Below are 124,753 nucleotides of genomic sequence, written 5' to 3'. Positions count from 1 at the left end.
ATTCATCAAAGTTTGCTTCTCAGTCCTCTGTATCCTATATTTACCATTTCTTTAAATCTTACTGATTGCATCTCTTCATCTTTTTCCTCTTCATTCTAGGGGGGGAAGCAGTTTTCAAAATGTCTTCCTTATCAACAATTAAATGTTTGTAGTCACTTTAAAAAAATTTGTTAGGTTTATTGAGTCATAACTTAGTAAAATTAAGCTTTTTTAAGTCTACAATTGAGTAAGATTTGACAAATACATTTAGTCACCACTATAATTAGTGCACTCCAGGAAAGAGTAGAGTGAGACAAACAGGACACCAAGGATTGACTTTTGGAGAATGATCATACTGAGGGTCAGAAGGAAGAAAAATCAGAGAACTAGTTTTAGTCCAAATTCCTGCTATCATTCCAGAAGATTTTAGGTTCATATAGAAAATTCTTCCACCCTCTTATTCCCTGTTACATGCTGAATTATGCCCCCCCCATTCAATGTTGAAGTCTTAACCTCCAGTATCCCAAAATGTGACTATACTTAGAAATAGGGGCTTTAAAGATGTAATTAAGTTAAAATGTGGTAATTTTTTAAAATTTATCTTTTTTTAAATGTGGTAATTTTAAATTGTAAAATTTAGTCACAAGTACAGAGGGAAAATTACATAAAGACACAGGGAGAATATAGCCAACGAGAGGCTTGAAGCAGATCCTTCCCTCATGGTCCTCAGAAGGCAACGCTGCCAACACCTTGATATCAAGACTTCCAGCCTTCGGGGCTATGAGAAAATTAAATTTCTGTGTGTAACCCATCCAGTCTGTAGTACTTTGTTAAGGCAATCTGTATACTTTGTTATATACTCCCTTAACCTTTTGATCCACAATCAGACAAAATACCAAACATGGAAAATTCTAATTCTCCTAGGTCAGCGAATGCTACAGAACCATCCCACCCTTTGAACTGGGCAAGAGTTGTTCATGCACTGCACCTACTGCTTTACAGAACACAATCTGGCTCATTTCCTGCTATACCAAACCCCAAAGAGCAAGGAATCTGTGGGGCCAAAAAGACAGGTTCATTTTGAATCTGTCTTCAATTTTAGACAATGCATTTGAGTACTTGGTCTTTGAAATCTGTTCACACAGCTCCAAGAAGGCTGAGTGGCTTTACCCGGGTCCTTCTGGTGAGGGCCAACAGTGCTTCCAGTATCTAAATACTTTGACCCAACAGTAGTAAAAAAAGCTCTTAGGCCCAAGAGGTGACAAAGCAGTGGACAAATACAGGGTACCACGTTAAATGTGAATTTCAAACAGATAAATAAATTTTAATATGAGCAGGTTCTGAATATTGCATGGCACATATTTACACTAAAAAAGTATTATTTATATAAAACCCATATTTAACAAAACAGCCTCTTTTTTTTTTTTAACAATATAGGAACCCTAGGTGGGGTCATAGTTAGGCATTTGAGCTGGTGTCCATATACACAAGCACAATGGTATTAAACTGAATGGGAGAACATGATACAGGGAAGGCAGGATACAGGCACCAACCAATTTTTCTTGAACCATCCCCATTCTGTCTAATACAGGAATTCTAAATTCAACCTGGCTTTCCAGGTCATTTTCAAAATAGTACAATAAAATATATCTTATTTTTGCATTTTTGTTAACTATTTACGTTTCAATATTCATACATATGATGTATGGGTCTCCATTTTCACTCTTGCCCCAGCTGTGACACGTCAAGGGGTTAACAGTGGGTTGCAGAAAATTACCTTAAGAGGTCAATGGTATCATCAACCACATTTAAAAGATAAGGGTCAAATACAGAAGTCAAATACAATTTGCCCAAAGTCATTCAGCTAGTGGAATCCATTTTCAATGTTAGATCTCTCTGACTATAAAGCAAATATTCTTTTTTAAAATTACATGTACCGAATGGTGGGTGACTATAGTGAATACTGTATTGCATCTTTGGAAGTTGCCGAGAGCAGCTCTTAGAGCAAATATTCTTTGCCGCCAAAAATAATTTACTATGTATGTGGATACATTCTTTAATCCCATCAGGCAACAAGAATTCATAAAGCTGGTGCATTTCATAGGAATGTCAAAAATAGGTATAATGAAATCACAATTGTTCAGGCTTTGATCCTGAATTTTATGGGTCTAGATGCTCAATTCTTTAATGTGCCCGCATTTGGTAACACTGTGGGTTCATATAATTATAGGGTTCAAAACACTGATCTATATGATAGAATGCGAATTTAGGTTTACAGTGACCAGTATTTGGGGTAGAACAACGATTCGTAGACATTTCTCTTTAAAGGAAACGCCAACCAGAGAATCGAATTAAAACACAGAATCTTTGGGGATCCCTGGGTGAGGTGCAGCGGTTTGGCGCCCGCCTTTGGCCCAGGGCGCGATCCTGGAGACCCGGGATCGAATCCCACGTCGGGCTCCCGGTGCATGGAGCCTGCTTCTCCCTCTGCCTGTGTCTCTGCTCTCTCTCTCTCTCTCACTGTGTGACTATCATAAATAAAGAAAAAAAATATTAAAAAAAAAAAACCACAGAATCTTTGTTTAGCCTAATGCTAGAACAAAAAGGGTAAAATGTTCTTAAGGAAGTATTTCCGGCAAGATAGGTGAATCGTCCTATTCCACTGTAAGAACAATCCAGCCAACAGTGGGGAGGCAGTGCATACGCTCTGAAGCTCCGCCTTTTACACCTACCTCACTATTTAAGATCTGCAGGCCCCAGTTTCCTAATTATGTAAAAAAAAAAAAAAAAAAAAAGGCTTCTTGTAAGGGCTGAGCTTATTCACGTGAAACATCTCGCACAATGTTACCATCACACTTCTACACATCCTACAGAATATTATGTCACAGTGTATCAGACGTTATACTACTTGTGACCACCATGTTGTATTATGGTTGCACGTTACCACGCTCTCGCTAACCTGGACAAACAGGCCCTAAGCGCGCTTCCCAGGCGTAGAGGCGGGTACGAGTAACCATGGCAACAGCGCGCGCCGAGGCATCTTCCGCTCGCGCGTCGCTGGGGAAGGGGAAAAAAAAAAAAAAGAAAAAAGCCTAGGCTGCGTGTTGCGTCATCACCGCGCGCTCGTTTGGGCTCTCCGTGGTGTTTTGGAAGGTCCCGGCCCGGCTACCGTCGCCCCCCCGCCAGCAATTGTTTTTTTTTTTTTTTTTTTTTTTTTTGTCTCAACCTTTGTTACACCGCATCGAGCCTGCAAGACTGTAAGTACTGAGGACAGAAAGAGGGCGAGCGAGGGAGCGTGAAGAGAGATGCCGCAGCACCCTCCCCACCGCCGAGCCCTCCCTGTGTTTGCTCGATCCTATCAGCTTCCTCTCAGCTGGGGCCGCGCCGCGTCAACTTCCGGGCGGGTGCCCGCCAGCTCGGCCTCCGCCGCTCCCCTGCTTTGGCCCCTTTGTGTCCCCGCAGTATCGAGGCGCGGGCCCTGGCACGTCCTTTCGCGAGGCGGGGAGCCCCGTAGTGCAGGGAGCCTCTCCCTGCGGGCGGGCGCGCGGCCCGCAGGGGGTTAGAGTGGGGAACGTGCCCGCGCGCGCTGGGGTAAGAGGAGGTTGCACGAGGGTCAGCGTGTGGTTCGAGGAAGGCGGGGCGGGGCGGGGAGCGGGGAGACCGAGGGGAGTAGAAAGAGCAATGGAAATTTTTAAAAGGGTGTCCCCGTCCACCTTCTCGTTACTGTGGCCTAACAATGAGGCGCAGCCGTGGTAGTCCTTCTGTGCCCCTGGCATGTTTGCGTGCTCTTCATTGCCTTGGGAATGACCTGCTAAGGCTCTGTATTTTGTCTTGTCTTCTTGGCCTCTCTCTATCTGTTTATTTATCTTTCCTGCAGACAGTTCATTTAAAAGCTCCTAGTTCCACAGGGTGGTGGTTTCTACCAGTATGAATCTTTTCAACTTGGACCGTTTTCGCTTTGAGAAAAGGAGTAAGATTGAGGAAGTGCCTGAAGCAGCCCCTCAACCCTCCCAGCCTGGCCCTTCTTCACCAATTTCTCTTAGTGCCGAAGAGGAGAATGCTGAAGTTAGCAGGGCAGGCACACCTGATTCAGATATTACTGAAAAAACAGGTGAGTTACAATGTTGCACATTGATGTAACACCAAGAGATATTTTTTTTTTTTAAAGATGAAAGGCAGAAGAGATTCTAGTATTTATTCTCGATATCATTTTGATACAGTGTCTAACACCTTACCTTTTAAAATATCATTTTGTGGCTGCCGTAGGCACCATGTACCATCAACTGAGCATCTATAGCTTCTTCAGTTGTTTTTTTTTTTTTTTAAGATTTATTTATTTATTTGTTCGTGATAGACACACACACAGGCAGAGACACAGAGAGGCAGAGACACAGGCAGAGGGAGAAGCAGGCTCCATGCACCGGGAGCCCGACGCGGGACTCGATCCCGGGTCTCCACGATCAGGTCCTGGGCCTAAGGCAGGCGCTAAACCGCTGCGCCACCCAGGGATCCCCAGCTTCTCCAGTTTTAAATGAGTCCTTGGAATATGACCCAGTGATGGAAGGTGATATCTGAATTTAGGTCATCCTTAGGTTAGAATAGTTGCGACTGAAAGAAAAACTGGGTGATTCAGTCCAATGATGTAGCCTTTGAGTCTATTATTTGGCCGGGTGTTTACATTCATTGCAGTATTTTTCCAAAAAAAATATTACTGACTTAATATGAACCAGACTTTACTTAAGGTGCCTGAAGACAACCTCTGAACAAATGAAGAGCAGATCACATTCAGATTTTGCTAGCACTTGACTTCCTGGAGACCGGTGTGCAAATGAATGAATAATTGGTATTCTTCAAGGTTGAATGAACCATTTTTACCTCTTCATCAGATTGTCACAGACAATGAGATTTGAGAGGAAGCCAAAAATTAGCATTTCCGTTTTAGTCTATGTTCTTTGAACAGTTAACAGGATATATTTGAACTCTTCTTATGTTTTAGGCACTGTTTTGAGTGCTTCACGTTCTCTCATTTAATTTGCACAGCAGTCCTGTAAGTTATCATCCACATTTTGCAGAATGAGACCCAGAGAGGTTAAGTTGTGAGGAATCTGATAGAACTGGAACTCAAATCCAAGCAGTCTAGTTCCTGAGTATAAACTTTTAGTTGTTTATATTATGCAGTTTCTAATAAAGGGTGGAAGGAATATTACAAGTTTTATGTTAACGTCTATTTTAGTGGTACCTTTTTTCCTTTTTTCAAAACTCAGTTTATCCCAAGCAGCTTTTATATCGATGTGGCCCTGACAAGATTGGTAATACATGTGTCATTATCGTTGGCATCTTATTAGCTAGTCTTCTATTTAACTGTAACAGCAGTAGTGATGGCAGACTCCCTACATGCTGTCATTTGAATAACATTTAAAAAATCATTGGCGGTAATTGGAACATGGGGGACTGATTTGATAGGTTGGATTATGTGGTAATGAGGAGTCATAATTTTGAAAGGCTTTGTATGAAAGGTTCTGAACCTGTCCAGATTCTGTGGGGAACCACTGAAGCTTAGGACTGATGGCTCTTTGTTCATTCTTTTGATAGGTGATTACTTTGCATAACATGCTGTGGTTAATGTGCAGACGTCCAGGTACTTTAATATTTTAACAATAAATATTTAAGAATCTGTTTCTTATGTAGTTAAAGAGGGCTGGGAAGGCCAATGTGTAGGCATGGGATTTTAAGTCCATAGGAGTCTGCTGCATTATTTTAGTTAAATGGAACATTGGACACATTACTGAAAATCTGAGAGTAATATTTTTTTCAGATGTAGAATAAAAAGCACTTTGTAAACTGGAACTCAGTGGAATATTTGTCAATTTTAGTAATGTGAAATTCTTTTTTTTTTTTTTTTAAGATTTTATTTATTCATGAAAGACACAGAGAGAGAGGCAGAGACACAGGCAGAGGGAGAAGCAGGCTCCATGCAGGGAGCCTGACCTGGGACTCAATCCTGGAACTCCAGGATCACGCCCTGGGCCCAAGGCAGGCGCTAAACTGCTGAGCCACCCGGGGAGTCTCAGTAATGTGAAATTCTTAATTGTCTCTTCCAATCAGAAGATCCTGCTGTACCTTTTTTTTTTCTATTTAAGGAGATTTTATTCATCTTTACTGGGATTTTTTTTCCTTTTATGTGAATTTCTCTTATAAACTGAGATTGTCTTTAGGAATCACATGGTTAGTCTTAATAACATTGGGAACTATGACTGCAAGTGGTGAGAATTCGTCCTACTAGGAATAGAGAGCTGTGCTCTAAGAAAAGATGGTTGTAGACGGTACTGTGAATTTGGGAGAATCTTGAAAACAAAGACTAGGTTTTGATTTTACATTTAGTTACTGGAGATCCATTAAAGCCTTCTCAGAAGGGTAAAATGATGAAACAGTTTTGTTAAAAAAAAAAAAAAAACTCGGTCTAGCAGTCTTCAGTACTGTACTTTGTTAGAGGGTAAGTTTTGAAGGGAGAGAATTCACTTAGGAAGTAGAAATGATGGTAGAGGTGGAGAAAAAGATGAGAAATTTCAAAGAAAGGGCAGAGTTTTACAATGAAATGTGGGAGGAATGAGAGAAATAAGAATTTTAATTTAGGTAATTGAAAAAAGTGGTAGTTTTGTACATCAGAATAGGTATAAAGTACCCATCCTAACCTATTGGGCATGCCTTTAAAAATTCAAATAAGAATTAAATGACCTGTCTCCAATTTAGCATGTTAGAGAGGACCTAAGGCAACTTAACATAGGGATGGGGAATTCTGATTGAGTGTTAGAGCTTGGGCCTGTATACAGGGCATGAAACTGAAACTGGTTCAGGATCCTGACTAGATACGGAGATTAGGGAATCATTGGTGGGATATGATTTTGACCTTACTTCCTTTATTATCATATGCCAACTTCTGCCATTGTGTAATAATGCTCTAACACTCATAGAGTGTAGGTCTAAATCAGGTCTAAATCCCCTATTTCTTAAATAGGATGGAAATTGTAAAAATTACTTGTAATGACTCTTTTAGCTTAACCCTTTTCATTTTACCAACATGAATTAAGATTTTATTTACTGCTACACTCTCAATTACTGTGCCACAACCACACTTTTTCTTAAATATGCCAAGCACAGTGCAATCTTTCCCTTTTCTTTTTCTGCCTCCAAGACCCTTCCTGCTGATATGTGCATATGACTCTTAGCTTAGTGAAATAATTACTATCTTTAGAGGGCCTTCTGATCACACTCTCTGGAATAGCAACACCCCCCCCCCCACCAGCTTTACTTTTCTGTATTTTTCTATATAGTGTTTATTAGTATTTAACGTGATGATATATATATTTGTGTCTGCCTTATTAGAATGTAAGACCCTCATGAACAGAGACTTTTCCTATTCACCATTGCTCAAAGCAGTGACTGGCATGTAGTAGGCTCTTAGTAAAAATGTGTTGAAGGAGTATTGGGTGATAAGTGGGCGATACTAGAACTTTGTACAAATTTTTAAAAATATCTTTCCTCTTTAGGATTTTGAAACCATCTAACAGCCGTCAGGCATTCTTCAGCCATGGTTGCTTGAAACTACTTTTGATGTAGGATGAACTTCCTTAATCCAGCCTTTGGATGTGAGGGCATAATTTAAATTATGGGCACCTCTCTTTCCTGGGCTTATTTTGCCCTGGTGGTATCCAGAGTTATTAATGCTTATTGCTTGCTTACATGGATTTTTTTTTTTTTTTTTTTTACTTTTTTGAAAGCATAGCAGGTTTCAAAGGAATAAAATAGCAGATGAGGGGATCCCTGGGTGGCGCAGCGGTTTGGTGCCTGCCTTTGGCCCAGGGCGCGATCCTGGAGACCCGGGATCGAATCCCACGTCGGGCTCCCGGTGCATGGAGCCTGCTTCTCCCTCTGCCTGTATCTCTGCCCCCCCCCCCCCGTGTGACTATCATAAATAAATAAAAATTAAAAAAAAATAGCAGATGAGTGAGAGAAGACAGAGCTTATTTGCTTTATGCATAAAGGATAAAAAGAGCAAAGCTTGATTCTCAAGGAACACCGGGAAGAAGGGACATGTAAATATATATAGTTAAAATAGTACAATGTAATAAAAAGTCATGGGGGAAAATATTAAGCAGTGTAGAATCACAGTCCAATTTAGAAATGATTATTCTTCCTGGAAAGGATCAGGAAAAGTCACAAGGAGATGACTTTGAGTGGACCCTAAGCAACCAATGCTTACTTGGTGAACAAGAGATGAAAATATACATTGCCTTGAAGGAGAGGTATGTCTATGGCGAGGGGAGGTTATCTGTGAAAGAGGACTGCTCTAAAGAAGTCTAGATGAAACTGAGAAGATAGAAATGTAAACTGCTGGGCTGTGATGGACCTTTATATGCTATGCCAGGAAGGATGGCCTTTTTTGGGGCACAAACTAGAGAAAATTTTAGCATGGGAAGAAGTTGATGAAGTTGTTGATGAAGTTGTTGAATTAGTTGAAGCCTAAATATAGGAAAATCATAGTAGAATAAAGGAGGCGTTTTAGTGAAGTTTTAGATTTCAGTATTTTATGGTATTTGGTGATCAGTTAGTGAATGGAGGGTTTAAAGATAACTCAGATGTTTATTGCTTAGACAGCTGGGTGGCACTGTCAACTGAAGTACATTTTGGAGAAAGATACTTAAACGTGTTGAGTTCAGTTCTGTTTCAGAATTGAGGTCTAGTAGAGGGGTTTGTAGCTGAGATGGTTGGAACCTGAGAAATCAACTTTGTGGGGGTTATCACCGTGGCAGTTAACAAATCTCCCCAAGAAAGACATAGTAAAAAAAAAAAAAATCAATGTTTGATGATGGACAAATGAAAGCAAACCAATAAAGATAATAAAGGATAACTTGAATAGTCATAGGAAACGATAGTATCCTGAAAGCTAAAGAAAGACAGTTCTAGTTTTATCGATAGGGAACAGTATCAAATACTATAGAGAAGTCTTACCAGATGACTTTCCTTTGAAATTACACGTTATTGTTGACCTTTAACAGTTTCAGTAGAAAGATAAGGAAGTGAAGACTAGTTTTTCAAGAAGGGAAAGAGAGAAACAGCTTGACAGTTAAGCAGCGTCAAAAGATGATGTTTCAGGCTTATTGAAAAGTGAGCATATTTGTTGGCCAAAGGGAAGAAGCTAGTGGAGAGGGAAAGGATGAAGGGAGGGGAGGTATCTGAAGACAGGCATTTAGGACAGTGAGAACAGGAGTAAGCTGGACTATTGATTTTTGCAAAGGAATAGAGACATGTTTTACCTGGGGAGAAAAAGTGATAAAATAAAAATGATCAATCAGTTTATTTTGAGGTTGGAATGGAGGAAGGTAATGCTTGATTAATTTCTTTCCTGAATGAAATAGATTCAGTCTCGGGGCACCTGGTTGGCTTGGATGGGGTGTCTGCCTTCGGCTCAGGTGGTGGTCCCAGGGTCCTGGGATCGAGTTCCGCATCAAAGTCTCCCTCTCCTTAAGTCTCTGCCTCTCTCTCTGTGTCTCTCATGAATAAGTAAATAAAATCTTTAAATAAATAGATTCAGTCTTCTAAAATGATTGCTGTTTCAGTGTGGTGGTCATATTGAGAGTAACAGTTATTAATAAGTTAGAATAAATTTTAAAATTATTCCAGTTAATCAAAAAGATTTCAAAAGATTTCCAGATAGCGCTGCTCTGTTATATATACAGGTTGTATGATCTTGAGTAAGACATCAGTATTTTTGGACTGGACTTCCTTTGCCTAGCTGTTCTCTGAAGTCCCTGCAAGCAGGAAAAGGTAAAAAACATCAAAGGTATGATCCTTTGAATAATGGAGCAGAATGTATCATTTTAGCATCATGATTCTGTAACCATTGGGTGATATCCAGGTTTTTTAAAGATGTGTGTGGCCCATTGGGAATCATAACTTTATCTTCAGATAGTTATTTTGGTTTCTTAATGTCTGCATGTGTTAGTTGACATGCAGTACTTGGTAGAAGGCTAAGTGCTGAATTATTATAATAGAAGACAGTACAATGTGTACTCATACTTAAGTAAAAATCTTAAGTACATTTTAAGTGTATACTTTCATCGGTGTTTCCTTTCTCTACCTTTTTATTCTTCATGCTTAGCTATTGTTTTTTTTTCTCAAAATGTATATTTAAAAAAAGATGCAATATTGTGTAATGAAGAATATTCTATAATCTTTTACTTTTGGTGTTTGTTTTCACATTTTTTTTTCCTGCCTATATATATTCCAGGTTTTTGTTTTTTTTTTTAATTTACATTATATTTATGCTATACCTTAATTTTTTTAAATGACTACAATGTCTTTTATATATATTATAATTCATGTAATTTCCTATTAATGGACATTGGTTGGGTTTTTTCTTCTTTTTTTTTTTAATTTTTATTTATTTATGATAGTCACAGAGAGAGAGAGAAAGAGAGAGGCAGAGACACAGGCAGAGGGAGAAGCAGGCTCCATGCACCGGGAGCCCGACGTGGGATTTGATCCCGGGTCTCCAGGATCGCGCCCTGGGCCAAAGGCAGGCGCCAAACCGCTGCGCCACCCAGGGATCCCTTTTTTTTTTTTTTTTTTTTTTTGCTGTCAAAAGAAGGCTGTAGTGACTATCCTTTTACACGGATATCTTAGCTTGTGTACAATCCAAAGAAAAATTCTTGGAAATGGAATTGTCAGTTTAGAGTGAATATTAGTAATATTTTAGTAATTGCTAAGCTACCATACACAGAAGTTTTACCACTTTGCACCAGACTACAGCTTGGTTTTTAGATGTCTGCTTTTTCATACTAGCCCAAAATACTGCACACCTTTTTTATCTTTACCAGGGAATTAAATTGTTTTACTTTTATTCTTTACTTTGGAGGTTAAATGTTATTGTCATAAATATATTAGCCTTCTGGACTTTTTCTGTGTTCCTTTGTTTTTCTCTTTTTCTGATAAATGATTTGTAAGTTTTTTATTTTTTTGATTCCTTGCTTGATGTTTCCCATAGAGAAATTTTACATTTTAATGAGGTCAATTTGTTTGATGGCTTCTAGGGGTTAGGTCCTGATCAGACATGTATTCCTTACTATCACATTATAAATATTTTCATTAGTATTTTATTCTAGCACATCTGTGCTAATTTTATTTTTAATTGTAAAACATACATAAAATTTACCATCTTAATTATTAAGTATACAGATCATAGGAGTGTTAGATGCATTCACATTATTGTTCAGTTAATCTTCAGAACTTTTCATCTTGCAGAAATGAAACTGTGTGCCCATTAAACACTTAACTCCTATCTCTAGCCTATGGTAACCACCATTGTACTTTCTGTCTAAATTTGACTACTCTAGGTACATCATACCTAGAAGTTGAATCATACAGGATTTGTGTTTTTGTGACTGGCTTATTTCCCTTTGCATTAAGTCTTTAAGGTTCATTCATGTTGTAGCATGTATCAGAATTTTCTTTTTAAGTCTGAAAAGCATTATATTTTATGTACATAGTGCATTTTGTTTATCCATTCATCTGTGGATGGATACTTGGGTTGCTTCTACCTTTTGGTTATTGTGACTGTTGTTGCTATGAAATAAATATCTCTTTGGGACACTGCTGTCACTTCTTTAGGTTATTTACTTGGAAATGGAGTTGATAGATCATATAAGAAATGTTTTCCATTAATACATACACCATTTTACTTTCCCACCAGCAGTACACAAGAGTTCCGGTTTCTCCACATTCTTGCTAACACTAGTTACTTTCTTTTTTGTTTTTTTGTTTTGTTTTGATAGCCAAACTAATGGATATGAGTCAGGTTTTGTGTTGATTTTTATTTTTTTTATTTTTTATTTTTATATTTTTAAAATTATTTATTTATTTATTCATGAGAGATACAGAGAGAGAGAGGCAGAAGAAGAAGCAGGCTCCATGCAGGGAGCTCGACGTGGGACTTGATCCCGGGTCTCCAGGATCAGGCCCTGGGCCGAAGGTGGCACTAAACTGCTGAGCCACCCGGGCTGCCCGATTTTTATTTTAATGTTAAATCTTACCTAGACTTTGTAAGGACTAAAGAAAGGATGATACAGTTTTCTCCTTTGCTCGTTGTTGCTTACTAGTCATTTGTTTCAGAATAGTTTTTTGATAAACCTTTTTTCTTCTATATGAATTATCAGTATAGTCTAAATTCTCATGTATATTTGCATCTAATGGGCCATTAATCTATTTCTCTAGTTTTATATTTGTTTACCCCATTATTTTAATTTTTGTAATGTTAAGGTGTATATATGATGGGTCTTAGGTTTTGAAGTGTTATTGTTTTTTTTTCCTCTTTACCTGAAAGTTCAAAGAAGTGGTTTCTATAGCTTTTTTTTTTTTCCTTTTTTAAGTTTCCAAGTGGCTAAAATTTTGCTTCAGTGTTCTTATAACATTTATTTCTAATTTTATTGTTTTATGACTAGAGAATGTAGTCTACAGTGTTTCTCCTGTGGCTGATTTACTGAAATTTTCTTTTTTTTTTTTTTTTTTAAGATTTTATTTATTTATTCATGAGAGACACAGAGAGAGGCAAAGACAGAGGCAGAGGGAGAAGCAGTCTCCATGCAGGAAGCCCGATGTAGGACTCCATCCCAGGGACTTGGGGATCATGCCCTGGGCCATAGGCAGACGCTCAACCACCCAGGTGTCCCTGAAATTTTCTTTGGCCTAATTTACCATTAATTTCTGTAAAAATTCTAAGACTGCATGGAAAGATAACATAATCTACATATAGTTTTAATTATATACAAAATAGATGTATTTTATTTGTATAATTTTTTCAGACTGAATCACTTGTGTCATAAAGTCAGTTTCTTGGATTCTGACTTTGTATATACAACTGTTTTTTTAATAGAATCGGTTGAATAGAAAGTCAGTTTCTTGGATTCTGACTTTGTATACAACTGTTTTTTTAATAGAATAGGTTGAATAGAAAATTATCAAAGTATTATTGATAGTCTGAAACTTTTATTTCAGTTATATGTGTTTAATAATATGTTTATGATCATAATTTTTTTTTTAAGATTTTATTTATTCATGAGAGAGAGAGGGAGAGAGAGAGAAGCAGAGACACAGGCAGAGGGAGAAGCAGGTTCCATGCAGGGAGCCCAACATGGGACTTGATCCTGGGACTCCAGGATCATGCCCTGGGCCGAAGGCAGGCGCTAAACCGCTGAGCCACTCAGGCATCCATCCCTATGATCGTAATCTAAAATGTGTCTTTTACAGTGGGTCCCAATCAAAAATGTTTGAAAAGCACTACTCTATATCTTAATTATTTTGTGCCATCTCTTAAGAGCTTGGAGAAGAGAGTTAAAGCCTCATATTTGTCTCCTGAGTTTCTATCATGTCTTTGCAGTATTTGTCTCTCATCTTTAGTATGCAGTTAAGATACATATTTTTGTTGTAGATCTAGATTGTTATTAAAAAGTATCTCAAGTTTAACACTTTTAGTTTGTCCAGTAACAGTAGCATGGCTGTGTTTTTCTTTACATCCCCCCCCCTTTTTTTTTTTGGTTTAAACCTAAGATGTCTCTTCTTTCTCATTTCATCTTTGAGTGATGTTTGAAACTACTCTTTAATCTTGTATTCAGTGTATTCTTGTCTTTTAGATCTTTCATCAGAGAGAGTTTGATTTATCTTTTAGAAGATACTAAAGGTATTTCTGTTTCTACTGTGACATTCAAATTAAGATTCCCCAGATTTTACTATCTTATTATTTTGGTTACCTTTTAATTTTGATTTTTTAAAAGATTTTTAAAATTTATTTATTTATTTGTTTGTTTGTTTATTTGGACACACACAGAGAGAGAGGTAGAGACATAGGCAGCAGGAGAGGCAGGCTAAAGCCGGAGAGGCAGACTCCCTGTGGGGAAGCCTGATGTGGGACTGGATCCTGGGACTTCGGGATCATGACCTGAGCCATCCAGGTGCCCCTATTTTGGGTTGGGTTACTTAGTATTCAAAGGAATTGCCTTGAAAGTTAGTTCCCATGTTAGAATATTGAGCCATGTAGAGCAACACAACTAGAATATCAGAAATGGCACAGTTTTGTAAGACTTCAGGACAGATACAAAGGTTTATCTGTTTTCATTCTACTTTGGGACATAACTTTATGGGTTATCAAGTTAATTTAGAATACTTTAGTGTGACTATTAATCTCCTAGCAGTGATTTTTTTTTGTTTTTGAGTGGCCCTTGATTTTGGACCCTTTGGAAAGGTGAAACCAGTATCAGACTTAAATGCTTCTTTTATTTTATGATAGACTTAGATATGAGAATGGGTACAAGTGTATTGGAAAAATTTGGAATAAGATTGTCTTCTCTTGTGCATATCGTTAATGGGGAATATTTAGTTTGGAAAAACTCCCTGGAACCTTGGAGTCTACTTGCATATGCTAATGATGTAGGTTCCCATTACCTTTTGGTAATGAGAAAATACTCCTCCTCTGTCTCTAAAATATGATAGGTTTATTTGTGGGTTTTGTATGAAAGGATAAGCTGTTTTCCCTCATGTCCCTGTAGCATTTTGTTTATTCCTTTCTCATGGCACAAATCATATTTCATAACAGTTACTTGTGTACATGTCTGTTAGTTTTTAATATTTGTTTCTTTGGGGCAAGTTGAACTTTTTTTTTCTTTAATATTCCCTACCTACTAGTTCAGTACCTTAAACACAGAAGGCAGTCAGCAAATGTCAGAATTAAAAGCCTTCATAATTGAGCATTTCACCATTCTTTAATTTGTTATTTTTCTGTTTGCTTCCTCTTTTGTGCTGCTGCTTAAAAGTGCTTGTTTGCCTTGGGACAAAAACCACCACTGCATCATTTTGGCCATTGCCTTTTAGCTGTTTTTGCTGTTGCTCACTTCTGGAAATAGTCTAAACAAATCTAAGTATTAAGCACTATTCTAAATCTAGATCTAAATTATTGACTATATTGGAGAGTTGATGTATATATAAAGATTTTATTCATTTATTCATGACAGACACAGAGAGAGAGAGAGAGAGAGACAGAGACACAGACAGAGGGGGAAGCAGGCTCCACGCAGGGAGCCCGATGTGGGACTCGATCCCAGTTCCCCAGGATCATACCATACCCCAGGCAGAAGGCAGCGGCAAACCGCTAGGCCACCGAGGCTTCCCGGAAAGTTAATTTTTTTATTTAAACAAGCTCTTACTGTGTCACATCAGTTTTCAAAGTGTGGTATGTGAACCTTTAGGATCCCTAAGGGCAAACTACTTTCATAATAATACTACTATCTGGGGTGCCTGGGTGGCTCAGCAGTTGAGCGTTTGCCTTCAGCTCAGAGCATGATCCAGTGATCCTGGGTCCGGAATCTAGTCCCACCCTCATCGGGCTCCCTGTGAGGAGCCTGCTTCTCCCTCTGCCTCTCTCTCTGCCTCTCTCTCTCTCTCTCTCTCATGAATAAATAAATACAATCTTTAAAAAAAATAAAGATAATACTAAGATATTACTTGCCTTTTTACTATGTTGTTGGTATAAAAGCAATGGTAGGTAAAACTATGGTGCCTTAGCATGAATCAGTGCCAAGACTTCAAACTGTTGTAGTAGTTACTGTATTCCTAAGATTTTGTAAATGTCATTTTCACTTAAGAATGTTATTTGATAAAGCAGTAAAAAAAAAAAAATCTTTATTTTGGTAAATCTCAACTAAGCAGTAGGTTGCTTTTTAATACTTTATGAAACAAAATGTGAACCAGCCTTTGCTGCATACTGAAGTTTGTATGTACAGTGCTTATCTCAAGGGAAAGCACTTGAACAATTGCTTTCAGTTCTGATTTGAACTTGCCAGTTTTTTCACTAAACACCATTTTTACTTAAAAGAATGACAACCTGTAGTTAAGCAGACTTAGGTATTTAGCAGACATTTTCTCAAAAATAGACAATGAAAAAAAATTTAAAAATGGACAATGATACTAAGGAAATAACTGGCAGCATATATTGCTAGAGATAAAATTCCAGTTTTCAAAGGAAAGTTTGGATTTTGAACAGGGAGTTTGACAGTCTCTAGATATTTCAGGATCAATGGTGATATTAATAAATCTAACCTTTTGATAAAATATTATGAGATGTGTCAACATTTGGAAGATCTCCATCAGTCAGCAAGTGGGTCAGTTTTTTCAAATGACCACTGCACACAGTGTTACAAAATAATGCATGGTTTAAAAGGTCCATTAAAATGCAAGATAGACCAGTGGGTTTTTAACGTAGTAAAATGCAAAAATTTATTCATAGGGTTTCAGATTCCACATTGCAACCAACTTTTATAAAAAGTACCACCTGTCAAATTTGGGTTTTGTATCAAAGAATAATATCCATGGTATTGTAAAAAGGAACTATGAAAATGCTATTCTTTCCTAACTGTGTAAGGCATAATCTTCATAAACTGAAACAGAACCAGTATATTACAAGAGATGAATTGCAGAAGCAGATAGAATCCGTCTTCTGTTAAACCAGAGATTTTTTGCAAATATAAAACAGTGCCACTCTTCTCATTAAATTGGGAGGAGGGGAATGGGATGAGAAGATAGTTTTCATAAAAATATTTGTTATTATGTAAACAATTTAACGAAGTTTCTCAGTTTCTGCTTTCTAATATGGTAATATAAACATAACCAACGTAAGTGAAAGCTCTTTAGGGTCCTCTATTTTTAAGAGTGCAAAAGGGTTCTGTGTTTGAGAAATGCTGTTGTATGTAATCTTCCCTTATCTTCCATATTATCAAACTACTTCCTGGGTAGTCATTTACCAGTTGGGCTATGGGGATGCCACTTAGTTCAGAGCTGTATACATTTTTAAGGTAGATTTTTAGGTAGATAGATAGGTGTGTATAATGTATATTTTATACAATGTACATCATATATAATACATTTTGTATATGAAGTGTATATATAATATGTATATTATGATGGTATATATTACATTACCAATAAAAGCTCTGAGTAATTGAGTACATGATGGAGAGTAGGTCAAACTTCTTTATTTTTTTCCTGTCTCATTAACTAATCACGTTAAACATTAGTTTTAAAAACTGATGGCTTCATTGTATATTTTGTATTATAATCTATAAAATAACAGGAAAAAAATTAGAGAAAATCAAAGATGAATATTTAATCAAGTTCAAGAAACTCAAGTTTTCCTAATTCTTATTAACAGATTTTTTTTTAGGACCGCACCCCCCAGGCATTTAGGTATTTAAGTAGTTAATTTTCAAAAGATTATCATTTGCTTTGAATAAAGAGACTTTGAAGAAAAGCAGACAATCCAAATCACTTTGTCTTAGCTCTTTGAAAATATAAGAAAGGACACTGCTTAACATGTGTAGCTGATATGCATTAGCTTTAGGTCAGATTTTTGATATAGTGAACATCTAGTTTTTAATTTTATGTATGATTTGTGATGCATCAGGAACACTGTAAAAGCAAAATACTTTATATGAGTTGGGCTGCAATCTTATTCATATAACTAACAGAATATGTGTCTTCACGTTTATGGCAGTAAATGTAGCTGTGATTTGTTCCAAATCACATTTGTTTGATTGTGTTCCTCATCCAGGTTCTTCGCTCAACATTTATAAAATTATTCTTTGGGGGGGAAAAGTGATATGCTTTTCAGTAGTGTTGATAGAACTTCATTATAGGAAGTAAAGAAATGTCATTTTAGTGCCCTCCAGGTAAATAGTAGTCATGTAGGCCTTGGTTAATGTTATTTATAAATATGGCTCATGAGCTTCAGTATAATGATTGCTATCATTTTGTGACATATTGGGGATGGCCTAAGAGTTTTTAGGGTGTAACGATTTGGACATTTACGCCTGGATTTCAGATTTGTTACTTTGCTTATATGACTTTGGACAAGTGGCTTTATCTAAACTCATTTTGTCTATAAAATGGTGATACAATGTTTACCCTCAGGATTATTGTAAGGGTTAAAAATGTGCATCACTTGATTTGATACTGACTTCGAAAATAGTTAACCGCAGTGATTGTTTTTTACATTGACACCTTTGAACTAAAGATTCATTTGGTCACTGCTTTTAAAAACACATTTACTAGATCAAGGCATTGACTAATATGAATTCCATAAGTCTGACCTTTTCCTTTTCAAATATGTAAGGAAGAATGGTGGTTTTGCTGGGAGAAGGGAGAATAATTTTGGAATTCAGCTATTGAAGAGAAGACTGGTAAAATATTTTAAAATATTTAAAATTATTCACCTGTTACTATTCACCTGTTTTGAATGAGCCAACTTTTTTTAGCTTGTGAGGACTACCATAACAAAATACCATACTGGGTGGCTTAAACAGCACTCATTTATTTTGTTACATATGTGGAGGCTGGAAACCCAGGATCAATGTTTTTTCTTCTGAGGACTTTTTCCATGGCTTGCAGGTGGCCGCCTTTTCACTGTGTCCTCACATGGCCTTCCCTTCATGTATGAATCTTTTGTGTCTCTGTCTTTTTATAAGACATCATCCTGGATTAGGCCCCCACCCAGACAGCCTCATTTTAACTTAATCTCCTCTTTGAAGACCCTGTTTCTCAATATGTTACATTCTGAGGTACTGGTGGTTGGAACTTAAACATAAGAATTTTGGAGGGCCCATAATTTAGCCCATAACACCAACATTTACGTAAGAGGTAATGTATGGTGAATACTGGCTATGTGCCAATGACTGAACTAAATGCCTAATATGTATCTTCTGATATTCTGTTCACATTAGCCCTGTGATTATTAGTATTTCTATTTTACAGGTGAGGACACTGAGATTTGGAGTGATTACATAACTTGACTAAGAGAAAGGATTGAAATACAGTCTTGGGCTGTAGTGCCTGTGTTCATTTAGGTGAGAACTGAGTACTAGGAAATAAAAATACCGAGGGAAGATGACACTCAAGCACAAACCTCTCTTTTGCATTTTGCATTAGTGTCCTACAAGTAAATTAGCCTGTGAAATGGAAAATCATTTAACATTAACCCTGGTTTGACTGTTAACATTTTCTTGAAAACTGATAGGAATTTTTGGTTTTAGAATGGAAGCAGTGAACAAATTAGAGATTTTTAGCACATTATTATTATCAAAAATAAATTTATTTTCAACTTGCTCAAAATGCCTTTCTCCTTTTTTCTTTTGCAGAAGATTCTAGTGTTCCAGAAACTACAGAAAACGAAAGAAAAGCTAGTATATCATATTTCAAGAATCAAAGAGGAATACAGTATATTGATTTGTCTTCTGATAGTGAAGATATCGTTTCCCCAAATTGCTCCAGTACAGTTCAAGAGAAAAAATTCAACAAAGACACAGTGATTATAGTGTAAGCAATTTAATAGATTCATTCATTATATTTGCCTATGTAAGAGGGTTTTCAAGCCTAAGTTATTTAATTTGAAAATATCATTTGGTGACTTCTTTCTTTTTTGCCTTTTCCCTATTGCATCTTCGTTATTTTTCCCTAACTCAGAACTTTAGAGAGGTATTTTGTGTATGTATGTGTGTGCATGCTTTTCCAGATAACAATGATTCTCAATAAAAAGCTTAGTGAGAGCCAATAATTTAACTTTTTTAAGTCTCCATAGTTAGGGAAATTAATATGTACCTTTGATCATCTGTAATTGCTTTATGATCTGTTCTGGAGTCCCAGAGTCAAATCGTTTTAACATTTTTAGAGCACATTTTGTGGAGTAGCATGGAGCTTGTATTATGGTCAGGTAGAAAGACAATAAACAAATAAACAATGTAGTATAACAAATAATAAATACTATGGCCAAAAGGGAAGGAAAATCATTAATGAAGTTCAGGGGTAGGGGTATGGTTTCTAAAGAGCACAATTGGAAAAAAAGCTTTTTTGAGAAAATGATGCTTGAGTAGGGACCTAAAGTAAGAAAGTGTGAACCATATGGATATGAGGACTGGGGGCAGGAGCAGAGTATTCTGGTCATTGGAAATAACTTGTTCAGTGACTCTGAAGTGGTATTATGCCTGATGTTTTGTTTTGTTTTTTTTAATTTTTAATTTTATTATAATTTATTATAATTATAATTTTTTTTATGCCTGATGTTTCTAAGGAAAGTCGGGAGCAAATGATACAGGGAGAAAGACCTAAGGTCACAAGTAAGCAGCAGGGTAGAAAAAGGGATTTAATTATGTTAAGCCCATAGGCCATTTGCCTATTACTATGAATGAGATAGGAAGCTAATGGAGTGTATTGAGCAGAAGAGTAAATTATCTCACTCACATGTTTAAAAGATCTTTGAGACTATAGGTGAGCATGGATGCTGTTGTAATAACCCAGACAAGAAATGATAGACACATAGGCAAGACTACTACTTGTGGAGATGATTAGAAGGGGTTAGATTCTGTAAATACTTTGAAGTTAGAAGAACAGAGAGGTTTTATTGTTAAATTTTGGGTGGGAGAGAAAGCGGTCAAGGATGACCCTAAGATTGGCCTGAGCAACTGATAAGGAAAACTATTTTGGGTGTGGTAGGGGAGCTCTTTTTGAAGGAAAGATTGGCAGTTCAATCTTGAACATGCTATGATTGAGAAGACTTGTAGATACCTAGGTGAGAGATGTCAAGTAGGCTAGGCAATTGGATTTGTGACATTTGAGTTCTGGGGGGGAGGTCTGGGTAACATCTAAATTTAGGAATTGTTAGAATATAGATTTGATATTTAAAGGCATATGATAAGATAAAATCACCAAGAGATACTGGTATAGCTGGAAAAGAGAAGGTTTTCCTGGTTTAAGGACTCAGGCTAGGGGAACTTGGGATTTTAGGAATAGGGAGATGAGAAAGAATCTGTAGAGATTCTAAGAAGGAATAGTCACTGAGGTAAGAAGTCTGTAGAGGTTGTAAGAAGGAATAGTTGGAAGGTAAGAGAAAAGTCAAAAGGGTTGTATGATCAGAAGCTAAGGGAAGAAAATGTTGCTAGAAGGAGCCAACAGAACGAGACTGTCCACTAATGATAAGATGAAAGTTTCCTCTTAAATGAACTTTTTTTTTAAAATTTATTTATTTATGATAGTCACAGAGAGAGAGAGAGAGAGAGGCAGACAGAGACACAGGCAGAGGGAGAAGCAGGCTCCATGCACCGGGAGCCCGATGTGGGATTCGATCCCGGTTCTCCAGGATCGCGCCCTGGGCCAAAGGCAGGCAGGCGCCAAACCGCTGCACCACCCAGGGATCCCCTGAACTTTTTATATATATACTCTTTAATGAACATGGCTTTCTCCTGAAATTTACTTTACAATAAAACATAGTAAAGATCTTGCATGGAAAAAAAAAAAAAAGGATCTTGCATGATTAAATGTGTTAGATTCACATTTACCTGCTAAGAAAATGTCATTCTCTTATATTACAAAAGAAGCATTTCAGATTCAGAAATACCAGTTAACATTGGCACAGTACAGTTAATCTAATGTACGGTGCATATTTAAGTTTTACCAGTTAATTCTGATAACATCCTTTATAATAGTGCTACTCAAAAGTACTGGTTTGTATATAACAAATGTGCTCTAAAATGTGAATCCGTGTACCAGTTCCTTTACTAGGAAAGTATTATAGGGAAAAATCAGCTGGACTTAAGTGATATGCTTAGTAATGTAGTTGTTTTACCTTCTTGTATAAATTCCTTATCTTGTCATTGATGGGTAACAGTGTGAGTTTAAGAACTAGCAGTCAGTTGGACCATATTTTAAATAAGCTTTATAGTATTTTTTTTTCCAGTATCATGTTGGATTTTTTTTTAACCCAGTATCATGTGTGTCTTTATTTTATTTTATTTTTTAAGATTTTATTTATTTATTCATGAGAGAGAGAGAGAGAGAGAGAGAGAGAGAGAGAGGGAGGCAGAGACAGACAGAGGGAGAAGCAGGCTCCATGCAGGGAGCCGGAAGCAGGACTTGATCCTGGGACTTCGGGATCATGCCCTGAGCCAAAGACAGATGCTCAAATGCTGAGCCACCCAGGCGTCCCAGTATCATGTGTCTTTAGTCTAATTTAATCCGAAACCAGTTTCTTAGCCTTGTGTTTTGTTTTTCGTGTCATTGGCCTTTGAAGGTTAAGAGGTCATTTTTTTTTTTTTAAGGTTGTTTCTCAATTTGTACTTACCTGATTTTCTTCATGATTAAATTTAGGTTATGTGGTAGGAAAGCTACATAAATGATTTTGTGTCCTCAGTGTATCGTGTCACAAGGCACACTGATAGCAATTTATCTATCTCTTTACTGATGAAGTGCACTTGGATCACTCAGAAACCTGCCAGATTTCTCCTGTAAAGTTACCACCTTCTACGGGCAGGGATCCCTGGGTGGCGCAGCGGTTTGGCGCCTGCCTTTGGCCCAGGGCGCGATCCTGGGGACCCGGGATCGAGTCCCACATCGGGCTCCCGGTGCGTGGAGCCTGCTTCGCCCTCTGCCTCTCTCTCTCTCTCTCTCTCTCTCTCTCTCTCTCACTGTGTGCCTATAAGAAAGAAAGAAAGAAAGAAAGAAAGAAAGAAAGAAGAAAGAAAGAAAGAAAGAAAGTTCTTTAAAAAAAAAAATCTATGGGCAGATACTTTGAGACCAGATAATGATCTTATTCCTTAGCAGACTTTACTCAGTAGTTTTAATATCTATTGATGATTCTTTACTGAATCAGTTGTTTAAATGATGGTTGCAAATTGGTGCTATTTTAACTTAGCATTTCAGATCTTATACTTTATTTGGTATTCTAATATAAAGAAGAGTTTTATATTTTCTCCCTCTTCATTCATTTTTATAGTATTTATGTAGTATAAATATCAAAATGCAGTCATAGATATTTTTTTTTTTTTTTTTTTGTTCAGTGGGTTGTAATTCATTTACCATCATTCATTTTGGTGCTCAAATTGCTAAGTTTTGTCAGGTGAGGGAACTTTTAGGCAGGCTCTGGTTTTGAGAGGTTCCTATCATTTTTATTTTTATTTTTTTAAGATTTTATTTACGTGTGAGAGAGAGAGAGATAGACCATGAGCAGCGGAGAGGGGGAGCCCAACCTGGGGCTGGTTCCCAGGACCCCCAGGATCTTGACCTGAGCCGAAGGCAGATACTTAGGCACCCCAAGAGGTTCCTATGATTTTGTGAGCCTTTTCCCTTCAGGCAAAAGATGGTCCAAAATTATACTATCCCTATCCTAGGCCTGAATTTAGAATTAGCCATTTCCCTAAAAAGCACTAGTTCCTTTTAATAGAGAATGGTATTTGGAAATCTGGGGACTGGGAGTGTTCTTTCTTTGCCATTGTGCGAGGCAAGGGGTTATGTTATTGCCCTTTCCAGCTATACAGATTAGGAAATATGTGAGGAATGTGTGACTGTTGTGTTTTAATGTTTTTAATTCATGAATTTTTAATGATAACCTTTAATTCTAATCTGTTACTATTAGACCTTTCCTTGCCCCACCTTCTAGATTTCCTTTTCTGACATTGAGAATTCTGGCTTCTTGCAGTATCAGTTTATTTCTTAACTTGTTCAGTTATCCAATATACATAAAATAGTTTAAGAATTGCTGTAATCATACCACTTGACCAGTAAACCTACTAAATAGTGTTCAGAATTTGTTTTTAAGTTTTATTTGATCTTTATATTGAAAGTATATGGTCAAAGTACTTGGATTATTTAACATTTTCTCTGTTACTCATTTAAAGTATAGTTCAGTTCATTAATTTCTGTTTGTATTCCTTTTAAGGTTTTTGTCTTATCCCTCTTTTAAATTTTACTTTTGAATATTTAAAATATTAAGTAGGTTCCAGAGATTAGAACTACATGGAATGTGCTCAGAAAAGTATTATTTCCTCTCCCTTTTTCTTGCGACACCCACTGTCATCCCACCTTGGAACTAACCAGTTTAGTTTCTTGTCATACTTTTCTTTCATGTGTCTTTTTTTTTTCTTTGTTTCTTTTTCTTTTTGAGAGAGAGTGAGTGCACACTTGTGTGGGTTGGAGGAAGGGAAGAGGGAGAGAGAAAGAATCTTAAGCAGGCTCCATGCTCAGCAGGCTTCCTGCTCAGTGCAGAGCCCGACTTGGGGCTCATCTCAGGACTCTGAGGTCATGACCTGAGCTGAAATCAAGAGTCTGAATTGGACGCTTAACCAAGAGCTGCCCAGGCACCCCTCTTTTTTCTTGTTTTTTTACACAAAAGACAGCACATTACATAAATGCATACATGTATACATACTCATTTGTTCTTTGTTTTATTCACTTAGATGTATATTCTAAAAATCATATCAGTTTATAGAAATCTGTATTCTTTTTTCATACTCCATAGTACTGTACTGTGTGAATGTTCCAGTTGTTATAATTAATACCCGTGTATGGGCCATTTTGGATATCAGCATTTCTTAACCTTGATTTTGACAGTTTGGGCCAAATAATTCTTTGAGGAGCTTCTTCCCTGTGTATTGGCAGAGTGTTTTGCAGAATCTCTGATCTCTATTCACTAGATGCTACTAGCACCTCCTTACTCAAAACAATCAAAAATGTCCCTGGGCATTGCCAAGTGTTCTCTTGAGGCAAAATCACCCTGCTTTTGATAAGCACTGGTGTTGATAAGAGAAACTGGCAGTTGATGAAATCACTCAAGAATTAATAGACGAGAAGGAGCTGAAGATAGAATCCTAGGTAATACAGCAATTCACAAATGTCAACAAAGGAAGAAAAGCCTTCTTTAGAGATTAAGGTCAGGTAGAGAGGTAAAGGAAAGTCAGAAGAACTAATGTTGCAAAACCCATGGGGCGAGGATGGGTGTGGGGCCACATTTTCAGAGATTTGTCAACAGTGTATAGGACTACAGAGGAGTAGATAACCAATAAAAGGTTTTTATTACATTTGACATCTTGCCCTGGTAAAGAACAATTTCACCTAAATGGTGGGGCAAAAGGTAATAAAACTTGAGAGGAGAACTCTATAGGAAATGAGCAAGTAGAAAATCAGTTTTATAAAATTTGTGAAGGAAAGGAGAATTTGCTTATTTCACTGCTATGTCACAGTTCCTAGATCTCCTGGCTCATTGAATTAGTTAATGAAGTCTTGAGCTCGTTGTAGACTTGGGAGGAAGAGCTTAGGGAGAGAGAGGAGTTGGGGTAGAGAAGATGGTAGGTAGTTGAAACAGGGTCCTATAGGAAGTAGAAAGGGCCAAAATAAAATCCCTTAGCACTGAGAAGGGACTTTACCTTCACCAGAAGAGAAGTACTTTATCTGAGTCCAGATAAAATAGAGTAGTCAACTCTTGTTTTTTTAGATTTTTTTCATTTTTAAATCTTTAGGCATACAAGAAAATAAAATAATAAGACAATGAACATTCATGTACCTACCACCTAGATTTAAAATTTTTGTTTCATGTTTCATCTACTATTTTTATCGTCCCAGAATATTTTAAATTATGGACATTCCCAACATTTCTACCCGTAGTACTTGGTGATGCATCTTCTTCCTCCCAAAAACCCAATACCAATCAATGAAGAATTCTCTAATATCATCTAATTCCCATTTTATATTCATGTGGTTTTTTTTTTTAAATAAAGCTTTTATTAGAGAGAGAGAGAGAAAGAATGGGCACAAGTGAGGGGGAGGAGTAGGGGGACAAGCAGACTCCACACTGAGTGAGGAGTCAGTGGGGAGCCTGACTGGGGCTCAGTCCCATGAGCCTGAGATCACGATCTGAGCTGAAACCAAGAGTCAGACATTTAACAGACTTGAACCACCCACATGCCCCTATATTCATATGTTTTATAGCTGCTTTTTCAAACCAGGATCCAAACAAGGAGCATTCACTGTATTCACATGTTATAACTCCTGGCTTTCTTTTGATCTTAAACAGTCCTCTCACCTCCTCTTTTTTAAGGATTTTAACTTACTGAGGAAGTAGAGTCTTTTCTTAGTGTAAATAGTTTTTTCTTATTGTTTCCTCATGATGATATTGAATTTATTCCTCTCTCATTTGTATTTCCTGAGAACTGGATGTTAAATCCAAGGCATGATAAGATTGGTAGTCCACATACTTACCACAGCAAGAGGCACATGAGTTTGTCCCACCAAATGATTGTGAATCTGATCAGTAAGTTAAGGTGATGGCTAACAGAGTAAGAACCTTTGAAAGTGGTTATCTAGGGCAGAAATTGTGAGAAGATTTCAACCTGAATGCTTTCATTTTCTCAGTGAACTTGGTGGCAAAATCAGGGAATGTGATCATAGTGAGGCAGAATGAGAATTCAGAGTTGAGTACATAAAGAATGAGAGGTCTGGGTGTAATGGAAAGGGAGATGCTTGTAATTACCTTCAAATATTGAAGGATACGAGGGCACCTGGATGGCTCAGTAGTTGGGTGTCCGGCTCAAGTCATAATCCTGGGGTCCTGGGACCGAGTCCCACATCGGTCTCCCCGTGGGGAGCCTGCTTCTCCCTCTGCTTGTGTCTCTGCCTCTCTTTCTGTGTCTCTCATGAATAAATAAATAAAATCTTAAAAAATATATATATTGAAGGACAGGTGTAGTGACAAAGGAAGCGATTTATTTTGCCTCATTACTTTAGAGCATTTTCTCAGAGCAGGGTTCTAGATGTCTAATAAAATATATATTCCTGGTCTTTGTGGATCTGCTTTAAAATGTTTTGGGGAATTCTCAGGCAAAACTAGTGCCCTGACCAGTACAACTGAACTAACATGAATAGATATAGTGAAGATATTAAAATACAGACTCTTGTTTCCCAAAATAGAATTAGCTTTTAGCAAAGTCTGCATTCTCTGACACTAGGAATGTATTTATTAAGTTCCCACTTTCTTTCTCTGATCTTTATAACTTGTATCCATTTGTTATACTTCTACTTTCTGACCTCCAGAATGGCTACCATGGTAGAAAATTTCAAGATGAGATTTTTGTTTGGGAGATAGATGATTAAAATTTGGCCCAAAATGTCTTTTATATAGGATTAACAAATACATTGAGGTGGAATGAGATCAAAGTTAGTTGTATAGTAAAACCTCACTTGGAGTAAATGCTCTTGTCTGCTGAAGAAATGTTTTCTTCATGGCAGAGATTCTGGTACTGAATGGAACCATTCTGATTGTAACATAGATTCGGATCACCTAGGTAGGCCATGAAAATTCTATCTTTGTATTAGTATAGGCTTTATTATTTCTCAAGAGCATCCTGACATTGCTTGTCTGGTATACAGAGAATAGGTGAAAAAAGAATAGGAAAGAGAATGTGGGCATGCCATACAGGTGTGTATCTTAAAATTAATGCCAGATATTTATTATTCTTTTCCATCCCAGCCTGGATAATAGATATTTTCAAAGTATGCTAACTCTGGGAATGTAGATTTATATATATAACCATGCTGATGCTGAATGAAAAAAAGTTGTTTTAATCTTTGACAGGGTTAGATTGCATTCATATTGAAAAGCACTGCTGTATTACATATGTATATATGTAATATATACATATATATATGATTCTAATGAAATAATAATAATATATTAAAATACTGGTTTTTTCCTCTAAAAATATTTTTAGTTCTGAGCCATCTGAAGATGAAGAGTCCCAGGGCCTTCCTACCATGTCAGGTAGAAATAATGATATTTCGGAATTGGAAGACCTTTCGGAATTGGAAGACCTTAAAGATGCTAAACTTCAGACCTTGAAGGAACTTTTCCCACAAAGAAGTGATAATGATTTACTTAAGGTTATACCCTTTTATAGTAATTGGTTATTGTAGCTATAATGATGTTTAAAATTTCTCTTGTATCTAATACTGTATTTAGTGGATAGTCATTTTTCTAAAGATACCTTAAGTTTTGAGATAATTAGCTTTATTTTACATAATAATAAAAGTCAGTGCCAGAGATTTACTTGTTGGAAGTCTTAAGGTTTAAATAGGTAATGTTATTCACGTATAGATAATGTATAATGTATAATATTTCCCTGAATAGTTCACATAGCTTATGCGGTTTTTTTTGGGGGGGGGGTGCTTGTATGTGTGTGCGCTTAAATAGTTGTAAAAGACTCCCCCTCCCTCATCTCCCATTAGAAAGTCTCAGAAATGTCAGGAAGACCCCCCCCCCTTCATAATGACAGAGAGTTGCTATTGGTATTTAATACCAAAGGGCCAGGTACACTAAATGCCCTGCAGTACTGAGGATCGTACTGCATAACAAAAGAGTTATCCTGTCAGTAGCACTCTTGTGGAGAAACATTGGTTATATATAGAAACAAAATAAGTGGCTGTATTTGGACTGTAATAGTTATCCTTCCTTATAAGAGCACATAAAAATTGATCAATTAAATTTCAGGTAGAGAATAAATCTCTGAAGATTACTAGTAAATAGGTTATTTCTAACTCTGTCACTTATTAGTTGAATGACCCTAGGGGAATCACTTAATTGCAGGTTTACATGTTTTTCACCTTTGTATCTGTCATGATCACCACCATCTCCAATATGAACCTTAGGAGATACCGTATCTGTATGGGGTAGGCAGGTAACTTTGAAGTGATGGACACTGGCATATCATATAGTATATGCTCTTACTGAAATGGGTAGCTACTCCATAGTGCCAACAGAATATGACCATGTGACATCAAGATAGCCCTTTTGTATCAGGTTTCAGATTTTCCAAATAAAGTGAAAAAGCTGTTATTTACTGTTGATCAATTTAGTAACTTTCTTAGGATATAAGTACCATGAAGATCACCTACTTAAAGTGTGTAATTTAGTGGTTTTTAGTATATTTACAAACTTGTGTAATTATCATAATCTAATTTAAGGACTTTTAATCTTTCCAAAAAAGAAACTATTCATTAACAGTCCTTCCACAGTTCCCTCCTCTAGCTCTAGGCAACCACTAATCTCTGTCTTTATAGATGTATCTATTCACATTTTATATAAATGGAATTACATATAATCCCATTTATATATTAAGATGTTATTTTTGTGACTGGCTGCTTTCATTTAGCAAAAGGGTATCAGGTTCATCCATATTGTATCAGTACTTCGTTAACTTTTTATAGTAACTAATTTAAAGAAATAAATACTATTCAGGCCAAAAACATGTCTGAACTGAGCAGGTCTTGGGCCTACTAGTTTAAACTCTGTAGAATAAATTATTATTATTCTCTGTTATTTTTAGCATGACAATCCCCCTCCCCAATCATTTTGATACCTTCTTACTGTTAGCTTTGGTGGTATCTTGACTCTGCACCTTGCTAGCAGTATTATTTTCCTCCCAGTGTGATTTTTTTTCTAGAATAAGAAGACAGTGAATGTAGCGAAGAGTACTTGCAGGGGCTGCTAACAGTGTTGGAAATAGCTTCCAACAGAATAAACATGATGGAGTATTCAGTATTCAAAGGAGTAAATTTCAGGTGAAAAATAGTTTAGCCTGATTGCTAATTGTTCATGTAGTTGAAGGTTATTTTTCATCTGTAAGAATATTTATCTCTAATTTTATAACTGCAGTGGGAAAATAGGATTGATACACAGAATTTGTATGCATGTTTCATTAATTAGTATATGAAATTTAGGGAATTTAGTGTATCACTCCAAAGCAGAGCACTCTTGAATTGCTCTGCATTCAACTGATCTCTATCTGAAATGATTTAAAGGTGACATTTATAAAGTACTCTGTAGAGGCTCTTAAACCCAAGAAGTTGAAAAATATAAATTTAGTCCTAGACATGTTAAGAATATGCTTTGGCTATTTTGAAAATGAAGAGGGGCTTACAGGATATTAAAGGATCCAAGATTAGGAAAACTGGTAGAAGAGAGTACTCTTACTTGATTTGAGACTGTTTAATTTAATATAAAAATAGCTTATTAAAAAATGTAAGGTCTTTTTAAAAACAACTAGCTCATTGGAAATTAGGGAAACTATAGCAAGAGAAAAATATGAGATATTTAGTTTCTTCTCAAAAACAGAATGTTATAGATTACTACAAAAATTATATATTGATATTATATAAATATATGAATATGTTCTTGAATAAATTCAGGCAATTCAGAAATAGAGGAAATATCAAAAAGAACCTTTCATCCCACTCATTCTTAAGAAGTATTAGATTAAAAGAAATCATTGCAGAATTGTGGTTTATTTTTTTCATAAATAAAAAAGGAGTAATACAAATATCTACCAGTGTCCCTTCCTCTCTCCCTCTCCCTCCTTCTCCTTCTCTCTCACTGCCCAGACATTTAAGTAGGGAGTTTTTAAGGCGTCAGTGCAGAACCTTGCATTTAAAAAATTAAAATAACAAAACCTTGAATACACTGTATATATTTCACTACACAGGGATGATGAGTAAGTCCAATAACATTTTAAGATGTGCTCACATTGTACAGACTAATGTGAAATAATTCTTTTTTTTAAATGTGAAATAAATTAAAAAATCTTTTCTTTCTCTGTTAGTTGATTGAATCAACGAGCACTATGGATGGAGCAATTGCTGCCGCCTTGCTGATGTTTGGTGATGCAGGTATGCCTGACTTAGTTTCTAGCCATGTAAATTTATTAGTTTTATAATAATAAATATCTTCACATTTTTAATAATTGCTCTACAGTATACCAAGCACCTTCATGAATTCTTACAGGAACCTTGTGAGTTATTAATAGCTTCAGTTTTTTTAAATGAAGAAACTGAAGCTTAAGAAGGTTAAGTGACTTACCTGAGGTCATACAGCTATTTGGGAACCATATTTTCTAGGGTGATTTTTTTTTTTCCCCTAGGGAGGGGGCAGGTTTTCATTGGTAATTTTGCTTGTTTTCTACAGATCAAATATCCTAACAGTGAAGTTTTGGAAGGTATATTTTCTTTCTTTCTTAAGTATCCTTTCTAATTGCATTGTGGTTTTATTTACAGGTCTACAAATCTGAGTCAGTAGGAACATAATGTCTTGTGGAAAGTCCTAGCTGGTAATCAGCATTCCTTCATTTAGTAAATATTTATGCTATGTTCCAGGCTTGGGATACAAAAATAAATGCATTTGAAGGAGCTTGCAATATAAAGCATCTCCAATTCTTTTTTTCTTAGCAAATACTGTCTTGGTTTCTTTTTTGCTTCCTAACTTGTATATTCCAAACAAGTAAAAATAATCTGTAATCCCACTACCAAAAAAACATTTAAGGAATGAAAGCAAACCCACACTCGTTAACCACTCTTAAATTTGCTTTGTATCATTTTCAACTTTTCCTATGCTTGTACCTACCATTACGACACATGCACACACATTAAATTAGGAAATGCAGTAACAATACTGGTTTGCATTTAAAAAAAAATCATTTGATGATTTATCATGGTTTACTCTTCAGAACAATCCGATTTATCCAATTTTTAAATATGGCCCCATAACATTCCTCTGTACCTACCCATATCATTGGTTTGTTAACTATTTCTCTGTTAATTAGCATTTATGTTTCCATTATTTTATTATAATACTAAAGTAAATAGCCTTAAAGAGAAAATCTTTATGTTACTCTTTCTGTAGGCTAAATTTCAAACTGGGATGCTGAATCAAAGGATATACACATTTAAAAGTTTAATATGTACTTCTATGTTACTTTTTTAAGGGTTGTTAAAATTCATTTTTGCATCAGCATTGTTGATGAAAATCAATGCCCATTTCCCTAAGTGGATTTTTTTAGCTTTAAAATTTTTTTTTGAACTTTAAAATATATATGCAAAAATAGAAGGTAACATAGTGTGTTCCCATGGGCCTATCATCCCTCTTCAACAAATGTCTACCTCACTTTTACTTCCAACCAGTAGATTTTATTGGAGTGCATTCCAAAGATGAAATTGTTTCATCCATATGAAATATTTTAAATCTTTCATTTTCTTCAATTTGAGCAAGGGAATAGTATTGTGTTGTGTGGGTGCTACCTACACAGAATGTTAAGATTCTTCCTTTTCTTCCACTTACTAGCTGTGTGACCTTGGGCAGTGTTGCCTAACTCTTCCATATCTCTGTTTCCTTAGCAGCAAAATAGCATAATAATAGTACCAAACTCGTAGGTTGTTGTGAAGAAGTGATAAAGTTATGTGTGGCACATAATAAGTAACTGCGTTAACATAGTAAATGTTAGTATCATTTGTTCTTAATGGCCATCTGATAGAAAATGGTATAGGAGAAAGTTGACTGTATCTCTCTCATTACCGTACGTAGCCCTAGCACTTATTGTAAAACTTCCTGAAAAATAATGGACTCGACGAACATTTGTTGAGTTGCAGAATGGTTTGGGAAATTTTACATATACTTTCTTGTTAGAATATTTTAGTATTCTATAATCTTTCCAAATTTTTATAAAAAGCTTTATTCCATAGTAGTGTCTAATCTTTTTTCTCTTGAGTAACTCGTTTCCTTCACCTTAATCATTAATTTAAAACAAGTATTTTTTGAGCATCTACCTAGGTGCCAGATGCTATTTTAGGAATTGAGGATATGGAAGGAAACAAAATGGACAAAACATTTGCCTTCATGGAGTTTACAGTCCTCATTAAATTTGAATTTCATTTGAGTTTTTTTCTTCTCATTCTTGCACAGTACATTGATATTATTTCTTATTGAAAAAAAAATATTTTTGGGGTGCCTGGATGGCTCAGTTGGTTAAGTGTCTGACTCTTGATCTCAGCTCAGGTTTTTTTTTTTGTTGTTGTTTTGTTTTGTTTTTTCCAGCTCAGGTTTTGATCGCAGAGTGGTAAGTTCAAGTGCCTAATTGGGCTCCAGGCTGGGCATGGAGCCTACTTAATAATAATAGTAATAATAATAATAAAATAAAATAAATAATTTCAAGTAGAAATTATTTCAAGAATAATTTCAAGAATATTTCAAGAATAATTTCAAGTAGAAAGAATAAATTAGGGTTCTTTTTTGCTTTTTAAGTAAACTTCCATGCTTTATTTTGGAATGGATTGAACCATCGTATCAGTCCTCTTCATCTTTAGTATATTACACTTCTGTGGTGATGTACAGAATGACAGCTTTGCCTCACCAACATAAGATAGCCTTCAATATACAGTAAGACAGGAAACTATTTTGGATATTTTGGGACAGTTTTCCCCAAAATGGCCTTTTTAAATACCTATTAAGAGATTGTGGGCAGTTCTACACATCGTGATGTTGGATATTGGTTTTAGCACAGATTATAATCTTTTATAGATAATATTTCACATACTAAACAATAGGGGTACCTATTATGCATTGCTTTCTGAAGGTTTTCATTTATGAATACTAGGTTATATAAACAATAATAAATGCCTCCAAGGTTTTTACACTGTTTTTAAAGGTAATAATATGAATTTATTGATATTGATAGGAATCTCTAGTTATTTCTTCCACTTCTCTATGTTTGTATAAAAATAAGGAAAACATTTTTATGTGATTGTGATCTTTTTATATTTGCTGTTTTGTAACCTTTTCATTTATTAGACATCTTTCCAAGTTTATTTTTAAAAGTCTACTTGATTTATAACAGTGCGATTTATGTATATGTTCTAATTTGTTTAATATCTTGGGCATTTAGATAGTTTGCCAGAATTCTTGTATGTATAGTTCTGTAGAATAAATTCCTAGAGAAAGAATTGTTGGACTAAAAGACATCTAAAATTCTGAGATATATTATTTAGATTGCCTTCCAGAAAGGGCATAACAATGCATAATGTTTAAAAGTGCCTTTTTGCCTGTGGTCTGCTAGGACTGTCTGTTTTTTTAAGGTATGAAAAATAATGGTATTTTATTTCTTCATTTAACCTATTTTTAATTATTAATGAAGTTGAGCATCTTTTCATTTTTTTACTGTTGAACTGCCTATATGTTCTTTGTTTTCTTTTTTACAGTTTCACATTTTATTTTTTATTGTTAAATACTGAACTTAGATGAAATTTATTTTCATCTGGGGTATAAGGTACAATTTTAACTTTTTTCTGAAATTGATGGGTGCTCCCAATAAAAGATGGAAATTATGAAACACAATTTGGAAGTGATCTTTAGTGTATGATATGAACTTTTCTTTAGGTATATGCAAGAAAAAAATATTTGTTGAAGCATAGCTAACACAATGTTGCATTAATTTCAAGTGTATAACAGTGATTCAACAACTATACCTTGCTGCACTCACCATAAATGAGCACATCTCACAGAATAGGGAATATTATCAGTGGTTTGTAATAGCATTGTATGGTGACAGATGATAGCTACACTTGAGGTGAGCACAGCATATAGATAGAGATATATGCAAAATTTTAAATTATAAATAGAGTAGATTTAAATGTAGGCAGTGTTGTGTGTTATGTGACATTTTTGTACTAAAATTTTAAATTTGCATTTTCTTCCACATTTATTTGCAAAAGTGTTTTGCCTCTAGCCATTTTAAATACATGAAAATATTTGGTGTCATAATATTTTCAAAAAGGAAAGATACATAAACATAATTAAGATTGAAGAATCTTTTATTGACAAAGCAAAGTTCTTGTTCTTTTAGGGAAGAAACATGTCTAGGTGACATGGCATAAATCATCTAGTTTGAAGCTTTTTTTCAGACTTAGAATATTACTAACAGTGCTTACCCTACCCCCAACAAATATATAAGTGATGATCTCTTTTTAAAGTGGATAATGGAAATTAGTTGGTATCTGCAGAATGCACATTAACTTTTTGAAAAAAATTGGAAGACAAAAATCTAACCATCACACTTACATGATGTTATACTTTAAAACATTAATAACATTTACTTTGTTAAAACTATATTACAAAATTTTCAGGCTTAGAACTTAAAAGCTGTCATGTTTACATTTAGTTTGAATATTGTACTTCTACCAGTTTTTTTTATAACCGCAGTTAGGGTACTGATTTAATACTGCAGTTTTGTAAGCTTTAGCAGATGGTTTCATATTAGCAGAGCAGTATGTCGAATTTGCTCTCTAAAAGTATCTAAGAAATAGAGAAATGTATTCAAAGTATGAATACGTAATACAGCTTTCTTTTTTTGTTTTTTAAGATTTTAGTTTTAAGTAATTTCTACACCCATTGTGGGTCTTGAGCTCACAACCCCAATATCAAAAGTCATATGCTCTTAAACCTATTGAGCCAGCCAGGCACCCCTATAATATAGCTTCTTGAGATCAAGTAGTTTTTTTTCTTTCAGTTATGACAGAATATGTAAATTTTCTATCACTGTTACAGCCTCTATGTTACAGTCTCTTGGCTTTAGGTTAAGAGCATTAATCGCTTGAGCTGTCTGTATTTTACTTCCTCCCCATTTGTTAAATGAGAGAGACTATTACCTACTTTGTAAGTTTATTGTTGAAGATAAATGAAACAACAGTTAATAAAAGCCCTTTGCAAAGCCTGGTACATAGTAAACAATTATTGATATCAGTGATGGTTTTCAAATAAGCTACACTGATAGGGTTTGGTTTTTTTTCACTGCTGAATACTCAGTCACTGGAGAGAACCCTTTCCTTTCAATATTGCTCTGTAGAATTACTCGTCAGTTTAGTGTTGTTATTATCGTTAAATAAAGTGATGGTTTATAAATAACATCATTTCTACTTTTGAAAGACTGATAAGAGTCTCTATTTTTCCTTTAAACTCAGTTGACATTGAGTATACATGATATATAGAAGAAATAACATTGGGCCTGATGTCAAGAGAACTATCTGTACATGGATACGTTATAATAACATTTTTGCCTTTATTTTATATTAATACTTATAAAAATTGTGCAGACTTTGATTGTTCTTCTCTGTTTTAGAAGGTGGTGGACCCAGAAAAAGAAAATTATCTTCTTCTTCAGAGCCATATGAGGAAGATGAATTTAATGATGATCAGTCTATGAAAAAGAAAAGACTGGATCATGTAAGTTACATTTGAATTGTAGTATCAAACTTAGCTGTTAGGCACAGAGTATCTTGAATCTGTGGATATTAGACCTAAATGAATCAGTCCTTCTCTTTCATAGCCAAATCAGAGTTTGCATTTCTTCAATGACTTTTTGCTTTCATTTTAATTTATTTCGTATTAATTATTTATCTCTAAGTTATAAAAGTAATTATTAGGAATATTCTAGTGGCATGATAAAGTAACTTTGGGAAAATATATTTTAATACGTAGTTTAACACTCAGGAAAGACAGCTATTATCACCACCAGCACCATTTCCTCCTCCTCAGAGACCGCTATTTATAATTCTTCTAGGTGATGTCTTTGATATTCGTGTCTTATCTAAAAATAATTATGGTTATGCATTTATTGAGTTATTCTATAGTTTTCCATTAACTTTCACTTTATGAATAGAACTACAGAGAGGCCTCCCAGTGAAACCAGAGATAGTCCTCCCTGCCTGCATTCAAGACAACACCATTTCTTCTTGGTAATCAAAATCAGTTACCCCAACTTGTGTAGTAACTTTTTTTTTTTTTAACCTGTAATTTAATGGAATCAGAAGCCCAAAGTAGCCAGATGGCAATTTCTACCCTAATTTACTGAGACAATTGTTATGTCTCTACATGGAAGCATTCTTTTCTTGAGAACTAATACTGATGGGAAGTTGAAATTCTATGAATGGGTTTTTTTTAGGTATGAGGAACAGCTGTAGTATAAGAGACTAGGCCCACATTTTAGTTTACAGATATATGTATAATGACTCTGGGGAAAGTAGCATCATATTGATTGTTGATTCAAAGCATTTACTTTTTTCATACATTAGTTTTGTGTGTTCTCTGTAAGTTCATAGTGCTGAATTTTCACTAAGTGGTACCACTGTTATCTAAACCCACTGCTTCTAAGTTTTGAGGCACATGATGAAATCACTGAACTTGGGCATAAATTCGTTGATTCACTTCTCTTAGCTCCCTGGTCAGGAACATTATGGTGTCACAGTGTACTATGTGAATTAGGTCTTCTGCATATCTGTATATGATATATTAGTTTCCTAGGGCTGCCATGACAAAGTAGCACAAACTGGGTGTCTTAAACAACAGAAATGTATTGTCTTACAGTTCTGAAGCTAGTGTATCAGAAGGGTTGGTTTCTTCTGAAGAAGGTTTTCCATTATTCTCTCTTTGTTTCTGGTGGTTTGCTGGCAACTTTAGTGTTCCTTGGCTTGTAGATCCTTGCCTTCATCGTCATATTGCATGTTGCTTGTGTGCATATCTGTCTCCAAATTTTCCTTTTTATAAAGACACCAATCATTAGATTAGGGCTCACCTTAATTTTAATTTGATTATCTCAGTCACATTCTGAGGTACAGGGTGATACTCATAACATGAATATTGAAGGTACACAATTCAACCCATAACTGGTATTTCCAGAAGCAAGTAGATAGGAAGGACAGCTTAGGATAGGTTTCTCTTACTGTCCCTTCAATGAGGAAAGGGGTCCAATGTAATCAGCCTGCCACCAGACAGTTGACTGACTCCCCCAAGGAATGGTGGTATTATGGAAACTCATTGTTGGCCTTTGCTCTTGGCAGGTCAGGTATTTGTTGGTAGCAATGGTCAGATAAATCTTGGTGTGGGACTGTTTTGTTGATCTGTCTGCACAGCCTCAATTCCTGTTGCCATGGCCATTTGTATGTAGACCCATTGAACAGGCCAAGTGCCTGTGGTGGTATTGGTATTCACAGAATAGATCATCTTGTCCATCTGATTACTAAAAATGTCCTCTGTAGGAGATGCCCTTTGCTGAACATTCTCAAGAAAAATTGTTGCCTTTGCATTCTGTTCTCAGAAAAACTCCTGATAAATTCAACAGTGCATCTCTTTCCCAGACTTCTGGTCACCAGTCTTTTACTCTCCACTTTGGCTTCTGCCCATAATATATCATAGCTGTGTACACCTGGCCATCTCTTTTTATACAAAATGGACAGTAAGATGTACTGCCCAGAGTTGTGCACAGGACTACTTTTTTAAATGAGGTTAAATCATAGCACTTGTTTACTTCATTTTGGGCTTCTTTTAATGGTATGTAAGCCCTTTGAAAACTAAGATCAAGAGTTTCCCTCACTATATTTGATTATAAAGAATTCCTAAAAGAGCCATAGATACTAGTTGAAGGAGGGGCACAGTATAGCAGAAGTAGGTACCATGGGAGTCTGGGACAGTTGCACATGCAACTTACTTGTTCCTCCTGAACCTCCTCAAGTTCAGTTTTAAATCTTCCATTTCCACTTGGTCGGTTGTTGCTGTTCATGCTCAGTTTTAGGCTTGATGGATCAGATAATAAGATCACATAATAGCTCAAGTCTCATGGTCATTTGATGTCCCAAGGTCAACCATTCTGTTCCTGTCAGGACTCCCTATCAAGCCAGCAATTGTTTCACAAAAAGACGTCAATCTGTTCTGTTTTTTAAAATGTGAATTTGTTCCAGTGCAATACATATGTTAAACAACAATTTTAGAATAACTTAAATTTTGTGTTATTTATGTACAGTTTTGTTTATGAGAAGAACTAGATGAACACAAAACACTGACCCAGCTGCATTGGGCCACATAGGAATACACAAAATGCACACACCCCAAACATCTACTGGCTGCCTCATTTTACCATATTTATTATCCCACAAGGCTGTGTTTTAGCTATTCTTTCACATTGTGAACTTTTCTATATGAAAAAAAAGCACCCATTCAACATCCCAAACATATTTAAGCAATCTCGTTTAAAAATACCAGGCAGTGGGCGCCTGGGTGGCTCAGCAGTTTAGCGCCGCCTTCAGCCCAGGGCCTGATCCTGGAGTTCTGGGATCAAGTCCCATGTCGGGCTCCCTGCAGGGAGCCTGCTTCTCCCTCTGCCTGTGTCTCTGTACCCCACCCCACCCCCGTGTGTCTCTCATGAATAAATAAATAAAATCTTTAAAAATAATAAATTTAAAAAAATACCAGGCAGTATGTACAAAAAGAAAGTTAAGTATTGGAAAAAAAAAACTTGAAACAAATGTTTGGGAAGAAATAAGAATATGTGCTGTATCCCAAGTAACAGGCATAAAGGAATCCACATTGTGGAACATCAGAGACAGAGCCACAAAAATAATTCAGCTGGACTGTTATCAATTGCTGGGAAGTCAGTATGGATAGGCATAAAGAAATAGAAGAAAAGGAAAAATTGTTGAGCGTTTGAATTAGAAAAGTGAAAAAATTAGGAACAACTTCTTCCATATGGATCTTTATATACAAAGCTTTTTTAAGGAAATAACTATCCTGCAGAAGTAGCTTCTTTTAGTGCTAGTAGTGGTTGATTTAATATTTTCAGGTAAGTGCCACAAATTCCTAAGCCATCAGTTGACACACAAAGTGATGAGTGCAGATAGGAAAGCTGCAAAAGAATTTTCCAACTGTGTTACAGAAGTAAACTGAAAGAACAACCATACTTGAATTAAACTCTCAATTTTAATGAAACAGATACCTCTTACAAATGCATGCCTTACAGATCCCAAATCTGAAAGACAGAAAACAGGAATTAAGGCTTTATAAGATAGCATTACTGTGATGTTCAGCACCAGTGCCAAGTAGAGATTTAAAGCTAAAACCAATAGTAGTAAAAAAAATAAAAATAAAAATAAATAAATAAATAAATAAAACCAATAGTAGTTTATTAGTTACCAAACTGAGTTGAGCTTTTTAAAAGAAAGTCAGCCTTAGAGTTCACTACAGGTATGGGAAAAGTGGATGAATTGTGCATATCTACATTGATATTTTTACTTTTCTCTGTTGTAAGAGCATTATTGTAAAAGAGAGAGAGAGAGAGAGAACATTGCTTAAAAACTCTTATAATGCATCAGGCCTGCCTATTTACAAAAACCGAACTCAACCCCATTATTTTTCTTCTTTTTGCTTCAAAAAACCGGCTCTCTGAGATAGCCCTGTGATAAAAGTGTGATTATAGCATTTATCTTACTATTTAGCATAAGCATTTAATTTGCTAATTGCTGTTACTGAAAGTGAGAATATAGATGTGGGGGATCCCTGGGTGGCGCAGTGGTTTAGCACCGGTCTTTGGCCCAGGGCGCGATCCTGGAGACCCGGGATCGAATCCCACGTCAGGCTCCCGGTGCATGGAGCCTGCTTCTCCCTCTGCCTGTGTCTCTGCCTCTCTCTCTGTGACTGTCATAAAAAAAAAAAAATTAAAAAAAAAAGAATATAGATGTGGTTATAGAATTTGGGAATAGACTTAACATCAGATTGTTCATTTCTACCATTGTAAAAGCCTAGAGTGATAAAAGAGTTTGTGTTATGTGGGATAGAAAGCCCTCCTTGACTTGATTTGCAATTTTGAAGGTTTTTGATTCTTTAGAGTAGTTCTTAAAACTCAGAACAAGTGTTGATATAGGAAAGCAGGTTGGATTTGAGGAAGTAGAAACTGGAGATGTTGAAGAGCTAGGGTCTTATTCTGGTGATCTAACTAATCACAGAACTCTTGCAATAATTTGCTGCTACTGGATGCAGAAGGTGATGATGATATTGATGGGAAGACTAGAAGGTTATACCATAACAGCTTAATACATCAAGTTAGCAGGTGTTTCAAGTGTTACTGAAAACAGATGTACTGGTTTGAAGATAATGGCTTTAATGCTGAATGTAGTAAGAGTCCTGCATTACATCGAGCTGCATTTAGAACCATACAGATTGCCTGGGTGGCTCAGTCAGTTAAGCATCCGACTCTAGATTTTGGCTCAGGCCATGATCTCAGGATTGTGAGTTCAAGCCCTATATTAGGCTCTCTGCTCAGTGCGGAGTCTGCTTACGATTATCTGCCTCTCCATCTCTCTGCCTCTCCCTCCTTCATTCTCTCTCAAATTTTTACAAAAAGAACCATACAGATAGCATTAGTATGAAAGGAGAGTCTAGCAAAGGAGCAGAAATATATTTATTTTATAATTTCTTATTTATGTCTTCAGCTACTATAGCAGAGATAACACCAGAACAGTGAGCCATGGCATTCCATAGCTGGTGTTAACAGATGTGGTCATTTTCAGTAACTTCTACCACTTCTCAGTAACTCACAAGCTGTAATCCTTCCAGTGCTAACACCCCAAACAGACTTCAGTTCATATTTATTATAGTATTTACATATTTCTTAACCATTTAATGTATGTGAAATTGTGCTGCCCTCCTTTTAGGATCCTTTCTCTTTTTAATGTGTTACTGATGAAGTTTTTGAATGTTGTACCTCTAACATGATTTTTCTTAAACTGTAGTTGTTTTTTTCATGATTTTGCACAATGCAGTAATTTTGGAATTGTGTATGTGATGTATCAGAACAGACTGTAGTTTTCAGCAGAAGGACATTTGACCTTGCTTTAAAAGCTTATGGGTCTCTGCTATGATTTTCCTATTAGGGCTTTCTAGAGACTTCATACAACATCCTTATTAGTCACAGAGCTTCAGGAACATTGCATCTGCTTGTTGCTCATGAAGCCCAAGTGGTAGAGCACCTTGTACTGTATCCTGGACCTGCTACAGAGCCTTCTCTTAATGTGGGCCCCACTTATAACTGTCACAGTCATAAAAGTTACTTTGTAAATAGAATAAGCACACACCATAGTGAAGTATACCTTGCCTCAGGTATCCAGAGGCTGACCAAGTATTATGCCTCTTTCTTAAATAATATGCACCCTTTTTCTTTCCATTTACTTTTTTTTTTTCTTTCTTTCCATTTACTTTTGAATGGCATTTGCAACATGCTCCTGATTGGACCCTCTCCCCGTAAAATTCATGAAAGTGGTAGTCCCCAGAATTTGAGGAGGGTTACTTCTCACTCTTTGGCATACATGTATCTTACTAAGGTACCCACTACTACCTGCCTACTGCATCCAGTCAGTGTAAAGTCTTCAGTGTAGATGATTAAAGTGAATTCTGTGGACTGTGCAAAACTATCAGTCCTAGAGTACTGTATGAGGAAAGAACAGGAGAGTTACCATAGCCGTGAAGACACTGACCCTACCCAGATGAAAACAAATTGCTTTGGCATGTACTTTTAATTGAGATGGGGACAATAGGGGCAATGGCAGCCTCTGGATACTCGAGGCAAGGTATGCTTCACTATGGTGTGAGTTGCTTAATCTGTTTATAAAGTAACTCTTAACAATCTAACAGATTGTTATAACTGCACAGTTATATTGATTTGCTCTAGTAAAAATTCCACATCTGGTATAGTAGTTACATTTGGGGTCATCACTTCTTTGTTTATGATAACCTGAAATAATCCCCCAAAGGCCATCATCCAGTTTTTGTATAGGCCAAGGAACCACATGACATTGGAATAGGATATGATATCCATCTCAGTTCCTTCAGGAATATGGTGGTGCTGCTGCTGCTGCTGTGTGTACTCCTTCTCCCCCTCCTTGCCCCCCCCCATCCCCTCCTCAGTTTTATGAACTTGGATTTGTTCTTTTCCTAAAAACAAACTGCTCCCTGGGCCAATGAGCTAATATGAGATTGCTGCCAGTCCTAACTATGTCTGTTCCAACTCTGCATTCTGGAATGGGAAAAATAGCCACAGGATCAGTTCATAACCCTGCAGCCCACTGGGACAGATTTAGGCCCAAGTCCATGTGTCACCTGGCATCTGTAAAGCTCTAGCGTAGCCACTGGATTGCAGAGGTGTTTTAAGTCACCAGGGATTAGCAGAGCTGGCAGAGTGTCAGATCTGAGACCAGACAGCAAGTGAGAATGTTTAATTTGGGTTGTAATATACTTGATTCCCAAAAGTTATTTACAGTTTTCCAAATAGCAAACTGTTTTTATGGAGGTGAAATTCACATAGCATAAAATTAACATTTACAGGGCAGCCCAGGTGGCTCGGCGGTTTAGCGCCACCTTTAGCCCAGGGCGTGATCCTGGAGACCTGGGATCAAGTCCCACATCAGGCTCCTTGCATGGAGCCAGCTTCTCCCTCTGCCTGTGTCTCTGCCTCTCTCTCTCTGTGTCTCTTATGAATAAATGAATAAAATATTTTAAAAATAAAAAATAATTTAAAAATTAACATTTGCAAATGAACGATTCATTGCCAGTTTGTACATTTGCAGTGCTGTGCAACTACCACCCCTGTCTAGTTCTAAGATCTTTTTATCACCCCGTAATAGCATGTCCTACCTTTTAAGGAGTTGCTCTCCTGTCTCTCTTCCCTCCCCTTTCCCCCCCCCCCGCCCCGCCCCTGGCAGCCAGTCCACTTTCTGTCTATGGATTTATCTATCCTGAATATTTCATGTGAGTAGAGAAGGCACACAATAAGTTACCTTTTGTGTCTAGCTTTCACTTAGCACAGCATTTACAGAGGTTCATCCACATTGTAGCAAGTATCAGTACCTCTTTTTTTTTAAGTACTTCTTTTTTTAAGGCTGAATAATATAGCATTTTATGTATATACCACAGTTTGTTTATCCATTTGTTCTTTCATGGACATTGGATATTAAAACCAGGAAATGTGCTGTGTGAATGACTAAGGTTTAGGAAACATTTACATGGTGGAAAAACACCCGTGTAGAGTTAGATACCGAAGTTTCTATTCCGGCCTCAGATGGTTCTTATCTATATCTGTGGCCTCTCAAAGGTTAGTTCTTAAAGTTTCAGTGTCTTCAGCTGTTAAGTGAGGATAGTAGTATGAATTTTTGAGAGCTTTGAAAGGCTTTCTCCACATTAGTGTTGTATTCCCCAGCTCCAAATCCTTTGCTTTCATAATAAAGACTGACCTCAATTTAGCACTCTAGGCCAAATGTAGTACTAGCTCTGGTTTAATTTTGCAGCCTTGTAGCCTATCCATGGTTTCTGTTCTTCAACCCAAAGGGCCATTTACTATTAGAAAAACTCATGCAGTTTTCTTCTTCCTACTCTAAACTTCCACAGTATTTTATTTGTGTCTGTCTTGTGGAACTCCATCTTACCTTTGTGCAGGAGAGAAGTATCACTCACAATTTATGGGTAGTGAAAGGAAAATAACATTTAGTTGTTGGATAAGAAAGGAGGTAGAAGAGAAAAAAATGAGGCTGTATTTTTCTATACCTTGCTTACATGGCATGTGGTACAGTTCTAAGCAGAGTTAGAGAAATGTTTTTTTGATTGACCAAAATGCAGGATTTTTCTGAAGCATAAACCCAAAAATCTTTTTTTAAGATTTATTCATTTGGGAAGCCTGGGTGGCTCAGTGGTTGGAGTGCCTGTCTTAGGCTCAGGTTGGGATCCTGGGGTCCTGCAGTCAAGTCCCACATTGGGCTCCCTGCATGGAGCCTGCTTCTCCCTCTGCCTGGGTCTGTGCCTCTCTCTCTCTGTGTCTCTCATGAATAAATAAAATATTTTTAAAAAAAGACTTATTCATTTATTTTGAGAGAGAAAGTGTGTGGTAGGGAAGGGCAGAAAGAGAGAGGGAGAGAGAAAGAGAATCTCAAGCAGTCTCCCCACAGAGCCTGTCTCATGGCTCCATCCCATGATCGTGAGATCATTACCTGAGCTGAAACCAAGAGTAGAACACTTGACTGAGCCATCCAAGCACTCTTTAAATGTAGAATTTTAAACAGTCTTGTTTAGTCAAGTGACAAGAAAGAGATTGTATGAATAACTATAATTATTACCAGATTAATGTTTTTGTTTCACATAAATTTATCATTGTGTTACTTTTATGTTGTGGCTGAACAATTAATATTTAAGCCATTCTGTGAATCAGTACCAAACTGAAAGTAAACTTTTTTCTCTCAGTACTTGAAATTTGTATGGAGGTGTAAAATTGTGAGTAATAGATATCTGAATTTTTTTTTTTTTAATTTGCTGTTAGCTTGGAAAGACTTCAATATACCTGAATTATTTGGAGTAATTTGAGGAACATTCTAGTCTTTTAGCAGACTTATCTCATGTTGACTATTTTCTGAAGTTTGAGTTATTAAATAGGCAGTCAAGGTTTTTTTGTAATCTTAAAGGAGCAATATTTTTTATCCTTTAAGATATATATTTGTCCATTTTTCACAAGAAACAGAAAAACATTCTTGGATTCTTACTGAATGTGGCAAGTTCCAAATCAAGTCAAATATAAATGTAATTGTCTTAAGACTTAACATTATAGATGATCTCCTTAATTGGTTCTTTTTTCTTTCCAATAGGGAGAAGAATCAAATGAGTCTGCAGAATCTAGTAATAATTGGGAAAAGCAAGAAAGTATTGTATTGAAATTGCAAAAGGAATTTCCTAATTTTGATAAACAGGTAGGTAGTCATGAACAGAAATTACTCAGTGTGTATACTGAATGTTTGAAACAAAATAGCATTTGAAATAAACTGTATAAAGGCTTAGGGTAGGGATCCCTGGGTGGCGCAGCGGTTTGGCGCCTGCCTTTGGCCCAGGGCGCGATCCTGGAGACCTAGGATCGAATCCCACATCGGGCTCCCGGTGCATGGAGCCTGCTTCTCCCTCTGCCTGTGTCTCTGCCTCTCTCTCTCTCTCTCTGACTATCATAAAAAAAAAAAAAAAAAAAAAATTAAAAAAAAAAAAAGAGTTGCAGCCCTTAAAAAAAAAAAAAAAAAAAGGCTTAGTGTATGTTTTCCATTATTCTAATTAAATATACTCCTTTATTAATATTATAAAATACTTTTTATCAATATTATAAAATACTTTTATACTGTTTGTTCTTTACATTATTTGCCTTAATTGCTAACTGTATCAGCATAATAACCATAATCATAACAAACATAACAATTGGAACTCATGAATAAAATGTGGATATGTAGTAAGCCAACTCAGCTGTTTTAGCTTTTTTCATATTCTTGTCCTTTAAGTTTCTCATTAAGAATTTTAAAGTGTGGGATGCCTGGGTGGTTCAGCGGTTGAGTGTCTGTCTGCCTTTGGCTCAGGGTGTGATCCTGGAGTCCCAGGATCGAGTCCCACATCGGGCTCCCTGCATGGAGCCTGCTTCTCCCTCTGCCTGTATCTCTGCCTCTCTCTGTGTGTGTGTGTGTGTGTGTCTCTCATGAATAAATAATTAAAAAAAAAAAAGAATTTTAAAGTGTTAGGGGTGCCTGGCTGGCTCAATTGGAAAAGCATGACTTGATCTTGATTTTGGGTTCAAGCCTCACACTGGGTGTAGAGATAACTAAAAAAAAAAGATAACCTTACATTTTTTTTTTTTTTGTAGATATAGTACTGCATTTCAGCACTTCAGTATTCCATAAGCTTTGTTCTACCTGGTAAATAGTAGCAGTACTTTCAGAGTCCGTATGAGAACTCATGCCAAGCTTGCCATTGCTAAAAGGGCCTCTGTTGAATCACCTGATTGTATGTTGAGGCCCATTATTTGTTTAATATTTAGAATACATTTTACACTTGCATTGATTTATTCAGGTATATGCACACATAGTACATTAGCCAAATTCTGATGAGCTAAATGCAAAATTTGTTATGTTGTGTCTTTACATGTGTTGAAACTGTATGTTTTGAAGTTGACACTTTGTAAAAGCCTAGCTGCATGTTGAAATTTAATTGAACAAACATTTTTGATCCTGGTGTTCAGAGCACTTCATTGGGAGAGTTGAAATGCAAAAAAAGTCTAGCTTCCTTTCCTTTGAAGACTTAAAACTTCACAGAGGTGAAATTTTATATACACAGAAAGCATATAAACAAATGTGAAATATTTGATACAAATTTTCAAGTGATTTATTTATTTTTAAAAGAGCATAAAAGTATTCTACAAGTTAATTTTAGACATTTAACAAAGGATCAATGACTTATTTCTAGGAGCTAAGAGAAGTACTCAAGGAACATGAATGGATGTACACAGAAGCTTTAGAATCTTTAAAAGTGTTTGCAGAAGACCAAGGTAATTAGCTTTTCTGTCATAGAAAACATACTTCCCATTATGTTCTGTATTTTGGTATACAAGAAAAATGTAAACCTATTAGCTAATACAGAGAACAGTATTGCAAAAGATCTTGGAAATAATGATGTAAAAATTTTTTAAATGAGCAGTTTCAAATGTTTTGGCCTGTTCTTTAATAACAGTGTAAAATGAAATAGTTAATATCTTTTTCTATTTGGCTAACTTTTTTTGATAGCTAAGGCTACTTTTAAATTATCATGTTTTAATTGAATGTAAAGGAAACTTTTTTTATATTTTAACAGTTCGCAGGATAGATCTTATGATTGCTGGTAGTTTATAATCACTGTAATGTAGGTGTCCTAGCCTGCTCTTACATGAATATCAAAAGCACCAGAATCAAAAACCTAAAAGATGAGTATCACTGGCTTGGAAGAAAGTCCCTAAACCTGTATTGGAGCACTTTTAACTTTTAGAACCAAATTGTAGAGGAAAAAAGTACTGAAGAAGAGTTGAATCACATATCCTTATGAAGAGCTGATCGAATTGATTCTTGTTTAATTGCAAAGCCTGCTTATAAAGCCCAGTACAGTGGCTTTAGATGTTTTTGTTTTTTAATTCTTTTACGAAATACTTAGTACTAGTGCTCTTGATGGCACACAGAATGATATTGTATGGGAGAAAGAAAGCCACCAATATTGCCAATTCTGAGTCTGGAGAAGTGATTCAAAAGAAGTAGATTGTGAATGTGAAGTACTTGAGGACTACTTTGTTCAATTTATTTTTCTCTCTTTTATATATGCACAATAATGAATGTATGATAATCAGTGTGTAACTCTAAAGCACTCTGAATAAGTAAAACAAGCATTGTAAACGGTAAATTACTGTGTTATAGATTGACGGTAAGAAATAACAGTATCTTCAATCACAGGCATCTTAGAAATCTATGGAATATGATTAACCAGTGATAAAGTAGCAGTGTTATATAATAATAGTGTATTTCAATAGAAGGAGATGGCAATGGAATATTAATAGGAATTATTTTAATTTTGGGTGAATACTGTTTTTCCTATACCTCTCAGTGTTGGCATAGAGATGGGGCTGCTGAGTAGCGTTTGGGATATCTTACAGATATGTAGCTGCCATTTATATTCTCAGGATGTTTGTTAGAAAATGGAGGGTTTATTCAATGTTTTTTAAAGTTATCACCTGTTTTTGAAACTAATTATTTCAACTCATTGTACAGCTTCAAATTCTACTTTAGTATTTCTCTTAAAACATATTAAGATTTAACAAATTATAGTTGAATTTTGTATTTCAAAGTAAAATAACACATTTAGATAGTTTTTTAATCTTATTTGAAGGCTTTTATCTTTATATTTAATTTATGTCTTTCAAACTTAGTTATTTTTGTCTTTCTTTCTACACAGATATGCAATATGCTTCACAAAGTGAATTTCCAAATGGAAAAGAAGCTTCTTCAAGAAGTCAGAATTATCCTAAAAATGCAGCTAAAACAAAACTGAAACAGAAATGTTCCATGAAACCACAAAATGGTTTTAACAAGAAACGTAAAAAAAATGTATTTAATCCTAAAAGAGTTATTGAAGACTCTGAATATGATTCGGGCTCTGATGTGGGTAGTTCACTAGATGAGGACTATAGTAGTGGTGAAGAAGTGATGGAGGATGGCTATAAGGGTAAAATTCTTCACTTTCTCCAAGATGCTTCAATTGGTGAACTTACTTTGATTCCTCAGTGTTCTCAGAAAAAGGCTCAGAAGATAACAGAACTCCGGCCCTTTAATAGTTGGGAAGCTCTGGTAAGGCTACATTATTTTTTTTTCCCCTGTGTATGTGTGTTTGTTTAATTCACAGTACGGTTTATAGTCAAGGTGTCTTCAGCCCAGGGAAGCATTGATGGGTGGCCTTATCCTGTGTAGAGGCAAACATTACTTTCATTGTAAGCCAATAGTATTTCAAATAGTGTCATATGACCTAATTTTGAATGAATTAAGGGGTGATTTTCCTGAAAAAACCCAAGCTGATTGGCTGGGCATACTGTCACTCATTCTTTTGCATAGAAACTTGGTTCATTTCACTGCAGAAGAAGAAATTAGAGCTTACATTTAGGAAGGAGTTGTTTGCTAGCCTGTTCTGATCTGTTACTGCTGAGACACCATGCAGAAGGCAAGAATGTGGCAGAAATGTTACTACAACTACTTGAAGAGCAATAGCAACGTCCAGGGGAGCTCCATGATTGAAAATGCCAGGCTAAGTGTTTTATGCTTCACCACAAAGAAGCAAGTGTTTATTTTCTTTTTCTTTTAAAAGTGACAGCTCAGTCTCTAACATGTTTTTCTTGGTTAAACAACACGGCCATTTTATGGAGTGTAGCAGGCTGCAGCATTTTTAATTGGAAAAAGTAGAAAAGTGTGTGAAGCCTAGAATTCAAGCGTTAGGTGAAGGGAAGGCATAATCAACTGGTAAGTACACTTTGCATGATCATTTTATGGAATTCCATTTCCTGTAAACAAATGTTATCCAAAATACTTGCATTTTGAGTTTTATAAGTGTCAGCAGTCAGCAAATTTTATTCATACAGAGAGATATAAGAACTCTGTCTTTTAAATTTTGCCTTGACTTTTGTGAGAATGGGGACTTTTATAGTATGAATTGTATATAGGCCCTGCTGTGAAAGCAATATGGATGATTTTTTACAGCTTTAGAAGATGAAGTACCTCTTGAAGGTTTAGAAATTTTAAGGAAGCTTTATTCCCTACCTTAGGGAATAAAGTTGCTTTTATGATTAATTTTATACTTGCGACAAATCTGTGAGAGCATAAGTTCCCTTCATAGTATTTTTAAAGTAGCAGGATGGGAGGGTTCCTGAATAGTGGTTCTAAAAAGCATTTTTTAAAAAATTAAGACATTTGAAAAATAAAGAAACACCATTAGTAGTATTTCGTAGCTTAAAAAAATAAAATAAATAAAGCCATTCGTTTTGCCTAAAGCCTTTACTTTTCCAGAGAACATCTGTCAAAGCAAGTCCTTTCAAAACTTGTTCGGCTTTGCCTGAGTGATTTATTTGTTAAAGTATTTGCTGAAGGGCTTTCTTGTTCTTCTTTTCTTCCTTTTCTTCTTTCTTTTAATCTTTAATGGTCTCCTCTGTTATTGTAGAGTCAGTTGCTCAGGCTTGTTGGGATTCTAATTTATTTAATAAGGAATGCAATTACCTGCACCACTCTGTTTAGTAACTGTAACTACTTGCCCAAATATCTCATAGTAAAAGTAAATTATACCAGACTTATATGTGCCAGATACCTTTAAAATCTTCAACTTAATGTGTAGAAAGCATATTTTCCCTACTAATTAACTGGCATAGTTTAAATTAGTTCTCGACACGAATTTTTTGTGGATTATGCACAACCTACGTAAATCTCCTATTGCATCTTGCCCCCTTTCTAAAAATTGAACACAAAGATATTTTTTGCTAGCCATTTATTTAAATGTTGGGTATTTTATGTAACAAAAAGTAAACTTGCTACTTCATCAAAAAACAGGGCTTTGCTGTCCTGAAAAATGTAAATAAATGAAGAGTTTGGAAACAAACAGTTAACATTGGCACATCTGTGAATATAATCTTTGAATTTTCATTTGTGTAGAACTTTAAGCTTTTACTTTCAGTCACTTTAGAATTTTCAGTGTAACTGATGTATTTTTTTATTTAGAGAGCAATTTCATAACTTAAAATCATCAAAGATAAAGTTAATATGTGCATTCTAGTGAAAAGGTATATAAGATATACTCCTTTCCTATTCAGAAAGGTTTGATAATGTATCTAGTGAAACAACTTCAAAAAGAAACAAAAGAAAAAGCATTTACTTTTGTTTTCATAGCTACTGTTTTTAAAAATTCCTATGAGTTAGTTGAAATTTTAATTGACACTCAGTTATACTCTAATGAAAATTGCATATTAAGAACAGCATGTAAATGTCCAGTAAAATCTTAACATTATTGTTGAAGCTTATTTAGTCTTAAGGATTGGGGAATTTGTCAGAACTTTAAGTCATTAATATTTCATTTAAAAATGCATACCAAGCCAACAAATATGGATAAATTATGGGTTTTGTTAAAACTGAAGTCTGTAACATTGGTAGGTTAATTGTAATCACTAGTATTTAATTTTCTTAAAAAAAAAACAATGTGAAAATTATATTAGTAGTGCCTTTTAAAACAAAATTTGAAAAAATAAATAAATAAAACAATATTTGAAAAGTACATCGTTATTTCATCCTAGTCAGAGAATTACACTTTTTCAACATTGAATGCTGTAAGATATTCTGTGACCATTACTTTACATGAGTAAAATTTGTTTATTTAAATAAATGAGTGCATTGTATATGAGTGTTTATATTTGTAGTTTTACACCTATTTTCTTTGAACCAGAATTTAAATATTGTTAAGTTTTCTTCACAATTTTTCCATCTTCTTTTTCTGCTTAATAATAGTAAAGTATGTGTTTATTGTAAGAAACCACATCATTAAATCCTGTAGATCTTAGAAATACAGCAAGCCAATAATGTCAGTTTAAAATCTGTTAATGTGGTATCATTGGGATTTTAATTGTCAAATTTCACACATTTGATGGCATCAGTTCACCTACCACTTACTGAGTTTTTGTCTAACCTGTGTAAAGTAGTGTAGGGATGCTATTACATCTGTGATAATCTTATGGTGTTGCATCTTTATACTTTTACCAGGATGTAATAATGTATACTGACCAAAGCAAGATTCATGAGTAACTCATGAATAACTCAACCTAAAAACTTCTCAATATGTACATCTCCTTCCTTAACATTTAGGTCATTGTAGATACAGTTTTCCTTGATCATTAACCACACAGCCGAGGTTTTCGTTCATGTCAAAACACTTACGCTCATTGTGTCTACTAGTAACTCAGACCAAGATTATCTTTTTTGCTTTGTTTTCCCAGTGATTATTATAAAACGTCTGCTTAAGTTTGTCACTTAAGGTTATTGTAAGATGTCTGCACAAGTTTGCAATGCGTGTTCCTTTCTGATAGGATAATTTTCAGTAAATTCAGGCTTTATTTTAAGTTTAATAAACATTTATAAAAAAATTAGAAATGCATTTGCTTTGTCCGCTGCTTCCAGGTCTTTATAGCTGTGAATAAGATTAGGACTGTGTCCTCAAAAATGTTAACTTGTTAGGGTGGAGAGTTCAGTCAGGTTTTAAACAATTCTCCCCTTCCTGTAGAAATTCGCAAATACTTGTATTGTAAGAGTGACACACTGTGGCAGGAGAGAGGTACTTCAGTTTGTGACTTAGAAAAAGTCCTTAGAGTGATACTTGAGTTTTTAATCAAAGTGATAGTAATCAAGACCATATTGATACTCTTTTTTCCCCCATGTAATTATCCAGCAAATAGAAATTGTTTTTTTTTTTTCCTTCCACTCAGAAAAAAAAAGCTTTATCATTTTTTGGGGAATGATTTTTCTTTGTCTAAAATAAAATAGTACCTGCAAGAACAAAGAAGAGTGTTAAGTTAGCCAAAATTCTACCAAAGATACCCACCACTTAAGACTGTATTGAACAGGGATATCTGGGTGGTTCAGCAGTTGAACATCTATTTGTGGCATCCATTTTTATATGTATATTTCATATTATGTAAATAGGACCATGTTTTCTATGCTCATCAGTAACTTTAGATTTACTAGTAGATACAGCATTTATAGGATATTTGCATTTCTTAATCCTTTTTTGATGGGGCTAAGTCATTTATAGGATTATTGCATGCTTTTTGTCTTCAGAAAACAGTTAACAGTAGAGTGTTCTTACATATTTTTCCTTAAGTGCCGGCCTGTCTTTCTCTCAAACACACATAGAAACACACACACCACTAATGAAGATACTGTGGAATTACATATTGAGATTTGTCTAAGTTTTAATTTTTATTCGTGTATTTAGATTAACAAGGTAAAGAATTCTACACGCTTACTCCCTCCAGAAATCCATATCCATCTCCTTCTCCAGCCTGTTTCTCACACTGCAAATAACTGTTCTCACTTCTTTTGTCTAATTCTTACCACTTCCATATCTCTAGGTAATATAAGTACATTGCTATTTTTTTATTTTTGTTTTAGGTCTTATCTGTTGATACGTCATTATATAACGCTATGGTGAGATTAAATCTCACTGCCAGTCTCACTTTACATGCCCATTTCCTATTCCCCAGTCCTACTAATAGAAGTTGATAACTATGATAATTTTGAAGATTACTTTTTAGTTATCTACATTGTTATGACTATATAAATGCTTTTCTTAGCTTCACCATGTGGTATGATGCATGGTTACTTTTTTCCCCATGCTTAGCATTTTGTTTTCTCTGCGTATTAGTTTTTTTGGTTTTTCTGTTTGCTTAGTTTCTATGTATTTTTTTTTTATTTCGACTCTAAAATTTTCTGTAGTTGTCTAAATTTCCCCTCAGCTTTTAGGCACTTCAGATATTCTGTCAGTTTCATCTTCCTAAGAAAGTCTTTTCTGGGATCTTAATGATCTGCTCTTGGTTTACATTGTTTGGATTATTGGCCTACTATTTAGCTGTGACCTGGGGCTCTCATATCCCTGACATCCTGAGTAATGCTTGTTGTCTCTCTTGTGTTGGATCTCTTCTTCCTGAATTTTATGCATGCCCCTTTATCCCCTTGGTTCTGTGAGTACACACTAGGGTAGAGGTGGGTAGATAATATAGTCGAGCTAGATGGCCTGGTTTTGAATCCCATTTCTGACATTTTCAGTAATTTATCTGACCTTCAGCAGGTTCTTATTCTCCATTTTTTCATCTGTAAGTGGGGTATAATTATGGTACTCTCCTATGGGACTTCTAGGGTTAAATAAAGTAAATGCCCATTCAGTTGTCTGTTTCTTAGAAACTGTTAGCTGCAGATATCCACAATATTTTGCATTGCAAATGTTCTATGTATTACTAGTGAAATGTTAAGAAACTTGTTTTCTGCATATCCCCCATATCAGTGATAGCCATATTGAATAGAACTTCTTTGGATCAGTTTTTCATTTTAAAACTCCTTCTGGCCTTTAAACAGATTTATGGCTAGTTACATTAGCCACATATTATGACGACATTTTGCAGCCTTGTGGTAATTTGACAAATTTCTGTCCAGTGGGATGTAAGCAGAAGTATATTAGAACTTTTGGAAAATGTCCTTAATAGGATACGTTTTTCCTGTTGATTGTCAGTATGGTGATGGGAACCCCCATGTAATGAGAATACAAAGCAACAAAGTAGAAAAATCCTTGATTGGGGAACTATCATACCAAGCACCAGAAGTGCTTCTACAAGTCATCATTTACATGGGAGAGAAATACACTTAAATTTTATGTAAACCCCTGATGTTTTGGGTTTACTGTTACTCATAACTAACCTAATCCTAACAGCTTCATCTTTCAGTTAAACTTTTTCTTCAAAAAATCTGATGTTTTACATTCATGGAGTGTATCAGTACTAGATAGATTTAAATTCTAAACTACAAACAGTAATTTGGAACATCTCTAATGTTGATTGAACTTATATGGGAAGCAGGGTAGGGACAGTAGGAAGCCCCAGGGAGTCAAATTTTGACCTCAAAAATAACCAAACGTCAAGTGCACTTAAAAAAATAAAAAAGATTTTATTTGTTTGTTTGTTTGTTTATTTAAGAGCGATAACAAGAGAAAGCACAAGCAGGGGGAAGAGGGAGAAGTAGATTGCCCACTGAGCAGTGAGCTCAATGTGAGGCTCAATCCAAGACCCTAGGACCATGACCTGAGTTGAAGGCAGACACTTAACCAACTAAGCCACCCAGGCACCTGTTAAGTTCATTTAAAAATCTTAGTAACCAATTCAGATGATGCATTATCTTGAAATAAGAGTTACCTTTTGTGCTCTTTGTTATTTCCTCTGCAAGTATTTCAAACCTAAAAATTAGAATAGTGTGGTGAAATCCCCATGTCCTCATCAGCAGCTTCAGATCCTGGCTAATGTCTGGTCTTGTTTCACCTATATCCTCATCCTCTTCCTCTGTCTCATATTTTGAATCAAATTTTAGAGTTCACTTTATCCATAAAAATTTAAATAGATATCTCAAAAAAATTTTTTCCCTAAACATAACTACTTTGTCACACCTAATAAAAATCATCAGTAATTCCTTAGTATTAGAAAATATCCATTCAGTGTTCAAATTGTGTTCCTCATAAATACCATATATTTTTTTCTAAGTAAGTTTGAATTAGAATCCATTAAATAAGGTCCACATACTAAAATTTATATCAGTCTTTTAACTCTCTTATATAACTGTAGGTTCCCCCATCCATCTCTCTCTCTCTCTCTCTCTCCCATCTCTCTCTCTGTTTCTGTCTCTCTTCCTCTAATATCTTTGGTGAAGGAACTGGATCATTTGTTCTACTGTTTCCCTATCTGGATTTTTTTGCTTATACCTCCCTGATATAGTTTAACACATTCCTCTGGATCAGTATCTTCTGTAAAATTACAATTAGAAGGTTAAATGCTCCCACCAGTACCATTACATGACTGTTGATGTGTTCTTTCATCAGGAGAGTTGGGTTTCGTTTCTTTTTTGTAATGTAAGTTTCTTACTTCTCTAGATTCTGACATGATTGAATTGATCTTCTTGGGACCAAAGTATTTCTTATTTCTGGCCTTATTACTCTGAAAGAACTTTCTAGATCCTAGATTACAATAGTTTCTTTGGGAAAAGTGTCCATGAAATTTTGTCCTTTCCCTTGTAAACTTGTAATACAAGTTGTTACACTTAAAAATATTTGTTGCATGTCTTTCCCAATTACTGTAAGCCATATGAGAACAAGAACTGTGCACATATGAGGTGTCTTCACCAGCTACAGTAGTATGCCAAAAAATTAGAGTATAGTAAGTGGTAGTTTACTAAAAACTTTTGCTTTTTTTTAAACTTTTAAGGTGGGGGATAAGTACTAGTGAAAAGAAGAAAACCGTATAGACTGGAATCTTAGCCTACTTTGTGACCTTGGAAATTGAACCTTGGTTTATTCATCCAGAATTGGTGGATCTGTGGTTATTGTGAAGATTTAATGAGTTAGTGAATAAAAGGCATCTAGTAGTTATATAAGGCACACAATATATATTTCTTCTTTATTTTTTGGTTATTATTGTTCTCTCACACATATACCACAACAGGCATGAGATCAATTTTTTGGTCTATAATTTTGGAGTTCCATTTAAAATTCTATTTATTTTTTAAAAAGATTTATGTAATTATTTTAGGGTGAGACCACAAGAGGCTGGGAGGGAAAGAGGGAAAGGGAAAGAGAATCCTCGAGCAGACTCCCCACTAAGTGCAGACCCCGGCATAGGGCTCAATCCCAGGACCCCGAGATTATGACCTGAGCCAAAATTCAAGAGCAGGCTCTTGACCAACTGGGCTACCCAGAAGCTCCTAAAAATATTTTAATTAAAAGTTCTAATAGAACCTCCTTAAAATTTTCAAGGCTCTACTGATTTATATATTCCTGTTGTTTATATATAAATCTCTTCCCTGGAAAGCACAAGGTGGAAGGTCACATTGTGAATATTGTTGTTCTTGTGAAAATGTAAAGTAGTGTGCAAATAACTTTGTATTTCATGGTGTCATTTGTGAAATGCTAAGTTTTTGTTTTGTTTTTTTAACCCTGCAATATAATAATACCATGACTTTGGAATAGATTGGAAATTTTATTTCTTTCCAACTTTTCTAGATTAGATATAAAAAATGTATGTTATTATAATTGCATTTTGGATGAAATGATCTTAGTATATCCTATAAGTGTTGAATTTGTATTGAATTTGTATTAATTTAAGCTTCTCTGGGAACTTAGATATACTGTGATCACAAAAACTAGAGTTGCTAATGTGATTCTTATAACTTGAAAGAATATGTTAAATAAGATGACATGAATCAAAATCATGTAGATTTATTTTAACAGTTGCTTTTACTCTGGTTTCTTTTATTCATTTCTGGATTGTGGGATTATTTTTTTGTCCAACAAGGGTGTTTTCAGATAGCTGTGGGCTTTCTCTTCTTTTCACTCACTAAAAGTACTTTTTTATGATGTTCTTCAGGCTATATCTTTTCGGCTACTTATATGTTAAAATTCTAAGTCTGTTAATAGCTTTTACATGATGAAATATTCAGTATCTTTTTTGAAGATTTATTTATTTTGGAGAGCACATGTGAGAGTCAGGGGAGGGGCAGAGAGGGAGAGAAAAGCTCAATGAGACTCCCCACTGAACGTGGAACAAAGCATGGCTCCATCACAGGGCCCTGAGATCATAACCCAAGCCAAAACCAAGAGCTGGACGCTTAAACAAATTGAACCACTCAGATGCCCCTCAGTGTCTCCTTTAGAAAAATAAATACAAATACATTTTTGAAAGAAATTCTTTGAGCTTTCATAAAAACCATTTATACAAGTGTTGTATTGATATTGACTTTTTAAAAAAGTTTTACCAGATTATTGAATTGGGCATAGTTAACTTTTGATTTATGCTGTATCTTTCCAAGTAATAGTCTCAGTTTAGGAGCAGAATTTAAGTGGCAAATAATAATTGGGGTTTTAAAAGCTCAAGAGGTGGTACTTTGATAATAAATAGAGAAAAAGTATGTTTCAGGAAGATTAATCATATGGTAATATTTATGGGAAGTAACAAAAATGGAGGCAAGATAATCAGGTATACAGTTATTATATATGGTGCCATTCCTTTGGTGATAAAGACAAATGTGAGATTTTAAAAAGAAAACTTCATAGGAGATATTAATGTTTACTTGAGGGTTTCTCCTATAAGAGAACAGCTAGTAGGGGCAAAGTAGCTTGAGATTGTGCATTTTGGGGAGAAGGATACATCTTATTTTAATATGGTGAGTTTGATTCATCAAAGAGAAACTTGGGAATTCAAATGTAGACATGAAGAAACAGATTCTGTTAGCACTTGATTAAGGTCATTAGTAAAAATTAAAAATTTTTCCCTCATAAAGAGATTGATACTGGATTTTTACTTACTAGATCTAAACTATTAAATTATTTTTCTTCTTATGCCATAGTTCACAAAGATGTCCAAAACTAATGGCTTATCAGAAGATTTGATATGGCATTGTAAAACACTGATCCAAGAAAGGGATGTAGTTATAAGGCTTATGAACAAATGTGAAGACATTTCAAATAAATTGACAAAACAAGTTACCATGCTCACTGGAAATGGAGGTGGATGGAACATAGAACAACCTTCCATTCTAAACCAGAGGTAATACATGTTGTATTTACCTATTTCTTATATTTCTCAGCTGTCTAAAAATTCTGAACTTATTTTCTTATTGTGCTAGGGAACTTAAGTGTGTAAGTTGTATGAAAACTAATGTTAGAAGGGAAGCCCAGGGTTTCCTGTAATGACACATAAGTGATATAGAATTGTTTTTTTATCATACCCCCCTACTCCACGAAGGGTATCTTACTCCATTATATCATTTTAATTTAGAGGGAGCAAATGTTATGGTCTTACATAACCTATATTTTCCTTATTTGGTAACACAAGTTCCTGTATGATCACAAAAACTGAAAAGGTGGAAAGTATGGTGCTTCAGAAAGTCAGCTGCTTAATTGCATCAATGAAAAATTTGTCTTAGCTCAGTTTCTTTTTAGTTGTGAATAAAATGAAATGATTAAAATATCCTTTATCTGTGATTTAATGTTTTAAATGCTTTAAAAAGCCCATATTTTTAAATCTCTTTTTGGAGTAAAAACACATCAAAAATGAAAAGGACATTTACTAAATAGATTATATTAAGAAAAGATTATAAGAAGTATATTTCCCCAAAACTGCTACTGTCAGTAAAATGTCGTCGGAATTCTTACAAAAAATTAAAAAAAAAAAAAAAGACTTCTACAAAAAATAGACACTAAATTATTTTCAATAAAAAATTCCTGCAACAACCGGTACATATTAAAATGGCATTTCATTATTATGAACACCCCCATTTTGCATGGTGTTGGGATATTGGGATGGGGAGATTATTTTGAACTTCTTATAAAAGTTTATTTTTAAGTGGTTTGGGGACTCAGAACTATTCAGAATACTTCCTTCTTAAGAAATGTATAAAATTGTTTACTGTGATAGTGACAAAAACATGGAAACAATCTGATTCCCAAAGTCAGAGAATAGTTAGAATGAATTATGGTATGAATAGTTAGAATGGATTATATGGTATATCCATGCTATGCAGTGTTATGCAACATTAAAAATGATTACATCTGTTCAGAATATTTCTGATAGATATAAGGTTAGCACTAGGTTAGCACTAGGGTCTTATTAAAATTAATTACCTTGGTTTTATTTACTTCTAGTATTTTTCTAGTTAATGATCAAAGCATATTTGCTGATCATTGGTTAATTAAAAGCAAGATATGGTTACTGGCCTTTAATAGTAAGCTACAATCTTTTCTGTGCCCTTCTAGGGTGCTATGGGATGGTGTAGGGAAACGTGATGCAGTTCCCACAAAGAAGCTCTTTTCTCTGTTGCATAGAAAGAACTATGGCCATGTCAGCAAATTCATCTCCTAAAAGTGTAGTTGGAGCTGCTCCTTGTTCTACAGCATTGGATATGGGGAGTTCTTCACTCTACAAGACTTACCCAGTTGAGTTTACTTTATCATAATTTGGATTTTAAAAAATCAAGTGCTTTATTGCATTACTTAAAAAATTTCTCTTAAACCCACAACCAGAGTCCTGTTACTTGTAAATAGTATGATCAGGTAATAAACTATCCTTTCCATTAGGCTGAGGAATTTTTTGATGAAATATTTAATAGATGAGAAAAATAACTTTTTTTAAAAAAAAGTGCTTATTGGCTCTAGCCCAAAATATAACTATTAAACATCTGTGTAGATAGTTTCTTTAGACTTTATTTAAATCCACTTTTAGGGGGTGAAATTTGTTGTCTGGTTTTTTTTCTTTTAGCCAAGGAGTAAGAGTTACACAAGCAGTTTTACTTCGTGTACTGGCCAGGCATCATCACTACTTAGCATAGAAACATACAAAGTAGTTTCCTTGCCTTGGGAAAGGATTTATTAGCACAGATGAAAATGTTAAACTATCCTCCTGATGACTAAACTATCCTACTTTTCTTAACAGAACCAACTCTGTGTAGGAAAATTGTTAACTGTTTTCTTACTACAAATTTATATGAATTATAACAAAAATTGCCTCTTAGAAATAAAGGACATACAGACATACTCAAATCCTTAATAAAGTATTTGCAGAGGAAAATAAAATGTCTTGCATGTATCTCAAAGCCATTGCATTCATAATTTTTATTTTAAAATGTCAAAACTAAAGATGGCCCAAAGCTAAAATAATACAGTGAGAGAAAAGAGAAAAAATTATTCCTGCTGTTAATATATCTATCTCTTAAACTTTAGCTATTTATCTAAAATGTATTGGCTTTAAATTATTTTAACTGAAGAGATTTCTCAGGTGTTCAATATAAAATATATTTCATTATATGTGCCCTGTCTTTTCTGGGCTAAATCTGCCCAAGGATATTCTTATTTTGTTTGTCAACTTGATAGGATAGTTTTCTATCCTGCTCTAAACAGTTTCTATGAAGCCATTTGACAGTGATGTGAATGCAGAACAATACTGCAGATGTGATTTGACCAACTCAAAGTATTATAATGGAAAGAAATATTTTAGTGGTTTGGATACTACTGTTAGTACAAGCTAATGTGGTACTATTTTAAGCAACTATGTGTCCCTAATCTTATTTCATATGAACAACTTGCAGCAAGTCTTGCTAGACTATTTCTGCATTTTAAACTGAAAGCATATTTTATGGACTCCTGTTGTTTCCATTTCAGGCTTTTCTCACCTTTCAAAATAATTTTGATACTGGGTTCTCTGGCAGGAGATTTAAACCCAATTTAATTTTCACTCTGAAAAGAAACCAGAACTCTGTCTGGAAGGATTTTTTTTTTTCCTCACAAAACAAATAACCAAAATAACGTTCTGCCTCATTTTCTTTCATGATCCCAGAAAACTTAAAATCATTTTTTTTCCTTAGTAGTATGAAAGAAAACCTTTCAGTTTAAAGATATTTATAGTCTGCTAATGAGAAGATAGCACTTAACTAATTTAGAAGGCCTGGACTGTAGTTCTTGTCATTTGGGTAACCCTGATCTGTGAACTGGTGGAGTGCATATGCAGTAATGAAAATTCTTAGAAAATTATAGAAAGTCAAAATAAATGTAATAAATGGAAGGTATGGTTGTACAGCATCTAAATATTAGACTCTGCTAGAGAAAGAATACAGCTGCCCCGTTTTAAAACTTTGTTATAATAAGTGAATTGGATTTAAAATATCTTTGTCAAAGTTGCATTTTCATTGATCTTTTTGCATTCTGAAGAAATCTGTTGATGGGCAGCACCTTTTGGATACTAAGCAACAAAAAGTTACTTGTAGCTTAGATAAATCCAGTAGAGAGAGCACACACGCACACGCGCAGCGCACACACACAGAGATACTTCTATTTTTAAAAACAATATTTCAATATAACAAAGCTATTTAATGTCCTTATCATAAACAGCCACCAGAGCTGCTTTATCATTATGGATGAAACCATTTTATTTGATTGAAAAATTCTGTATAGTAGATGCTTCTCAAAATTTCTAAACCACTTTTTAAAAGTTTTATGCATAGTGAAAAATATTTTAAAGTTATACTAGTTTCTCAGTATTTCTTGGCTATTCATGATTGACACTGGGATAGCATGCTGGCTCTTTAATGCATTAGTAAATGTGCTGTGTCTACGTTATTTTCATGAAATGGGAACTTGATCTGTGGTATGACTAAGTCCTTGGGAGGGACTCAAAAATAACTCCGTTTTGACCATAGAATGGGTAGGTCAGAGGGAGAGAACTTTTTCATGTTTCTCCTGTGTAACGTCTGGATCCGACTTGGATTGAATACTGCCACTGCAGACATGGGTTTGAATCATTATATGACCTTGGGCAAGTTACTTACCTTCTCTGAGGCTCAGAGAGGATCCCATCTGTAAAAATGGGGATAATGGTATTATTTACTTTATAATGTAGATTAAGTGAATAATCCATATGAAGCCCATAGCGTTATATCTGGAATAGAGAAACATTCCAATATTAGCATTTATTTTCACCATTATTGTAGTAGAAAGAATTCATTTGGATCTGGAAATTAAAATATATATGATATGTTTTATTTATTATTACTTTTTTAGCAGCAGTAGAAATTACATTGGCCAAGAAGGCAAAGATATTTTTAAAATGAACTGCAGAGACTTCAGTAAGAGTGCTAATCTTTTTTCCTACCAATACTTTTAATTATTTGTAATGAGAAATGTATAGATTGCATTACCCCATAGTTGAAACACAGATTCTGATTTAAGATGGCTTTCTACCCCAGCTCTTTTACAGCTGTTCTAAATAAGGTACTGATTTTAGAATTTGGCCCTTTAACCATTTTATTATATCATATCTATGTCCAGACCCCTTCCCTGTGTGCAGATAGGATGTGAGTAATAGGAAATTAAGGGGATGGGATAAAAGCTGGAGAACAAGAGGTGCATGGCCTTATCCTGGCTTTCCATCTTAATATGGGATATATGCTGACCTAGTGAGTATGAGAATAAACTTCCAAGTGAGATAGACTTTAGTTAAAATCTTAGCCTTCCATAAAACACTGTAGCTGTGCAGCCTCAGGCAAATTACTTAGCCTTCAGCTTTTCATCTACTCAATGATAAAAGTCAGTCTTTATAGGATGTTGAAAGATTAAATGAGATGGTGCTTGAAAATGACATTTGTGTGTGTATATAATAGGTGTTTGGTAATAACTGCTATTAGTTTTTAACAACTTGAACTTTCAGGGGAAAAAGTACTGTTTTCATCCGTTATAACCTTCCATAATAACTTCCAAACAAGTTATTTCCAAATTTTGTGTTTACAAATTAAATGAGATTTTGACACTTGTCTGCTACTTTCCACTCATGGACACTCATTGATGTCTAGCAAATTTACATTCCTACATAGTTCAAAGACAAATACACACATACATACACCTTCCTGAATTACATATACCATTGATACTAGAGGTGATTGACATTTATTCAGTAAGTGTTTATTCAGTCATCCCGGCAAAGAAGCAAATTAAGCTTGAGTTGTCCTAATACTTCAGGTTCCTCGATGTGGTTAAAATTCAAAGCCATACAATACCATTTTCAAGTATAAATATTAGGTTAGTAACATGTTACAGTTAATATTCTGATCATTTATGGAATTTGGTGGCATTACATTATGACTGAATATGGAAATTTTTTTTATAATTCTTATAGCCAGAAGAAAAATAAACACAAAATAAAATTTGATAAAATAGAAAAAAAGTATTGTGTTTTAGGCTCAATTTCTTACTTAAATATAAATAGCTCCTATAACAGGTTAAAGGTAAGAAAGACTAAGCATAGGTATTTCAGCTTTTGTGTGATTATAAACTTAAACGTCACATCAGAAAACTAATAGAAGTACAAATCCATAATATTTGGTCACTCTCTCTACCAGTTTGTCACTCAAGCCCTATCAGAAGGTTGGTTTGAATTGGCTGGCACTGGTACATAAACATGGACTTAATGGCATTTTGGCAGATGAAATGGTAAGTGGTACTCTATTTCTGATTTGTCATTAAAAGGTGTTCTTTCTGTCATTTAAAAATAGAGATTTTCCTTTGACCCCTGTAGTTTACTGTTCTCATTTCAGTATTTTAGTACCCCAATCACCCCTTCTAATTTTCTATTGTTTCTCTTAGCTTTAGCCTCCTCATTGCCTCCCAGAATGAAAAATGGGCTTACTTCCTTTGATTATCAAGTTAATAAATAGGCATTTAAAAAATTAGACTATAGGAAATACAATAAAAATCAAGATCACTACCTACCTCCTTGAAATAAGTATTATTTTGATGTGTCTCTTTTCATATTATTTTCTTCTGCAGGTGTGTGTGTGTGTGCACATGTACACATACATATATATACATATGTATAAAATACTAAATGAGATTTTGTTATGTGCGCTTTTCTATAGCTTCTTTTGAAATTTCTAGATACCTTTAAATAAATCTACACATTTATCAGCAACATCATTTCAGCCATTTTACTTTAGTTAGATGTCCCTGAGGTGTTTTTTTCTTTTTCTCCAAATCACATTTGCTTGAAGCTAAACTAAGGAAGTTCATTACAGCCAGTAGTTCAGGTATTGTCACATAGAAACTTAACCTTTAATCTAACCTTAATGTCCTTCCTCCTTTAAAAGATTTAATAAAAATTGGTCGTGTTCATTGGAGAAAATGTTTATTAAATACACCTAAATTACATTGTATGTAATACATTGTATGTATTATCAAAATAAAAATTAACATAGTTATCCTAGTCTGTAGTTTGCTTCTAGTGATCTTTTGTATTTTAAGACTTCCTACATGTACATCATACTATCCTTATAACAAAGATGCTGTTTATCTGATAGAAAATTAAATAATATATGCAGAATTTCAAAATAGTTATAGAATTAGATATAGAATATAGAACATTACAGTTGTGTAAAGCTGGACATGAGAATCAAATCTGGGTGTGGGGCCCCAGCTTTGCCTTTCATGGGCTGATCCTTACCAAATGATCTAACCTCAGCCAATATTAGAAAAATGTGGTATTATTTGGCATCAAATGAGGTATAATTTGTAAAACTTTTTGTGACCTGTAAAGCACTATATTTATGTTAGTATCTTGCTTGTCTGCTAGGGCTCCCATAATAAAGACTGGGTAGCTTAAACAAATTTATTTCTCAAAGCTCTGGAGGCTAGAAACCTAAGATCAAAGTGTTGGCCAGTTTGGTTTCTCCTGAGGCCTCTCTCCTTCATTTGCAGGTGGACACTTTTCACTGTGTCCTTACATATCTTTTTCTCTGTATGCACCCATCCCTGATGTCTCTTTTTCTTAAGATGAGGATTGGGTTCCCATCCTTGTGATCTCACAACCTTAATTACCTCCTTAAAGGCCCTCTCTCCAAATATAGTCACATCGGGGGATAGGGCTTCAACACATAAATTGGCAGTGAGGGCAATTCAGGTCTTAACAGTTGGTAATGTTTAGCTCCTCCCTAATAGCCTTTAGAAACAAAAAACAAAACAAAACAAAAAAAACCTTCATTGATGTATAATTTATTTGTAGTAAAATGCATAAATGTTCAGCTTCGTAATTTTTTTTTAATGTATATGTGCACCCATGTGACTACCTCCCCAGATCAACATTCCCATCATCCCAGAAAATTCCCTCATGCTCCTTTTCAGTTATTACCACCACCATTATTTGGATGCCTAAACCATAGCTTTCTTTTTTTTTTTTGAATTTTGAATTTTATATAAATAGAGTCATATAGTATATACCTTTTGTTTCTGGTTCATTTGATGCATGATAAAGTTAGAATCATATGTGTCAGTAGTTTGGTGTTTTATTGGCATGAAGTAGTCCCTAGTATAAATATGCTACAACTTGTTTATCATTCTTCTGTGGAAGGACATTTAAGTCAATTCCAGTATTTGGCTATCATGATAAAACTACTGTCAACATTCTTACTCCGGTCTCTTTGTGGACTTATGTTCTCCTATCTCTTGAATATACTCTTAGAAGTGAAATTAGTGGGTAATAGGATGGGCATATGTTCAAATCCAATTAGTCATTAGAACATTGTTCTTAATCTACCCAGTATGTATTAAAATTTGTTTTATATAAACTACCAAAATTATGTCCTTTAAATGCATTGCAAAGCTCTTCCATGTTCATGTGTGTCACTTTTTAACTAGCACTTAGAATACAACCTGCTCGTTAAACTAAGTCATAGTATCATTTGGAGGTTATGATCTGTTTTATCTGTCACTGAGAACTAAGAACATGGTAGAGTTCTTACAGGATTGCATTATGGGGAATCAGAAATACTATTTTTCCTTTTGTGTTTTCCAGTATTTTTTGTTTGTTTTTAAATTTCATATATTGTCTTTTAAACATTTAATTTTAGGGCCTAGGAAAAACTATTCAAGCCATTGCATTCCTGGCATACCTCTATCAGGAGGGTAATAAAGGTCCTCATTTGATCGTTGTTCCCGCATCAACTATAGGTTTGTAATACTGTGAACAACCATACTTGACTGTATAGTGTTTTATATAGGGAGAAGGAAAACTGTTATGTGTGATTTCTTAGTTTGTGAAGGTGAATATTAATTCTGTGGTCTCCTTACACTTTTTCCCCCTTTTAGTATGTGTATGTATGTATGTTTGATTGTACCAGACATCTTTTAAAAGAAAATAACTTAAATACAAGTCAGTTATTCAGCTTTTAAATTATTATGGATCAAGGACCATCGATAAGATAATTTGTTTTTCTAATACTTTTAACCAGTTGTTTTAATGAAAAAAATTAATGAGTAATTTAAGAGAAACAAGTGCTTTTAAATTGTTAAACATTTATTGAATCAGAAAGTATACAGTTCATTCCCACTGAAATTGCTCCTTTATTAATTGATTAGATGTAGACTAGCGTAAGTGAATATACGTGTGGACATAATCCAAAAAAACTCTTTAAATTGGAATTTAATCATCACCTGTAAATATAATGGTTAGTTCTCTACCTTTCATTTTCTGCCTCTTCAAAATTATTTTAAACATTAGGAGTAAAATTGTAATGGGTCTGCGATTTTTTTTTTTTAATTTTGCATTATTTTGCAAAAGAATGATTTCTGTTTAGAACTCATTTCACTGCATACATCTAACCTTTTATAGAAGATGCAAATAATGCCTCTCTTGTTTCCTAGATAACTGGTTAAGGGAAGTTAATTTATGGTGCCCCACTTTAAAGGTGCTCTGTTACTATGGTAAGAATGTCATTTTGCTTTAATTGGAAATATTTTAAAAATCCTAATAATACAGTAAAGTACAGTAAATGTAACCAGTATGGGTGTGTTGTTTTTAAATTGTAGGCTCTCAAGAAGAACGTAAACAAATTAGATATAACATCCATAGTAAATATGAAGAATATAATGTAATTGTGACCACGTAAGTATTGAGAAAAAAAAATGTTGGAGGGGAGATATTGTGTAGTTATCAAATTTAAAAATATATATATTTGTAATCTATTAGTAATATGAAGTTGGTGCTAAGAACTATGCAACAAATTAATGGAATGACTTAGGTTAAGAATTCAGGCATTTTACAGTTTTTTATTAGTATAACAGGTGGCTGGTAGTGCTTATAAAAAGGTTTTGTCCACTTGATTGATAGCATAGTTTTATAGGACTCTTTGTATTAAAGTAAAGTTTAAGATATCCCATCAAAAAGATTTGTAATATTTTAACTCATAAGTGTTAATTATTAATATTAATAATTAGTATTAAATATAGCAGAATCTCACTCTAAATGAAAAAACATAGTTAAAATAGGATAGAAAATAAAACTTTGAATAAGTTAGTCATTACTTGGTAGTAACCATTTAGTGTAAATATCTAGCAGAGAATCTAATGCTTTCATATTGCATTTTTAAATGTAGGTTATTTCAAGCTTCATATTAACTGACAGTATTTAGTTATTATTTCCTTCTGCTGACTTCTGTAGGAGGCTGTGATTAAAAGATGAATCCAAAATTCATCTTTTCAACATAAAATGGACTTCATTTTCATATATAGTCTAGTACTGCTAGCTACTATTAACTTTTTTTCTTGGATGTTGTACTCTGCTAGTTTAATACAGTAGAAGTATGTTCTTAACAAATATCTTCATTTCATGTCTTCTTTTTCTTGCTTTTGTTCTGAAAATAGAGCAGTTAATGAAGCAAAGTGTTTAACAATTGTGGATTACATATAAATTATACCCAAATTGGCTTCTTCCTCATTGTGTAGAAGTTGTCTAATTATAACATTAAAATTTTCCTTTACCTACCCATTGCAGCTTTTATAACTTGGTTACATGTACCTAAATAATGATTGTATACAAGTGCACCAGAATTTTTTGAACACCTACTATGTCTAGTATCTTTCAGGTACTGGCTATTAGAAATGTATAAATAAAAATAATTTTGCAAAACATGAAGGCTCACTGTGTTCCAGGCTCCTAAAGGGATAGCCTTAGAGAATTTTTTTTTTTTTTGGTGACAGGTATAATTGTGCAATCAGCAGTTCTGATGATCGTAGTCTGTTTCGACGGCTAAAACTTAATTACGCGATTTTTGATGAGGGCCATATGCTGAAGAATATGGGCTCCATCCGCTACCAGCACCTAATGACAATTAATGTGAGTACTTTGTGAATATTTCCAATTATAATGAAGTTTTAGTTATGTTTTAATGTATTAGTACTTTATTTCAGGGGTCAGTGGACTTTTCTGTAAAGGTCCAGAAAATATTTTATGCTTTATGAGCCATCCTCTGCTACTTGTTTTTTGCTTTTGTTGTTTTGTTTTATAACCCTTTAAAAAAGTGTGTAAAAACCATTAGGTCATGAACTTCAAATTACCAACCCCTGCTCTATATGATAAACTTTATGAATATCAAGTACAATCTAGGTACCCACTTACAAAATGAAACCATTAATTAGTTTTATACATTGTACCTTAAAATAAAGTAGATGATAATTTTTCTAAATTACTAGTCTTTCATCACAGAATGTTACATTATTAATAATGGTTTTAATTTTTTCTTTCCTACTGAAGAATATAGACAAGAAGGACTTGGCTCTTAAAAAAAAAAACTAATCTAAATTTTACTTTCACAGGCAAATAACCGATTGCTGCTCACAGGCACACCTGTACAGAATAATCTCTTAGAACTCATGTCACTGTTGAATTTTGTTATGCCACACATGTTTAGTAGTAGCACCAGTGAAATACGAAGAATGTTTTCTTCTAAGACAGTAAGCATAAATTTATATTTTCTTCCAAATATGTTACTTTGTGGTTTATATAGGCCATTCTTCTCTTTTGCCTTTTGTCTTTTTTTCTTTTCATAGTGTATATGCATTATCAAATAAATTTAAGTAATTGATATCCCTATACTTGGATGAATTGGGAAGTCAGCCAAAATACAATGGGAGATAAATTGATGGCTTCTGTAATTAGTATCCAGAAGTTTTGGTTTTAATATCCTAAATTTCTGAAATGACAATTTTAAATTAGTGGAGAGCTCAGATCTATAATAAATGGGGAAAGTTTGGTTATTGCATTTACCTTACAAAAATTAGTTAAATTAGTAACATTTCTTTATAGGTAAACTATAGAACTGGACAAAGGTAGAATATCTAGAAAATTCCTGTACTGGGAAATATGTTTTGAAATAAAAATCCATAAATTCAAAAGTAACAATTTTTTAAGTTTTATTGATTTGAGAGCGTGCAAAGTGGTGGGGAGAGGGAGAATCTCAAGCAGGCTCCTGGCTGAGCCCTCGACCTGCAGGCCAGTACCTGAGCCACAGCCTAGAGGGGGACCCTCAACCTACTCTGCCACCCCAGGTACCCCAAAGTAACAGTTTCTTACAGTTACACTCAAGAAATCCTATTTCGAAGAAAATCTGAGTAATTTTCTGCATGTTGCTTAGAAAAGGTACAGTAGAGGGTACCTGGTTGATTAGTGGTTATGCATCTGTCTCTCAATAAATAAATAAGGCTTTTAAAAAATAAGCATTAAAAAGAAAAAGGTCAGTATAGCCTTGAGGCACTTCTAAATTTTCCAGTAAAGCAATGTTTATATAGATTCGTGACTCTCTTTCAAGTCACATATATTTTGCAAAAATTCTCTATGATATTCTTCCACTGCAAATTAACTGCCTTTTAAACTTCCACTGATGAATTCACTCCCACTTGATGCCCTGTAAATTATAGAATATGGAGGACTTATTCACATCTTAGAATGAAATTTCATGTCTTTAATTCTCCAAAGTTAACAAGTCTTGACTAGGAACTATCCCTGTCTTTTAGATCACATATTTTATATCACCTGCACCAGCTTTCTTTTGGGGTCATTTTCTACAAATAAGTTTTCTACTTAACTTTCTTTCTCTTCCCCTTCTCTCCCCCCCCCCCCCCAAACATACCAAGTACACATACACTTTCGTGAGAGCTTGTCTGGTAATTAGTTATGACTTAAACTTCTGAACACCATCCTAGAACATTCAGCTTTATTAGCTCAGCAGAATACATGAAACTTCAAAATATATATGGAGGTTGAAGAAGTAGATTATAGTCCAGAGTTGAAATGTGAAATTCTATCCAGAATGAAGTGAGTTTCTGTGGAAAATAACTCATTGTATTGAGGATGACTTTCATGTTATATAATATTGTTACTGTGATCATTAAATGAGTAATTTCTAAAAGGATATGTTCTTTTATTTACTTAGAAATCAGCAGATGAGCAAAGTATATATGAAAAGGAGAGAATAGCACACGCAAAACAAATTATAAAACCATTTATTCTCAGAAGGGTAAAAGAAGAGGTAACTTATCTGCATATTTATTATGATTTTTTTTTTTTTTAAGAACTGTTTTCTTTATTTAAATGATCTGCTTGAACTGTTTTCCTTTCTCAGGTTCTCAAGCAGCTACCCCCCAAGAAAGACCAAATTGAATTGTGTGCAATGTCAGAGAAACAGGAGCAACTCTATTTGGGTCTTTTCAACAGATTGAAAAAATCTATCAATAACATGGGTATAATCTGATTTTTACAATTTCATGTGAAAAATAATCCTGTACTGGAGCTACATTTTGTTTAATCATGTTATAGTGGGATTTGCTCAATTTAAAAAATTACTTAGAATTTGAAGAAATAATTTTAAACTTTCTTTGCATTGAGATCTATTTCAGCAAACAGCTATCAACTTGGGTTTTGTTTGTGTTTTGTTTCTAATGTGTGCCCTTGCAATCATAGAAAAAAGCACAGAAATGTGTAATGTCATGATGCAGTTGAGAAAAATGGCCAATCATCCTTTATTACATCGCCAATATTACACAGCTGAAAAGCTCAAGGAAATGTCTCAGCTTATGCTAAAGGTAAGGATTTTGTAGTATATTAACACTAAGCTTTATTAACACTGTTAAACATGAGGTTAAACTCATTCTCCCTTAGCACTCACCTGTAGTTCTCCTTTATTGTCTTTGTGTTACAAGCAACTATTTTCTTTTTTAAATGTTTTTATATTATTTTAAATTTATTATGGAAAATTTTCAAACGTGCTGCAAGTGGAGAGAATTGTATAATGAAATCCTCTGCCCATTTAATAGTCACCCATTTTTTTTACAGTTATCTAGAATGGCATTACTCTTGCTACATCTAGACTCTTCCCCAGGATTATTGTGACCCAAATTCTAGACATTATTTCATCTCTAAATATTTTAGGATGTTATCCCTAAAACAATAAAGACTTTTACCCCTTTATTGTACCTAGAAAATAAGTATTATATCTTCATTTTGAAGTGTGTACTGTTCTGTTTTGTTTTAAGGAACCTACACATTGTGAGGCTAACCCTGACTTGATCTTTGAGGATATGGAAGTTATGACAGACTTTGAATTGCATGTACTTTGTAAACAGTATCGACATATTAATAATTTCCAGTTAGATATGGACTTGATTTTAGATTCTGGAAAATTCCGAGTTTTAGGATGCATCTTATCCGAATTGAAACAGAAGGTAATGAAGAATGCCACTGCTCTTGTGTTTGTCCTGTTAAACTTCTTTAAAATAATTCTGGCATGATTTGACTTTCTTGAAGTTTTAGCCTATGTCTGTTACACATGTTTCTAGAAATTAGTGATTTGAGCATTTAGGGGATATATTTGGGGATATGTTTTCCTGATTACTTTTCCTCTGTTGAGTCTCAGAAAAGTAGAAGTTAGTAGAATACATATGTATTGATTTTTTATTTTATTTTATTTTATTTTAAATTTTATTTATTTGAGAGAGAGAGGGAGAGAGCACAAACTGGGGAGAGAGGCAGAGAGGGTGGGGGAAAAGGAAACTCCTTGCTGAGCGAGGAGCCTGACGAGGGGCTCAATCCCAGGACCCTGAAGAAATGACCTTAGCCAAAGGCAGACACTTAACTAACTGAGCCACTCAGGTTCTCTCCCCAGGATTGATGATTTTTAAAAAATAATGTTAAATGTCATTATTTCATAAGTGACAATCTGTAAGATTGCCTTAAAATTAGTATTTTGAATATACCATGTTATTTAAGTACTACTACCCATTTATATATGAAATCGCTTAAATTTGTTATGATCATAATTTAAATAGTACTTTTGTAGTTTTCATTAACTGTCTTTAAAAACCAAAACTGAGAATTAAATTTTAGGTCTGAAGTTAGAAGTTACTTATGTATAACAAGAAATTTACCTTTGCTATGATTACTTGATTTTCATTAAAGAAGCAGTTGATCATTAGATACTTATAATTTTATTTTTCCATGTATCTAATCATATATATTTTTTCACAGGGTGATAGAGTTGTATTATTTAGCCAATTTACCATGATGCTGGATATTCTAGAGGTTCTCTTAAAACATCATCAGCATAGATACCTCAGATTAGATGGGAAGACTCAGATTTCTGAAAGGTTGGTATACTTCACTTTAGTTTCAGAAAATCTCCACTTCCCTTTCAAAGAGTAAGAGTAAATGTTAGAATTTTAAATATATGTAAAAAATTTGATTGAATTATATTGCTTTGAGTCTTTTGTATGGTTATTTCAAATCATTGCTTTAAGGAAAATTTTCTAAATTTCTGATCTGAATTGTATAGAAATCTATTTTGATATCTGATTAGAATTTATAATGTTTTTCTCCTTTAAAATTCATTCAGAGCCTTGAAGCACCTTACTTTGAAACCAAGATTGTTTTAAAATTTGGGGCTTTTCATATTTTAATAGTAATTGAATGAGTTCAGTTTTTTTTTTATTTTTTTTAATTCCCAAAGAGTAAAAGATTGTCTTCAAAAAAGGGGGGAATACTTTTTCTAGTATGTTGAAACTGCATTATATCTTTTAGTTTATTTTTTATCAGCCAAAATGAATCTTTCTTCCTACATTAAAGATAGAAGTCATGCTAAAAGAGAATACACTGCTCTAGTTTGATCTTGAGATCTTTAGTTCATCTGGTAGCAAGAGCAGCCACTACAGATTTCTCAGAAGGCTGAAGATTGAAAAGCCATATGCTAAATTAAGCTAGAAGTCATTCAACAAAGGAGAAAATAACTCTTTAGGACCACTCAAACCTCAATAGTTGAATTAAAGTAAGAATTAGGAGAAAGAGAAATGGTATGGAAAAGAAGTTGGTTAATTGGGAAGGTCTATCAATAAAATAACTGCAGGAAAAGTAACTATATTGCCGTTTACATCATCAGGGGTTTTTTCCATGTAGTGCGATTGTTTTTAGTTTTAGTTATACACATTTTAGTGAAATTTAACCTAATATATTTATTTTATAGGATTCACCTAATTGATGAGTTTAACACCGACATGGATATCTTTGTGTTTCTACTGTCAACAAAAGCTGGTGGACTGGGAATAAACCTAACTTCAGCAAATGTTGTTATACTTCATGATATTGACTGTAACCCTTACAATGACAAACAAGCAGAAGATAGATGCCACAGAGTAGGCCAGACTAAGTAAGTGTTTTGAATTGAAATTTATTTTTAACTAAATGCTAATTTAATTTGTACAGAATAGTAGAATATTGTCTGTCTTTTAGTTAAAGCAAAATAACCTCCCCCACCACCCCCCAAATAGTTCTGCAGCTGATGGAAACAAAATATTATCAATGGTTCAGCCCCTTTGGAAAAAATTAGTAGTTGAAAAGGCTTGTTTGTTAGACCATTTAAGTGCCAGATAGACTTAATAATATGTATACTATTGCTACCCTATTATCCTTTAGGAAATACATTATTTGAGTTGTAGGTATTTTAGATGAAGGTTCATTTTGACATTGGACCAAAAAGAGGTGCAAATACCTATAAACTCAACTCTGCTATCCATGTAAGTAGCCAATAATCACTGTCTTCTCTGTGGAATATATTACTGTATTTCTAAAAGAAATTAATAAGAACCAAAGATTTATCTGTACCTAGTATGGCACTAAAACTTCCTGTGTACTCTTTGTGGTTCACCACACTTTCTTTCTTCTCGTACGGAGTAATTTAGTGGAACCTGGCAAGCAAAGCATGTTCCTTTTTATTTATATTTTTATTTTTAGTGTTTTTGTTTAGCATGTTCCTTTTAAAAATGGAATACCTATCTGAACCCAGACGGTTTGTTGTAGTGTTTTACCAGTAATTTTTGGAGTATAAATATCTTAGATTAATAAGAAATGTCATTTAAAAGTTACATACGCTCAGAAAATGTCAATCCTAAGTAGTTTGAATAAAAAGCAATTTATAGTTATGGATATATTTGTTATATAATCTTCAGATTATTCTTACTGAACTCTAAGGTGTTTTATGCAGTTTATATGTATCTAAATAATTTTATATTAAGTAACCAACAGACATATCTTCTTTTTTCTTTAGAGAAGTACTAGTTATAAAACTGATAAGCCAAGGGACAATTGAAGAATCCATGCTAAAAATTAACCAACAGAAATTGAAACTAGAACAAGATATGACCACAGTAGATGAAGGTAAGTTGTTTGTAAGCAGAAACTTCAATATTTATTGATGAAAAAGCATCAAATTAGCAGTAGCAAAAGTTTAGCAAAAATGGGCCAGATCCTTACTGCCATACAGTGTAGGAATGGCATGGTAGATGATAAGCGTACTCCATAAGTATTACAATAATTAACATTATTTTGCTAGAATTGATATAAACACTTGATTTTGGAAAATTCTGTCTCTTCCATCCCTTATCTCTTGACACCAAAACATCCCCCAAATAAAATTAGGTCTATAATTTTATACACAATGTTATGATTTACTTAGTATATAAGTAATATATATGAATCCAAAGGATTTAGATACATGGCATAGTATTAATTTATTAAGAACTGCAACATTGATATTAATCCCATTTGACCAGCAAATACTTAACGCACTAGAGTGCAATAAATGCATTTTCTTACTAAAAAATTTAAAATTTCAGATTGAAGTAGATTGGGTACTAAAAAGAACCCTCTAAGAGAACCCTCTTCATTCCATCTTTTTGAAAGGTATAATTTTTAAAGTTTTATATTTTTAAAAAGATAATACATTCACATAATTCAAGATTCAAAAGATATAAAAAGCAAACAAAAGCCTCCTTCTCACCCTATCATCCAATTTCCCCATAAAAATGGTGACACATTGACTTTTAATAGCATATGACCATTTAGTTTTTGCAGATAGAAGTAAATAAGTATATGTATTCTTTCGCCATTTTACACAAGTTATCATGCAGTCTTTTACATCTTACTTTTCTTATTTAATGTTAAATTTAATTGGATACAAGCTGTTTTATCATTATTCTAATAAGTAAGGATATTACTAATGTTGATCATGGTTCATTTCAACTCACCAAACTTCCACTGAATATTTACTGTGTCCCAGTATTTTGCTGGGCACTCTGTACTTAAAGAGTTTGGTATATTTTTAATGTCTTTGAGGAGAGAGAGAGAGATGTTTGGTAAAATTAGTACATGTCCTTCTGTATAGCATTCATTTCAGAGTGCTTCAGGTTGGGTAGGCAGACAATAGAGAAGGTTTGAATAAGAAGCAACTGCAATGATTATAACTTAAACAGTAGGCTTTGTGTGGAGGTGGCAACTTGCCAGTTTCACATTATCTAGCAAAAGCAATAGCGTGAATGCGTAAGGCATATTCCACAACACAGCACATTTTCCTGAGTGTTTTGTTAGGGCATCTTTTCAAATTTAGTTAAAACAATTATATACCTATTCTCATTTAGCAGCTGCCACCTATCCAGATATATAGATTTTATTCCAACAGTAAGTCTTTAGATAGAACCATCATAGTTAATTGGGGTTTCAGCAGTTTAATTGTTGGACTCCCTCCCATCTTTAACTATATAGGTTGCTTTTCATGGACTGGTTCATTTCCTCCGAAACAAATTTGTCAATCTTCTGTGAAATACGGATTGTGGGAGATACAGTATATGACTACTGACTGCATTCTTAGAGCTAAGGAGAAGCAGAGGGGGGAGGGCTGTTGCCATATTTACATAGTTAACTCTCCTATTCTCCTATTCCAGTATAGCTTCATTGTCTTCTACTAGCCCCATATCTAGCATTCTTCTGATTCAAACTTTTCAAAGAATAAACCTTCATTTGTGTATCTGGGGTAAATGGCTGGCTCTGTGGGGCAGGCTTTAGATGTTCTATTCTTCAACCTGTTTTAGCTCTGTATGTTTCCAACCCTTAGGAACCATGCATTACCTCCGTGTCTTGAGTTTGGGGGTGGGGGCACAGGCTGGGGGGAAGAATAGTGAGATTCTGAGTGTGAAGTACCTTGCGTTTTCTACCTGTGCACACTTAAGTTTTTGCTTTGTCCATTCTGCTAAAGTCAGCTTCCATTCTTCCATTTGCTTTTCGTCTTCCAAAATTTGTTGACAACTTTCTTCACTGTTGTCTTTTTCTTCTGTTTTTTTTCTCTTTTTTCTCTTTCTGTTCTCTTTTTCTTCTGTATAGTGCCCCTGATTTCTTTTTTTCCATGGCATTTTAATGGTATTTCAGATGAGACCGGTGTATATCCAGTCATGTCTAGTCATAGTTCATGTAAATTATTTGTACTTCTATAAATTTGTTTAGTCTAAAATTTTACCTGTTCACATCAAGTGTTTCTTAAATTGGCAGCTTATTTCAACTATGCTTTTAGGCTGTAACCTTTAAAGTGTTTAATTATAGAGAATCGTTCCCCCATTTATCACTCTTTCTGTAGGAAATTTTCCTCTTGTTATAGCTATTTGTGTATCAGTTTATTCCAGTATGTGTTTTATTTGGTAGGCTAAGGGTACAGTGATGTTGTTATTCTCTTAACTATAATGATTTTGTCATCTTTGCTTCTGGTTTCATTTAAATAATTTGACACTGACCTAATGAAAGTACACGTACCCTTTTCATCTCTCATGGTGAGGTTCTTTACCACTGTAAACAAAAAGTATATTTGTAATTGAGTGTCTCTGTGCTTTCTTGTTAACAATCTCTATGCCCCCATTTCCACAAAACTATGAAAGATAAATACCATGATTCCTCTCAAATGCTTGTCAGACTTTTGTGTCTCTAGAATTTTCCTTAGTGGTTTTCAGAGTGCAGTCTCTGGACCAATAGCAACAATATCACCTGGGAAATTGCCTTGAAATGCAAATTCCCAAGCCCACCTCCATCCCTACTGAGTCAGAAATTGTGAATGGAATTCAGTAATCTGCTTGGCGTTCTGATACATGCTAAATTTAGTCAGAGAACCATTGCTTTAGAATAAGGATTCTGGTTTGGGTGTGTTATTTTTCTTTAATCTCTTAATAAATTTTCTACCTTTTAAAACTTTTATTTATTTATTTTTGCTTTTTTTAAAGATTTATTTATTTATTTATTTATTTATTTATTTATTTAGAGAGAGAGAGAGAGAGAGAGAGGCAGAGACACAGGCAGAGGAAGAAGCAGGCTCCATGTAGGAAGCCGATGTGGGACTCGATCCCAGGTCTCCAGGATCATGCCCCAGGCTGCAGGCGGCGCTAAACCACTGCGCCACCGGGGCTGCCCCTTTTAAAACTTTTAATATGGAAATTTTCATGCAAAAATGTTGAAAATGTGAGTTTAGCAGTTAAACATTTTGCGTCATCTGCTTTTTTCCCTCATGAACCATTTCAGTGAGTTGTAGACATGACAGGTCATTCTGAATATTTCAGCATTCTCTCTAAGTTGTCACAATACCATTATTATATCCAAGAAAATTAACAGTAATTTCAAAATATTATCATATATTTTTCCCAATTATGCCATGTCTTTTATATTAAAAAAAAAAAGACAAGGTCCAGAGTTCACACATTACATCTTATTGCATTATATCTTTGGTATCTTCAAACTTAGAAGAGTCTCCTCATCCCTATTCCTTCTTTCCACCTCTCCCTTCATTCCCAGAATACTAAATTTTGTACAGTCTTTTTTTGTCTTGTACTTTGGCATTCTTGTTGTCTTACTATCTTCTGGATCTGTCTGGTTATTCGGTCAGTTAATTTAGGACGAGTTTCAATTTAGATTTCATTGGCTATTAAGTCTATGGATGAACCTCAAGGCAAAGATGGCAGCAAACTCCTTGAGAGTTTATAAGTTTATGGAATAGTCTGTGTTTCTGTGCATATGCTTTTTACTGAAAGGAGAAGAGTAAATAAAAGTACTCCTAATTTTAGATTATAACTGGGGTATGTATGGGTGACAGAGAAAAGTGATTAATTTGACTATATTTTAGCCACATCTAATTTATAAGAGTATTCATTGCTATCAATGTACAAATACTTATGAATTGCCAACTATATCATTGTCACTATAAACTAATAAATCAGTTTGTCTAAAAACCATGTAAGTGATTAATTGAATTAATCAAGGATACCTAGATTCTACATCACTTTGATAAAAGATGTTTTCCCAATTTAGAAAATCATGGGAGTGCCTGGGTCGCTCATTTGGTTGAGTGTCTGGCTCTTGATTTTAGCTCAGGTCATGTTCTCATGGGTTGTGATATCAAGCCCTATGTCAGGTTCCATGCGCAGTGGGGAGTCTATTTGAGATTCTCTCTCTACCTCCCCTTACTTGGGCGTGCACACACTCTTTCTCTCATTCTTTCTTGCTCTCAAATAAATCTTAAAAAAATAAAAAATAAAAAACCAGATGCTTCCTGCATAAGTGTCTAGATACTAGAGTCTCATTTAATTGAAATATGAGGGAAACATTGGAGAAGTTTATTTGCAGTGGGCAGTTTAATCTTCAACCAGTATTCCATTGTCCCAGTTTTGTTTAGATGTGCTAATTAAGTCTAAATCGGTGTTTGTGTCTTTGGATTAAAAATAAGGGTGTAGATGAATGATTTGTTTTCAGTATTCAGTTTGTTACATTAACTATTCTTATCAAGTAAACCTGAGTAGTAAATACTGTGTGCTATATGAATAGAATATGATCCAAATTAATATGGGTATCTGTATTTATGTCAGCTCAGAAACCTAGCCTCTAGATTACTGTGCTGTCAATATGAACATGAACATAGTAGAGGAAGTATCCCTAAATATATGTAGGGGTTTGTGAAGGGTTTTTATTCATTTGTTTTGGGGTGGGTTTTATTTATTTATTTTTTTTTTTAGAGAGCATGCACGGTGGGTGGAGGGAGCAGAGGAAGAGGGAGAGAGAGACTTAAGTAGATTCTGTACTAAGTGGTGGAGTCCCACTCAGAGCTCAATCTCAGGACCCTGAGATCTTGACCTGACCCAGCAGCCAGAGTCAGCTGCTTTAACCAACTGCACCATGCACCACCCAGGTGCCCCTTGAACATTTTTAACAATGAGTGACACTGCAGCAAACTGAGCCTTGAAAGATGATTAGAAATTCGCCAAAGGGAGAGAAAATATATTTCGTAAAATATTTGTGTTAAACTTTTAATGCCCCTTTCTGACCTGCAGGTGACGAAGGGACTATGCCAGCAGATATAGCCACGTTACTAAAAACGTCAATGGGCCTGTGAAATTAAGAATTGTGAATTCCTAATTGATGAGGAAATATCAACTTGGTGCACTCAAGGACATTTACATTATGATGACCATGGGGTTTACGAACATTTATAACTTTTTATAATTTCCATATTACATTTCTCATAGTATGGACAACTTTTTTGCCACTAACTGAATTCTCCAGATGCTTACATGTGAAATTTCAAAAAAAAAAAAAAAAAAAAAAAATTCCACAAATATGTAGTCCTGAAGATGTTGAATAATCATTTTACAAAACAGTTTTCTGAATGGGGATTAGTTGGTGATTGTTTGTAACAAATATGCTAATGCTTTAGAAATGTCAGTATTTTTGTAATTATTTCTACCTCCAAATATATATATATTGTCTTTCACTGGATAATGTGTGTAGATTTTTACATGTGCCTTATTTGACAATGCTTATGTCTTGTTTTTCCTTGTCTCATTTGAAGTTCTTTTTTGTTTGTTTAAAGGATGCAGCTGTATAGATTATATAGCTTTCATTTTATTGCTATTTGAAGCAGATGTTCACCACTGTCAACAAGAACTCAAAACCTGAATTTAAAGGTGGCATTCCATATACTAACACCCCCAGGTCCTTCCAAGTATTTCTGTTAAAACAAATTTGTTTGGCTAGGCACTAAGTTGTTTTCCAGTGAATAGTAACAAAGAAGCCCTTATCTTGCTCCATGGGTTAATTCCTTCTGTTCATTTCCCAACTGCACTAATTGTGCTTATTACTCTGCCTATTGTTGTGCATGTTTTCATTGATTTCCCTCTCCTGGCTTTTGCTTCTCTTGAAACTGTTGCCCAGTCACTTCTGCTCCATTTCTCTTTACTCTCTAAATAGTAGTTTATTCCTGCCACGTCTCCACATATCAGCAAAGCGTGGGTGACATTTGTCTACCCTGGCAGAAGAGATTAACAGGCTATTTCACTTCAAAGCTGACTGAATGTGACTTCATATTAAGGCAGCATTAGATACTGCATGGAAATAGGTCATTAACTTTAAACACTTCTCAAAATCTAATTTATCAGTTTCCAGAATTTCCAGTATGGGACCTCCTGAGGAGAGAGCCATTGTTCAATTCCAATTCAGTGTGGGTAACAAAGTGAAATTTAGAAGAAGTAAAGTTGTCTATTTGATATTTAACTCTTTATAAATCTTTCTTTAAATTTTTGCCTGTCAGTCTATCTTGCTGTTTTTATTATACATCAGTTTCTTTGTATAACTTGTGAGTTTCATGTGTTTTGTTTCTATTATGTAAATATCATTATAAATAAACTTATTTATAAATCACAGACTTGTTAATTTTGGAGATTGTACTTTCCAGGCATCTTGATTTGCTAAGATGCTAACGTAATGGAATCCTCTGGAGTTAGAAGAGTAATGAAGTTCGCAAAGCACTTTTCAGATATAGACTTGAAAACTCATGATTCAGTAGATTTACCCAATCTTGAAGGTATAGTGAATATAATCGATATATTTTAGTATAACAGGGCTGGAAGGAATCTGCAAATATTACTACCTCCTCCTATGTCACAGGACCCAAATCACTTAGGTTGTTGGAAATACTACCTTTTAAAATCTCATAATGGATTTCTCATAACTTTTCTGTTAATGTCTTCAGTGATAGGCTATTTCTTTTGTTGTTATTAAGTCCATATTATCTTTGATGAGATGTATTTGGGTTCTCCCTGTAATGCTCTATTATGTCTTGGGCTTAATAAAAATATTTGTGATCATAAATGGTATCCTCACACCCTTTTTAATAGTTTCTAACACTTCCCTTTATCCTAAAAATATAATATTGAGCACAAATGAGATTATTTGTGCTTAGTATTGCCTATTTCTCAATAAACTGGAATTTATTACTTAGGATGTATTCCTACTAGTTCATTCATTGGACTGATGTCCATGTGAACATTATAATCCATTACCAGTAAAGAACATGCAAAGCCATAGTTGTTGGAATATCATCTTGACCAACTGAAGCAACTTTTATTTTTTATTTTTATTTTTTTTTAAGATTTTTATTTACTTAATCATGAGAGACAGAGAGAGGCAGAGACAGAAGCAAGCTCCCTGCAGGGAGCTTGATGAGGGACTCGATCCCAGGGTCCTGGGATCACACCCTGAGCTGAAGCAGATGCTCAGCCACTGTGCCACCCGGGTGCCCTGACAACTTTTATTTTTTAATGCAACAGCAGAAAACATATGCTTTATGTGTTTTTGTAACTGTATTCCTGATCCCATAGACTATATACATGTATACACATACACATACGCATACATACATATGTACATTTATATATGCACACAAAGATAATTTTATACCAACAGATATTTATATTGCAGCATTAACTACTGTTGTTTCTAATTCTTGGTGTTACTGTATTGAGGTTGGAGAGGAGTATTCAGAGATTTGGTTTCCATTTGCATGACCCTAAGCAAGACACTTAAACATCCATAAAAATTAAAGAACTGATTCTTTTAAATCTTTTCTTCCCCAAATATGTTTTTTCGGATTACAATCTGCAACTCTGATTCATTTAAATTCTCTTAATCACTCAGCAAGGAGCCATTTAACTTGGGTACAGGATGGGATAATGGGATGTGTTGCCCCTTCAGTGAAAAAAAGATGATTTAAAGGTTAATGATGATGCTGTGAGTGAAATGAAGTATTTCCTTATGAAACCTGCTGTGGTTGCATTTTATATTTGAATTGTGATTTGTGTAAAGTGGGACTGATCTTACTGTGAATATTCATGTTAGGTAAGCATTGTAGTTCTCACTAAATTCTATTTTCATTAAAGCTTGTGAGTATGTAATTTTATGGCAGAAAATGAACATGCATAAGAAAAAAGTTACTACCTTCACTATCTAGAGTTTTGAGTTTCTTTTATGAAAGATAATTTTTTTCTTTAAATTGCTTTGATAACATTATACAGTACGCTGCAGTGAAATTCACTTATGACCTATTATCATTACTAACAGCCATTAGCGATAAGAAAATGTGAACCAGAGAAGCAAGTTATTTGGGAAGTACACTGTTTCTATATAGAACATGACATACTAAGATTAGACATTAATAATAGGAACATGCAAATTGAACTAAAATATATTCCAATGCTATAATTACGGTTTAAAATGGGTTGAAGGATAACCCACACTTATTTGGGAGATTTCTATTTAAATGGCTGTTTAAAGCCATTATATGGGCAGCTTGCTTTCCATGGTAGTGTAGGACCATAAAAATGACTGCAGGTTGAAACTGTGGAAAATAATCTTATTCTTTGGAGAAAATGATTGTTCCATGACTTGTAAATTTTTTTCAACATATTAAAAACATTGTTGGTTATAAATGTATAGGTAAATGAAAAAAGTAGTAAAACTAATTTTAGTAGTAAAAGAAACTGATAGGGTATATTACTTTTGTAAAAAAAATATTAATTTTAATAATGCCTTCATATATAAGTAAGCATTCTTTTTATACCTTGACAAATTATCATAATTCTAAGTTTGGATCACCTTCCAACATTTTCTTGCATTTCCAGTGTCATGAAATACCCCTGCTTTTTTCTTTTTTAATAGACTTTGTTAGAGGAGTTTTAAGTTCACAGCAAAATTGAGCAGAAAGTAAAGAATTCCCATATACCCCTGCCACCACACAAGTACAGCCTCCCTCACTATAAACACCCCCCTCCCTCACTTATAAACACCCCCATTCCAGAGTTACGTATTTATTACAATCCGTGAACTTACATTGACACATAGTCACCCAAGGTTCTGAGTTTAACAAACCCATTATAGTATATAGAATAGGGGGACGCCTGGGTGGCTCAGTGGTTGAGCATCTGCCTTCTGTGCAGGGTGTGATTCCAAAGTCCCATGATCGAGTCCCACATCGGGCTCCCTGCATGGAGTTTGCTAGGCCTCTGCCTCTCTCTGTCTCTCATGAATAAATAAATAAATAAAATCTTTTTTAAAAAGTAGTATACAGAATAGTTTTACTGCCTAAAAATTATACTCCACCTGTTCAACACTCCTTCCCCCTTTACCCCTCACAACCACTGATCTGTCTCCATAGCTTTGCCTTTTCCAGAATGTTCCATAGCTGAAATCAGAGTATAAAGCCTTTTCAGGTTGCCTTTTTTCATTGAGTAATCTGCACTTGTTTCTTCCATGTCTTTTCATGGCTTCATAATTCATTTCTTTTTTAGTGCTGAGTAATATTCCTTTGTATAGATGTACCACAGTGTACTTAACCACTTGCTACTGAAGGGCATCTTGGTTGCTTCCAAGTTTTGGTGATTATCAGTAAGGCTGCCACAAACATCCATGTATAGGTTTTTGTGTGGCTCTAAGTTCTCAACTACTTTGGGTAAGTACCAAAAGCATAATTGCTGGAACATATGGTAAGAGTAGGTTTAATTTTGTAAGAAACTGCCAAACTCTTTCCCAAGGCATCATTACCTACCAGCTACCATTCCTATCAGTGAAAAAAAAATTAATTTTGTTTCTTTACCAGCATTTGGCATTGTCAGTGTTTTGAAATTTCGCCATTCTAATAGGTACCTAATGGTATCTCACTGTTTTTATTTGCATTTCCCTAGTGACATCATGTTTTGCTTTTTTTTTTCACATGCTTATTTACCATGTGTATATCTTCAATGAGCTGTCTATTCAGGTCATTGGTCCATTTTGTAATTGGGTTCCTTTTGTTGGGTTTTAAGAGTTCTTTGTGTATTTTGGGTATAGTCCTGTATCAGGTCTTTTGCAAATATTTTCTCCTAGTCTATGGCTTGTCTTCTCATTCTTTTGATATCTGTTCTTTTAACCTGAAACTTTTACCAGACTCGCTTCCTCTGAGACATCATCTTTGTGACAACTATTTTCCTCATTTCTGTCAGTAAGTTTGTCTTTGCCAAGTTCTTCTGGCTACTTATCTGGAGCCCCTTGAACTGCAGGCGCGTTAATGTTCTCATAGTCCGTTCTTACCATTGATGTGCAATTTGAATTGGGCTCCAGCATTGTTACTTTTCATTTCTTTATTGTACTTTCATCTTTGTTGATGAGTTCCCCTTTTCAATTATCCACTTTTTATAAATCTTGAGTGGATTTATCACTGAGAAACAAGCAGGCAATGCAACTACACATTTTGCTGTCTGTGCATGAATAACAGATGTGTTTTGACCAATCACTAACAGACTTTGAAAGAACTGATGTGATTGGTCGTTGGTCATGATGTGCATCTGTTATTTACACACTGATTTGTGGACTGCAGAGCTAGCAGCAAAATCAGTATTTTATGTAATAAGAGCTGAAGTCCAGACCATTTTGGGGGGAAATGTGTTCCTTAACCATTATGACTGACATCCGTGCATGTTGAAATGGATAAAAAGTAAGCCCTGCCTATATTGTAAACTTTTTTCTCAGTTGTAAATGATGTGAAATTATTCTAAGGCAGAGGGGGAGGGGGGAAGATACTGGAAACTAAATGCTCTTTTTTTCCCCGTTTTTCCCCCCTATTTTTTTGTTTTTTTTTTTGTTTTTTTTTGTTTTTTTTTGTTTTTTAGCAGAATATGGCAAAAGTGAAACACTAGATGGAGCCTAGGGAAGGCAGTGTGTGGATTACAGAGCAGGCTTTGTAGCTTCTTTTTTTTTTTTTTTTTTAATTTTTATTTATTTATGATAGTCACAGAGAGAGAGAGAGAGAGAGAGAGAGGCAGAGACACAGGCAGAGGGAGATGCAGGCTCCATGCACCGGGAGCCCGACGTGGGATTCGATCCTGGGTCTCCAGGATCACGCCCTGGGCCAAAGGCAGGCGCCAAACCGCTGCGCCACTCAGGGATCCCAGGCTTTGTAGCTTCTTATCTGATGTAAGCGATGCTGTGAAGAACAATAAAGCTGCAAGCCAGCATTACTTAGAGTTTGGTTTGAGGCCTTCGTTGTATCCAGTCAGCAATGGCAGGGATGGCTTGAACTTTTTTCCGTAATGTTACCAACCTGGGATGGATGTCCAGCAAGTCAGGTTTAAAGACCAAAAGTGTGGTACTGCAAATTTCCCAATAGAAATCTGCCCAAGTTACCTAGTTTAAAGGAAACAAAAATTTCCATTTGAATATAGAAGGCATAAGTTATTATATCAAAAAGTTTCTTCTTAATTCAAACTTATCTTACTACAGAAGTGAAATGAGTATATGACAGAAAAGTACAGATAACACCATACTCCCAACACCCAGAGGTTGCTGTCATGAACACCTCTGTGTATAATGGTATGTTTATTCTAAAATGAGATCTTAACAGTACATACTCTTGTAACTTGATTCAATCTCCACCTCTCGTGACAATACATTTTTATCTAATACCCAATCAATACTTTTTCATCAGTTCCAAAAATCTTTAGCAGAATCCATTCCAGGGCATGCATCCCATCTCATTATGCCCTTTAACTCCCTTTTACTGAAGATTTCACACTACTCCTGAAGAGTGTCCTCTCTTCAGGATTTGTGTGATTATTTCATCTTGTTTACCTTTTTCCTTTCTTCTGCAGAGTATAAAAGGATAGAGTGCAAGTTATCCAAAGAATGGTCATAGTTGCCAGTTAAATATTTTTGACTAACACATTATATTGCCTCACCTCAGAAGACATATGGGTGTCTGAGCATTAGTGGAACCACAACGATGATGACAGCCTTGACCTACCCTTGTACACATTTTCTTTGTACACTTTTTTTCCTTTATGACTAGAAACTAATGTACCTAACGTTACTTTGGCTCTAGATGAATATCCATCAGAGAGTGAGATTAAATGTGGACTCTTCTTAGTTTTCTTTTTGTATGGAATTTAATACTAAGTGCTAGCATTATATGAACCTGCATACTAAACGCCTGTCAACCAGGAGGGTTTATAGGTTAGAGGATTCAGAGTTCAGTCAACAGATATTTACGGAGTACCTACTGTGCACGACATGCAGGTCTGGGTGCTGGGATGGACTAATAGCAACATGTAATACGAGCCCTTTCCCAGGTACAGCTTTTAATTTTGAAACAGGAAGACAAACATTTGTAAACAGATAGGGATGATGAAGAAAAAGCTAAGTGAGGAGAAGGACTCTCCTATGGTCATGGAAGGAAGACCTTTAACCGGTGACATTTAAGCCAAGGCTTAAATGAGAACAGGATCCAGACAGGCAGTGGCCTGCATATGAAGCATTCTAGGCAGTGGGAACAGCAAGTATAAAGGCTCTTCAGTGGGAGTGAGATGTGTGTCTGAGGAACAAACAAAATACCAGTGTGTGTGGAACCCTGAGGAAGGAAGAGAGTGCTAAGAGATGGCATCAGGAGGTAGTTTGTAGAAGAATCTTAATAGAAAACAAGGGGGGGAAAGCTTAGGTCCTTAGAAATTGTTCATTCCGTAGGGCAGAGAGAAGAATATTTTAGGAAAGTCTATTGGGGAATCAATGGGAGGAAATGCAGGGTTATGTGGTGAGATTGTAAATTGAGAATAAAGATGTGGCAAGTATCACCCAGAAGGATTCAACAGACCATGAACAGCCAAAAGCAGTCTGTGTCTTCTCTCCTTGAAGGCGCAGACTCCGACCTACCACAGCATTGAATCATGTTTAGATTTGAGTTTTTGTCAGTAGTACTTTATAGGTGGCAGTGTGCTCCTCTATCAGGAGGGCTGTAATATCTGGTTGTCTCACTTTTTTTTTTTTGGTGATATTAACAATTATTGTTATCAGTGCCTAGATCCATTTCAACCATTAAGTGTTGGAAAATGGTGATAGTTTATTTTAATCTCCCCTTTTTACTTACTAACTGGAGTATTTTTATGAAGACACTTTGCACGTCAGTTTTTTGTTATCTTGACATACAATTGGCATAGATAGGAAAGGCAAGGTAAATTCTTTACTCAAACCTCCCAACATTTTTAAAAACAGTTTTCAGAGTAATAATTTGGTTCTATATCATCTTCTAAAAGTAACCAATGAAGCTCTATTTGGTTTAAGGATTTACATGTATGTGTTTGTTTTTGGTGGTGGTGGTCATCATAAACTCATGGATTCACTCATTTTTATTTGTTTCAATCCACTGCTGTTAATATTCTCAGTGAAGCTTGAATTGGCCAGTGGAGGCCTCTTCAGTCCTTTTTGACACAATCCCAGTTCAGTTGTCTTTGATAATTTATTTGCTTCTGATATGACAACGTATTTCTAGCTCATTTCTTAGATTTCATGTCCCAAGTTGAGAATGAGCCATTTCTCCAAGAAGCCCTGATCTTTTAATATTTAGAGACCAGAATCTGGGTCCTAGGGGTGTCCAGGACAATGGGGTTGGTCAATGTTTCAAGAAAAAGAGATACAACATGTTTTTTTTTCATTATCCTAAGACACAGTATATCATGACCTTATCTTTTATATAGTTCACATTCAGGAATAGGAAGTTTACTTAGTTTCACTGAACTTTTTCTAGCTTCCTTCTCCCACACTGAAGATCCTGGTCTTCAGTGACCTCTACACATTTTCTTATTGCTTTACCCCACAGTAGAGATATACTAATATCAGAAATACTAATAAAACAATACAACTATACCCAGTACCACAACAATCTAATTACAGAAGCACTAGTTTTGTCGTGTTTTGCTTTATCACACATCGCAGATGCTGCACTTTTTACAAATGCTTGTAGCAACGCTTTGTTGAGCATATCTACCTGCACTATTTTTCCAACAGCATTTGCTTACTTTGTGTGTCTGTGTCACATTATTGTAATTCTTGGAATATTTCAAACTTTTTCATTATTATGGTGGTCTGTGATCAGTGATTACAACTCTCTGAAAGCTCAGATGATGGTTAATATTTTTTAGCGAGAAAGTATTTTTTTAAATTTTTATTTATTTATGATAGTCACACACAGAGAGAGGGGGGGGGTGGGCAGCGACAGAGGGAGAAGCAGGCTCCATGCACCGGGAGCCCGACGTGGGACTCGATCCCGGGTCCCCAGGATCGCGCCCTGGGCCAAAGGCAAGCGCCAAACCACTGCGCCACCCAGGGATCCCGAGAAAGTATTTTTTAATTAAGATAGATGTACATTGGGTTTTTTAGACATAATACCATTGCACAATTAACAGATTACAGTATAGTGTGCATAAACTATTATATATACTGAGAAACAAAAAAAAATCATTTGATGTGGTATTTACTATATTGCAGTGGCCTGGAACTGAACCCACACTATCTCCAATATATGTCTCTACTAAAAATGGTATAAGATTTCTATTTTTTTGAGAGAATATTTATAGTAAGATGTATAGTTCAATTACTGTGTTTTACAAATGATGATTTTTTTAAATGATATTTTTAAAAATGGTTCCTCTTACTAATTAAGAGTACATAGGTACTTTTCTACACACTTTATGCATCAGTTTAACATAGGTGTGTTTGCTTTGCTTTTGCTTTGCAGTGTTAGCTTTTTAAAATATTTTTGTTTTTATATAATTGTATAAAATATTTTAATTCATAGTTCCAAAGTTAAACCTACCAAAACAGGTTTATTCACAGAAGTTTAGCTTTTATCTCTGCTATCTAATCTATTCCTTCTCAATGGGTAACTTTTTTTCCTCAATGAGTCTTTGTGAGTTTTGGCTATGTGTGTTTATGTCTATGTGTGTATTCTTGTATTTTTTTTTTACGATGTAAAACATACTCACAGAGTCACCAATAAGCCACTCCTTTTCCCCTAAGTATGTGTCCAAATCTTGTAGAAGATGAGGTCCATCATATGTAAGTAGCTCATTAAACATCCGATCCTAGGAGAGGGAGAAAAAGATCACTTTAAGGATAACAGGGGAAAAAAATAAATTGCATGATTTGAAGATTTTTACTACTTTATTCTCCCATATGAGTTCAGAAAGAGAAGTAGCTATGTGTTCTTGGTTGTTCTTTTGTTTTTAGTTTTTTTTTTTTTTTTTTCAAATGAATGACATTATGGAGATTGAGGTCTGGTTCTTTATACTTAGTCATCCCTTTGTTACTCATGGATTAAAAAATAAATACTTCTGTCATCACTTCTTACAGTTTCTTTGTATATAATGACTATTTCACCCACAAAATTTTTTTATGATTTTTATCTTAATTTTTATTAAGAAAAAAATGATTCCATTATATTTTTACATTTAAAAATTATCCTCTCTCTGAAGTGAAATAACTGAGGGTGAAGAAATTAATTTTACTTTGTAAGCTGGGTTCCTTCAGTTTGGCAGTCTTTTACTTCACCATTACACTTAACAGAAGTCATCTATAATGAATCCTTATGCTCTCAGGCCTTACGGATTTTTTCTTATGGGCTTGACATTGTGCCTTAGTATGGGCTTTGTCTACCTTGAGAATCATCTACAAAACCATCATCTAGGTGCCCCCTTTTGATGCATTATAAGGTAACAATAAACCAAGTATCTTTAGAAGAGAAAAATTAACAGATATGTCCATTTTTTAAAATTATCTATGTTTTCCGCTGAATCTCTGAAGACCAAATAATTTACTCATGGCCTCTTTCTTGGTAAGAAGTGTTTGTTTATATGTGAAAATTCTGGCTGGTGTGTATCTTTGATATGAAATGTAAGCCAAAATAGTAGAAAATATGTGCATATAATTTATTAATAATGATAATGACCTGTAATAAAATATAGCCTTTATTAGGGCAGGTCAGATAGTGGATAACTACCTCACCAACTTGCTGGTTTACTTGCTGCTATTACTATAACTTAGCTACGTAATAGAGATTATTGCAACATAATGCCCTAGGTTTGTAGAGGACAGTTTGTAAAAGCATCATTACATATTTACATACATTTGTCAGGTTTTACAAACTGAAACTTGGGAAGCTTGTCATTATTTTGAATTTATATTTTTTCCACTTAAATTCATAAGGTTCTTTCTCTATGGTAAATATGCTCATAGTCTAAAATAAAACTGTGAGTTCTTCTGGCTCTTAGACATAATTTGTGAGCTGAGAGTCAATGGGCCCAGATCATGTGGCACTTCCCAAAGCCAGCTCAGCATACCTTGAAAAGGTAATGGCCAACTTGGTTCTCCTAGAATAGCTAGGAGTGGAATTGAATTGAATGGAACAGGATATAGCTGCTAGACAGTTTTTCACAACTTAAGGTACAAGGACACAGATGCTAATGCATACGTGATGCCAAATAAAAACATTTTCTCTGTATTGATTTCTCCTTTAGCCTAGGTTCTCAATATGTTTGGTGAACCATCTCAGTAACCAACATAAGTATTAGTATGTAAGAGTCATTGGAGAGAATATTCACCAAAATAACATAAAGATGATGAAATGTAATTATATATACTTTTTCCTAGATGTGTACTATTTTTTTTTTGATGTGTACTATTTAAAATGCATTTCCTGATAAATCTTAGGCAGCCACTCTTATACTTGGTAGACTCAGAAATTTTCTTCCCTTTCCTCCAGAGAGTTATGAGTCAAGAGGTTTTTTCAACCTGAGAAATCATTGCTATAGTATTCTATCAAATGACTTTTAGAGGAATTGTATTTCTCCAAAGCACCATTTTTAAATCCACACTACCAAAATCATTTAGTATTGGAAATGAGCCACTGACATTTATTCGATCCTGCTCATCCTTTATCCTCCCCTCCCCATTCTTTAAATGAGGAAACTGAAACAGATACTTTGAAAAACCAGAAAAACACTAGTGATAAATTCAAGGATTATCAAGGTGACCAATGTCCACAAACATATTTTGTCTTCTAAATTAAACTTTATTTTTTTAATTGGAAGTAGAATTTTTAGCAACCAATACCAAAACATTTATAATTATATGTGTTTGATAGATTTTTAGGGCACATACAATAAGAGGATTATTTTCACTATCCACCCATCTTCACTGTATCAATATTCTGCTTTTGAAAATTTTACCAGACCACAAGGTGGCAGCAGGGCGACCTACGACGGGGAGCCTGGGCATTGAAATGTACTAGAACTATGAGGGGTTTTCCTTGTGTATCAGCCAGGTCCTGCTTATTAATCAATATGTAGCTAAGTGCAGTATTTCTGCAACATGTCTTCCCTTCATGTGATTTATTTATAAGCTTGGATTATGTCCTGTGAATTTTTGAGGTAGGTGGTATGAAAGAGTATTGTTATTCTAATACAAAGGGAGAATGTTACTCATATCATAAACATTCAAAGAATATTTTCCTCTGGGAAGTAGCTTCTATTATGCAGCCTCAGCCACAGAAAGGTTCAAAATAGAGAAGGGGAAGCCCATAAGTTGATAGATTGCCAATCAGTAGGGTGTTTGGCCTATGAAACAAAAGGCTTTAAATTGGACATTGTGTATCTACTTGTTTCTGCCTTTATAACGATGTGTAAAACATAGATGCCATGTCTGATAAAAAGAAAAACAATGAACAGTGAACTATATAATAACTATTATATTAATAGTTATAATGGTTATTGATATACTATATAATTATATTTATTGAACACTTTCTACCTAATCATAGGGACTCATTCTAACATTTAATCCTCCCAACATACTTCAAAGTAGATTCCATCATATCCCTACTTCACAGTTTGCAAAGAATTTGAATTGTTGATGGATAGTCATATGACAACTAGTAAGAAGGAAATCAAAATTCAAGCCTGGCAGTGTGACTCCAGAGCGCAAATATAATGCTACAGCACAGCTGAGCTTTTATTTTTAGACTTGTCCCGGTTAGTCATTTAGATGTTTGTGTGTGTGTGTGAGACACATTTTAACATTTATATCAAGAAATTAGTAAATGTGGATACTTTTATGTTCCAAATATCTACTGACATCAGAAGTTCCTAATTAAATAAGTAGTATTTAGCATAAATATGTTTAAGTAAATTGATAAGACTGCCATTTGTTCTGTGCTGGAACTTGCAGATATAAGCTATAGCACATACATAAATGTCAACCAGGGCAGCCCGGGTGGCTCAGCTTTCGGCCCAGGGCGTGATCCTGGAGACCCAGGATCGAGTCCCACGTCAGGCTCCCTGCATGGAGCCTGCTTCTCCCTCTGCCTCTCTCTCTCTCTCTCTCTCTCTCTCTCTCTCTCTCTCACTCTCTTTCTCTCTTTCTGTCTCTCATGAATAAATAAATAAAATCTTAAGAAAAAAAAATCAACCAACCAGCCTCTGGCACTGTGGTGTTACAACCAGTGGTTAAGAACACGGAGTCTGAGTCAGAGTGGCTTGGCTTTGAATCCCTTGTGTACCACTTAGTAGCTAAATAACCTTATGAAAGTTACTTATACTATGTGAACTTCAATTTCTCCATCTGGAAAAATGGTAAGAGTCTCTCCCTAAGGGATGCTCTGTGTATTAGTCACTAATTTAAAAGTGTGCTTTGGCGATGAGGCCATGAATCTGGGCAACTCCATAGCCATTCCGATTCTCAGTTTTTTCATCTGCAAAGCAAGCATGATGGAAGAAAGCACTTATCTCATGAGAGGGTTGGGAGGACTGGCCGACACCACCTGTGTAAAGGGGCTGGAGCAGCACCTGCTCACGGTGTTTGGAAAATCAGCTCTTGCTGTCTCTCATTCAACAAGTACTTAGCACCTGCTAAGTGAAAGGCACAGTGGTAGGTGTGGGGACATGAGTGAGTAGTAGGACGTAATTACTACCCTCATGACCCATTCTACTGGAGAAGACAAATACATTTTAAAATACAGATTGTGATGAGTGCCCTACAGAAAACCACTAGGGGGCTGTAGTGGAGCATAACCAACAAGGTCTATTTAGAATTCTGGATAAAGAAGATGGATTTGACACACATATATAATAAACCACAGTAAATACATACTTTGGAAAAGATGGAACCCACAAAGAGGTGGAAAACAGGAAAGGAGACAAGAGAAAGCAAAATTTGAAGCTGTAAAAGCAAGGGGATGAGGTATCTGCAGAGGGAAAACCAACATCACCCCCAGAAAACCTTTTCCAACCTGGTTCAGGGAAAGGCAGGATATATCTAGAATTGGGAGTAAGGAGGTAAGGGAGAGGATAATGTGAGGACCAGCAGAAAGCTGTGAAAGAAGTCATTTTAGCCTAAAAGTTCCCTCTTCAGTTTACACTGCTGGACACATGCCTCTTCCCCATCTTGGGCAGAATACAGAGGGGGACATAGATGGTCTGAGCATTGGGAGCGGTCATCCATAATGTCTTCAAATTAGGTGGTTAAATGAATATATGCATACTGAATGCTACCTTTGAGACTCTTAGCCCTGTCCTCACTGATTGCTTCCCAAAACACTGGCAGCCACACCTTTATTTCCAGGCAAAAGATCAGAAGTCTTCTCTAGGGACTCTTTGTAGTCCCTAGAGATAGTAATATTGGGAAATACTCCACAAGTGGCCTAGTGATGCTCAAAATCCACAAATCCTGTCCACATGCCCAGAGATCTGAGTAAACTTTTTAATTTTCCTGTTCTTTATTGTGGATTATAAAGCATGGTCTGACTCTTGGGGAAAGACGGAGACCAAAACAAAGAGGAAAAATATGATAATAAAGATTACAGGATGATAACTGTGCACCAGGTTTTTAGGGTGGCCAAACCAGACTGAGGCAGTGTGACGCATGAGACAGACATACCCATCATCATTACACCTCTTGTCATCCAGCATTCATTTTGGGAATCCTGGAGGATGTGCCCCAAATAAGCAAAGAAGTAAGTAAAGACAGAGGATGGCATCTAGGAAATAGGACTCCAACCTAAGAGAAAGGCATCCCTGGGATGGCAGTGAAGGGAAGTCCAGTGAGGGCAGATTGCAGGAGGCCTAGACACGTCTGCAAGAGAGGGGTCTCAGCCAGATAGCTCCAAGAAAATAGTGGACGTGATAGATAATCTGACATCATTGACCTTATGGAAAATTGTATTGGCAGCCTCCTGGGTGGTGTGGGAAGGTCCAGCAATAAATGTAAAAACAAGTAAGCAAATGAAGGAAAGGGAATTACTGATTGTGAGGAGGTAAATTGAACAAGGAAATGAAAATCAAAGTATACTACAATTGACAGTTCTGTACGAGATTTGCCTATGCATACTAAAGTAACAAGTGAATATTGATTTGGCCAAAACATTGTAATATCATTATATTGGGAGTTTGGAAGAAGGGAAGCAGAGACAATGATTACAGAAGAGATATTTATCTCTTATTACTATCTCTTATTACTATAATAAGAAGCCCAGAGAAACTATCTAAAATTAGTGAATCAGAGATAGCCACGTTTACATGTTGTAAGGAATAGCTAAAAGTGTTCAAAAGAGGGTTATGTCTGAGGAGGGGTTAATATGAAGAGGAAGAGCAGGGAATTTTGTTTTAAATTTTTAAATATAATTTGATATTTTAAAACTGTTTTACTTATATAAAAAGGAACTTTTTAAAGCACCCCACATAATGTCTGGCAAGTAGATACGGTTAATAGGAGTAATGACAAACTGATCACATTACTTTTATATCTTGATTTTTCTCTGCCCAAGGAAAACGTGACATGAAATCATCCAATGTGTCCACGATCGCATCAACTTGACATTGTTCCAATTCTGTTTTTCCAGCCAGATCTATAAAATAGAGACCATTTTATGCCCAGAAAGGCACTGAATTTAAGTGACTATATTAAAATGTTAATTGTTTAATAGACAATATATTCTTATGGTTCAAAAATTCAAAACAATGTAAAACTGTATCCAGTGAAGACTAACTTCCATCCCTGCCCCCCCCCCATCTCATTGTGCTCCTTTACCATATTAGTAACCATTCTACTAGGGTTTTCTGTATTCTTCCATTATTTCTTTATGAAAATTATTAACTACATATCCCACTCAATATACACACCCCCACATATCCTACAGATCTTTCCCTGCAAGTTTGTTAAGGGCTTTGTTGCTCGTTGTTCAGCTACATGAGATTCCTGTAAGTAGAAGTGCCACAATCCGTGTGTAATCCGTGTAACAAACTTTTGTGTCTTTTGTTTCATTCTTTATGCTGTAGTGTTTGGCAATAAAGTTGTTTAATGAACAGTGAATATATATCATGTATTTTCTTCAGTTATCAAAACTCTTTAACACAATAAACATATTACCTGTGTTTTTGGTCATGTATCTTGCTATTGCTAGGCTCTGGTGAAGGTTAAGTCCATCGACTTCCAAAATGGGGATTTTACCAAATGGAAGAGCTTAAAATAAAATAAGCAAAAAAATCAACCTCTTTAACAAAATCAAGTAATACTACTTCCATTTTTACTGATAATTATGGAAACAAATCATGATTTTAAAGTTACAGAATTCTTTTTTTTTATACATTAATTTTTATTGGTGTTCAATTTACCAACATACAGAATAACACCCAGTGCTCATCCCGTCAAGTGTCCCCCTCCGTGCCCGTCACCCATTCACCCCCACCCCCCGCCCTCCTCCCCTTCCACCACCCCTAGTTCATTTCCCAGAGTTAGGAGTCTTTATGTTCTGTGTCCCTTTCTGATATCTCCCACACATTTCTTCTCCCTTCCCTTATATTCCCCTTCACTATTATTCATATTCCCCAAATGAGTGAGAACATACACTGTTTGTCCTTCTCCGATTGACTTACTTCACTCAGCATAATACCCTCCAGTTCCATCCACGTTGAAGCAAATGGTGGGTATTTGTCGTTTCTAATGGCTGAGTAATATTCCATTGTATACATAAACCACATCTTCTTTATCCATTCATCTTTCGATGGGCACCGAGGCTCCTTCCACAGTTTGGCTATTGTGGACATGGCTGCTAGAAACATCGGGGTGCAGGTGCCCCGGCGTTTCATTGCATCTGAATCTTCGGGGTAAATCCCTAACAGTGCAATTGCTGGGTCGTAGGGCAGGTCTATTTTTAATTCTTTGAGGAACCTCCACACAGTTTTCCAGAGTGGCTGCACCAGTTCACATTCCCACCAACAGTGTAAGAGGGTTCCCTTTTCTCCGCATCCTCTCCAACATTTGTTGTTTCCTGCCTTATTAATTTTCCCCATTCTCACTGGTGTGAGGTGGTATCTCATTGTGGTTTTGATTTGTATTTCCCTGATGGCAAGTGATGCAGAGCATTTTCTCATGTGCATGTTACAGAATTCTTGAATATTTGTTCTAAAAGGGACAGTAGGCACCCTCTAGTGGAATCTTTATAAATTTTTTTAGAAAGAGTTAGAAGACCTGCTACAGAGTTAGTGGCAGCACCAGGTCTGAAACACAGGTTTATAGTGATACTACATATTAAACTGTGTTTAGTATCATAGATTTACATATACTTACTACTTAACCTTTTAAAAAAACCTTTCTTTTAAAGCTTCATTAATTTTTGTACCTTTGATCAGCAATAACATTAATTATTCTTTAAAACCATAGTCTGGGGCACCTGGGTGGTTCAGTTGGTTAAGCATCTGCCTTCAGCTCAGGTCATGATCTCCGGGTCCTGGGATGAAGCCCCACATTGGGCTTCCTGCTCAGCGGGGAGTTTGCTTCTCCCTCTCCCTCTGCTCCTCTCCCCTGCTTGTGTTCTCTGACTCTCAAATAAACATTTTTTAAAAATAAGTAAATACTTAAAAACCTAGTCTGAGGAAATGGAAAGTTTGATTTAAATATTGAGTTATGTAAGGAATTTAGTCAAATTCTTATTTTGATGAGGGACTATATGAGGTATATGGTAAGGCAGCAAGCAACTTGTGCAATTATAGGGCAGACTCATAGCAGATGTATTAATATTTTATCTGTCGATCCTACTTTGTTTTCTTTCTTTTTAAAAAAGATTTTATTTATTCATTCACAAGAGAGATATTCTATGCACTGGAGATACTGCAGTGAGCAAAACAGAATCCCAAATAAAGTCAACACAAAGTGCGATGCTTTATTTGAAGCAAAGTATGGGACTGGGAATTAACATGCCTAACATTTTGAGCGATTGCCTCCTTTATGCTAGGCAGTGTACTGAATATTTAACATACCCATTAGGTTTTCTAATACTTACAACTACCCTATGAAGTAAGTATTAACTATTATCTCATTTTATAAATGAGGAAGTGAGGTGAAGAGAAGTTATGTAAATAGCCCAGGTCGTATAGCTGGTAGAGGCGAAATTCAAACTGAGTTCAATTGGGATCTTTGCTCAGCTGTTTTGCTAGATCTAAGAGCCATGTGTTGAGAATACATTAAAAATCAGAGCAAACCCAGAGGATAGTATCCAAGTTAGAGAAGGGTCTGAAAACCACATTTTATGAAGATTCACTGAAGAACTTGGCACTCTTTCCTGGGGGAGACCAAACAAACAAAGACAAAACAAATCTAATAGCCATCTTCAAATATGGTACAGCTATCAAATGGATGAACAATTTTACTTCTTCTGATTATCTCTAAAATGCAGAACTACAACTACAAGGTACTTTTAAAGGGGGTAGGTATTAATTCAAGAGGAAGAATAATTTTTTAGCATTGGAACGATTGATGATGGAATGTGTTTTCCTGTGAGATGGTAAGCTTTCAGCTTACTGGCAACATTTGAGCCAGGCTTAGGATAATTGCCAACAGTTAGAATATTGGGCTGCATATAACAAGAAGAAATTTAAGAAGAAGTCCTTCATTTGGTTCCAGAAAAAATCAATAACCTTGGGGTCATTGGAGATGTAGCTGGACAGGAGCACCTGTCAAACGCCTTTAAGGAATTTAGTGATGCTGAATACAAGGCTGTGTGATCCAGCTGCCAAAATAACCCCTGTGATCTTGGTAAAATGTCTTAGGTAGTATCTGGACCTATGCTGGGAACAGAGGTCCACTGTGCTCTGCACTATTCCCATGCCTGGGACCTTGTGTTTCCCCACAGATACCACACATTAAATGGCAGACATATGTCTTAACAGAAACTTGTCCTTCTTGGGGGGAGGGGGGGAATCCAAACCAATGGATATAAATGGATCATTCAAGGAAGAGAAGAGAGTTGTCCCTTGGACCTATATCTTGCAGGTCCGTGGGAAACAGTATCTAAATCAAAAGGCAGAGTCAAGGCTGGGAAGTTTGAACTGATATTCACAACGATGATCAGAGAAACAATCAGGGAAGTTCAAAAGTTGATAGCTAGAGGGATGGGTGCATGAGTTAACTGAACTCAGTTCTGTATTTAGCCAGTGACCTTTATCTTCACTCAGAGTATTATCATTGAACTGTCTACACAGCAGTGGCTTTTTCTCCATGATATTTTAAAGATACAGAATTTCTTCAAATAATTGGATGTGAAAGAAGGAATAATCTGTTTTCTACAGATTAAAATGATAAGTCCAAGACCAATGTATGAAAGCCATGAGGAGATAGATTTTAATTTTGTGTAATGAAGATTCTTCTAAAAGTTTTCCTCCTTTCTTCCAAGAATTTTACTGAGACATTGGATATCCTAAGCTTGCTGAGTCTCAGTTTTTCTGATCTTTTTTCTCTTATTTTTTTCTTTCTTTTTCCTATTGTACTTTGTGGAGGAGTTCTTTATTTTTTTTATTATTCTTTAAAAATTGATTTATTTTGTCTATATCAGATTTTTAATTTTAAAACCCTTTTTGTCTCTGAATATTCCTTTTTATATCATAGTTGTTCAGAATATATAGATATTTTGTCTCTGAAGTTTTTATATTTTTGAAATTTTTTCTTGCTACATCATCCTGATGCCTTCAGGTGATTTTTCCCCCCTTCTGTTTCTTTGTTTATGTCTGTTTTACCCTGGAGGCCTTCTCACAAATATCTAATAATTTCTGGTTTGCCATTCCTGTTTTAAATAAGTGAAAGGAACAAAAGCTAACTGCAATCTCAATGTACATGGGAAAGGCCTGCAAACAGATTGGGCTGAGCCATGTCACTGAGACTCCCACCTGTTCAGTGTCTGTTAGACATTTCTTTTGGGCTGATCATCTTCCCCAGAGAGAACTCTTCCTGCCAGAGGTATACTTGTCGGGTTGCAGTATTCTGATTGTGGAGCAGGGGATAAGGGCTTTGTTTCTAGACTTCCCCTGAAGCCTACCTATATTGTGTCTGCAGAAAGTCTGCTGCCCTACAGTCCTCTGGTCCATCCTCCCTTGAGAGTAATTTCTATGCTTCTTCCAGGATGGGGACTGGATCTCATGGTCATGTGGCTGCTTCACAATCTTCCAGTCAACCTTCTGTCAGTTCAGCTTTTAGAGTTCTCTGTTGCTACCAATTCCTGAGTCTTTTGGGAAGTGCCTGATGTAATTCAGCTTGTATTCTCCTCTACCAGGCTTATATTTGGGCATCACTGACCTACTAAATCACCTTACCATTCTTTGACCTGTTTTCCAGCTTTGAAAATTTTGTGCTATCTCATTCAAGCTTTATTTCTGTGTCCTTAGAGGGCTTTGCCTTTTTAAAAAGTATTTAATGTTATTTGAAAAGAGAAAAAAATGTCCACACCTGTGCAGGGTCCACCAGGTTTGACCTGGAAGAACTTTTTAATAGAAATATCCTGTGATATTCGAAGTTATCACAGAGGGAAGGTCATAGAGGGTCTCAAACACCAGAGAACATGTCTAGGTCAGATAGGAGATGAAGCCAGCTAAAATCTGTAATAAACTGCTTTTCAACTTCTTTCCTTTTTTCTCAAAGCATTAAAGTTAGCATTTCCTGGCTTCCCTTGCAGGATATGTGTGACCATATGCATACATTCTTGCCAAAGGGCTATAAGCAGAAGTGAAGTGTAAAACCTTCTGGTCATGCGGTTGAAAGAAAGAGATGTGCCTTCCTCTCACACTTTCAATGAGCTGGAATGTGGAGGGAGACAGGACTGGCTCATGCTATATAAATAAGACAACTAACTAGGGATGGCAGATCAACAGAAAAGAAGGAGCCTTATCTTTGACAACTTCATGGAGCAGAACCTCCACATCAGCGTGGGCTTTTATGCAAAAGAAATACATTTCTATCCTCTTTAGTCCATTTTTGTGTTGGGTGTCTGTTTTGTTTTTAATTTAGATTCTACTTAGTTGACATACAGTTCAATATTGGTTCAGAAGTAAAGTTCAGTGGTTGATCATTTACTCAGTGCTCATTACAACAAGTGACCTCCTTAATACCCAGCACTCATCTAGCTCATTCTCTACCCATGGCCCTTCATCAACCTTCAGTTTCTTCCCTATCGTTAAGAGTCTCTCATGATTTGCTTCCCTCTCTCTCTTTTTCCCCTCTCAAATGTCCATCCATTTTGTTTAAATTCCACTTGTGTTGGTGTCTATTAAAGCACTTAAAACTATATACATATAGTTTCTCCTATATGATGGTTTTCCTATCATGAAATTTAAGATCCCTTTCTACTCTAAAAATCTATGAAAATATTAAGAAAATACAGCAATTCCATTTTTCAATAACATAATGAAAAGTCAAAGATAGAATAAGGTATGAGGCACTCAAAGAACTTACATCTAAAAACTAAAAGGCAGAATTTGTTATGTAATATCTCTGCAGCTTGCTATCCATCTTAACAATTGATGGATAAAATTAAATTTCACCTATTTTATGTCCACAGAATTAAAAATCCCAGGTACAAATTCTGACAGCCAGGAAAAAGTTAGGATATTACTGAGAAAGTTCCATGAGAATAGGAAATAAGATGTTCAACCCCAGCAGGGAAGGGTTCTCTAGTAAGAAAAACAGCAGCTACAGGGGTAATGATTTTTAAGGAACTCATGTTTCCAAAAGGCATTTGGAGATATGTATTGTTAATATACCAGTTATCATGGTGTTATTGTTATTGGCATTATCTAGGGCTAATAACATGAAATTGACCTGTGTTTGAAAAACAGTTCCACCTTGCTAGGACTGTGAACCTGGAAAAATTACATAAATTCCGTGTGCAATAGTTATCCCAGCTATAAAATAGAAACAGTAACACATCCCATGAGAGCGTGCTAAAGAAATTAAATGAAATCTACCAGGTGTCCAAAAGTCTTCAGATTCTCAATAGTTGTTTGCTGCAACTTCATTTAATGCAAATTTGTAACAATCCTAACACAAAAATGTGAATTTTAGACATATTAATAGTTTTTCTAGGCAGAACTGGTGGACAAAAGAATTGGCTCATCTATCCCTTTTTCATTCTAAAAAAATAATAAGGGGATCCCTGGGTGGCTCAGCGATTTAGCGCCCGCCTTTGGCCCAGGGCGCAATCCTGGAGTCCTGGGATGGAGTCCCACGTCAGGCTCCCAGCATGGAGCCTGCTTCTCCCTCCTCCTGTGTCTCTGCCTCTTTCTCTCTCTCTCTGTCTATCATAAATAAATAAATAAATAAATAAATAAATAAATAAATAAATATTTAAATATTTAAAAAAGATTTAAAAAATAAAATAAAATAAAAAATAATAATAACACCTACATGATGACTTACAACTTACTGAGAGCCACACACTTTTTAATGTAGTATTTCTAATTCTTCCCCTTTGTCCTGAAAATGCTAACTAGCATGTTTTCATTGGATTGCCTGCCCAGCTTGTCAATTTGCTCTTCCCTCTAATTGAACAACACAGTTTTGTTCATGTATTCGCCCTTCTTTTGAATAGTCACATACTTCATGAAAATTGATTCTGACCCCAACTTCCCAGGTAGACTAGATGGTTCAAGGTTCTTCCCATCTGCTTGATTAGTGACTGGTTCAGAAATGGACATGCGACCCAGTCTGAGCCAGTGAGACATGCCAAGTTTGCCAAGGTCTTCTGGAAATTTTTCTTCATTCTTCTGGGAATGCTTAAAGAAGCCCTTTCTCTTTCTCATATGTGTCTCGATATGACTGTTCAAGGCTATGGGGCTGGAACTGCAGCAAACCTATTGCTACTAACCTCATGATACCGCCAACAGAGGAAGAAAAATGAATAAAGTCATCTCTTAAAAGCTGTCCTATTTCTGGATTTTCATTTATTATATATGTTATATTATGTGATATAATTTCTGTGTAATTTAAGCCACCTTGAGTTTGGTTTTCTGTTAGAGCAGCATATCTGACCCCTTGTGAGAAGACTGTAGTATCTGTAGTAAGCCCATCCAATTTGAGTTGTCAAGAATACAGACTTTGGTATTCCCAATTTCAGCTCTTCTGACAAAGCTTCATAGTTTTTATATACTCTTTCTGCGAAGTTTGTGTTTTCACCTTGGATATGAACATTTCTGGGCCATGGAGCATTTATTTAACTTGCCTGAACTGTTGCTTCTCAATGCAAAGCTACATGAGATTTAAAAACTTCTCTTTTTTTCATCTCCCTGAGGAAAGGCAGAAAGTTTTAAAGACGTATTTCCCCTACATTTTCACAAACTATTATTTGTGCCACTTACTTGATTTGACTTCAGGCCAATCAGTTTGTTCTATTCTGTGGTCTTCATACTTTATGTCCAAATAAGCAAATATGTAACGAATAATTTCTGCTCTCCCCCTCATATTAAAATAAATGAGTTTATATTTTGGCATGATGTGATTCTGGAAAAAGAAAAATTGAAAGATTATTTTAACAGCCCTCCAGAGATGTTTTGACATTTTTCTTTGGGGACTTTTTGAAAACTTTATGGCATCTTTTGAGATAACTGGAAATAGAGGATATTTCAAAACCTGAATTATAAATCACTATCCTAGTAATATATGAGAAATACTTGACAGACATAAGATCATGGCTCTCTCTTTAAGAATGAACTGGAACATTCCAATGAAATAACCAAACTCAAATTCTATTTATAAAAAAATTCAGAGTGAGAGGATATCTATACACCAACCATCAGAGGATAGAGTCCAAAACTTTCCATTTGAAGCTGTTTTTGTCCTGCCTTTACTCACTTGTAATTTGACATTTGGTTTGTTTGCTTTGGTGACACAGCTGAGTTTGTGAGGACAGCTGGATAAGGATTTCAAGAACAGGGTATGTGCAAGAGGAATGTGAGCCAGCTTTGCCAACCTGAGCGGGCCACACCCTCCCCTCTGTCACCCGTGGCATTTCCCTCTAGGAATCAAAGGCTTAGGGAAACATTGCTTTCTTTTCCATGTTGCCGGGTTTCATGAGTTTGCTAGCACCATACAAACATACCCCATCTTGGTGACCATAGTTGGGAGGCGACAATGGTAAGCCTATTTCTCCATTCCTTCTGTAGAGGAACAAGGAAGAAAGCAAGCAACTCTCCTTGCATTTCAGAGAGTTTGCTCTGGCTACTGGCTACATTGGGTAGATGTAGGTCAGGTCTTTATAAGTTTTTTAGTTTTCTGTGATTTGTATCCTCTCATTTTCATTGTTTATAAACAATTAATGATCTTAAGCACTACTAGTAGAATATATTGTAATTTTATAATGATCAGGCAACTGAGAAAGAAACACATTCATTTGAAATTCAGCTCTTCTACTTGCTATGTACCTCTGGACTAGTGAACAATATCTCTCTGAATTTCGAAGTCCACATTTTGTAAATAGAAATACTCATATGGATTTGTAGATTTCATGAGGTAATACATGTAAAGCATTTAACACAATGCTAAGCACTTAATAATCATTAGCTATTGACAGTAATAACTTTGAATTCATTCTATGGTCAAGAATAAACACTGTGAATACAGTACACTAAAAATAAATAATAATCATAGCAATTACATGAATAGAAGTCATAAATAGTATTTATTTTAAGTGGTAAGCTTAATAGTTCATTCTCTGCTAAGGAAGTCTTTCAAGGATATTAATAGAATATTAGACAGAAAGAAAATTTGGGCTGAAGTCTCAAAACAAAATTCTACCTGAAATCATATAACATAAAAAAGGTCATGCACAAACCATAAATATCTACATTGCCAAGTTCATGCATTCACAGTGTCTCTCTATAGATCACCGCAAAGAACTATCTGATTGCCTATCTAGACCCCCTAAAGATCCAGAAAATTATGATGATGGTGATTTCTGGTGAATCCATTTCTCTGGGCCTTAGTTTTCCCCCATCCAGATGTTGTGGGTGGAGGTGGGACTCCTCGCTAGAAACAGAGTCACCCTAAGCATTCCATGCCCCGTTTCACTCCTGTTAGCAAGACCAGTCTGCACACACATGAAACATGCCACATGCCACACACATCAATATGTGAGGGAGTGCTTTCTGTAGAGGGAAGAATTTACTAGAGGGAACTAATGAAAATTCCAAGATTTATAGCCCTCAATTCTTTGGGGGAGAAATATGAATAGAAGGAGTTCAAATTTGGGGTTAGGACTACATGAAGCTTAATGTTGAACTTAGAAATAAATAGTGAGAAAAATCTGAGAGTATGTAAATAGTCAATAAAAAATGTAAAGTAGCAAGCTTCCTTCTGAAAAAAGGAAATATTCTTTTTGATTATTTAATATGAATAATAAAGGGAATGTTCTTATCTAGGAAATAAAAAGCATAATTATTACAATTACTTGATCTATCTGTTTTAAATTTCAAAAGAACAAAAAAAAGCCTTCAGAGTGGAAAAAGTGTCATTCTTGGTTGCAGTTTTTATTTGGAGAATATTTTATACAGCTTATTTTTATTGATTTTTGCTGTCATAGGTCAATTTTTCCTCAGCAACAAAGATATATGTATTTTCCTTACAAACATTATATGAATTATATAGAGTCATATACATCCATTATGATCAATATTAAAAATTAAACATATAACCTTTTCTCATTTGGTCAAATGCCATGTAAAGATCAATGTCCACCTCCTAATTCTGCACGAAAACACAAGGATTATTTGTTGTTCATTTGCAAAAACATGCTATTTTATGTTGTATTTAACTCAAGTAAAGAAGATGTTAAAAAATCTTTAGCATAAGTTGGCAGCTATCTATAGTTCTCTGCAAATACGTCTTTAAATCTAAGATTTGGCACAGGTCCATGAACATCTGACAAATGCTTATCTTTCCTTTTAGAACATCCTTTCAACAGTCTTAACTCATTAATGAGGCTGTACTTGCACAACACATTCCTGTAGTTACTTGTATAATTATATTTTCTACTGGTCAAAAAAGTCTAGTTTCTTGATTTTTATGGCTACAAAATTCTAAATTCAAAGACTTTTGTTTTTCAGGGTGTATGTGCACATTTGTGTGATGTGAAAAATAAGTAAACGTAAATTCAATTGGAAACGTTTACAGATTATTAAAATCTTTTCTATATTTTATAAAGCTTTTGTATAAAAACTAACAGAAGAAATTCCATGTAAATGTTTGTATGGTGAAAACTGATAAGTTTACAATATAAGCTAATGATAACTATAGAGGACAGTACATTTTTTTTCTTCTTCATGCATTAATGGTGTATTTCTGATCCAATAACCTTACTTTGTTAAAGCTTTTATTTCGTGAAGATGAAGAGTTAAAAGGATGAAAGTAAGACATATCCCACTCCCACTGAGAGATGCAGTGAGGAACAAGTTCAAGGGCAGAGCAGGTCAGTGGTGAAAGGAATGTGTGATTGTGGGGTCACCCCTACCACTTACTATCTAAATGGCACTTAGTGCCCCATCCCTCACTTTAGTTTCCTCACCTGTAACATGGTAATGAAGATATTGTATGTAAAGTACCAATGCAGTGCTTCTCACGTAGTATATGTTCAGAAAGAAATGCAAGAAGAATAAAAAGGGAGAGAAGGAGAGACAAAGACAGGGAAAGACGGTTCCCACTGCAGTCAAGGTTAAAGTCCAGCTCTCTGTAAGTTGATGGGACTTAAATTCTCAAGCATGTGTCCTTTGATAAACCCATCCTCCTGAAAGCACATAAAAATAAAAAAATCAAATATAAAAAGAAAAATAAATGGTGAGGATTAAAAGCAAGACAAATTTTGCCTGGACCAAAGTGAACAGAAACCAAATGCAGTAAGCATGTGGGACCCCGAATTCTGAGAGCCAGTGGCCATCCAGGAGGGTAGCTCATTCAGAAAAGATAAGAGAATAAAATCTCTCACACAAATGGGAGACTGTGTAGGCATGCACTGCTTGAAACTAGGGCCTGGCAGGCTTTTATGAAAGGTCAAATTGTAAACCTCTAGTAAAACTGGGAACAAAGAAAATGTATGAAAAGTCACAAAAATTAATATTATACACAAAAGGGTTCATAACAGCAGATGAAACAGATGATTAAAAATCATAAGCTAACATGGCAAATAACTTTATGTCCTTGGATCTGAACCCATTTTTAAATGGGAAAATTTTGAGAAGTATGTATGTAAACTAACACAATCAAATAATAATGAAAAAAAAACCCTGAAAGCCTGCTTTTAATACTAACCAGTAAAGAAATTGAATTGGTAATTAGTTACATTCTTGAAAGATACTAAGCACAAAAGAAAATAGAGTCTCTACAAAGAAACTTAGAGCAAACATCACACAAAATGGGGAGCCATTCTTTAACATCAGGAATGAGAACCCCACTATTATCCTTACCATTCAACATAGTCCTGGATGGCCTAGCTAACTCAGTAATTTGAGACAATAAACAATCTACATAAGGAATGGAAAGGAAGAGACAAAACTGTCCTTATTTGCCATCAAAATTATCATTTATATTTAAAATTCAAGAGAGTCTGGGGATAAACCTGAGCCTAAATTTCAAATGGAAATGCTAAGGACTGAAATAGCCAAGACAAATTAATAAACAGAAGGAGAGGACTTGACCTACCAGATTGCAAGACTTATATTAAAAACAAAAAACCAAAAACAAACTTGTAATTAGGCTAATGTGATCTTTGTTCAGGGCCAGACTTACAGGGGTGCATGGTATCTCAGAACAGAACCTCAGATGTAGGACAGACATACCATTACAGTGGGGACATAATGGGACCAGAGTGAGACGAAGATGAAAACTATACAGAATTAGATCCCAACTCCACGTAATACAAGAAATAGCACCCAGCTGCATGACAGACCTAAGTATGCTTCGACTGGCCTGGGCAAATTCCAGTGTCATGCTGTTCCCTGGGAGCTTCTTTTCTGAGCCCTTCCACTGTCACTCTGTGTTAGGAATCCCATGTAGGGAACACTGCAAAATATTTCCCTAAATTATACAGAACAAGAAGTCAAAAGGGAAGCTGATCATGCTTAACGCTTTCCTTTACAACTAAAACTAAGGACTGGCTTCCTTCCACTCTGAAGAAAGTCATTTAAAGTTTCTCATTCAAAGGGCACCAGGGTGGCTCAGTCGGTTAGACATCTACTTTCAGCTCGGGTCATTTTGGCAGGGTCCCGGGATTCACTTCCACCCCCTGCTTCAGCGGAGAGTCTCTCATGTATGTACTCTCTCTCTTTCTCTCAAAAAAATAAATAAAATCTTAAAAAAAAAAAAAAAGCGTCTGCCTTTGGCTCAGGTCATGATTTCAGGATTATGGGATCAAACCCCAGGGCCTGCTCCTTCCTGCTTCCTGCTTCCTTTCTCCTTCTCCCTCTGCCCCTCCCTCCTCATCATGCACTCTCTCTCTCTGTCTCTCTCAAATAAATTAAAAATCTTTAAAAAAAATAAGGTTCCTGATTCACCAGCTAAATAAAAAAACCCACTGAGAATTGTATTTGAAAAATAAGATACACAGTTTCCCAAAGAACATAGAAATGAGGCTTCATAAAACCCCTGGATAGACACTTTCATCTCTGAACTCAGATGGATGGAGCCATTAAATACAAAAGATGATTTAGCTTTTACTGTAGGCTAACCTTATTTAGAAAGTAAATCTTTCGGAATGCCTGGGTGGCTCAGTGGTTGAGCATCTGCCTTTGGTTCAGGTTGTGATCTCGGGGACCTGGGATCGAGTCCCTCTTCAAGCTCCCCACAGGGAGCCTGCTTCTCCCTCTGCCTATGTCTCTACCTCTCGCTGTGTGCCTCTCATGAATAAATAAGTAAAATCTTAAAAATAAAAAAAAAAAGTAAATGTTTTACACGGGAAATAATAGGTTTGAAAAGTTCTGTCTTGGGGGCCTCCTTTCTCCTGACTTGTAGCTCTTTTTATTTTATGTAACCCTGGTACTTCTCAACTGATTAACAACCACAAAACACAGGAGCATTCAATCCCAGAGGCAATTTTAATACAGTCATTGATAAAAAAAAAAAAGCTATAATAAAACCATTTCATTTTAGCTGAGTTAATATTCTAATCTGTATGTTGCTGTAAGAGGACAGTAAAACATAATATCAAAAATGCTAGTGTCAAAAAAAAATGCTAGTGTCTATGCCAGAAAGGAGCTAACCATCCAAACTCAATTCTGGCAAAGGAGGCTAATATTCATTTACTATGTTATACACCTTCAAAATTCCAACAGATAACGAAAAAGGAATTGCATTTTGGAAGTAATTTTGATGGATAGAAAAATGTTCAAATAAGGAATTAAATATTAACCATTTTACAATTTGCTTAAAAACAACACTATCTTTATCTTACTCCTAAAAATGTTCATCTATGTGAGCCCTTACTCTTAAATTAAAGGAACGTCAAACATACTCGAGAATTTCAGATACAGTTTTATATATGCCTAGTAGTAATACAATAACCTGTGGGTCTGAAGTATAAAAACAAAGATTACTTGTGAATTTGCTGATAGCACTTTGCTATATCTCAACTTGACCAGTATTTAAACTATACAAAATGTACCAGCAGAGTATAATGTTTGTACTCCCATTATATAGACTGTAGTGTTTTGAAATGTAGAAATCGTATTTAAAGAGCAATCACACAAGATGCTATTGTCTACATAAGAAGTTCTTATGACATTATGACATTAAATGACAGCATTGCATTACTCGCTAACAGTTGGTGGTAAAGAATGTTGATTTCCCTCCTTCACAGGGTCCCTGAGCATGTCTAGTTTGGTTCTGGAAAAGTTGCCAGGTTGGAGTTAAGTTGTGGACAATAAAGAAACATAACATTTTTGTTACCTGAGTAAAATATTGATTTCAGTCAAACCCTGAATGTTTCATTTTACATTGGCAAGCCAGGATCTCTCTTTTCCCATCAAAAACCAACTAAATAGGGATCCCTGGGTGGCGCAGCGGTTTAGCGCCTGCCTTTGGCCCAGGGCGTGATCCTGGAGACCAAGGATCGAATCCCACGTCGGGCTCCCGGTGCATGGAGCCAGCTTCTCCCTCTGCCTATGTCTCTGCTTCTCTCTCTCTCTCTCTCTCTCTCTCTCTGTGACTATCATAAATAAATAAAAATTAAAGAAAAAATTAAAAAAAAACCAACTAAATATCATTTTAAATGCTTGCCTCAAAGAGGAATAATAGAAATATCCTTTGGGAGCTGTGAGCTCAAATTCTTAGCCTGTGGTAAATGCCTCCAATTGCCTTTGAAACCAAATGATGATAGAATACAATTCTTGGCAAAACATGGAGACGCTTCAACAAAATGAGCCTTAAAGTGGTAGAAAATATTACAAAGAAAATTCCTTAGCAGAAAAAGAGAAAGAAAACAAAGAGGAAAGGAAGGAAGGAAGGAAGGAAGGAAGGAAGGAAGGAAGGAAGGAAGGAAAGAAAGAAAGAAAGAAAGAAAGAAAGAAAGAAAGAAAGAAAGAAAGAAAAACTATTGTATGATTTCTACTTGGCCACCAACAAAGAGGCTCTGAATGAGACCTGAATGAGTGGCATGGTGAAATTAGGTCATCAGTTGCTCAGTCACATGTAAAATACGACAGTAATAAAAATAAACACTAAGATGAAGAAAGAACACTATCTTATTTCTTATCTTTGTAAAGTCTTTTCACTTACTTGTGCTGTCTCCATGGAGTCTCTAGTATCTTCTATGCTCTCAGAAGTGACTACATCTTGGGTTTATATGATGAGTAAGTGACCGCCACAAGCCAATGAGAGATGAAGTGACTTACTTCCACCTAAGTCTCTTTCTTCATTTCTTAGATGAAATATGCCTGCCAAACAGTCCAATCCTGCAGAGACTTCTGGTTATTCTTGGCATTTTGTAGGATCTCTGTGTGTAAATAACCTAACATATTTGCATTCAGTTAGTAAAATCAAAGTTACAGGTGCTGATGTGTGCCTATTGCTACGTGCTCATTTCTGTTTAAAACCTTACACCATAGGCTCCTGGGGAATGAAAGAGAGTGAACACAAACAAGCCTTGTTTTCAGATATGCACGTGGCTGGCTTCCTCAATTCATTAGGTCTCCTTGGAGAATGTTTGGCTGACCATGTTCTCACTGGAACCCTCCTCCAATCTCCTTCACCTGCTGTGTGTTTCTTCATTATCGTGTCTGACAGCCTAGTGTATATTCTTGGTTTGCTTTCACCCTCCCCCAGCAGAAGGTGAGCTCTGTCCGGGCAGGTACTTCATTATTCAGTTTACCCTGGTGCCCTCATTATGGAAAGGAATGCCAGGTACATCATAAGCGCTAATAGTATTTTTGCTGAACGAATGATCTCAATTTATACTTCCCCACAAATCACATTTTTACGAGGACTTCTTAAGTTCTCATTGCTGCTAGTGTATTTCACTTACCTTCTTTTTCTCAGCAGAGCCATACTGTTGAAAGTAAACCTGGGAGGAGGGTTGCCTGGGTGGCTCAGTCAGTGAAGCGTCTACCTTTGGCTCAGGTCGTGATCCCAGGGCCCGGGATCCTGAGCTGAAGGCATCAGGCACTGTGCGTCAGGCACTGTGCTCAGTGAGGAGTCTGCTTCTTCTTCTCCCTCTGCCCCCTCCCTGCTTGTGTGCACACGCGTTCTCTATCAAATGAATAAATTAAAAAATTAAATTAAAAAATAATTAAATTTAAAATAAATTAAAAAAAAATAAAGTAAACCTGGAGTGGAAGGTTCTAACATCCCTTGTTGATAATTCTTACATAGATTAGTAACAAATGCCTAATTGTTTTAGAAATTTATTTTTTTTCACTCCAGTTAATTCCAGCTATAATATTGGGACAGTTCAGTGAAACGATCCAGCGAAATACCTGCTTGTGCATTACTGGACCTACAGATCACTAAAGCATTTTAATGACAGGCTGGCTTTCAATTTCCAGACAATTACACAAACAGGCAGTTATAGAAACCTATCAATCATGTAATAGTTCCCATTTATAAATGCTTTAAACTTTCAAAAATATGTTTACGTCCATTGATTGTAAGCATAAGAAATGAAAAACTATATCAATATTTTTTTGGTCTGTGAAAAGTTTAATTAGGCTACAAATACAGCTCCTTAGTCACCAAAAAAAAAAAAAAGTATGTAAGTCAAAATTAAGTGCAAAAAAAAATAGGAACTATACAAAATTAGCATATTGTATTTATTATCTTTCACTGAGTTTTAACTTACATTTAAAAAAATCTTTTGGGGGGAGTACCCGGGTAGTGGTTAAGTGGTGAAGCGTCTGCCTTCAGCTCAGGTAGCGATCCTGGGACCCTGGGATCGAGCCCCACATCAGGCTCCCTGAGTCTTGTTCTCCCTCTCCCTCTGCCTGCCACTCCCCCTGCTTATGCATGCGCTTTCTCTCTCTCTCTCAAATAAATAAAATCTAAAAAGAAAAAAATCCTTTTGTCCTACCTCAACCACATTCAATCCTCATTTTATAGATGAGGAAACAGACATAGGGAAATTAGATAAATTGCCTAGGAATTTGGGATGAGACAAGCTAGGATCAATGCTTATGCCTTCTGATGACACATTTAATATTCTCTCCCTATATTAAATATGCTTTGGTTTAAAAAAAATCAAATAGGCATAAAGTAGCACTTTCCTTCTTTCCTATAACAAGGCTCTGATTTACAACCAACTTTTCTTGGTTGGAGGAAGACAAAGTAACCATTCATCGATTAGGGGAGGCGTGGCCCTTCAATTCTTGGTCATTGGTCAACACCAGCTGCCCTGGAGGTGGCCCACTGCCCTTGTGTGCATGGCCGTCATACCAGCAGCTCTCTGCCCCTTCTGCAGTATCCTCTCTCTACCACTCTCTTGCCCAAATATGGCACTTTAGTCACTTATAATGCTGCACACCACCCAACACAGCCATTTCTTCAAAGTGGTCTTGCCACTCCCCTGGCAGCACAGGATGGTCCCAGGGCCCTTGGTTCTCAGGAACCACACATTACCCCTCCTCTTGCTTCTCCCATCCCTGGCCCAGGTGGGGAGGCTTTGAACTCTCCAAGTCTGACCAGCTTTCGGACTTTGGGCAGGTTATTAACTTCTCTGTGCCTCAGTTCCTCCATCTTTATATGGGAATTTATTCTACAATCAATATTTAGTGACTACTTGATCTTTGCTAGGTACCATTCTGGATAATAGAGGCAAAGCAGTAAACGAAAACATAAAATTCTTTGCTCTCTGGGAGCATTCTTAACCATATTAGTAACAAAAACCTTATAAGGTTTGAGAGCATTAAATGAGTGCATAGCTGTGTGTTTAAAAAGATGTGTGTGGGGCACCTGGGGGGCTCATGGTTGAGCGTCTGCCTTCAGCTCAGGTCGTGATCCTGGAGTCCTGGGATCAAGTCCCACATCAGACTCCCTGCAGGGAACCTGCTTGTCCCTCTACCTCTGTCTCTGTGTCTCCCATGAATAAATAAATAAAATCTTAAAAAAAAAACGTGTGCATCACCTCCCTGCTTACACAGAGGTGATGAGTGTTAGTGATGGTCAACACTGTTGGCGGTCCATCCGTGGGGAGGATTGTTTCCCTGCACCAGTGTCTGCTGAAGAGTTCTTGCTCTCTCCGTGGTTAGGCCTTGGAGTAAAAGCCAGAAAGAGAAGCTGTGACCAAACAAATTTTACTTTTTACCCTGCTTCATCGTCTCCTGAGGAAATGAGCTGTGTCAATGATCTGCTTGAATGTGGGGAAGGTAAAAGAAGAAACGCAGGGTGAACACCCCTCATGGATTTTGTCAATTCCGTCCTGGCTAGCAGTCTTCTGCATGCCCCATGCCCTTCACGGACAGTCTGTGCAGCAGATTGGACTGTGCAAGAAAGAACTCTGAATAAATGTGATGATCTGTATGATAATGTCCCCACAAGCATGTGAAGGACTATGATAACTGGATACCATCTTCTCTGGCAGCTCCAGAATTGGAGCACTCTTACACCCTGTGGTATTTGATTAGCGAGTTCCTCACTGCTGTTTGAGATAAAACAGTTCCCAGAGTCCCAATTTGTTCTTGTTTTTTTTTCTTATTTTGCAACCAGTGTAGTAGTCATGCGGTCATTCAAGGTCCCGATGAAGACTTCCAGCCTGGACTGACTGCTTCCCTGACACTGGAATCTCAACCCTTCCACTTTGAGCTCTGGAACTTTAAGCAGACCAACACCCTCATCTGTAAAATGCAAATGATAAAAGTAATTCTGATTTCTCAGAATTGAAAGAATTAAACAAGTTAATAAATTTAAATCATTCAGTGTATCACGGCATGTAGTCGCTGCTTGATGAGTATCAAATTATTATATATTTCTTTAATAATGGAAAAATAGGGGTGCCTGGGGGGCTCCGTTGGTGAAGCATCTGCCTTCAGCTCGGATCATGATCCCAGGGTCCAGGGATTGAGCCCCAGGTTGGACTCCCTGCTCAGCAGGGAGTCAGCTTCTCTTTCTCACTCTCTCTCTGTGCTCTCTCTCTCTCAAATAAATAAAATCTTTTTAAAAAATGGAAAAATAAATATAATATTTAAGAAATAGCCCACATATCAGTTCCTCTTTTTTTTTAAATTTTAGTAAAGAGGAAGTGTTCAAACACACCCATTTCTACTTTTCCAGCTGCTCTGTTGATGGAGAAAGAAGGAAGTCTCCAGGAGAAGCCCACAGAGCTTCCTTTACTCAGCTTCCTGACTTCTCTTTCACAGTTATTTGAGAAAGTTATTTGAGAAACTAAAAACAATAGAAACTAAATTATTTAAACCCGGGATGGAGCTGTCGAAAAGTGAAGAATATGTTTCTCTTTCTGCTTCTAACCTATTTGGGTAATTGAAATGTGCTTTTAAATCTTTAGTGTCTGTGTTTCCCACATTCCAACAGGGATAATACTATTCTTACCTGACTTTTCAGATTCTGTGAAGAATAATACAATAATTACCTGCAAGATAGGCAGTAAATATTTTTCTGCCTAGCCTTGTGGCTGAAAGAGGATTCCCAGAGATAAGTAAATAATAGTCATATAAATAACCAATATTTTTTAACCGATTCCTGTGAGCCAGGCAAAATGCTTGGCTCATTTAATGCCTCTCAAATAACATCACAAATGGTGTTCATATCCTTGAGTATGGTTACGTAACTGCCTAGGGCATGTCTTGAAAGCATTTCTAGATGGAAAATTCCTCAAATATTTTCATCTCATTCATGAGTTTTCGTGTTTATTCTTCTGTCAAGAGTGGGGGAAATAACCATTAGACCAGAGTAAGTTGACTTGCTCTTCAAGACTTTTCCAAAATCTCTTTGTATCATTACAACATACACTGTGGGAGGACGGCATGACTTACATTCTCCTCTGCCTTTACCCTGTCATGTTACCCAAAAACATCTCATCTCCTCTCAAAACCCCAGTTCATAGAAAATAAAAGAATTGGCCTAGTGACCTCTGAAGTCCCTTTCTGCTCTATTTATTATTCAATGACATAATTTTCTCCCTGAACACTTTTCTTACATGGAAACTAGGACCAAAGGGACACAGAGTTCTTGGACTGAAAGTTATAGGGACACAAACTATCTCTGTCCCCAAATTTAACAACAAAGAAAAAAATGCTCAAATCAGAGGAAGGCCACCTTCCCTGATAATCCCAGTTCACAAGGATTCACTATTTACAGGTTCTAAAGTGATGCAGGCCAAAGTGTAATTTAGAGAATTTTGGGGGGTAAGATTAAACCATTTTCCTGGAATTTATCAAGAAGGAGGCAACAAAAATGTATTTATTAAAATAATTTGTCTATTTGGATTTTTCACATATTCTGAAAATATATTAAACTAAAGAGGTGTGTTTTCTTCGTGAAATCTAGAAAAAAAGAGATTTTGGTGTGTTTAAGTTTTAATTAAAATTCCAGTTAACATACAGTGTAATATTAGTTTCAGGTATACAATATAGTGATTCAACACTTCCATATGTCACCTAGTGCTTATCACAATGAGTGTACTCCTAGTAAAAGGAGATTTTGGAGAATAAGAATGTGTCAGAAAATTTCCAGGACTCTATAGGGGAATAATAACAATAATAACAAACTCTGATATCTATGCCTACCATGTACCTGGTACTCACTTTGTAATTTGCCAAAGTCTCAGAGTCAGGGAGAAGAGCCAATATCTGAGCCAGCTCATATACTTTCAGAGTCTTTGCTATTAATCACTGCATTAGATTATCTCATAAATGTATATGACTTTAGTGATACATATTTATTTACATATATTTCTCAGTCTATCCAGCTTCTATCATTTGCTGACATCATTTTTTGGAATTATTCTGCTTCTTTAGCCTGACTGTACGTATCAAGTAAATTTCTGATCTAAATTCTTTCTCCTAAGCAGGTTTTTTCACCATTTCATTCTAGAAATTGATTTTGCATGCCTTCATATCAAACATGTAAGATTTCTGGCAGAATTCTTTCCCACTGGCCTGTAATGCAGAGGGGAAATAGCTTAGAACAAGGAAAATCAAGAAATCTTGGTTCTGCTAATACAACTAACACCAGTGGCCCTGCGTCTATAAGGGAAGCAGAGCTCTAATGGGAAGAAAATTCTAAGCAATGACTACAGAAATCGATGAAGCTTCAAACCTTAGAGCACAGACTTATACAAGAATACAGAAAGTCTCCCAGTTTTTATAAGCCAAGGAGAAGCAGTTTTTATCTACAACAAAGTAACAGAAAGGTCCAAAAAACAATAAACAAAGTTATGCTGACATATTTTTCTGGCCTTCAAGATACAATTTTGCTATATGAGTACTTTGGTTCTTCATGAGTCTGAGCCATATGGAGAGAAAATATCAGCTGTTTTCAAAATGCTGGGACCTAATCCATGAAGGCTGGGAATGGTATGTTTTCTGGCAATATGGACATTTTGTTGAGGTAGCAGTTTCAATAGCTCATGCGAAGCTGTGAGTCTCAATTAGGAATGAACCACCACAGTCTGGGGAAAAGATCCAGAATTATCAGCATCAGTCTGGGGTTTGAAGGAATTTATATAAATGATTAGCTTGTCATCTGTGGACACCAACTGAAAGAAGATGTGTACATGTGATTCTGAAAATAATTGCTTCCTAAATATTAATACAGTCCCAATGGCTTATGTAATAAATGTCAGGTACAATAGTGCTGTGATCACAGCATCTTTCTCTAATTGCTTGCTAGGGTGTTTCGACCATTTGGCTAGTCCCTTCCTTCCTCAAAATCCTTTTGATTTCCTCTGAAAGTGCTATGTTCTTTCAAAGAGAGCAACCTGAGCCAGCTAAAAATTTCTGTTAAATCAAGAAATGAAAAATATGCATATAAAGGGGTAATTATGCACTTACTCCTTTTACATGAATTGTCACTCAATTAGCATTCATGTAACCAACATGGAATGAGCACTGGTACCAGCACTCTAAGATGTCTGCTAGAAAGATCAGCAGGTAGTCTGCTCCTCCCTCACCCTCACCCTCTCCTTCCCTTCCCCCTCGCCTCATACTCACTCATGCTCTCTCTCTCAAATAAATAAGATCTTTAAAAAAATCATATCTCTGCCTTTTATTTCTTTGGATGTAGTGGTAGTCATCCATCAACTGTAAATTTCTACTTGTTTCCTGTTTTAGGACAGCCAAGGAGAGATAAGTACACTCTGGACTACAGCAAAGCCTCTTCAGTTACACAGTTCAAGCAAAATGCTTTTCCGACACATGCTAGCTACCCAGATGAAGTTGCTGTTCATGGTTCATTTTTTTCAGTTCTAACAAATGCAAAGTATTAAATTCTTTTCAAAAAAAAATCAAAGGCATCTTTTATCAAAGTCAAAGACATCTTCTAGCACCCTTCAAATTTCAAAAAGTAAAGTCTGAACTTGGGCCCGTTGAGTGTTTAGATTTAGTTCTCATTCTTTGGATCCTGTTTATTAAGCCCTGTTTACAAATTCAAAGAGTAAGGAGAGCAAAATTCCTGAAAAACGTGCTTTTTTTTTTTTAAAGATTTTTTTAAATTTACTTATCAGAGACAGAGACAAAGAGAGAGGGAGAGAGAGAGGCAGAGACACAGGCAGAGGGAGAAGCAGGCTCCATGCAGGGAGCCCAAAGTGGGACTCAATCCCAGGTCTCCAGGATCAGGCCCTGGGCTGAAGGCGGCCCTAAGCCGCTGAGCCACCCGCCACCTGGGATGCCCCCTACTTATCTTTTTTTCCATTAGTCATTTCCCCTGAAACTATTTGTTTCTGTGCCTAATGTGTCCTGGACTCATCAAAGTTGTGTTCTGGCTAATAGTTGAGACCAAAGTACTTAATATGATTTCTACTCATTTATGTATTAGCTTAATATATTTTTTTACATTTTTTACCAACTTTTTGTTCTTTGTCGGGTGGTCCAGACAGCAACTTGCATGTTCACATGTTGTTTTGAGATTTCTATTTTCTTTATATGAAGAGTTGGGTGAAGCCATCCCTCAGGAGACTTGAGCAGAGGTGTGGGGTGGAGATTTGGGTAGAAAGGGTGGGAACGTGGATTTGTGGAAAGATCTGGAAGGAAAGATCTTACTACTGTCTTTTGTCCACCTGCCACACCCAGCAATTTGTAGTTGGTTAAATAAAATGCAAAGTATAGCAAGAGTAACAGTAAAGAAGGGGAAAAAATCTTCACATCTAAGTGCTTTGTGAAGATAATATGCAAATAGAAGAGGGCAGCATCACCCTGTGTAAGTCAGGTGATGTTAAGGAAGGAGGTGAAGTCCCTGACTGTGTTCCAGCCTTGAAGCCTGTTAGGAGCAACTGGGATGCTCTTCCTCCCCCATGCCACCCCGTGCTCTCCGATTGGGAAGACCCTCAAAATAATGAGCCTGGACTTACCACCCCTGGTCACCCTTTACTAGAGACTGCTTAAAAATTCTCTACATCAATTATGCTACACATCTTTTCCTCCCATTCATTTCATAATATCCGTTAAACAGATTCCTGACAAAGTGTGTTAGAGGCTAAGGCTTATAATCTCCATGTAAGATGCAATGAAAGTCAACCACTTTAAAGGTCCACAATGAGACCCGGAAAGCATGGTATATGAATTGCCTGATAACTGTCCTCTTTTCAATTTTTTTCTGCTTTATCTTTCTTTTTCTATCTCATTTTCTCCTTCCTGTAGAGATGATTTTTAATGTTTCACAGTAAATGCACGTTCTTTAGCGCAAAAAAGAAATTCATTATGTTGTTGGTGGTAAATGTGCTACTTTACCAGTAAAGTTAATCTACTATGCCACTGTGCAAAATTTGTTATTAGATGTTGCAGATGAAGTGATTAACTTAGCTCTGCCATGTACATAAGGATAATGTTCAGACAAAAGCAAGAGAACAAATAGCTTTTCTTTAAGTCGTTTGCCATTTTTTTCTTTTTTACCCATAGTAAATATTTTGTACATAGATCTTGGCACAACCTTTCTTTCTTTCTTTCTTTCTTTCTTTCTTTCTTTCTTTCTTTCTTTCTTTCTTTCTTTCTTGTTTTAAGGATAAATTCCTAGGAGAATTGCTGAGTAATTGGTTATATGCATTTTAAATGATAATACCTATTGCCAGACTGACATCCAGAAAGCTTGCACAGATTTATTCTGTAGCTAAAATGAGTTAATGTTATTTTATTCTTTTCCAATCTCATAGGTAAAAAATATGTCACAGTGTTTTAAATTAGCATGTCTTTGATTACAGATAAGATTGAACACAAGGTGAGCATCCTATGTTTCTTTATCATTTATACTTATTCTTTATAAATTTCCTGCATTTTTTTCCTTTTGGGTTTTTCATCTTCTTGTTGATTTTAAGGATTCTCTCTATATGTGTTATAGACATGCTGCAGAATTATTTTTTCCCATCCTTCTTGTGGATTCACTGTAGACATGGTGTTCTTTTCCACCACTTGACTTAGGACTTGGCTATGTGGTTTCCTGAGTCCAAAGTATAATACTAAGTTGGAATGAAGGAAGGATTCTCCCTCTTTCTTTGTGGGATGCAGCATGTCTCCAGTGCCCAGAAAACTGAAATATATACTATGTCACTTGCTATACTCAAGATGTTTCAGCCACAGGAGCACCAGGACCAGCACTCTTGTCTGGGGCAGCATCATGCTCACATTCTCCCACTGCTTAGCCACAACAGTGAGAATAAGGAGACACTCCCTCAAGCTGCTATGGGCCACAAGGCAGCAGCACAAGGAAATTAGGTCAGCAGAACAGGAGCAGACTTGTTCTTACACACAACTGAGACACATTTGGGGGATGGCTACAAAAACCTGCAGGAGATTTGGAAAGAGGAAGGCTAATAACCATCCGTCAGGCAGATAAGGCCTTGAACCTGTTGAATTTGAGTAATGAATTTTAACATGATCTTATTTGTACCTTCTTCCTGGTAGAAACAGGAATGTGTGTGTGAGAGAGAGTGTGTGTGTGTGTGTGTGTGTGTAGGGAGTAGGGATTGCTTTTTAATTCTAGAAATATTTTTTGAGTGTCTTCTCTATGCCTGACACTATTCCAGAAGTATAAGTGTGAACATGATCTTTTCCCTCAAGAATTACATAGCTGAGTTTCTGGGAAGTAACAAAGACCTAGAATATAATCTTGACGTTCTTGAGCTCCATAGGTGTTACATCTAAGGATTCTTGATCTCTGTGGACCAGCCCTTAAATAGATTCAGAATCAACTCTACAGCCCAATCGATGAGATTAGAATGATTGCCCCCAGCTAAACTCAAAGCACAAGGAACTTCTCTAAACCCAAGAAATCATAAATTATTAGCTCTATTAATTCTATTCTATCCAATAGTTGGAGACCAGCTCTCACCTTGAAATGAAAGATATGGTTTTCCAACTTGGCTAGGGAAATGGAGACTGAATTCTTGGCATCAAACTATTGGTGTTTTTTTTTTAAAATTACTTCAGATGAACCTTGAAAAAATAGAACCACCATGATAGCAGATCCAAAAATTATTTCCTAAGTGGAATACTGGTCACTCATGTGTGTAAACACCATCACTATTTTTGAACTTTCACACTACTTTACCTGGGATGAAAATATAATCCAAAGTGATTTCTTTGCCATACAGTAGGGTTATTTTCTAATGCTCCCAAGCAGAGAATTAAAGCACAGAAAAAGCAAAGCATGTATTTGAACAAGTTTAACTCATATGATAAACTCAAATACACATTCTTTTAGGGAATTATTAAGTCATCAAAAGTTTCTTTAAAAAGATATTTTCAGGGAAGCAGCATTGTAAAAAGCCAAACCTGTATGTATTCTAAAGCCACCCATCTGTTGGAATGATGAAAAATTTCTGGAAATGGTGATGATGGCTGCCCAGCAATGCAAATGTGCTTATACACTGAGCTGCCTACTTAAAAATGGCTAAAATGGTATATTATATGTCACATATATTTTACCACAATAAAAAAACCATTTTTTGAAATTTATTTATTTATTTTTGAAAGAGAGAGAGCATGTTAGTGGGAGGAGAGGCAGAGGGAGAGAGAGGAAGGATCCTTAGCAGAATCCCTGCTGAGCATAGAGCCTGGTTGCCGAGGCTGGGAGATCATAACCTGAGCCAAAATCAGGAGCCGGTCGCTTAACTGACTGAGCCACCCATGTGTCCCTAAAAAATATTTTTTTAAAAAAGTTTATCTTAAACAAAACCAAATTTGAAAATATTCTTCAGATTGAGCTTGAACTTTCATTATATGTTATTAGGATTAAAGCTTGACTACCATACCAGTGATTCCTAAGTTCCTGCCAAAATCTTTCTGAGTATATTTGTCTTGGTTTGGAAGAATAATATTTATATTGGATACACAAAATATAACTCATGTCCTTATTTATTCATTTAAACAGACAGACAGACACACTGTCCAAATTGAGCTCAGTTTTGAATTAAAAGTCATATCCCTAGCTCCAAGAAAATGCCTATTGTTTTTGTAGCATATGTGTTCAACACTTGTATTTCTGTTTGCCAGACAGTCATTCCTCCAGAGATACCATATGACTGCTTTTAATTGAAATATGTTGGACTGTTTTATCTGATGTCCAAATCTTGCAAAACATATTTTTATGGAAAACTGGCTAATGGTTCAATGTCCATCTTCAGGCCAAGGTATGTACATAGCTCAAAGAATGTTCAACTCTAGTGCATTGGGATCAATGCTCAATACAGAGTTGATGGTCCTGTGACCTGGGAGATTATTTTCAGGTGTCTCAAGTAGGATCCTTAAGCCAAATGGCTGTGTGTTTTAATATAAAACTGTCCCAGGTTTATATCTGTCATGGACTCAGGACATTGTTTTCCAAGATCTTTTTATGATAGAGAAGCTATTCTGCAATAGGTCTAGGTAGAAATTACCAAAAATTTTGGTAGATTTTGTTTTTATTGGAACAATTTTCTTTTATGAACAATTTACTGTAATACCAGTTCATTGCAGGTATTTTTATTAATTTAAATGTGTATTTAATTCTGATCATATATAAAGTGATTACTATTCTACTAAGTTCAAATGGTTTGTTGCAAAAGTAATGTTTAAATTCTTGGTCGGTGGTGCTTATCTTAAGGGTTTTTGTTTTTCTTTTTAAAAAATCTCATAATCTGGGCAGCCCGGGTGGCTCAGCAGTTTAGCGCCGCCTGCAGCCCAGGGCGTGACCCTGGAGACCCAGGATGGAGTCCCACGTTGGGCTCCCTGCATGGAGCCTGCTTCTCCCTCTGCCTGTGTCTCTGCCTCTGTGTGTGTCTTGTGAATAAATAAATAAAATCTTAAAAAAAAATCTCATAATCTTCTCCAGTGTAGTTTATGACAGATAATTAGTGGCACATTATGCAGAACATCACTCTTGATGATGATTCTAGTTAATCTTTCAATCAGTTACCAAATAATGACCTCTGATTAAATAGATTAATTCTTCAGAACATCATTTTTGGCTTTTTGTTTTGAAATACAGTGGCCACAGTTATGATTTGATTAAGTTATTGTTTTGTATTTCCTCTTAATAATATTCATGGTTTATGTATCTTACTGACACTAGGCATTTTATAAACACTTCATATGAATTAATTAATTTAATCTCCACAAACCATTATGGAGTGTTATTATTATTATCCCTATTTGATAGTAAGGAGACTGAGGCTTGGAACTTGCCAACATGCACACAGAATTGTGTGTGAATTGAAAGAGTTAGGATCTGAATCCAGGCAGTCTGTCATTAAAAGTGGTGTGTTCTCTAAATATAATACAGGCACATCCTGGTAGATTTCCTTTGTGGCTTTGCCTCTTTGCACTCTATGTTCATATATTACAAGACTTTTGATTGTTTTTGTTTTGTTTTGTTTCTGGCCTTTATGATACTTATTTTAGGTAGTAAAAAGTATATGCCAGAGGACAGAAGAATATTCCTGATTCTATGGCTTTGCTCCAAGTGGCTGACTCTTGGTCTCCTCGTCATTTGTGACTAGTAGTCAATAAGGATTGCTAAAGTGACTTTGTCATATGGAAATCAGCTTTTGTAGAAAAGCAACAGAATAAAAGATATGACAAGTATATTTTTCAAGTATTCCCTATGGAGTTATTAAACTTACTTGTAAAGGTACTCTAGGTAAGCACCGTAATAAAGAAAAGAAAAATGGAGGTTCAGCATCATTCATAATTTGTGAGCCTGAGTATGGTGAGCCTGAGACCTGGCAGCAGAGCTGATAACAGAGGCTCCCTCTTTGGACTCCCCATGCAGTGCTCTTGCGACTCTGCCCTCAAGAATGCATCGTCGAACAGTGGGTGCTGGGAAGGAAAAAGCTGAAAACTGGGAATGTGTGGACGTGCACACAAAATGGAAAATGGAATCCAAATGGGGAGTGGAGAAAACATTTCTCAAAGGAGATGACACAAGACTTTAGAGTTAATGAGATAAAGGAGAAGGGAAGAATGCTCCAAGCAGGAAAGCAGTGGATTTAAAACTCCCAGATCTGGGTGAGTCAGCCTTTCGTGAGGTTGCAGGTCACCCAGACGTCCACGTGAGCTGCAGTGTGGGACGGAGAAGGGTGGAGAGAGAGGAGAAAAGAATAAGAGCCTGCTAGGTCACACCAAAGAACCAAAGAATTATAACCTTAGGCAGGGATCCCTGGGTGGCTCAGCAGTTCAGCGCCTGCTTTTGGCCCAGGGCCTGATCCTGGAGACCCAGGATCGAATCCCACGTCGGGCTCCGGGTGCATGGAGCCTGCTTCTCCCTCTGCCTGTGTCTCTGCCTCTCTCTCTCTCTCTCTCTCTCTCATGAATAAATAAATAAAATCTTAAAAAAAATACTGTAGGTAAACTTTTGGCGATGACGTTGGGGGATTTTATACAAGGACATGTTGTGATCAGATTTGTATTTTTTAGAAAGAGTGCTATGGGAGGAGAATGTACGGACTCAGACACGGGACTGGGGAGGGAGGGCTGTGAAGACTATCTGCAGAGTGCAAAGGGACTAGAGGAATCATGCCATGGAGAGAAGAAAGCAAATTCCAGAGACAGTATTGAAACAGTGATATTATGGCAATACATGCCATACTCCTCTGTTGCAGGATACCAAGTCAAAAATGCAGGATGAGGAGCATCCCAGGAGGTTCCCCTTAAAGTGATCACCAGACATCTAAGTGCAAACATCCTGTTGATAATATGGTTCTGTGCTTCTGGTGCTCAGGAGATCATGAGAGAGAGAGAGAGAGAGAGAGAGAGAATGAGAGAGAGGTAGAGAAAGTCAATTATTCATTCATTAAACATTTAGTGAGCATTTACAACGTGCTAGGAATGGAGACAGGCTCTGGAATTCAGAGGTGAATTAAATCAGAGTCCAGTCTTGTC

General features: G+C 35.7%; 2 protein-coding genes across 8 annotated transcripts; one reads left to right on the top strand and one right to left on the bottom strand.

The window, feature by feature from the left end:
* Positions 1–3,207: 3,207 nt before the first annotated feature.
* SMARCAD1 (SWI/SNF-related, matrix-associated actin-dependent regulator of chromatin, subfamily a, containing DEAD/H box 1) lies at positions 3,208–81,017 on the top strand. Of its 5 annotated transcripts, none has more exons than XM_055313267.1 (24): positions 3,208–3,236; positions 3,857–4,090; positions 19,212–19,389; positions 27,603–27,771; positions 30,486–30,552; positions 35,826–35,929; positions 45,154–45,255; positions 46,781–46,862; positions 48,290–48,681; positions 58,012–58,211; positions 63,550–63,640; positions 66,049–66,148; positions 66,842–66,901; positions 67,007–67,082; positions 68,177–68,312; positions 68,792–68,929; positions 70,408–70,503; positions 70,597–70,714; positions 70,935–71,056; positions 71,507–71,695; positions 72,498–72,616; positions 73,486–73,668; positions 74,566–74,675; positions 79,652–81,017. In XM_055313267.1, the coding sequence occupies exons 2-24, from the start codon at positions 3,907–3,909 to the stop codon at positions 79,711–79,713; spliced, it is 3,078 nt and encodes a 1,025-aa protein (XP_055169242.1). In that variant the 5' UTR covers positions 3,208–3,236; positions 3,857–3,906; the 3' UTR covers positions 79,714–81,017. The 5 variants fall into 5 exon arrangements, with proteins under 5 accessions (XP_055169242.1, XP_055169243.1, XP_055169244.1 ...); XM_055313268.1 differs by lacking the exon at positions 3,208–3,236 and adding an exon at positions 3,366–3,570 and having other exon boundaries at positions 3,888–4,090; XM_055313269.1 differs by lacking the exon at positions 3,208–3,236 and adding an exon at positions 3,366–3,570 and having other exon boundaries at positions 35,829–35,929.
* Positions 81,018–85,435: 4,418 nt separating this feature from the next.
* On the bottom strand, positions 85,436–110,841 carry HPGDS (hematopoietic prostaglandin D synthase). Of its 3 annotated transcripts, XM_055313274.1 has the most exons (7): positions 110,520–110,841; positions 103,121–103,262; positions 95,871–95,963; positions 95,240–95,349; positions 89,438–89,536; positions 85,729–85,811; positions 85,436–85,629 (listed from the first exon to the last, which is right to left on the bottom strand). In XM_055313274.1, the coding sequence occupies exons 1-7, from the start codon at positions 110,532–110,534 to the stop codon at positions 85,593–85,595; spliced, it is 579 nt and encodes a 192-aa protein (XP_055169249.1). In that variant the 5' UTR covers positions 110,535–110,841; the 3' UTR covers positions 85,436–85,592. The 3 variants fall into 3 exon arrangements, with proteins under 3 accessions (XP_055169249.1, XP_055169246.1, XP_055169247.1); XM_055313271.1 differs by having other exon boundaries at positions 85,436–85,811; XM_055313272.1 differs by lacking the exon at positions 110,520–110,841 and adding an exon at positions 106,321–106,345 and having other exon boundaries at positions 85,436–85,811.
* Positions 110,842–124,753: the final 13,912 nt, after the last annotated feature.

The sequence above is a fragment of the Nyctereutes procyonoides genome, unplaced genomic scaffold (assembly GCF_905146905.1).
Source record: "Nyctereutes procyonoides isolate TBG_1078 unplaced genomic scaffold, NYPRO_anot_genome, whole genome shotgun sequence".
NCBI classification, from domain to species: Eukaryota; Metazoa; Chordata; class Mammalia; order Carnivora; family Canidae; genus Nyctereutes; species Nyctereutes procyonoides.
This window is presented reverse-complemented; position numbering and strand designations above follow the sequence as displayed.

Bases quoted from the DNA above. Each gene is read 5' to 3' on its own strand.
- SMARCAD1 (XM_055313267.1), top strand. From the start codon at position 3,907: ATGAATCTTTTCAACTTGGACCGTTTTCGCTTTGAGAAAAGGAGTAAG. The intron at 70,715-70,934 runs GTATAATCTGAT...TTGCAATCATAG, and splicing joins AAAATCTATCAATAACATGG to AAAAAAGCACAGAAATGTGT. The intron at 73,669-74,565 runs GTAAGTGTTTTG...TTTTTTCTTTAG, and splicing joins CACAGAGTAGGCCAGACTAA to AGAAGTACTAGTTATAAAAC.
- HPGDS (XM_055313271.1), bottom strand. The intron at 95,964-103,120 runs GTAAGTGGCACA...TTTTATTTTAAG, and splicing joins TTGGCCTGAAGTCAAATCAA to CTCTTCCATTTGGTAAAATC. The intron at 85,812-89,437 runs GTGAGTATGTTT...CCTTTAAACTAG, and splicing joins AGTGGCTTATTGGTGACTCT to GTAACTTGGGCAGATTTCTA.